The 144,179-nt window shown below is 37.2% G+C and overlaps 8 protein-coding genes across 10 annotated transcripts in view; 5 read left to right on the forward strand and 3 right to left on the reverse strand.

Annotated features, from left to right (window-relative positions):
* The window catches only part of LOC145783707 (copper-transporting ATPase 2-like), a 19,913-nt gene extending 1,641 nt beyond the window's left edge, over positions 1-18,272 (forward strand). The window contains exons 3-20 of the mRNA XM_082595596.1: positions 1,501-1,616; positions 1,981-2,211; positions 2,888-3,665; positions 4,123-4,295; positions 4,976-5,137; positions 5,362-5,598; positions 6,051-6,284; positions 6,819-7,041; positions 7,454-7,623; positions 8,774-8,901; positions 11,698-11,881; positions 12,524-12,715; positions 13,326-13,454; positions 13,912-14,053; positions 14,543-14,730; positions 15,386-15,589; positions 16,182-16,402; positions 16,831-18,272. Coding sequence (XP_082451722.1) covers positions 1,501-1,616; positions 1,981-2,211; positions 2,888-3,665; positions 4,123-4,295; positions 4,976-5,137; positions 5,362-5,598; positions 6,051-6,284; positions 6,819-7,041; positions 7,454-7,623; positions 8,774-8,901; positions 11,698-11,881; positions 12,524-12,715; positions 13,326-13,454; positions 13,912-14,053; positions 14,543-14,730; positions 15,386-15,589; positions 16,182-16,402; positions 16,831-17,173 — 4,055 coding nt within the window. The 3' untranslated portion in view covers positions 17,174-18,272. The remainder of the gene's footprint in view (positions 1-1,500; positions 1,617-1,980; positions 2,212-2,887; positions 3,666-4,122; positions 4,296-4,975; positions 5,138-5,361; positions 5,599-6,050; positions 6,285-6,818; positions 7,042-7,453; positions 7,624-8,773; positions 8,902-11,697; positions 11,882-12,523; positions 12,716-13,325; positions 13,455-13,911; positions 14,054-14,542; positions 14,731-15,385; positions 15,590-16,181; positions 16,403-16,830) is intronic.
* A 6,747-nt stretch (positions 18,273-25,019) lies between these two features.
* Positions 25,020-31,384, forward strand: LOC145783375 (protein YIPF5-like). Its single transcript, XM_082595229.1, has 4 exons — positions 25,020-25,157; positions 27,280-27,628; positions 27,930-28,111; positions 29,676-31,384. The coding sequence occupies exons 1-4, from the start codon at positions 25,066-25,068 to the stop codon at positions 29,836-29,838; spliced, it is 786 nt and encodes a 261-aa protein (XP_082451355.1). The 5' UTR covers positions 25,020-25,065; the 3' UTR covers positions 29,839-31,384.
* Positions 31,385-33,897: 2,513 nt separating this feature from the next.
* On the reverse strand, positions 33,898-41,331 carry LOC145783661 (uncharacterized). 2 transcript variants are annotated; one of them, XM_082595546.1, is made up of 5 exons: positions 41,225-41,331; positions 39,509-39,748; positions 38,398-38,437; positions 37,247-37,403; positions 33,898-34,112 (listed from the first exon to the last, which is right to left on the reverse strand). In XM_082595546.1, exons 1-5 carry the CDS (start codon positions 41,253-41,255, stop codon positions 34,032-34,034), a joined length of 549 nt encoding a protein of 182 aa, XP_082451672.1. In that variant the 5' UTR covers positions 41,256-41,331; the 3' UTR covers positions 33,898-34,031. The 2 variants fall into 2 exon arrangements, with proteins under 2 accessions (XP_082451672.1, XP_082451673.1); XM_082595547.1 differs by having other exon boundaries at positions 41,221-41,331.
* A 118-nt stretch (positions 41,332-41,449) lies between these two features.
* Positions 41,450-46,260, forward strand: LOC145783479 (uncharacterized). The gene is made up of 8 exons (XM_082595364.1): positions 41,450-41,663; positions 41,865-42,062; positions 43,025-43,217; positions 43,947-44,121; positions 44,227-44,338; positions 44,624-44,777; positions 45,279-45,406; positions 45,788-46,260. Exons 1-8 carry the CDS (start codon positions 41,491-41,493, stop codon positions 45,888-45,890), a joined length of 1,236 nt encoding a protein of 411 aa, XP_082451490.1. The 5' UTR covers positions 41,450-41,490; the 3' UTR covers positions 45,891-46,260.
* A 255-nt stretch (positions 46,261-46,515) lies between these two features.
* Positions 46,516-61,839, forward strand: LOC145783591 (uncharacterized). The gene is made up of 4 exons (XM_082595486.1): positions 46,516-46,576; positions 47,483-48,114; positions 60,299-60,494; positions 61,150-61,839. Exons 2-4 carry the CDS (start codon positions 47,514-47,516, stop codon positions 61,481-61,483), a joined length of 1,131 nt encoding a protein of 376 aa, XP_082451612.1. The 5' UTR covers positions 46,516-46,576; positions 47,483-47,513; the 3' UTR covers positions 61,484-61,839.
* A 3,112-nt stretch (positions 61,840-64,951) lies between these two features.
* Positions 64,952-75,452, forward strand: LOC145783315 (Golgi-associated plant pathogenesis-related protein 1-like). 2 transcript variants are annotated; one of them, XM_082595162.1, is made up of 4 exons: positions 64,952-65,108; positions 72,421-72,580; positions 73,525-73,700; positions 74,680-75,452. In XM_082595162.1, exons 1-4 carry the CDS (start codon positions 65,072-65,074, stop codon positions 74,835-74,837), a joined length of 531 nt encoding a protein of 176 aa, XP_082451288.1. In that variant the 5' UTR covers positions 64,952-65,071; the 3' UTR covers positions 74,838-75,452. The 2 variants fall into 2 exon arrangements, with proteins under 2 accessions (XP_082451288.1, XP_082451287.1); XM_082595161.1 differs by lacking the exon at positions 64,952-65,108 and adding an exon at positions 71,311-71,418.
* A 3,070-nt stretch (positions 75,453-78,522) lies between these two features.
* Positions 78,523-95,470, reverse strand: LOC145783378 (low-density lipoprotein receptor-related protein 1-like). The gene is made up of 15 exons (XM_082595234.1): positions 95,334-95,470; positions 94,945-95,192; positions 93,211-93,366; positions 90,329-90,467; positions 89,128-89,311; positions 88,541-88,657; positions 86,603-86,707; positions 86,323-86,460; positions 85,126-85,300; positions 84,674-84,807; positions 84,106-84,253; positions 83,728-83,900; positions 81,784-81,927; positions 79,106-79,181; positions 78,523-78,649 (listed from the first exon to the last, which is right to left on the reverse strand). Exons 2-15 carry the CDS (start codon positions 95,115-95,117, stop codon positions 78,580-78,582), a joined length of 1,932 nt encoding a protein of 643 aa, XP_082451360.1. The 5' UTR covers positions 95,118-95,192; positions 95,334-95,470; the 3' UTR covers positions 78,523-78,579.
* A 34,191-nt stretch (positions 95,471-129,661) lies between these two features.
* Positions 129,662-140,055, reverse strand: LOC145782887 (low-density lipoprotein receptor-related protein 1-like). The gene is made up of 14 exons (XM_082594649.1): positions 139,956-140,055; positions 139,640-139,833; positions 139,258-139,508; positions 138,570-138,725; positions 135,661-135,799; positions 134,489-134,666; positions 133,736-133,855; positions 133,329-133,433; positions 133,051-133,188; positions 132,353-132,527; positions 131,649-131,782; positions 130,813-130,960; positions 130,520-130,689; positions 129,662-129,816 (listed from the first exon to the last, which is right to left on the reverse strand). The coding sequence occupies exons 1-14, from the start codon at positions 140,053-140,055 to the stop codon at positions 129,662-129,664; spliced, it is 2,163 nt and encodes a 720-aa protein (XP_082450775.1).
* Between the last annotated feature and the right edge of the window lie 4,124 nt (positions 140,056-144,179).

Raw genomic sequence — 144,179 nt, forward strand, 5'->3', positions numbered from 1 at the left:
TTGGCTGCACGAGGAGGCATTGCCAATCTAAGCTACTACATGTCAAACGAGAGAACAGAACAGATGGAGGTACTCTCCCGTGATTTTTGTTGTGGTTGTCCTTCGGAGATGTGGTATGTGGATGACTTTGTTGTTGCTGCTGAGCGTCTTGCTGAGTTGAATCAGAAATTCTTAGCATGGAAAGCTGGCCTTGAATCTTATAGGCCCACATCAATGTTAAGAAGACTAAGATCCTACACTCCTCAAGCTGTAAGAACCTCCAGTTCAAAGAAAGAGGGAATTTCCCATGTGGAGTGTGTCGGTGAGGCGTTGGAAGGAACTCTATTTACTGTGTTCATTGTAAGAAATGAATTCACCACAAGTGTTCAGGGGTTAGTGGCCCTCTAAGGGAAAATTCTAACAAATGCAAAAACTACCACGATGAAGCAACTGTAGTTTCGGAGCCAACTGCTGAAAAGGTTATATATAATTGGTGATTTAGAATTTGACGTGATGTCTTCCTTTTGCTATCTTGGTGACATGATTGGGCAATCAGTAGGCTGCTTGGATATAACCAGTGTAAAGGTGTAATTGGCCTGGAAATTTCCTTGAGCTCATCGCTACCATTCCAGACAGGAATATTCCCATTGGTAGCCACAGTCATGTGTAATATATGTGTGAGAAGTGTCCTGTTGTTCATGTGGAGTTGTATGCTAGTGAAACCTGACCCATCACTGTCCACTGTCGAAGAGCAAAATCAGCTATGTCGCAACGACAATGTCATGGTACAGTGGATTTGTTCCAAGCGTCTTTCTGACCGCGTGACGATGGAAGAGCTGAGATCGCCGCATTTTCTGGCATAGCAACTGAACTGTTTTCGCATGGTGTCGGTTAGCGCTATAGGGGGGATTGGGGAGGGTGACTGGGACCACATTGTTCATATGCAAATTTCCTGAGCTCACTTTCTCCCTCGTAGTTCTGTTCTTGATTGCATTCTAAATTTTATGTAGTTGCACATAAAAACTGAACTTTGATCTCCTTTTTTTTTAAAGCTGTATCAGTGTATCGCAAGAACAGTTAATCTGAAAGTCAGGAGTGTATGATAAAATATGTTTGAGTTCATCAGTGAGCATAGTTCACCTGTTTCTTTTTCATATTTTTTATTTGTGAGCAAGATTATTCTTGTGTTTTAAAACAAGAAATAATAATAATAATGTTAATATAATAATAATAATGTTAGTTTTTATATAGCGCTGTATCCATCGCAGAATGCGTTGCTCCTCAGCGCTTTACAAAGCAGACAGTGTCAATGCAGCCGTATAGAGGCGCAACTGAGTACATTATTACCCGAATCCACTTCATTACTCAGTGCCAAGCAGAAATTAGATTCAGTACCATTTTTAAAAAGTCTTTGGTATGACCCGACAAGGTATCGAACCCATGCCTACCGATTCAGAGGCGGGCGCACTAACCACTAAGCCACCGAGAAAGAAAACATGAAATCAATAACTGTCTTTACAGATGCATCTGATGAAGAGAATGTGGTGGTAATCAACATTGACGGGATGACCTGTGATGCCTGTGTTCATTCCATAGAAAGTAAACTTTCGAAAGTGAAAGGGGTTGATGGTATTCAGGTCATTATATTAAACGATTTGAGATTTGTAGTAGTATGTGCACCTACCAAAATAAAATACACACACTAAATTTGAATAATAATAAATTGATTGTGTAAACTTTGTTGCTAAATCGTTGATGTATATTAAGTTTTTGATTTTGTTTGATCTAAATAACGTAAGACGATGACAATTTGCCAATGATTTGTTATCTTGTGTCTATACATCTGCAAGATTTTACTTTGAATATTATAGGTCGTTTTTTTATGAAATTAGATTTTTAAGACATAAAAGATACAGCTGTGAGTGAATGGCATTGACTGTGGCGTGGCACAAAATTTTTATTTTTATTTGATTAAAATTTATGGTATGTCTTTTGCTACAGGTTTCATTGCAAAACAAACATGGAGTCATCCGTTATCAACCTTCTCGTGTTCTCCCAGAGCAACTGGTAGCGGAGATTGAGGACATGGGGTTTGATGCTTCTATTAGCACCAGTGGTGTCTTAAAGCGCACCTCCACGGGCTTAATGTCCATCAAAGGAATGACTTGCAATTCATGCGTGAACTCAATTGAGCAGAACGTGGGCTCATACACTGGCGTGTACAGCATTAAGGTATTTTGCTCTAGTCTTTCAGAGAGAAAGAGAGATGTTTTATTTGTCTGTCAAGTACTAGTTTAGTTTAGGTGCTGCCTGTTATTATTGTAAATTACAGCAATAATAATAATTCACATCAAATCGACAACAGTTGTTACATTACTTACATTTGGCTACACGCAATGCAAACAAGAATCAACTAATCAGCGTATATACTTTGTTTTTATGCAACTAATTCGTCAATCCAATCAACTAATTCATTTCACGTGTTCTGCGCTTGTTCTGTTGTGCAATTTATTTTGGGACTCTTTATCCTCGAAATATGAAAGCTGCCTAGGAAACTAGTTGTGGCAGATTTGCATACTTGTGTAAACTATGAACCACTAACCTAGACTCGGTCATCGAGATTGACCCAGTGAATCTTCTGCTTGTTATCAAAGTGCGTTGCTTGAATATCATTCTATCCACTTAGTTACATTTACCATATCATTCTATCCACTTAGTTACATTTACCATCTTGATGAATACACGACGTGCTAATCACATCATGAAGACTTGTTGTGAGATATTTGTAATTCAGTTAAAGTTTTGATAAAAAAAAGTCGTATCTGTCTGTGAGTTTAAAAATCACTATTTCTTGCTATTTTAGTCAGGATAAATTGTATAATTGTCTTCTTGTTTTGCATTTTTTCAGGTTTCCTTAGAGCTGCAACAGGCAACTGTGGAATACAACGACGAGCTTATACAGCTTGAAGAAATCAAAGATTCCATTGAAGATATGGGATTTGAAGCGCATATCCAAAGTATGCTCACTCCAGACAACCGTGCAGTCACAACTCCTCACGCAGTTTCAAAGAGAGGCAATGAACAAGGCAATCACTTTGCCAACACAACTCCATGTGATACGAGCGATATTAAACACATGGAACACATATCTAAGATCGTGATTGGCGTGGAAGGCATGCACTGTCACTCATGCGTGCGTAAAATCGAAGAAAACCTTCAGGCAATATCCGGTGTTCGTTCAATTAAAGTGTCACTTGACGACAAAGCAGCAGAGATATATTTCAACGACAGCCTTTTGAATCCCGAAAGTCTGGCAAACGAGCTGAGGAATTTAAACTTTACAGCGACCCTTCCAAACGGGAAGAAGTACCTCCCGGAAGACAGTAATGACAGCAGACTTGTTTATTCTCCTTCAACCGACGCCACAGGTGCTTTGTTGGAGAATTCTCAACCCACGCCAAATCTATCTAAAAAGGCTGTCGCCCCTGTACCATTTGCACAACCACATTCAGAAAACGACACGAAACGAGGTTTTCAAAAGCAAAAATCTGTTGCTATCGCAAAACAGAAAGTTACTTCTAAGAAAAACATTGAAATACCAATGGACCATGACGTAGAACGTTGCTTTATCGCCATTACAGGGATGACGTGTGCCTCTTGTGTCAACAACATAGAGAGAAACATAGGTTTGTATTATTTGATTTCTTCTTCTTTCGTGTGAGTGATGTGTCTCTGTTTGTTGGAAGAATTTTATGAGCCATTGCGAAAGCGATTTGAGTGCGTCTGCAGACGTTGAATCAATGTAAAATGATGATTTCACTTCTAAGTGAAAGGATTTTATGCTCAGCCGTCTCAGGCAACAAAAGTTGCCTTTTTAAAATTGATTTTTTTTTTTAATTTGAGAATATCACCTGATGCACTCTCACCAAGATTCGATGTGAAACTCAATCAAGGGTTTGTTTAAATAATAATGATGTGACACTCTTTGAAGAGCGGTTAGAACCATGAAATGCGTTTCCCAGACAGCAGAAAATATCTTTTTTTTATTTGAAATACACTGTGCATCGTATTCGACATCATGTGGGAGTATAGAAAGCAAGGAAATGATGCCATGAAATATTTTAACGTCTCCTGATTTGTCAGGGCGAGAAGAGGGGATTGTCAAGATCTTGGTTGGTCTAATGGCTGGCCGTGCCGAGGTTACGTACAGAGCAAGCTTGCTGTCTCCTGAGAAAATAGCGCAACTGGTTGGAGACCTGGGTTTTGGTGCAAGTGTTCAAGAGAGTGTTGGCAACTCTGGTCACGTGGAGCTTGATGTGAGTTACGCATCGTTTGAGTGATTTAAAGTTATTGTACTCAACCACTGCTAGAATCATAATGTATTGAACACTTCGAAGATGATCATCTTTCCATTCAGCAAATCAGTTCTTTTTCACGTTGTTTTTACTACTGGATGGCGTTGAAACAACGTAAAAAGCAGTGATTCCGCTGGCTAGTGTTTCAATTTCTAAAGAAATAAACTGAACTAAAAAAACTACATAGTACGAAAAGTTAACGTCGCCATCTCGTTTTGTTGTACGATCTTTGTGACTGTGTGATCGAAGTTGGAACTGGCTGTTCTTGGTTCTACTCTTTGTGTCGTCGAGACAAGGCTGTGCTTGAAAAATAAGCACGAATATTGGCATTCTAGCGTCTGTTTACTTGAGCCATATGCTCGAATTCGGACAAAAAGTTTCTACCACGCACTGTAATGCAATTTCAATAAAACTACATTATCGTTTTGTCCGCCATGACTCTCGTTCTGCTGTGTCATGGGTTTTGTTGATCTTTCTGACAACATAGCAGAGTTATCGTTTGTATCATGATTTAAAAGTATTGTATTTAGATGATTATTCAATCCATTTTAACATTATTTTTTTCATCTATTTGACTTACAGCATAAGAATTTGCCATGCAAAACTGTATGTTGTCGAACTCGAAACTGTTGATTTTACAGATCTCAGGCATGTCCTCATTGTCTTGTGCCAACATGATTGAAACTCGACTTTATGACGTAACGGGGATATCACATGCTTCTGTTTGTTTCGCTTCTGGCAGCGCAACGATCAAGTTTGATCCTGATCTGATTGGAATTAGAGACATCATAGAAATTGTTGAGGTGGGGAAAACTATTAGTTAAATTTAGATTGCAGATGAAACTTCAACATGGGTGCAATTTCTACAGAGAAATTCCACTCCACATTTAACTGTTTCGCTGGTTGCCAGCGTTGTTGTGTTTGTTTTTCTTGCCTTTAAATTTAGTCCAAACTCCACCTTACTAAATATGAAAACAAGACTTTATCGTTGAAGAATCTTCTCATAAAACAGTGCGTTTTCTCGCAGACGACCGGTTTTAGTGCGTCACCAAAAACAAACGACGGACGGGTTGCTGGCCTTGGTCACTCCGTACAAATCCGCCAATGGCGTCGCTCCTTCCTTGCCGCCCTAATCTTTGGTGTACCTGTCATGATCATCATGATTTATTACAGAGTGTCTGGGACACACAAAAATCCATACATTGTCGTCCCAGGGCTGAGCTTGCAAAACTTGCTCATGTTCTTACTCTCCACTCCCGTGCAGGTCTGTCTTTTCATTGGTGAAAGAATTGGCAATCGATTGAAATTAAATTTCTAGCGCACCGGTGTTGCCAGGTAGTTAATTATGTCCCTAATATTGGGAAATTTCAAGTTGGGGCATGAAACCGTAATTAAGGGTACGGTATTTTGAAGCTTTAGCAAGAATGGGCTGGTGGAAAACCTTGGCATGGCAACACTGGCTTTCGGAGGGCAAAGACTTCTTTTAAGGTTTAACTAAAAACTGGTGGATAAACGTCACTAAAACGTAACCAAACCGATTTAAATACCTTTTCAGAGACGCTCTGCCATGAAAGAGTGAGAATAGAATTGAGGAATTTTTGACACCGAACTAAAATACATTTGGTAACGGTTGGCAACACTGTGTAGAACCACTTTATTAGACATTTATTGTGTCGACTTTTACTTAAAAATGCCGTTTTCTTTTTATTCAAATAGCTTTACGCCGGGAAGTACTTCTATGTGCAAGCCTACATCGCCGTGAAGCATCGCACCGCCAACATGGATGTGTTGATTGTCATGTCTACGGTGATTGCTTATTCGTATTCCGTGATCATTGTCGTAGTTGCCATGGCACAACGAGCTACTGGAAGCCCGAAAACGTTCTTTGAGACTCCACCAATGCTGTTTGTTTTCATTGCACTCGGGCGATGGCTGGAGCATATTGCAAAGGTGAGCGGGCAACCAAGGTACATAGTAATAGCCATCATCACCAATATTACTCCAAAGAAGCCTGATCTTCATCCTGAAACATTAGGGTCGACCAGTTTGCAGCGACTTCTCCATCTCTTTCTATTGTTGGCATCTTCAATTTTCAGGTTACTTTTTGTCAGGTAGTCTAAAAATTGAAGATGCCAACAATATATAACAGTAAAATGCCAACAATAAGTAATAGTAATAAATAAAAAAACATTCATTATTGAAATGTGGTTGTACTTAATCACTCCGCATTTGGAAAAAGTTGTCATCTTGACATTTTTCAATGTCTTAGCGTTGAAGCAATTTAAAGAAGGCAACTTTTGCTGCTTGGATTATATTTGCTATTGCATTCTAGCCAGCAAAATTAGTTTTTAATATTGATTCAACATTTTCGGACAGAATACCAACGAAGAATTTTGTGATCTGGAGTGTTGACTATATTATCAAACAGCGAAATTAAAAACATTCTGTACCGAAAGGAGTGAACTTACGTGCTTCTTTTATCAGGGCAAAACCTCTGAAGCTTTGGGCAAGCTTATGCAGCTACAAGCAACTGTTGCCACATTAATAACCTTTGACAGCGACGGTACCACGGTATTGAAAGAGGAAATCATCCCTGTTGCTTTGGTGCAACGAGGCGATTACTTGAGGGTGACGCCTGGAACGAAGATACCAACCGACGGAAAAGTGGTGGAGGGAACATCAAAGGCCGACGAATCTGTCATCACAGGTGAGGATAATCTTGGCTTTTATTCGTAGTTTTACCCTTTGGTAAAGTGGAACATTCCGATGTGTTCATTGTTTTTCTTTTTTTTTTAAAGAGCAGCAGATTTTTTTGTTTTCAGAATGCCGCTGTATTTCGGCAACAAATCTAAACTGTTTCTGACTCACACCCCCGTTGACTTATTTCTTAACGGTAATCCTCAGCATTCAAAGGTTTAACTTTCGCCTGTTAAAAAAGCAACACCAACCCTACGGTTGGGAAAATTGACTACCTTTACAACAGTTCTGTATCGTTTTTAGCCACTTTTTCTTTGAATGTCTTCAGTGATTTTTTCAAATTGTGGACTATCACTTTATTGCGATTTGAATAGCAGACGTGTTGTTAATTTCATTTGCAAATGTCTTTCTTAACTTTGCAGGTGAATCAATGCCAGTGACAAAGAAACCAGGTTCATCTGTCATTGGTGGCTCACTGAATATGAATGGTGCCTTGCTGATACAAGCCACCCATGTTGGCAGTGACTCCGCCTTAGCGCAGATTGTCAGATTAGTTGAAGAAGCGCAGACATCCAAAGCGCCGATTCAGCAGGTGGGCTCCACCAGTTTTTTTTTTATTGCATTTAAATCGTGGAGAATAATTCAATGTGGCGCAGTGGTATAGCGCATTGGGCTCAACATCGGAAACATATGGATTCGGTTTCTGTGTCCTTTTGAATTTTATGCATTTTTGACAAAAGCTTTGTCAGAGAATAGACGATGGCACAGAAATACCACCATAAATATTGCTGTAAAAGCTTCACAATCAGTCAAATGTCATCGATTTATCGGGTTACTCGATGTTCTGGCGCGTGACATTTTACCGCGGCCAACCTGTCACGAGAACATCTCAACGCATAATAATCACAATGCATTATAATTGTATTATGATATTATCTTATTTCCAATGGCAGGTTAGTTTTTTGTTTGTTCATAGCTTGCGCTTTCTTGTTTCAAATATTGGATAACTTTTTGCGTCACCAAAAGTGCAGCGAAAAACACGTTGGCGAGAATTCAACAATGTATAAAAAAAATATCTGCATATGGCAAGACGTGCTCAATGGATGAAATACCTAGAGTCATAATAAATGGATGAAAACCTAGAGTCTAGGACTTGCAGCCTTGGCGCAAATGTTGCGAAATGTCACTTTAGTTTAGAAAGGAGCATGTACTTTTGTCTTACACAAAACCGAAATTAACTGCGTCAATCACTTGATTATAATTATAATCAGACCACTCCCATCTGATGTCAAGCCGCGAATCAAAACTATTTGTAAGCAAAAGCAAGCACAACTTTTACATTACAGTAAAAGTAAATGATTTTGCTGGTTTACTTGTTCATTAAAGTAAAGCTAACTTTACATAACTTCTACCATGTGTAGTTTCTTCGATTGGCAGTTTCAACTGAAAAGTTAGTAAAAAGCAATATTTTGAAAGATTGACAGATTAAGTCAATGTGTCGCGGTAGAGTCCGAAATTCTTTGATGTGCCGTGGTCCAAAAAAGTCGAAAACTACTGAAATAGAATTCAAATAGTTTTACAGTGAGATGTACCATGCAATGGCATGGCTTTTCTACATGTCGGATTGTCGGTACGGAAAATGTATTGCACCAGGTTGGCGCGCTAGAATGTCCTGATCCCGGTTTCATCACTTCAAGGCCAGATGTTAATTTGTGTGTTACATCATGCAATATTTGTTTCAGGTTGCTGACAAAATAGCTGGGTATTTTGTTCCTGGTGTTATTATCATTTCTACGATAACTTTGGTCATTTGGGTGATAGTTGGATTTACCAAACCTGATGTACTGGATCCATTTATTGACCAGCATCGGTGAGTGGTCTTAGTCGGATTGAGAAACTTTAAATCCCTTTATGCAGGCTTTATAGAAACGTGATTAGAAATTGTCCATTGTTGGCATTTGTTATTGCTTGGTCAACTCATGGCAAAGCAAAACCTGTTTATGTTTTGATTTTCGTGGTTTAGCAATTCATTTGTAATGTCCCGAGGCTTGTAGATATGTTCTTTGACCACTTCAAACCAGGAGTGTCGATTCGAATTAATGAAACGACGATATCCGATCAGCGAGTTGTCTTTCCATCCAATACACGCTGGTTTTCTCCAACTGACACCTGATGGACAGTGTACCGTAGACGCTGATGATGTGGTTTTCAGTCTGTTCCTCAGCTTTACAGTTGCAAAAACGGAAGATGCTCTTTAAAGGGTAGCTATTAGGGTGGGTCGAAATTTGGACTTTTTCTCTAATTTCATTGCTACAAACTTTTTTTCTTGCGAATAGCCATGAAACGACATTCCTGAAAATTTGAGCTTGATTGGACATCGTCTTCATTTCTAAAAATCGCGATTTATAAAGGTACCTGAAGCGATTTTTTCGAGGCTTGAAAATGCATTGTTTTTAATAGGAAGTTGTTTTCACGAGATTTGAAAACGTCATAACATACTTAATTCTTATTGAAAAAAGATGATTTATGCGTCAACAGATTCAATATAATTAGGAGAATCCAATTCATTGTGTACTGACTCCGAAAAATGATGACGTCATCAATGGCGTCATTAAACAGTAATTTGGAAATAGCGATAAAACTGATAATCCTACATGCTTCATCTCTAAGTTATTTGATAATGAATTGATGTACTTTCCAAACATTAACATCATGCTGGTACTTGATGACGTAATTGATGACGTCATCTACATTATTAAATTACATTTCATTATGATGGCTTTTGGAAAATACTGCGTGTTTGTGATAGATAATGGATCGTTATCAATTAGTTATGATTCGCTTGATTTTAAATAACAATATTGCTCTTTAAAGATTTGTTCCACACTGCCTTTCCGGGTGTGCAAAATAGGCATTCTTTTTAACATATTTCAACGCAATGTCTCGAATTTTATCAGGCAAAAGTGAACAGCACTGCAATGATTTAAGGATATGCTTTGGTCCGTCTTTGTACAATGGTTCACATTTTATATTGAACCAACATGAGGCATATTGAATGACTATATGCGCAACAATTATTTTCAAGTTTTCTGCAATGTCACTTGGCAATTTGTGATCACTGATGTATAGTTTGTAGCAACGTGAAGCGAAAGTTAGCCACCACGAATGATTTAACGGACCAATCTTTGCGTACATCAGTTTAGATGAAACATAGCCATTCCTAATGGCATTGGTAATCTCGTACAGATACTTTTGATCAGGCGATAGATCTTTTACTATGTGCTCCGGTAGCAAACGATTTCCTGGCCCCATATTCACAGGCACAAATAAAGGGTTGACTTCTTCAAATTCAACTCTACTTAGAAGCTTCCCTATTGGCCCTTTAAATGGTGTGTCACCACTGGTAGGTCCATCTAATGTAGCGAAGACGTGTCGAAGGGGTAACTTATTGGATGCAACTGTGCAACATGCGTATAAACCAACTCACACGATGACCAAGGCGTTGTTCCAGTCCAGTTATCACACCTGATTTAAATCCAGTGTTTACATTCACGGAATCACACCCAACTACTTTGACACAATGCACCATATTATATTTTTTGATACAGTCCATGAGAGCATTTGTAATATCTTCAGCTGTTCCTGATATTGGACTGACAACAGTTAAATACTGATTTTCAGGTTTCTGAACAACACTGTAGTGTTTTTCGCGAACAAAAATCTTGCCACCTGTTCTTGATGCTATCTTAACAATTTCATTTTAATAAAGTGGGTGACGTCATCAATTACGTCATCAAGTACCAGCATGATGTTTATGTTTGGAAAGTACATCAATTTATTATCAAATAACTTAGAGATGAAGCATGTAGAATTATCAGTTTTATCGCTATTTCCAAATTACTGTTTAATGACGTCATTGATGACGTCAACCTTTTTCGGAGTCAGGACACAATGAATTGGATTCTCCTAATTATATTGAATCTGTGGACGCATAAATCATCTTTTTACAATAAGAATTAAGTAAGTTATGACGTTTTCAAATCTCGTGAAAACAACTTCCTATTAAAAACAATGCATTTTCAAGCCTCGAAAAAATCGCTTCAGGTACCTTTATAAATCGCGATTTTTAGAAATGAAGACGATGTCCGATCAAGCTCAAATTTTCAGGAATGTCGTTTTATGACTATTCGCAAGAAAAAAAGTTTGTAGCAATGAAATTAGAGAAAAAGTCCAAATTTCGACCCACCCTAGTAGCTATGCGATAAAAGTTCAATGCCATTGCCGTGGCAGTCGAAGTATACCTATCTCTTTTTCGGTAGAGTCTCAGTTGTAAAATATCTACTGTATGTCCGATGGTGGTTAACCTTCACTCTGCCGTTCAGTCATAATTTAATAAATCCATCGGTTGATTGCACTGAACCGGTGAGATCAACTAATGCGAAAGAACAGGCAAACTGTTGATCATTTGATTTTAAACTGTTCATGGACTGCACTACCCGATGGTTTCAACACAGTTTACTAGTGTGGAATTTTACCAGTACGAATATTTAAAAACTGGCGAAAAGACAACGAGTTTCAAGTGTAAAAATTCCATACGAAACTGCTACTTAACCGGTGGCGCTGAAATATGAAACTGATATTTTTCAACTTCGATTACTCTCTTCAGATATCTTTCGTTTGATGAAACCGTTGTCAGATTCGCTTTTCAAACTGCCATCACCGTCCTTGCCATTGCCTGTCCCTGTGCCCTGGGGCTTGCGACTCCTACTGCGGTCATGGTAGGTACAGGGGTAGGAGCACAAAATGGGATATTGATAAAAGGAGGGGAACCTTTGGAGACATCACATAAGGTAAAATTTTTCTGAACCTAATTCACTGCTCACTTTAAGGATTATTTCTTTCTTGATTTCACGTCGGTTTTGCCACAGGCTAAATTTTGAAGTTTTTCCTCAATGTAGAAAGTTGTGTTAATAAAACTTTATTTTTACGTGCGTTGTTGGCACAGTTGCACTAAAGATGAGTTTTGAGAACGCCTGCTCTCAACATGGGCTGTATCCAAGGGGGGAGGGGGGGGGGGTGAGGGGGTGATCACCCCCCCACTTATTGGAGTGGTTTGGAATAACTAAGACGATTTTAGCCCACTGTCTAAAAATCACCCCCCCCCCCGAATTCTGAAAGTGGATAGAGCCCCTGGCTCTTAATGATAATAATTATAATAAAAATCGTGGTTTAGCAAGCGCCCATTGCGACAGCATACAGCATACAATACACTGCGTTTCTAGATGCAACACAACAGGCAACTAGAAGCAGCGAAGGGACTTGTAGTCTTCGGGTCCGCTACTTCTAACTATTTTGTCATGTTATTGAGTGTCTTTGGCGAAGCACAGCTCTGTGCTTTAGAGCGGTGTCGAACCCACGTCCTTTCGAACGTCGCGCTGATGTTCTCACCACTCAGCCAACTGACTTAACATTTGCTACTGGGCTGTTTTCAGTTGAAGACCGTCGTCTTTGACAAGACAGGAACCATCACCTACGGGGAGCCACGCGTGGTCCTGGAGCGGCTGTGCAGCGTGCCGGAAGGGGGAAGCGACATGTCACTGCGCCACTTAATGGCCATTGTCGGAACCGCTGAAAATGCTAGTGAACATCCGCTGGGTTCCGCTGTTGTCAAAAGGGCGAAAGAAGTAAGTGTTTGTGAGATGAGCTCACAAAGTTGTCATTGCAATAACCAGAGGAAGTTTTACAAGACTGCCAAAAAGCGTCCATCAGGCAAAGTTTAAAATATTTTTGAAGCGCAATTTTTTCTGATAAACAAAGAAAACCAACGGATCGAAAGTACGCGATTGCTCGTGTAGCTTTGGAATGACTTATTTGCACTCACCCACAGAACAAAGGATGTGTTCCTCCAGCGTGAAGGCATATTTGAAGAACGATTGTGAAAAGATTATAGTCCGATTTGTATTCATCTTATTTTACTATAGACTTTGCTATGTTCTTCAAACCATCACTCCATTAAAACAAACATTATTTTGAAAGATGTAGTTTTTAGCTGGAACGTTGTTGATGTTTCATAAACATTTTCCTTTTTTTCATGCTTTACAGCACAAATTTGCAGTCACAATTTATTTTCAACGCACGCAAAATATGGATACTTGGGCTTGCAGAAATGAAATACTTTTAGTGCTATTGTAAACTCTGCAATATAATTATAGCAATCTAGTGACAATACTAATTGTCTGTGCAAATCCTCTTGATTATTCACTGGACGAGCCTTCCAATTGTGTGCATTGACAGGTCTTAAAAGTGGCCGCATTGGGAAGTGTCACGGATTTCAAGGTGATCCCCGGATGCGGGATCCAGTGCAATGTGTCCGGGATACAAACTGTGATGCGTAATAGCGACAACGCTCTTGCAGGAACCCAGGTACGTCTTGGGATCACTTCTTCTAAAAACTAGTCTGAAACAAAAAAATTGAGCTTATTTTACTTGAACAGAATGTTAGCCATTGCAGTGGAGCTATTGATGTTATTGATGGCATTTGATGCGGACCCAAACCAAGTCAGGAAATCCAACTGTGGACTTCGCCACTTCAACCGGACGAGCTGCGAAGTTAACTAAGAAAGTCTCTTGATGTAAATGTGTTTCACAATGAGTGACACACTTCGGTCACCATCAATGACTTCTTTCGGATGTTTGTGAGAGGTCATCATCTACCTGGTTATGAAAGTCTTCATCCTAGAATGTTTTTCTCAACTTTTGATTGCATACGTGTAGAGTCTGCTGCAGCATGAGTTTGGTGTGGTTGACTTGTGTAACAATTTCGCATTCAAATTGCAACGTTTAGTCATCGTTTTTTCACTGTTTTATTTGCTCTTCAAAGGAGAAAGATGAAAAGATCGATCCCAAAGAGTTTCCTGGTTCCTCCACAACTCCAGACGCCCACTGCGTCCTCATCGGAAACAGGGAGTGGATGCGAAGAAACGGGATTCCGATCCCTCTTGCCGTTGATGGCGTCATGACAGGCATGAAAATAAAACACCTAAAACACTTTGTCATCATTTATTTAGAATAAAAGCCCTGAAGCAAGCTCTCTTACATGTCATGACTACAAGACATTGAACGGGATTTTTAGACATGGATAGTTCCTCTTGTATAGAGTTTTCTTTCATTTTAAGTTGTTTTAAGTAGGTTGAACGTACATTAACGAAAGGTTGTTAACGAAAGTAAAAGTAGCCTATGTTGTTTTAGTATAGCCACATTAATATACCTTAAGAGGACTTGAACTATGCTATAATACTAATTCTAATGTGAGTACAGGTTGCACGGAAAAATGTTGGTTGATCTGCGTTTGTCGCTGATTTAAAAAAATATATTCTAGATTGAATTCATCATCATCATCAACCAATTTTGATTATACATTGGTTCATGATAATGATGAATTCAATCTAGAATATATTTTTTTAAATCAGCGACAATTCAACATCTTAAAACTACCTACATTTTTGTAACAGTTCAAGAGGAGTGTGGCTACACAGCCATACTGACAGCAGTAGACAACCGCCTCGAAGGAATGCTTGCCATCGCTGACACCGTGAAGAAAGAAGCGTCACTGGCTGTCCACATTCTCAACCGCATGGGTATTGACGTCATTTTGCTGACAGGAGACAACAAGAAAACAGCAACAGCGATTGCCCGTCAGGTTGCGTAAGCTTATCACAACGATTGCCCGTCAGGTTGCGTACGCTTTTGGCAACACTGCTTTAGTCCTTTCGCCGCCACACAATTTCAGTTAAGCATAATATACCAGACAACCCTTGGACATTCGGTGGTGTCTACTGGTGATTTAAGAGGGTTCGCATTGGTTTGTGCGAACCCGTTCTTGGATTTTTAATGACATCCGCAAACTTGTTGTAAAAATGCGTGTGTTTACACACGCCTAGGTGTGACTATATATATATTAAACCAGTATGGTATGCTGCTTGTGAGAGAACCTGTTCTGGAAATGTTTATGTGACACCACTAGTTAGGCCTATGCCGGCGGTTCAAAGCATAATGAACCTTTAATATACATATCTTCGTTTTTAACACGAATTATCGTCTGATTCTTACACCGTACCCACTATGGTGCATCACGAAATAGGAAATGATTTGTACAAGGGTTTCCATGTATAGTTATCGCCATTGTATCTTAAACACATGAAAAAAACAACTTAACATAGGTTAAATTTAAATACAAAATGGTCTAAATGGGACATTTTCAACTTTCATGTTGTAGAAACCTCGTTGTTTTTGTGCAAGTACGTAAAAATTATAATTAGCCACACCCTTCTAACCTGGTTTAACGACGTCACCAGGTTGGAATACGAATGGTATACGCTGAAGTGCTCCCTTCCCACAAAGTCGACAAGGTTCGTCAGTTGCAAGCGCAAGGCCGCACGGTGGCGATGGTGGGCGACGGAGTGAATGATTCGCCAGCGTTGGCACAGGCTGACGTCGGGATAGCAATTGGAACTGGAACCGATGTTGCCGTGGAAGCGGCAGATGTGGTTTTAATCAAAGTAAGTCGATGCCAAGTTTCGTTGACTTGGTGACATTCCCAACTAACAAAGGTTTCCGTTATTACATTGTTTCAACGTCTAAAGAGCAGCTTTTGCGTTTTTTTACAGTAAATTTATGTACTCTTTAACATCCATCCCAGAAGCTACTTTGGTCTGACACTCTCACAATTTTTACCGTTATCTAGCGTGTTCATTTTCAACTTCCACGGTATATTTTTGCTTGTGCATCTTCTATAAAACCAACATATTTGTTTAGAATTACGTGAAAAGGTTAAAGCAAAACAAGAAGTGTTGATGGAATGGAGGCTCATGTTTCACTTCATTTTTGATGAACCGGTTAAAGCTCAAATTTTGTTATTGCTTGTATCATGTAATACGTAACGTGAAGATAGGTCCCAGACAGCAAATCAGTCATTTTTACATTGATTCAACGTCTGCAGACATTGAATCAATGTAAAAAATGACTGATTTTCTGTCTGGGGTTGTGTATATACGACGTGATATCAGTTTTATGTTTTTATAAGGTATTTGTCAGTGTTTCTTTACGTTGGATCCAGTTTAGATCAATCATCAACAAAATCTCGCATTTCAGAACGACTTACTGGATGTGGTGGCGGCCATAGACCTCTCCACGCACGTCATCCGTAGGATCCGTATGAACTTCTTCTACGCTTGCATCTACAACCTGTTCGGGATTCCGCTTGCTGCTGGTGTATTTTACCCGCTAGGTGTCGTCCTGGAGCCATGGATGGGCTCTGCTGCCATGGCTCTGAGCTCAGTCTCAGTGGTGATGTCATCTCTGTTCTTGAAACTGTAAGTTAAGTTTTAATTCTTGTAAGATTGGTTGATTGAATCTTCATCGTTCATCCTCGGACTGAGAAAGCTGCTTTGAGAGCTTTATCCCTGCAGTGTCGTATACTCGTAGTCCTGGAAGCTTTGAAAGACTGACGCAGACCTGGCCACCTAGTTTTGCTGAATGAAGTTTCCAGTTGTTGTCTGTGAATTATTATTCCATCCACTAGTTGCCACTGCGTGTAGAGCTGTAATGAAATGCGTTGTTCAAGGGCACACCCATGGAGTCGAACCAGCGTCACTTGATCTTGTGGTTCCTTCGTTTGTACAGTCAGGCGCTTAAGTAACTATCGGGGCCGCAGCCCGATAGCTCAGTTGGTTAAGAAAGCACAAATATAACCATGAACCTCTAACGGGGTACAGGTAAATAATATTATCAATACACCCAGGTACAAGAAGCCGTCACCAAGCCGGTTTGGAGAGCCCAACTACATAAATGCCACTGACATCTTGGCTGACCATCAAGTACAGGTTGTTGCTGGCGTTGAGGGCGCCCTGAAGCCCTCGGCACGGTCACTCTCCGAACAGATCACGACCTTCAAGAATAAAGTGGTCGCTTCCTTACACTCTCTTTCTATCTTGGAAGACGGACAAGGGAGTGTTTCTGGAAAAAGTTTATCCGGAAAAATATCCAGCGGAACACGTTCCGGAGTTGTAGTTCCATCCGGCAACAACCAGATGGAACAACAAATGACGTTATTAATGAGAGATGAAAGACAAGATATGGTTTAAACCTATTGGTGCAGTTTTCAAATGCCCTTACGTCACGCCTTTCTTTATGGTGATTTACTGAAAAGTAGGACATTTTGTACGTGTACAATGTACATTTGCTCTCACGTGACACAGCACTGCAGTGTTCGCGTAACTTGAAGCTACTCCGAACTTTCATCTTTTTCGTTTATATCATTTTATCATCAGATCTTATATACTTTTTGTATCAATATTTGTTACACGGTTCCATTTTTTTCTATTTTGGTCATCACCTTTTACAACTCGTTCATGCATTGGAAACATGTATCGTTGTAACGCTCAAAGTGACCTTAATAACTTCATCCTTGGTTTGTTTATGTCTTACCGTTTCATTAAAATATCTTGTGCCCATTTTGCAAAGTCCGCTTTCTTTCTGTTGATAAAGGCGCATGTTGCCTGGGTTAATACCATTTCATTGTCAGCTGCTGTAAGTCGTCAACCTTGACGCTATGTTTTACCATAGATAATATCTTACGGTTTTACTAATTCGACTTGTGACAGCTGAGGTAGACTATGACCATTAAACATACGCTTATTGCTTGCCCATGTGGTGTGGAACTGATGTAAATTGAATTGTTAATGATTGCACACCGTTTATTTTGATTTAATCGCTAGAGTTTGCTATGTATTTCAACTTTATATCTTGAAGAACATTGGTGCTTATCACTACACTTTTCATCCCTTGAAGTTTTTTTTTTAATTTAATTCTGTTGCAATTTATTTTGTTGTATCTCGATTTTTAACTGAAATTTCCTCGAACTAAATACCGAAGCATATTGCAATTTTTATTTCTTTATCGGTACGATGCTCTTAAAGTGTAGACTATTTTTTCACCTTGGCTAAGGAAATCACTTGACAGCATTCTCGTGTGCATGCATTATGTAGTTTTCGTGTCAGCCTGCACTTGTTTATTTTTCAGGAGTTTTATTTGCCCCACAGATTGCCGACAAATGTCGTTCTTTGCGTCGTAGCCTACAGAGGCCGAAGAAAACGGTGCCATGGAATATCTTTACGTTTTATCTTCAGTTGAATGCCACTTTTATTTTTTGTGCTGAATATTAACGAGATTGCTTGTAATGTATAGTTTCATCTGTTAAATTCATTTCTTCTAACTTGAATGAAAGTGAAATGTAGAGTACAGCTTCTACACAGCATGGCCTAGCCTATGTGCGGTAATTGTCACGCTTTACGACAGTAAAACGGCCTCGTCGGACTGCGCAACAACTTTTAGTTTTAGAACCAAGCAAGATTGTAGGATAGGCCTGAGATGAGCCATATGTTGTGCTGCATTTCAGTGAAAAGATTGGAAGCGTAGAGTTGATTGGAGTAAAGCGGTAGCCTAGATATCATGCTTAAGTGACGCGCCAAAACAAGAAACTTAAAAAGGAAAAACACTTTTTGAAGGGATATTTTTTTAGTAACCGAGATAATGAAAACAGGTCTACCGAGATAGGATTTATATTCATAGTGTTAAAAACATTAATTTTCAAAATGTTAGGCGTAGCTGCTTTCTGGCCCGAGTGTGTCCAGTGAAAGAGTCGTCTGTATAGTAGTCCTCCTCCATTTTTATCGCCCCAAAAGAGATTTGTCAGCAAGTAAAATGCAAATAGAGTTTTACGCTTGAAAGATTGTTTACATCCTTTTCGACAATTAGAGGCTTAGGCCAATGTAAAAAAAAAATTACGGCTAAAGAAAAAACAAGAAAAAAAAAAATTATTTAACAGATTCAGCCCATGAATATTTTAAGGTTTTTGTAACTTTTTTCAATAAGGGAGGATCAGCATTCATGAAATCATAAATTGCTTGCACAAAATAAGATTGCAATAATTTTGTACACAACAGTAAGATGCAAGAAACGGACTCAACCACGTCATGGACTCAATTAAAGGCTGCTTATTTTCTTGCACCAATGTGGCTGCATTGCATCACAATCTTGGACAACTTAAATTTTTTACCTTCTCCAAGTTCGATTATAATTAGAGCTATTCAAATTTTGGCAAATTAGAGTGAAATTTAAATTAAAGCTACCCAAGTTTTCACAAATTAGATTAGAAATTAAACTAGACTAGAATTAACTTAGACGCTGTTGTCACATGCCTTTTTCTATTTGATGAAAAACGAAATAACTGATATAACAATCATGTGAGATGGATCCAAAATACAATAATTTGGATACTAAAAGTAAAAAAAAAATTGTGATTAGCTTAATGACAAATTCCTGTTTTTTTTTCTAAAATTTTGTTTTTAACAAATTCCATTCACTGCTTAACACCACTTTTTTCTCAAAAAAATCACTCTTTCTAATTGACGGTAAAATTACGTTTCGCTGGAGTTCGAAATTAAAAATCAAATCAATTCTTATTGGCTAATTAAAATCAATACAATTTGGGTAGAGAGGAAGCTTTTTTAAAGCATAAACAGACATAACCCAGCAACAGCAGCAGAGACAACACTACATTTAACTTCATAAAAACAAAAACAATAAGCTAAAGTTTTCGGCTATTCTTCAATATTTCTTTTAAAAATATTTTCTTATAATAGGCTTGAAAAGGGCTGTAGGCTATGGGATATGACTAGCCGAAAACGTTAGCTTTTTGTTTTTATAATGTTAAATGTAGTGTTGTTGCTGGGTTATGTCTGTTTATGGTTTATTAAAATCACTCTTTAATACCATCATCTTAAATCTTCAAAACAACTTTCTACTTTCATTTTACTACGCTGAAGAGATGGGAAGATCGAAACACTGGCCACTGTCCGTAGTTATTTTTAATAATGTATTTTTAGACATTATTCTTAAAAGAAATAAAAAAGAGTCAAAAGTCATGCAAATTTCACTTTGTGTGGAGCTACATGTACTTGAGAGGTTGCTGTTATATTCACTTGTTAATATATTATATTTTCTGTTGTTTGTCCATTGAAATAAATGTGGAGTTATGTAAAATAAACTTGATTGATTGAAAGCCCGAGAGACCTTGTTATATTTTAAACTGACTGTCCTGTTTCGATAGCAAGTGCGTTATAACGTTCGTGTTTTGTCTCTTCTACCTTTTTCTAGATGTCTGTTATGCTTAGCATATACCGTAGTGTATTGTTTTTCGTTGTGCTGGTCAGAAATAAAAACAAACTAAACTGAATTTCAAAGAAAATAAAGGGGTGTTCCAGCAAACACCTATAAGATTGGCCCATGATACAAGAGAAGGATCTACAGAAGATACAAACTGGTATGCATAAATCAAATAGTGAATAAAAAAAACATCAGTAACTTTTCAAGTAGCCTACATGAAGCTCCACATAAAGTGGCTGAAAATTACATGATTTATTGACTCTTTTTTTTTCTTATTTACTTTTTTTTTAAGATAATGTCTAAAAAGACATTTTTAACTGTGCACAGATGCCAATGTTTCGATCTTAACTTGTTAAGATCTAGCATTTATTTATCATTAGTTTAAGATTTGGATTTATTATTTATTTATTATCTTTTAAAACAATAAAAAAGAGTCAATAAACTAAACTGAACTTCGGCTTTAGCCAAACTGGCACCATAACTACTTAAAAAAAGTAAACACGTCATTTTGGTACGGAATTTTCAGTTTTTACATAGAATAGAATTAGATTTTCATGCCATTTCACTCAGAAGTCAGAACAATGATAGGACTCTTTCACTTTAAAGGAAATTACCTATGTTTTAAAAACTTTTACTACATTTCACAAATAAAAGGAGCTGGTATACAAGCCCCCCCCCCCCCCCCCCTTGGTAACTCATGACAAAGACGGGACTCAACCAAACATATAGGGTGAAACTACTTTACCTTTGCTTTACTGTTCACACACTTCAATCCACATGTTTTGGTCAATTCCTCTTTGTCATGAGTTGCCAAGGAGGGGACTTGTATACCAGCTTCGAATAAAATAAAGAAGTACTGGTAGCTATTTTTCCACACTTAATGCCATGGTTACAATCAGGTGTTGCCAGAGTTAGGACTAAAGTTAGGAAGGGTAAAGGTTAGAGTTAGGAATAAGATTAGGGTTTTGATCTCTGCTTAGGACAAATTTTTTTTTTCCAAAATACAAGTTTTTGTTTTCAACAGCTTTAAACTTTTCTCAAATTAGTGCAGACTTCCTTATCTGGCAACACTATTGAGGCTATTATTACACTATATAGTGTAAATATAGCCACAGCCTTTTTTATTGGCAGTGGCTATTTGACCGGCGCCGGTCTTTAAATCTGAAACACTATTTGACCGGTCATGACGTCACTATAAAGGCATTTTTTTTCTTCTCTTTCAAAGCAAAAGACGAGAAGAGTGCCTATATAAGTTCTAAATTCAACACCTATGTTCAACTGATTCTGTGGCGTGTAGGATACGTATCAGGCTGGTGCTCCAGAGGGAATGAGTTCGATACTTACCGTACTACGCGGAAGAGTTTTTATTTAAATTTTTAAATAAATTTTGACCCGAAGCGACTCAATCGTTAGGCTTCTGCTTTTTTGTGGTCAATTTTTAATTTGAGTAGCCTACAGCCTAATTTTTTATGTCTTTTCAAATATGAGTAATAAGGTTAGAGTTTTTTAATTTTCTGAAATTTAAGAATTTCTCTGGATAATTTTCCGTTTGTCATAAGAGGATGTGACCGTGTTTGTCGAACGACGCAAAAGTGTAATGACGAACGGAAAATTATGACAAACAGAAAATTACCCAGAGAAATTCTTAAATTCCAGAAAATTATAAACTCTAACTTTATTACTCATAGTTGAAAAGACATAAAAAATTGGGCTGTAGGCTACTCAAATTAAAAATTAACCACAAAAATGCAGCAGCCTAACGATTGAGTCAATTCGGGTCAAAATTTAGTTAAAAATTAAAAATAAAAGAACGCTTCCGCGTAGTATTGAACTCATTTCCTCTGGAGCACCAGCCGGAGACTTACGGTACCCTACGCGCCACAGAATCAGTTTGAACATAACTGCCGAATTTAGAACTTATATAGGAGGCATTCCATTATAATTCAACAAATCCAAATAACCACTAAGTCTTCAATTTTGATGACTGAAGCATATGTCATAGTATGTGAAAAATGCATCTCGGCAAAAAAAAAATTTTGAAAATCGGACAAGCGGTTTTCGAGATATCGCGTTCTGAAGTTTTGTGGCTGTCACTAGGTGGCGCTGTTGATGTTTCCAATGTTTTTTGATTTTAGGGTTATATTTGAGGTAGAAAGTCGGTTGAAGTGTCTATTCCACCATTTTTCATGATGCAGAATTCAAAAATGATGTCAATTTTAGTCTACAAGAATTAGCTAAGGAGTTGTGTGGCAATTAAAAAAAATTGGGGGACCAAATGCCAACCCCCAAATTTCCATGTGGGTAACAAGATATCCCAAAATTTTTTTTTGTTCTTTAAAGTTTCTTGCGTATACTTCATGATAATATACTGTTTATTTATGAGACTTTTGTCCTTTTTGCACAATGCAACCTATTATCAAAGACTTGCATGAGAAGTTATTATGATCTATTAATGCAATATTTGAATGATGCACGCTTATGATGTCACAATAACAATTACAGATTTTCCCAAAAAACTTTTTTCATTGTGAAAATTGCTCAGGAAAACCAGCCCTTGTTTCAAAATTGCAGTCAAATTTTGTTTTCCCGGGCAATTTTCACAATGAAAAAAAGTTTTTTGGGGAAATCTGTATTTTGTTATTGTGACATCATAAGCAAGCATCATTCAAATGTTGCATTAATAGATCTTTGATATAAGGTTGCATTGTGCAAAAAGGACAAAAGTCTCATAAAAAAATATTATACTATCATGAAGTATGTGCAAGAAACTTTCAAGAACAGATTTTTTTTTCGGGATATCTCGTTACCCACATGACAATTTGAGGGTTGGCATTTAGTCCCCCAAATTTTTTAAACTGCTTCATAACTCCTTAGCTAATGCGTTTAGACTAAAATTGAGACCATTTTTGAACTCTGCATTATCAAAAATGGTGGAATAGACACTTCAACCAACTTTCTACCCTAATATAACCCTAAAATCAAAAAACATTGGGAACATCAACAGCGCCACCTGGTGACAGCAACAAAATTTCAAAACGCGATATCTCACAAACCACTTGTCCGATTTAAAAAAAATTTTTTTTGCCCAAGTTCAAATTTTGAAAACAACAACATATATCAAAACCAACACCTTTTGAAACCTAGTGGTTACATTTCTTTCTAAAATTTGTTGAATTATAATGGAATGCCTCTTAGGCACTCTTCTCGTCTTTTGCTTTGAAAGAGAAAAAGAAAACAATGCCTATATAGTGACGTCATGACCGGTCCAATAGTGTTTCAGATTCAAAGACCGGCGCCGGTCAAATAGCCACTGCCTTTTTTATTCATTAAAAACAAGTGATTTTTTCCCCTTTAAATTGGAAAGCAGTGCAACTAGCAGAAGTACGGCTGTAAAGCTAATGTAGCACCTCTTGCTACATTCAGAAAAAAGGGGTGCAACCTATTTCGTCCCCTGAACACTTTGTACCCCCATTTCATACCATAAAAAGATCGAGAAAAAAGTACAAAAGAGCCAAAGTCGCTGATCAGAGTTGCCGCAAACATTTCAAAATTTCTCTTGATCTTTTCAGGGGGCGAAATACCTAGGTTGCTGGCCTCGAAATTTAATTTTGTTGACAGCGGACAAACGTGTCCGGTCTGAGCAGCTATGTCGGCGAACATATTAAGTCTCACGGCGGACACACCAGTTTTAACGTCGATCGTCATGCTTCATTACTTTATCTTGAACTATATCTACGGTTTAGAAGACTTTTTAAAATTTGAGCAAAGTCACTATGAAAGGCTTTCATCAGACCAACAACCTGCGCTTGAAGAGTCAAACGTTTCACTTGGCTTTTTTCCTTAGGTTTGTTTTTGCGTGTCATGTGAGCGAAAGTGACGAAGAGCAAGTAGGTTCATTGTCCTCAATCTCATTCATAGAATTTGCGGTTCTCCTACTGAATCGGCCGCCTTGGTCATTGACGTCATCAGACGTTGTGACGTCACATAAAAAGATGCAACTACTTTTGGGAAGAAGGAAAGGAGTGAAAAACCGCGGAATAAGTGAAGTGGAGTGGATACAGATTTTTAAAACTTTCATATTGCCTCCACCAAATGTGCTGTAGTTTTCTCATTTCTGATCGGATTTTAACAACTTTACTATCGTTGGAAAGCATGATACTGCATCTACCCGAATCAGTTGGTTGCAAGTTAAGGTTCCCTAGGCCTTTTCTCACTGTAATAACAAAACTTAGCCTACTCCTAATCTAATTTTGTAACCAACCTTGCCTTATTGGGACGTAAGACTTGAACTGAATTGCGCTGATTAACTGTAGAAGTGCAGTAGGTACTCCCATAAATTGTTCTTTGCGAAGAAGTCACCTTTGTTACGCTGATTCAATGTCATCAATCGTTGAAGCAACGTAAAAATCCAAAGCTTTTCTGTGTAAATGGAAGCTAAGGGATACAGTATTAACATTTTCTAGATGCGCTGGAAATTATATTCTTGCAACAATTGTTCGTGATAAGCAATGACATCAGGGTTAGAAATGTTTAATCCAAGGATTCAACTTATTTTGTTGCCAGAACACTTCGTACCCCGATTTCAGGGGACAAAATGGGGGTACAAATTGTTCAGGCGACGAAATAGGTTGCATCCAGAAAAAAGTAGCATTGCTACTACAGCCGCCACTATAACAAAAGGTAGTGCCGCTACCGCTACCAAAAATGTAGCACAGTGCTGCCCAACTCTGGTACTATTCTATTTGTATCTGCTTCACAGGGCTATTTGCAGGGTTGTTGGGAATTAATTTAACCAATTGCTAATTTTGAAATGGCTGCTTTTCAGTCCAATGATGGTTTTTTTCAATCAAATTACAATGACCCTAATGCTCCGGCAGATCAAGGTTATGGGCAACAAGACAGGCATGTATAGTAGCATATTTCCTGTCTATTGTCATTATGACTCAAAATTTTGTCACAATCATTGAATCTATATAAAAATTCTCACAATCACTCATACTTCTAGTAAGGATATAAGATTGTTGGTTCAATCCTCACCACAAACATAAATGGTGTGTATTTCCAGACAGTTTATATCATGTTTAAAGTTGAAGCAGGTAACTTGAGGGTACTATGTTTCATCTGCACTACTGCATGACAATTTGCTCTGTTGTCATGGTATATCACCACAACCTTTGAAAGGTTAGGCTATTTCTGGTAATAAGCTGGAAAGATAATTGTATATATATGGGTCAGATGCATCAATTTTGTACCCTGTAGTCTCCAGAACGCATTTTTGCAGTTTTGGTATTTCTTAAGGTTTCAGTCTACTTTTTTAGGCTTTAAGTTACAGTTTAGATATGTGCCCCCCCTATGTAATGCTAATTTTCAATGGAAATTGTTAACTTCTTAGCAAAAATTTTGGATTTATCACAAAATTGCCCACTTTTTTTGGATTTTTCACGTGTTTACTTCTGTAATTCCCTTGTGATTTTTCACAGGCACATACTGCAGTGCTAAACTGACTTTTATTTAACACTGTGCAGCTTTAGCTACATTTTAATGTTGAAATGACACTGGCTTTACAATTTTGGCCTTGTATTTTTCTCAATTTTACGAATCTGCAATTTTGGCTCCACTATGTTGTAGTCTCCAGAACGACCCATGGTACTACTCTACCAATGCCTACTCTGTGCTCCTGTTTGGGTGTAAAATGATGCAAACTTATATATAAACAAACCTACAAAACAAGAAAACAGATTTACTAAAAAGTGTGATAATAGTTCACTCTTCTATGGAAGCTATTTAGCCTGGCTCCAAAATTGTGTAGTCTCCAGAACAAACTTTAACAAAAAATGTATGCTTCCCTGTTTAAAATGGCAAACATTCTTCCAGTATGTGATGGACTAGTATGCTCACTTAGCAGGATTTCATAGAGAGGACTCGGAATAAATAAAAGATTAGGAATTTCTTTCTTATTGAATTTGTCTGTAGTCTCCAGAACACTGTAGTCTCCAGAACTTTTTTTTTTCTTTTTTTTTGTAAAACCAGTAAGCACTCCTTTGTACAGTTATTTTTACATGTAATGTTACTATAAAAGTTGCTCATAAGAAATGATACCTGTTGAAGCATTCTGTAACCTATTTTTGATCTTAGAGAACATAGATACAGTTAAAGTTGTTAAATTTTAATTTAGCTGTGATTGTGAGGTGCTTTTTACGCATCTTTGATTGGCAATGGCTCCATATGAAAAAAGTATTGCTATTACTATTGCTAGCATATGATTTATTACTACCTTGAGGTCAAACAATACATGACTTTGGCTGAAGTATCAGAATATTTAGGTACATTATCGCACAACTGCAGTAAACCTGCTAGAAACTGATAAAATGGGTATACTCACACTGATATTTAATTTTCAGTATGAAAACACGATATTTTTTGGGGGCAGTCTTTTGATTTAGTTGGTAGAGAAGTATCTCAAGACTTTTAAATCAAAATTTTATGGCACCAAGCATTCTGAATTTTTTCTCCGTTCTGGAGACTACAGGTACAAAATTGATGCATCTGACCCATATATGACTTTATGCCATTATTACTTTTGCGTTAACCTTTCATAGAACAAGAAAGTTATACTTATAATAAACTGATACGAAGCAAAGATATTTAAAGGATGCTTCAATTCACTGGCTGTAGCGGTTACATATAAACGGCAGCAACAGATTTTGTCGCCAATACTTTGCTGATTGTGTTTAAAATGATTGTAATAGATTGAGTTTCACTTTTAGCAGCATGATTTTTGCTTACTTCACAGTGTAGATATTAACAACCTGTTTTAGCCTGATGTTGCGATATTGCTGTGGTAATAGCGAATTGTACTAGCTTTCGGAACACAATTCCCTAGTCCTGTGCTATGACGAATTTTTAATAATTGTTTTTCTTAATTGTCTACCAACATTTCTTTTAATATCACATGTTGAAAGAATGTTGCATGTTAATTGTAGACCATTAATATTTCTTTTAACATTAGATGTTTATTTTGTAGCTATGGCTATTACAATCAACCGCCTCCTAACCAGCAAGGAGGGTACGGTGATTACAGCCAGCAACCAATGATGATGCCGGACAATTCCTACAATTATACTGGACAAATGATGCAGCCATCACAGGAGCCTGTTAACAACCAAAATGACTTTGCGCAAACCGGTTATTCCGGGAGTTTTGATGATGAGCCACCATTATTAGAAGAACTTGGAATTAACTTTGATCACATTTATAGAAAAACGATTGCTGTTCTCAATCCTTTTACCATCACTGACTCTAATATTATTAATGAAACTGATTTAGCAGGACCACTATGCTTTTGCCTGGCATTAGGAGCAACGTTACTTTTGGTAACCTTGAATAACTTTTTACTTGTTTTTTTAAATTTACGCTTTAAGTGTTTTGTTTTTAATATCTTCAGATATCACTGATAATGAAAATGGTTTAGTTTTAAAACCCTTATTAGGCATGTGTTTAGCATCTACATTTCGGGTTTTATATTTTTGAATTAGAATGTCTAAAATATACCACTAGAAAAGCTTAAATGATAGTTTAGTAGTCATAGTACAGTAAGATGGCTCCTTGCTATAGCCTATTCAGTTTATTTTCAATATCTTTTGTTAATGATTTATGTTTTTTCTCTCTTGACAGGGTGGAAAAGTTTCATTTGGTTACATCTATGGCATTGGTGGTCTTGGAGTGGTAGCCATCTATGCTTTGTTGAATGTTATGTCAATGACTGGCGTCACCCTGGGATGTGTTGCTTCAATCATTGGCTATTGCATCTTACCAATGGTTTTTCTTTCAGCCTGTTCTGTTGTTTTATCATTAAAGTGAGTTGACGAGAATGTTTTTATATGTATTATTATTTATTTAAGACACTTTCAAAGTGTGATTGGATTGCCAAAAAGTGCAAATTCATTCTCAGGTGTTTTAATTTTTTTTTTATGTGTTCTACTTCATGAGTAATCTGTTAGGCAAATAACATTGTTATGATCAAAATTACCTAAAAGCCTGTTTAACTCTTATAGAAACCCGACGATCACAATAAGGATGAAACAAACTGCTAACTCTTATTTATTGTATTATGCATTTTAAATAGCCTACTTAAAGGTGTTTTTGATACTGGATGATGTGCAGATTTTCTGACAATAAAAGTTAATACAACTAGAAAGGGTCCACGTCTTTTAGGCGCAGACAGTTAGGCGCCGGTCAAATAGGCGCCGGTCAAATAGGCGCGCACACTGTGGCGTCAAGATATTTAGGTGCGGAGCACTGTGGCGCCTGTTCATTTAGGTGCCATTCCTAGTAGTCTGCACTCTGCAGATTGTATCAGCTCAGCTTTGGCAAAACCTAGTCGGGGTTTTGACGGAAAACTAAGTTACTCTTCACTCAAGCCACCTGCTTGAATATAGGCTACGGTATATTTTTTACTGATGTTTAGTACACAGTTATTATTTGACTTAACTAAAAGTAAACTCAGTTATGTTCGGAAATTTGGATAATTTATTGATAAAGCTTTCGCCGACGCAAACCTGGACTAACAACAAATAAATGCCGAACATGCGCATTAAAACAAAAATATATTTTTCTGTTCAATACAGTTTGTGTGAAAAACATTGCCGGTTTAAGCAGCTTTCACTCACGGAAGCCATGACATATTTTTCTGTTCAATACAACATTTTGTGTGAACAGCATTGCCGGATAAAGCAGCTTCACTCACTGAAGCCATGACTAACAACAAATGAATGCATGCGCATTAACAAAACAACATATTTTTCTGTTTACAATATAATATTTTGTGTGAAAAGCATTGCCCTACCTGCCAAGCTGATAGGGTCTGCTACTATTCGATGAGTCCGATTCGGTGAGTTCGATTCGGTGAGTTCCTAAATCGTAACCCCTAACTCCTAACTTTGAAACAGCAATGATAATTTGGCTGCGGTACTCAATAATTTAAAAAAAAAATTCAAAAAATCACCGAATAGGGAATCGGACTCACCGAAACGGGCCATTCCGAAGCTGATACAATCTGCAGACTTTACTAGAAATAGCACCTAAATGAATGGGCGCCACAGTGCTCCGCACCTAAATGTCCTGACGCCACAGTGTGCGCGTCTATTTGACCAGCGCCTAACTGTCTGCGCCTAAAAGACTTGCTCCCACTAGAAACATGAGAAACTATTGAAGGTAAACTTATTCCAATCACGAAAGTTTTATTGCTGCCCAACCTTGCTTGAGGTATCTCAGCTGGCAGCGGCAATGCATTTGCTTCTACTGAACAATTAAGATCTAAGGAGTTAAAGACTTTACTAATTGAAAGGTTTCAACAGCCACTTATGTATTTAAATTTTTTGTCACACGGTCATAACTTACATGTTGTGTTTTGTTGCGCAGAGGCCTGGTGGGAATATTGTTGACATTTTTGACTGTTGCCTGGTGTAGCTTATCTGCCTCGAAGCTGTTTGTATGTGGCTTCGCAATGGACTCCCAGCAACTTCTGATCGCGTATCCTTGTGGGTTACTCTATGGGGTCTTCGCTCTATTAACTGTTTTTTGAAGCCCTTTGTTGACTCAAATCCATTACTAAAGTTGATGTATCTCTTTGGTGTGGATTTGTTAAAAGGTTTTTCCTGTTACTAACAAGCCAATCATATTGTCAATTTATTGGTGGTAAAACTGAGCTGTCTATAATTTTATCGCATAGGAAGTCCACAAGATATTCTTACAAAATTTATCTTTTGTCGTTATAGTTTTCTTCTCGTAGTAATTTTGTTTCAAAAGACTAACTTGGGCATGGTTGAAAATGGGTGAATGACTTCCCAATTAGCTATATCCCTGAGCAAAATCCATCATTTTTGCATTGATTCAACGTCTACAGAATACAGATGCATTGATTGTCGCTGTAACTTTTTTTCACCGTGTCCTTACATTTACATTACTTTCCGTTTAATGATTTATTTCTGACCATCAAAGCAAAATATATTACTGTTATTACTTGCTATAACATGACAGGGGCTTTTGAAAAATAGGAAATGTATTCTTTATTCTGCAGTGTAGTACATATAAAGGAAATATAACCCGTGGTGAGATTCTTAGTTTTGAACACCAGTTGCGAATCGAAATATGATCATTCGATTGCGGTGCTTACTTTTTTGTAACGTTCAAACCTGATCAGAAAAGACTGAAACTAAAAACTGGAAATGTAGAAACAAAAGCTGTTGCGAATTTCTAAAGCAAAGATTTTTCGCCTCTTTTTGAGGATGGTAATCAGCTTACCGAAAAATATTTCCCAATTTCCGCGGCTAATCCGCGCCTTGTTGTGACCAGTCTTGTTTTTAAAACTCTCAAAGTGAAGCCATGATTTACGTGCCAATAAAGCAGCACCGTAATATATTGAACAATGAATGATGGGAGAGTAATTGAGGAAGTGTTCATAAATCATATGACATCACTTTCTTGCTTTTCTTCACCGGAGTCATGCGATGTTCCTGCTGCTTCTAAAGAAGCACAGCGAGGCTTCGAACTACTTTGGAAGTGATTGCTTACGGTTTGAGACTTCAATTTGTGAACGCATTTTCATAGAAGCTGATCATATTTAATCTTTTTTTTTTTTGATTTGAGTTTTTTGCTTTAAATCTTTCGCTTGGATGGACTAGTAGGCTATAGAATTCTTTCATCGTCTTCTCTTAGCAAGCTTCGTACGCTTTGTACAAACTTCTTAGATGGTAGCATTTATATTACGAGAACCATGCTAGGGGTTCTTAAGCGGACACACCCCATTTTCTTCAGTTTTTACCCTACCTAATTGGACGTGTCCCCCAGTTTAAGAACCACTAGACTATGTTCTATTCAATTTACAACAGGCATAGTCGAATAAAATCACACGTAAACCGGTTAAGTGGTTAGCCTTTGGAATGTAATATGGCAATTCGTTTTTCCATATTTAATTTAACCAATTTTCAACTTGTTATACTGAGTGACAGTGTGTTTTGTTTCCGTTTATGCATTGTACATAGTCGCTTTCCTTCTGCAATACCGTATGCATGTTAGTAGTTTGTTCAACGTTAGTCTTGTTTAATGGAAATATAATTGCTGGGACTTAACGGATGGGTTTGTCGTGTTGACTCTGCAGCGGTGTTGAGAAAGATATATTTTGCTTGACGTTTTGGGACCCTTTTATTAGGGCATTAAAATTGTTTCTTTGCAGTTGGTAATAACTGGCACACTCCGTCCAACACCAATCTCCGACCTCTATAACTTAGCAACTATAGCTGCACCTCATATCCGAAGAGAAGTCGCTACAAATAAGGAAAGAGTAAAACAAATATCCGACGAACGCCACCCTCTCTATGAACACAAACGTATTCCAACAAGACTCAAGTCACGCAAGAGCTTCATCAAAGTCGGCCCATTGGAACACACAAGCGCGGCAGCTGCACGATTAGAAATGTGGACCTCTGAGCCCGATAGGAGAGAGAGAGAGAGATATTGTTTATTTGCCTTTCTAATACGACTCGATATAAAGAAACACAATTACATACAAATCAAAATATGGCAATAGAAAGATCTGGCAGCACCGAACAACCTTGCGGTTAACCAGTCAAGGTGCTGCCTGTCATCAGTCATCTTACATTGCAGCATCAGACATTATAACTGTATCAATAAAATATAATGATGGATGGAACAGTAGCTTCGAAATCGAATTGTATATATAAGGTTTTGTAGAATATTGAATCAAGACCAGCTGGGAAAACATGAGCATATAATGAATCATATCGTTTAAGAACATAAATACGAGGTTACATGAGATAAAATAATTTAACTGAACGATTTTAACGATTTAATAAGAACTTAACAAGGTAATTTTATAAAGTTTTTTAAACAAAGCTAGGTGTTTGCTTTTAATACATTCATCCAATTCACTCCACAATTTAGTACCCCGATGTGTCAGAAGATTGTGTGCCACGGATTTGTTTATTTGTGGAAGAAAATACTTCATTTTATTTAGTTGTGCGAGTGAATATTATCAAGTTTTATAAAACGATCTTGCAATACAGGCGGTAGATTATTATTGGAAACTTTATGCATAAATTTTGCAATTTCGAGTTTGTAAATATCTTCACGTTGTAAAATATTCAAAGATTTGTATAAGCTAGTGACGTGACTGAATTTTGTACTTCTAGTGATTGCGCGAATAATATTATTGTGTCTTACGTCAACTTCCTTGATTAGTGTTTTACCTGCAGTACCCCATATAGTAATACCGTATTGAACACGACTATATACTAGACTATAATATAACATAAGCAATGTTTCCTCTAACACATAGTTACGAAGGCGATAAAAAATTCCGGAATATCGAGCCAACTGCAGCGACAAATGTTTAATGTGTGAGGACCAGGTTAGATTTTCATCGACATGGATTCCCAGGTAAACATGGATTCCCAGGTAGGACACAACATCCTGCCATCCCAAGTCCTTCCGAAAGTCTTTAACAAACTCCCACCCTTGAGAGAAGAGAGTGGTGCTGCCTAAATAGAGCCCGCTGCGGAGTCGGGAGAAATAAAAGCAACCTTTTCCGATGGAAGATGACTCCTAACCCTACGTGTGACTGCGGCCTAGGCCTAGACAATCAGACGATGAAGCACATCCTCACCAACTGCCCCCTTAGCCCTTCATGTGATGACAACGACCTCAAAAACATCACAAACAATGCTCTTACCTGGCTCCGACACTGGCGTGACAAGCTATGAATGAATGAACACCACAAATTCTTGCCACAAGAGCTCTCGACCGCTGCTCATGCCAGTCAATTGAATGTTTACCGTTGTGGGAGCGAGCTTTTGTTACGCCAAAACAGTGTTTGTGTCCAAATGCATTCTTCGTGATTTAACAAATATCAGAAGCTACAATAACCTTTGCCATGATGCCGAGAATATCATTGTGTTGACTGTTGATCAGATACATCGTACAAGTTAAATTTAACATCGCTCTCAACACTATTATGACTTTGATCGCCTATGCCCAACTCCCACCAACCTTTTGCCGGTACCATCAAACAATGCTCAAGATACTGGGCAAGGAAGATCTTTTGCGCATTTGCATTTCTTAAGCTACATTATCTGATGACCACCTCCTTAACCAGATGGTCCTAAACTTGCAACTCCAAGGGCTTCAACGCTTGAGATCTCGACGCCTGTTCTTCCACCATACCCCGGTTTGCTACCTCTTACTCCAACTTGATTATTTCTAAAGTAGCCTATACAAAAAGTTGTAAGACCAAATCAGTTTGTAGTCCTTCCCAGTACCTAACATCTTTCTAGAGCAGAATTAACTCGTAAGAAATGAGTGAAGATCGATCGTTTACGAACTAAGGGTAGGTCGATTCAATAGCAACATGCCTTAATGGGGCCTCGCCGACTCACCATCTTGTGTGTGTGGCTCAAGCCGCACACCACATCATCCGCAATTGTCCAATATAGCCGACCGAGTGTTGGATGAATGTGTGGACTCAACAGCGCTCGATGAACTCACAATATATCAACTGTTGTAACCGGATTAAAAACTATGACCAGCGGCGGCCTCCACCGCAAGAACAACTACGCGATTTGCTTTGCATTTGACGTCGTGTTATATTCGAAGCATTACTGACGCAGCGTATTTGTCAGAAACGGCGCAAAGGGCCATCAGACTTGCCGAAGCGTTAGGTACAGATTTCCATTGCAAGTGAGAGAGTGGAATAATTACTCTTCAAACTAAAGGATGAACGTATGTCTGTGTCGTCCGACGCTTATAGGATCCTCTTCGTGGATTAGCTGGCAGATGAGTTGGCTGCAAAGCATAAAAATCAACCTTTTTTTACTAAATTGGTCCTGGATAAGGCTACTCAGTAGGCTATCCGAGCCGTGGTTTTAGCATACCGAAGCTATACACGAGCACTTCTTCAGCATAATCCAGGACCAACCATGCATCTTTAACAAGCAACAACTATCACATTTATGCCATTTAACATAAATAACCTACGCTGTTTGCCGTTCTGTTCAAGTTAAGACGTAAGGTCATTAAACCGTTTTGTAAGCAGTGAAAGCGATAAGCTCGACCTTTGTTTTAAGATCCTGTAAGGCTTCCGAGTGTAGCTACTAGGCCTATAAATTGGATAAGCGAAATAACTACATTATAAAAAAACGGTTTTGTAAAAAATACAAAAAAGAAAAACAAATGTGACGGCGTGGATATTGCAAAGTAGGCTAAGTGTACGGAGTCAAGTTTTCTGGACTTCTATTTTAATCCGACTCTAAAATCTGTGAATCCACTCTTGCTCGAAATATTTTGGGGACATTGACCCTAAACTTCACTCCCAGCGCAAACCATAATCCAGGTTTTTTGTCAATAACCAATGTCCGAAAAAACAAACCCAACTCTTCCTTGGATGTGAATTGTTGCTTCAAATATCAAAGATAAACATCTTTATCAGTGAAAAACGGTTAGTAAAAACTTGCCAGCTCACAGTTTGAAGTTGTGTTAGTCTACTTGACAGTAGGGGAAGGCGGGGCAAAACGAACATGCTAACTTTAAAGTGCTCTAATTGAGCAAACAAATTAGATGTTATGAACCGATTGTGTTTTTTTTTAATTACATGTCACGTAACCATAAGTGCCCAGAGAATGAAACTTAATGTTTTTTTTTGTTTACTTAAAAACAGAAAGATTTTTATTCTTTGTATCTGTTTTGCCTGGGCATGGGGCAAAACGGACATAGCGTATGATCGGCTTTGCCTCAAATTTTATTTTGTTAATTAGTTGTTAAGATCAAGCAAATTTTTGTGAACTTGTTAGAATGAATAGTATCCACAAATAGAGCAGTCAAGTTTGGTAACTATAGAAGCTAATAAAGTGATTTTAAATCAAGCTTTTACCTGAAAAAACGCAGCTTCTTCGGTCGTCTCATTCAAATACTGTACAATCAAATTAACTGTTTGTCAAAAAACAATTTCCGTGCAAAAAAAAAATTGTTTCTTTAAGGCTGTGTTGCAAGTGATATCGATAGGCTATGTCCGTTTTACCCCAATCATCCATTAATCTGCTTTGCCCCAAACAAGCTACTCAAGAAAGTCTATAATTACAGTAGAAGCAAAACTAAAGTAGCCTATATGTATAAAGCTCATCTTTTGGAGAATAGTGATCCATTGTCCACCGATGTTCAAAATTGAAAGAGAAGCAGAAATTGAAAAAAAACAAAACAGCTAGATATCATATTTAGGGGAGAGTGGGGCTAGTCGGAAAGATTTTTTTTTAAAGTGAAATTTAAAACAATTGGTGCATAACCTGACAACTTGAAGCGGCTTAAGTTATCATCTATGATGTCCTCTATCATACAACCAAAAATAAGTATTGAATCAATTCAGCTTTTAATGAAAATTTAAAATAAACAAACATACAATTGATTTTTCAACTAACCCCACACCTGGGGTTAGTTGAAAAACGTCAGTTTAATGCCTACTAATGAACTGGATACTCTTTTTTCAACCAACAAACATTTACATGGGGTTGTAAGCAAATATGTTTACTTGCTTTAAAATTAAAATGCAATGAATTCTACATCTAATCATCGGAAAAACATTTTTTAATAAACGCATTGTTAAAACTTGTGATGCCGCATTTATAGCACTTTCCAAGTTATTCAAATTAAAATTTTACAATGTATGTCTGCTTAAAACAAGTACATTGGAACTTATACTACTTATTATCATACCACGACGATATACTCGTATCATACTACATAGTTATGCTGTTATTAAAACATTTTCCAACTAACCCCACCCACTATTTTCCAACTAGCCCCCTTAGCATATGACAAACTATTTTCCTAAAATATTCAAGCATGGTGCATTAAACTAAAATTTGTTTATTTTTTAGTGTTGTAGAACACCTACAGCTGACACACACCAAAAAATTTCTTCCTATCTTGAACGATATCGACGCATGAGATGTTTTTAAATACCGCTAAAAAATTTACTTCGAAAGTAAGAAAACACAAAATTGTCAGCCAAACAAACATACCTTGACTCAACAAATCGAAACTAACATGGATTATGTGTTTTTATAAACTACTTCACATGTTTGCAGTAAATATTTAAAAAAGTTATGGAGAGTTAAAAAAATGATCATTTTTCAACTAACCCCGCCTTCCAACTAACCCCACTCTCCCCTAAGTGGGCAAATTTTGTAACAAAGAGCGGAAAAAACTATTTCAACCTCTTTTCTGCCACTCGGCAGGTAACTTATGGCACGAACGTTCCCAAATTTTTGTGTGGAGTAGGCTATTCATTCAAGTCAGTGCCGGTCTTAGGGTATTTCTGGCCCTGTGCGGAATATGCTTTGCGGCCTCAATGACAATGATCGAATTCAATAGCGTGGTTAGGTATTTTGAAAAGGGAGGGGAGATTTGACGGCTGGCGGGCGAAGCCTGACGGTGTACTCGCCGAAGGCGACACCCAGCGGCAGGGGGTCTGGGGAGCCTCCCCCAGAAAATTAAAAAAATTACTTTGAATTTGGTGCATTCTGAGAGCATGTTCAACAAAACATTGAGTATGAATATTAGCCTATTGTAAATCGAATTGAATTTTTTCCATTGAAAATGACAAAAATTACTGCATTTTCTGAGTAAATTGCGGGCCCTGTGCGATCGCACGGTTTGCACACCCCAAAGACCGGCACTGATTCAAGTAGTTTAGAGGATAGAGGAAGAAGCGTTATTTTTATATACAGTTTTTTTTAATTAAGCAAATGTTCGTTTCCCCTTTCCCCTAGCCTATTTTGTGATGACATTTTGGATATTAACTTAACATAGCCTACCGTAATCTGATAAAAAGTTATTAGCTTACGGTAGACTGCTGTACCTGTCAATAGTGTTGTATTAAAAGAATTTTGCATCTTGTAAGGTGTAGCCTAACCTACATTTTCTACCTGTGCCGCCATAAGTTCCATTTGCTTTGCTTTTATGGTGCTACGTCTGACGCTGCGTCTTTTTTCCATATTTCTCATGGCACTGTCACTGGGTTGGGTCTTGTCCATCGACGACACGCCTTGGAGTAACAAGGAAACGCTTGGGCTGAGACCAAGTCTAATCACAAAATATATACAAACTTAGTAAGTGAGGTATTGTTTTCCTTAAATCATTCTAGTTTAAAATGCAGACTATAGCACCATTTTTCATTCAAAAACGAAATAAAACCAGCCTCTACGGGAGAAACTTGATCACGTTCTCTCACCAAAACCAAATAAAAAACATGTAAATTTTGGAAAATATCTCGCTTGCTTTAGTTGCTCAATCACATAATTTATGTATAAATAATTTATAATTATAATATCAAATAATTTATCCGGCAACATCTAGTAGGCATAGGCTACGTGTGTTTTCAGCAGTGGATCAGGAAAGTAATTTTTTCTCTCAGTTGTTGAAATTATTACCTTTCAGAATTTTGTTTGTTTATCTGTTGAAAGTGCAAAACTATTCGTTAATCCTTTAAGTAAGAATTTTTACCTACAATCTCAAACGTAGAACTATTCAATCATTTAATTGACTCTTTAATGTTTGATATGCCACTAAACTATGTCATCCATTTTTTCAAAGTCACTTTGGCCTACATGGAAAAGATAGAGAGAATCGTGACCCTGGCTAATATAGCCTTTATCGCTGCTTTCTGTCTGCGTGGAATTTAATTTATTAAACCTATAGTGCTATTTTGTTTTGCATTGTTACTTGTAGGCCTACCATAGGCTACTATTCTCACAACAGCCGAAATAAAAAAATTTCTCACTCATTTCCTAACTTAAGAGTGAGCAGTTCTTCAATGAGTTGTCGTGACGAAGAAAACAAATCTGTTTTTTGTGCCTCTTTTAGCGTTGCTCTAAAGTCTAAATAACCTACACTATTTCAAATTTTCTTCTTTTTTTACATGTGCTAGCTGAAGATGCTATTACTATAGCGAAATCGATTCTTAACTTAATAAATTACACTAAGAGGTTAGATTGTTGTGCAAATGCCAGCATTTGATGAATGCAAATTAGCAGTACCATAGCGTATACAGTACAGTAGATTGGCTCCTACAACTTACAAATTGTTGTTCCAGCTAAGCGTGCTCATTTTTCTAGAATCTGTAAATATATAAAAACTCTGTAATGTTGACGGTTAAATTTTGATTAAATTTTTTTTAGAAGGAATTATTGTAGACTACAGTAGCCTACCGTAGGCCATATAGTCTTTATAAAGATAGGCTACTGAGGGTAGCATCACTATAAACGTTGGTAAGATAAAATGCAATGAGATTACATTAGGACACGGTGCAGAAACTTAGTGAGCAATTGGGGCAATATTTATCTCCTATCCCATACAAGCAAAGTGTAAACAGCCTCTTTATTTAGTTAGCCTATACTGTCTATTTTGTGTCAAAAATGTTGTAGAAGATCTGTTTCAGATACAATTTGGGTAGAGAGGTAACTCTTTTAAACCATAAACAGACATAACTAAGCAACAACACTACATTTAACATTATAAAAACAAAAAACAACAAGCGAACGTTTTCGGCTAGTCATATAGCCCTTTTCAAGCCTATAAGAAATGTATTATACAACTTATAGGCTTGAAATGGCAATGGCATAGGCAATGAACAACTTATAGGCTTGAAAAGGGCTATATATAATGTATTTTTTCTTATAAGCTTGAAAAGGGCTATATGACTAGACGAAAACGTTCGCTTGTTGTTTTTTGTTTTTATAATGTTAAATGTAGTGTTGTTGCTTAGTTATGTCTGTTTCAGATAAGTTAGCTCTCTCGATAAAAATTGATTAGAACAGTCAGTGGTCAGATTTTAAACATCTTACAAATATAGTTGGAGTCTAAATCAGCGGCTTTCAACCGTTTTTCAGTTGCAGACCTTTTCATAGTCACTCTGAGTAAAAAGGCTGCAAACACAATGCTAAGTTTAGTAGACCAACTTGTTCTTGAAATCACTGTAGACCTAGTTAGGGACTCCCCCAAAACTCTCTCCAGACTCCAAATTAGGAACTAGTCTAAAATTTAAACGCGGTACCGTACTGTAAAAGGTAGGCTACATTGAAAAACAAGATTGGAATCGTAATAAAATCCTAAAGTGTTTGCAAATTATACATCTACTGTAGGCTATATTCTTGTTGACATGGAAAGTGAATAATAACTGATGAGATCACCTCTTCCAGCTTTTATTCCCAGATTTGTCACTGCTCTGCTTGGACTTTTGAACGACGATCTAACTTCTGTGTTTCTCATCATACTTGCCCTGTGAGTTGAGCGATTTTGCATTTGGTCCCATGGTGTGACTGACATTTTGTGTATTTTAGTTATGCCCTTTTCGTCACTAACTTTTGCTGTGTTATTCCTCAATTTTGGTGGAAGGGTGGACTGTACTTCCACAAAGTTACTGCAACAGCCTGTTATGCAACAAAAATCCAGTTGAAAACCTTGTGAAATTCAGGACTTTGTGAAATGATGACGTAGACTGGAAGCTTTCAAATATTTTTGGTGCGATAAACCTGGAAAACTTTCTTCAGCTTACGAAACATTATCAACAGCAGCGAATCAGCACAGACTCGTTTTGACAGTCCCCAGATAGCAAAATCCGTTATGTTCACGTTGAATCAATTGCAGACGTTGAATCAATGCAAAAATTGCAAATTTTGCAGGCTGGGTCGCAACCAATTCAGTGGTGATGCAGTGTAAATTTTTACCTTCACGTTGCAAGGAGAAAAACTCATTCATTTTGAAGTAAAATAATTTTACTTCTCTTGATGGTTTGAGTTTTATCTCAACTGTATATAAATTTTTAGATTAGTTTGGTTTTGAATCTTTATTCCTGGTAGTTTCGCATTCTTGTTGAGGCTCTTGACACAGGGTCGGTTACCGAGATTGACAGAGTGAAGTTTTTCCGATTGTTGAGCTATTTTTGCCGAGGAATAATTCCATTCACTAGGTGCCGCTGAATGGAGAGCAGTTCGGAAATGCGTTGCTCAAGCGCACACCCCGAGAGTCGAACCAGCGCCGCTTGATCTTGAGCCGGGTGCGTAACCACTGAGCTAACGGGGCGGACGATTGTTTCCACATACACGTTACAAGCATTGCGACAGTTGCAAACAAAAACGCTCTGTGCATATAGCCAAGACCCAAGAGCCAGGCAGAGACACACTATATCGTTAACGTTAAATCTCACTGGTTGGTTGTTTGAACAAAATGAGTTCGTAATTTCATTTCACATACTTTTGCGCCGCAGCTGTTGGTATATTACTGTAGTGTATGCCTTTATTTTTGTATTTTTCTTTCTTTGTGATTTGAATATGGACATGTTTGTCTGATGTAAATAAATAATAATTATAATAAGATAAAGCCTATTCCCTACAATAAGTAGCCTGCTATCACAAGTACAAGAAGAGAGTTCAATGCCAAACAAAAAAGCTAGTCAGAGCGAATGAAAGCAAATGTGGGTCAGAAGGTTCTTCCTCGATTAGAATATCTATTTAAATATTTGATTTGAACCTTTAGAGTACAATAAAGAAAGTTGCACAAGTTATTAAGGTTTTTAAAAAATGTAAAGTTATGTAGACTGCAGAAAAACAAAATAATTGGTCCGCAACAAATATATCAAAACAGTTTGAAATGTTAGGTTTGGAACATCTAGCTTTATTCAGAAGAAACGAAACAATTTTATCTGAAAAGACTTTTTTAATATGAAAAACCGCTTTGATGGGGAATTAGTTTGACTTTACCAACACCAATGATCAAAAGCGTCAAGCATTGAAGAATTAAAAAAAAATAACTTAGAACAAAGTGTTATACATAGTAACAGTTTTTCCAAGTAATTTTTTTTATAAAAAAGCAAATTTTATGCAAAAAAAACCTGAAAAATTACCTACGTTTAAATCCAGCCGAACAGTTACATCCCATCGCCAGGGAACCTTTAGAGTAAAAACTTACATGTTCTTGTTTTTTGCCGCTAAGAAAAGATATATTTCAATAATTCGTTTTTTTATTGTCATTCTTTTCCCTTTTCTTCCTGTTAAGTCATTCCTTTTTATGACGAAACAATAAAGTTTTGATTTGTATGAAAAGGGCATGAAACAATTAAAGAAAAAAAATTAAGTACCGCGTGAATTTATGTGTAAACTAACGTAAAACTAACATGCTAACAAATGAAATGCTAAGCGAGCTAAAGCAAGCAAATGAAAGACTTCGTGAAAAGTTGCAAAGCTTAAGAACAGAAAGCTCAAGATTGTGCGGGGAAACTCAACGATATTTGAACACAAGCATGATGGAAGTTTCAATAGCGCCCTCTACAAATGTGTCTTCAAGCAGGCAAGAAACTATTATTAGTGATTGTTCAATGTAAATATCATCTTTAAATAAAAACTCGAAAGAAGTCGAATTTTTTGGGGAACAAGATGTATCAGTAAACTCCGCAAGATTTCGAACCAGGTTGATTTTAATGACTTGCAACATTTGAGGGTCATTATTGCAAGTTTTAGAATAAAAAACTGATGTTATTTTTATCTCCAGGTATCACTGTTTTTCTGAAATGCCTGGCCCACTACCTTCACCTTGTGGTGGAATATCTTCTCTAAGTGTATTGGCATCAAGTCGGATTTCAATGCTCTCTGATAGAGCTAAGCATGTAAGAGGAGAGGCGACCAGACATATTGATGAAATGTTGCACGATTGGCGAGACTATAAATCGAGAGCAGATGATGAAATAAGGTAGTTTAATTTAACAATGCATTTCTAGCACTAGTTGCAACGTTCATCTGATGAAATTGAAAGTAAAATTAACAACAAACAAGATGGTTTATTGCTTCACTGACGTTTCGCGCACCATGACAATGCGCATCTTCAAAGCGAATAACATACAAAATAAAATTTCACCAGGTTATATACTGCAGTGCGATTGAAGGCAAGAAAAAATAAAACACGCAATATTTTAAAAAATTGGCCAGTGATGTGTGAGCGGTTAGTTTCCACGTTAAATTACATAAAAAACTTCCAACAATAAACATAAAAATTCGAAGCAGTGACAACCAACAAAAAAAAGTGCGATTGAAAGCAAGAGAAAAAAAAAGTGCGATTGAATTAAAACATTGTGTTCTATTTCTCTTGCCTTCAATCGCACTTTTTTTCTGTTGGTCTTCACTGCTTCGAATTTTTATGTTTATTGTTGGAAGTTTTTTACGTCATTTAACGTGGAAAGTAACCGTTCACACATCATTTGCCAATTTTTTTAAAATATTGCGTGTTTTATTTTTTCTTGCCTTCAATCGCACTGCAGTACGAGTATATAACCTGGTGAAATTTTATATTGTATGTTATTCGCTCTGAGGATGCGCATTGTCATGGTGCGCGAAACGTCAGTGAAGCAATAAATCATCTTGTTTGTTGTTAATTTTACTTTCAATTTCATCAGATGAACGTTGCAATTAGTGCTAGAAACGATAATTGTCCTGATGAACACCCCACCTTTTCAGTATTTAACAATGCATGTTAAGAAAAAAGTGGTATAGACTTACAGTCCTAACTTACAGTTACATGTCTGAGGTAACTATAGCGATCTCCACTTTCCTTCTTGGATCTGCTACTGTGTACAGTTGTGTCATGTAAGAAACCCAAGTGTGTACAAACTTGTGGTTAGTTTAATTATGTTTGTTCAGTTTCAGTTATTTTTGTAGACACCGGCACAGAACTGAGCATCTTCTTCGAGAGTCACTGTCTCGCAGAGAAAAAGAATCATGTGAAATGATGCAAGAACTCACTTCACTGAGAGCTGTAATTTTGGAGCAAAAGGACACCATCGATCGATTGACAGACGGCATCGAAGGGGATGAGAAGTGCCGAACAAAATGTGCTGAATTAGAGCTCCAAGTTTGTAAATGGCTAAAAAATACTTTTAGTTTATATGCGCACATTTTTGGCTGTGAAAGTCTAAAATTTGAATTCTTGCACTTGGCCTGCGGAATTACTCAATTCAAATTGTTTAATCTATTGCACTTTTTACAAAAGCGTAAGCTACTGAAGTTTAAGTAACACTTTTGATATATTACTTCTTTCAATAACTCACATGCCTTTTGTAAGGGTTTTGAAAAAAAATCTAGACATGTTCAAGTGGTCTACACATAAGCCTATTTATGCAGTGTTTTATGTTGTCAGGATTGATCTTTTTAATAGACTTAGTTGGAGAACACAGCTTACAACAATTTCGTGACAAAAAGTTTATTCGTTGCACCCGGCAGCTATTAAAAGTGTTACAATTTTTGTATTATACACTTTTTATATAAATCACAATGATTGTTTTCTGGATGTATTAAAAAATACTGTGAGTCAGAAAAATAGAATAATAATTTATTTCACACCAGTTGGGTGCAAAATAACGTCAATCAAAAGTCTCCATAATTGGCGATTTTCAACCGCCACAGTTCTTCCGGGCTGTGCTCTGTAACGGATCGAACCAAACCAGGAAAATATAACTTGACCAAATGCAACGGAAAAATGACTAACTAGTGTTCCGGAAAATAAGCATAATGAAATTAACCCGTATGTCGAAAATGTAACTGGAAACACTTACTAATCCTTGATAGTGTTGTGACTTACCAGGTGACGAAACTTCAGCATCATGTGACGTCACTCTCAGAAGAAAATTTTGCGAGAAATGAAATCATTCAAACCTGCGAAGCGGAACGAGCATCGCTCGCTGCCATCAACTCAGAGTTGCACCAGAGAAATAGAGAACAGTTGAGAACATTCGACTCTTGTGAGCGAGATGTGAGCGGTGGGTTGCCGGATATTTTCTAATAGATTTCAAAGCAAAATTATTTAGAAGGAAAAAAGCAGCGTTTTGTTTTGGTTTTTTAGATTGTGTTGTTTTCTTCTGTAGAAACTAGAATGGAACTGGAGACATTGGAAGAAATGGTGCGAACTTTAAACGAAAGAAAAATAAATTTATTACCCCTCTCGTCATCCTACAGTGAAAGAACTGCAATACCAAAGTAAGCAAAACTGGAAAAAAAAACTGGCGGAGTTAAATATACGATGGAAATTACTAGCACTCATACGACCAAAAAAACTGTTTACAAAAGTCTAGCTAAATCTTAGACGTCGCCTATCCTAAACTATTACACAATGCAGAATGATAACTTCATAAAATAACCTTCCGTAATTTGTTTAAATTTTACTATATTTTTTATTTAACTTTTTAACAACTTTTACGTGAATTGTAACGCTTTGGAGACGCTTTTTAAAACAACATAAATCAGCAAGATTGTTGTATTTAGTACTACAAGCGACTTTTCTTACACCCGGCAACACTATCTTGAAACGATGGCCAGCAAAGCTAGTGCCTCCGCAACCACACCATCCTACCACACACGAGATAACATTGATCCTATTTCACACAACTCCTCAACTAATGGGTCCGCGCAGTCACCGGTAACTCTCATTTGCTTTGAGATAAATAGATTGCCTGTCTTGTGTCAAGGCCTATTTCAGTTTAGTAATTATCGAGTATGCTTTACTTATAAGTTAGTTCAATATTGTAACCGATTGATTTTTAAATAGCATATTTTCTTTTTTAAACGAAATTATCATGATGAACATCGAAACTTTTTAGTATCCGGTATTTTTTGATGTTGGGCTCATGTTAGTGCTATCAGTGGCATGGCTGAAGGTTTGAGTCAAGAGAGAAATTGCCTTCAGCAGTTGAAAGATGGAATTTAAAGTTATTTTCTCTATTCAAACGCACTTGGCACATGAAATACCTTAGTGACAACAAACAGCAAAACACCCCGGACAAAAAAACAACTGAGAAAAGAGGAGCGATCTTTGAGTTGGTAAATGTGGGTTCGATATTCTGAAGGAGTGTAGGTTAGCCTATACAAAAAAACTGATACATAAAAGTGTTTTTCTACCACTTTTATGTATCTTACAAAGGAATCACTTCTTACAAACACAAGGCAAGCTAAGTTACTGAAGGATGGAAGTGACAGAACACTCGCAAACCGACACTCAGCAATGTCAACGTTGAAGTCACTGCAGAAAGAGCATTCAGAAAAGTGCAAGTAAGAGGCAATTCGGAAGGATTTTAATGCTTTGATGTTTATTTTTCTGCTAGGTCTAGTTTTGATCAGGCCTACCTGTTTGGTGATACAATTTTTTTCAATATTGAAAGTTGCCTTCTTTCTGGCATAAAGAATTAAAACGCGTTAATATTATCATAAAGCAGTGAATAAACGTAATAAATTTGTTAGCTTATTGCAGTCAAAACTGTAACAGCTTTAAAACGATACAAACAACACTATTGGTAACTTATTGCTATGACCCCACTCTTTCCTCAACCGTAGGCTACTGACGTTGCAGTTCGTCATATTGTTATGACGTCATAAGACCTATTCAAATTTTAAAGTTTTATTTTTAAAATTACGAGTTGTTTTTCTTTTCAGTTCCTTAGCTCAACAAATTCAAAAATTAAAAGATGAAAGTCAAATGAAAGAAAAGACAATTTCCAGTCTCCAGGCTGCAACAAGCAAGAAAGATCTACCTTAGCTTGCTTCTACAAATCATTGTTTAAATTAAACATGAGTTCTGCTAAAAAATGATAAAATGAAATTTCTTGTGTTACCTTGCATATGCCAACTGATATTTTAACTCGCTGCTCTCTTCTTTCAAGTTCAAGTTTTTCAAGCAAGAACGCCAACAGGAAAAGTTTGCGGAAGGATATGTTTTGAAAGAAAGAGCAATTAAAGATCTTAACACTTTACTTCTGATTCACAGTAATTGTTGCAACATTTTCATATTTGTGTGTGGAGGTGCAGTTGAGACTGCATGCGTTGCCTTTCAGAATGAAAATTAGATAAAACAAAGAAATTGTAGAAACTGGTAAATATCTTGCCGCTATACGGCGCTATCGGTATTTCAGAAAAATACAGATCAAGGAAAAGTTGCTTTGAGCCCGCTGAGTGGCTGAATGTTTGTATCTATTTCACTACTACTACTAAGACATGAGTTCGATTCTAGGTGGTGGCATACTTTAACTTTTTGAGCGCTAGTCATATCTGTGATAACTGTAACTAAATTTTTGACTTGGAAGTTAATTTTTTTAGACTGAGCTCCCGCTAAAATTAAGCATTGAACGAATCAATATCTTTAAACGTAGTTTCCTCGACATTTGCTTTCTAAACGTGGTCTTGTAAATTTGGTTTGAAGATACGTCGCAGGAAACTTTATTGAGAGTAAGTAAAATTTGTCATCGTCTGTATGAAACCCACCGTCTTGTGACTAACAAATTACCACTGCATCATATTCAAACTCTTCGTTTGTGACTAAACCACCAAACCAGGGCGTAAAATAAAACTTTATTCTGTAGGTACTGTCCAGGTGAAGACTATCATGTATTTTTAATTTTAAGAAATAAAATTTAAACAATTTTTGCTATTTCATTTTTCGTCAAAAAAGCTGGCGCAAGTTGTGCTGTACAGGTAGGGTACTACTACAAATTGTATTGGCAAGAGTCTGTTTCCAAATTCTTTTGCTTATTGTGAAATGTTATAGAAACATTCAAAACTTCCACACGTCAAGTGAATTACGTGTTAAACAGTGTGAGTTTTTCAATAAACCTAGAAGAAATGTTATGAATGGATATGGTCTAGGCGTCGCTTTTTAACTTTATAGTCTCATGCAGCTCATAAATTAGACTCAATTGGAAACTACAGTAAGACGGCTTTTACTTTATTACTTCCTTAATTTTGGTACTGCGTACTGCCAACAACTTGGTAACTTCAACTGAAAACAACAGCTACGTAATTTCAACTGAAACTACGCCAACAACGTAATTTCAACGACACACACTCAGCTAAATTGGCGGCCTGTGCATTGTGCAAGCAATAGCAATATTACCTATGTTTAAGAACACACTTTGTTGATGAATTATGATTAAATTAATAAAGCAACAATTATGACATATATATGACGTTGTGAGTACACTTTATCCCACTGAGTTCATTTCAAAATAGTTTCTAGATTAAGTGATCACGTTCTGTAGGCTACTGTAGGTCAAACAAAACCATAACCTCGTCTCTCAAGAAAAAGGTTTTTCGTGTGTATGATGCCTGGGATAAAGTACATTGTACCCGACATAGGTTACAGGCGAACGGAATTCCATCTTTCACAATGCACAATGACTCTTTTTACCCGAGCGCCACATCTCGAGTTTGTTTTGCTGACGGGCGAGCAATCAAGATGAAATTTCCCGCAAAACGCGCTTGTGAGCACCAAAGGCGAGAGGCTCATGGTGATATGTCTGACTACCTGAGTGGACTTGAGTCTAAAATAACTAATGAAAGAAACAGGACAGATTGGACAAGATTTCAGTCGCACAATTATGACACACAGCAGCAGCAACAACACCAGAGCTGTGTGTACGATAATAAAGAGCATTGGAATAACCTGCTTAGATTTGAAGAACATTCGGATCATGATAAGCTGCAGAATAAACGTCAAAATATGACTGGTGATTACGTAGTCAAACCCACTTACCTATCCAATATAAACCAAACAGTTTCAAATGTTTTTCCGAATCAGCAAAACTATGCACGTAATAGCGGACAAGGGGGTGTCCAGAGTGAAGAAACAACTGTGGAAAATTTACATGAAAAATATTATGAAGCCACAAACCAAGTTAAAGGAAATAAAGAGTCTACCGAAATAAAATTTCCTTGGATGAAGAACACGAAGTCACATCATTTTGAATGGAAAACGCAGTGGCAGAGAGGTGAGATTGATATAATCTGGTGTAAAAATTCAATAAAATCTAACGCTAATCATATTCTTTGCTGGCTATACTGTAAGTGACCACATAATCATTTTTTCTGTCTAATTTTTGTAGTTAAACGCTTATGCATGTACTTCATTTTTTTATTGTTTTTGTGTGGCCATAAACATCTAACTTATTTTCAGTATTGTCATTTATTCACCTTAACTAAATTATAATAGCACATCACTGCTGTATAGTGTTTAAATTTGAAAATCATGTGAAGCTTGGGTACAATATAAGGGACCCCTGATAATGACAAAATATGTTTTGATTGATCAGTGGGAAGCCATTTTGAAAAAAAAATGAGTGCACAGCAGCACAAAATATATGAATTTATTATGAACTGAAAAGTACAATCGTACTCTGTGTAATTCGCTGGCATAGTGGATAAACTTTCTGCCTTTTAATCGGTCGACATGACTTCGATAACTTGTTCATCCATAACCTATAGATTATATAAAACTGCGCTGAAATTTGTTCTTGCACAGCATTCAGCATTGTGAAAATGAATAACCTACAAGGTTATACTGTAATATTTGCAGCTCAGACTCTGCAGTGCAGTGTTGCACTGAAACTGGCTGTTTGCTGCTAAATGCAACTCATATCTGCTTTGAATAGGGTGCTATATAAAAACACGGTTATTGCTATTAAGTAAATTTAGACGCTGTGATAACAGGAAGTTAAAATTTCAGTAAATATCTTAATACACTTTTGAACTGCATGGTAGGCTACGTTACAAAAGCAAAGAGGTTTTACAACTACACTAGTGTATAAGCTCATTTCATACACTTATGCGTCACACAAATTCAAATGCCTTATGGGAATAGAAATAAAAAGGCTTAACACAAAATAAATTGAGCAATTTGACAAGAAATATTTCTGTTATAGCCAGGGCTTTGGATCAGGCGTAAATGTTAAGTTGTTCCAGCTCCAGCTCCGGAGCTCTCTTTTATCATAAATTAGCACCAGCTCCTGCTCCGGAGCTTATTGATACCACTACTCCAGCTCCAGGCTCCGAAAAGTGCTTTCATTAAAATAATGACAACATACCAATTTAATTTCTAAAGCTTAAAATTGCCTGCAGTCAACTGTTGCTAAAAAATGGCACAACTTTATGAAATTTAAAGTACTTTCATCAAAATGTCATGCGGAACAGCATTTCAAAACATATTCGTTAATTCGACGTCTGATTACGCAAACAATTTCTTAATTTTGTGAAGGGTTGCTGTTAAATTATGTAAATTCAGCCAATAGCAGTAGCATCTTATGAAATACATCTGAGCCCGAGCTATTTTTCAAACAACTGGCTCCAGCTCTTGCTCCAGCTCCACTTGAATTTCACGTAGAGCTTCGGCTCCAGCTCCGTTAAAAATTCGCGCTCCAGGGCTCCGGCTCCTTGCTCCAGCTCCGGCTCCAAAGCCCTGGTTTTTGCATTGCATGGCAATATTTAATACATTTTTTTTATCTAAATAACAAAACTATAGGTCCAGTGCTTATTGGTCTACTGCTGTGCAGGATGCTACAACTGTATAAGATAATAAAGAATACTGAAAATACAAACCAACAGCACGTCAAGATTTTAGCTAACTGCACCTTTCTATCAATAAACACCAATTCATGTGGAACATTGCCGTTACCTATTTCAACTGCGTACCAGCAATAATAATTGCACACTTGTAAAATATTTTGTCATAACGTAAAAGGTTTTTGGTACATTGTTGTGACCTGTAGTAGCTGTACGAATTTAAAGTTGTATCATAATATTTAAAGCCAGTTGATAGTAAATTCCATTAAAAGTGAGATAAGGAAAAACCATCTTGATGCTACGATCGCATAGTGCGATATGTTTTTTTCAAAATGTCGCACAGCATCTAATTGTCATAATTATGGACTAAAATTATTCTGTGATTCATTTTTGAGGCCTAAAAAGGAACATTTAATCTAAGCTTACAGTACTCATTTTGCATATTGGATTTGCGAGTAGGTTAATGACAAAAATATGCTTTTTCAGCATTTTGATTACTTGAAAAATATCTGTACGTAATTATATTTCGTTCCAATTAGCTTTACATATAGTATTCTGTCGAAATACCGGAGAGTGGGGTTTCATCTCTAATAACAATAGGTTTAAATGAGTTGTTAATTACACCGCATTTGTCACAATCATGATGAGTGATATGGGGAATTTATTAAACAACAAAAATATAAACTTTGTTTCTTGTATTAGTTTAATTTATAGCAAATGTTAGTTGCGAAAAAAAATGTTTGCATTTTTTTAAATACTTTTTAATTGTTCTGCAAGGATAATATAGAAATATCTTAAGACATTTTTCATATTTCAATTATGTGATAATAACATTTTGATGATCAATTTCGTCAAACTTTAAATATGTGTGTTTCCAATATGAAAAAGTTTGTAATACGGTACTCAAATCTATATGACAACACTCTTAAACTCATAATTTCTCAGATGTTTTTGATGTTTTTTTTTGCTTAAAAGCGTATTTAGGCTAATTAACTTTCGGGTGAAATAATTTTTTTCTGATAAGATTTTGAAAGTGAAGTATGTTCCATATTTGATTAATATTTTGGCGAACTAAACGGATTAAACCTTAAATCTAACTTGAAAATGGTAAAATACTTGAAAATCAATTTCGAAATCTTATTTATAAGTTATTTTTGCTGATAAGGTGAATTCTTGCCACCGGCTTCCTGCAGAATAAAGTGGTATTATGATTTGGCAAAATTTATGATACAAAATAATACAAATACAGAAAAAGTTATAAAAGTTTTATTAAACTACTTCAAATGATTTAAAATCAAGTTATCGTTAACATGTAGCTTTGAATAAAAAAAATAAAATTGCTGAAATCTGTTTTATTGTGAAACTTAATATAGTGCAAAGATTATTCAATTTCAACCACCTACTCTACTGGGTGGTCGGGCACTCCTAAATAATAAACATCATCCTATAAAATTAGATTATGTTGAAAACAACAGTTTGAGTTGTCCAAAGCTAATAATCAAACTGCAGCAAGAAATACTGTGCAGGGTACATACGTAAACAAGAAATGAGTCAAAACGTATTGCCTTCGGATTAAATAATAAGAAATTTATTCTATAAAAGATTTGATTTTTTCAAGTGAAGCTAAATTATGTCCTACAAAGCTATACCACAACGAATCAAGCAGATGACAAAACAAATGATTTTTGCATCCAAGCGAGCGAAAATTCAACATATTCTTTTCTGAATATTTTTCTGAGCACATTTGTTCTATTGTAGATGAAACTGTGTTTTTATACTTGTTTGGTATGACGTAATACCACTACACAATACGTATGTGCACTGTGCTGTATTGTACAACGTGCATATACGCTACAAGATGCTATGCACGCAATTTCCAAGGTTATAGATGTTTCTGGAAATATGCTTTTCTCAAACTTATACTAAACTCTTAGCTTCTAACTTAAGTGTTAGATCAGCAGTTTTTGTGCAATGTAATTAGAAATTTTACCTTTGGTTTGATGGTTTACAGTCGTGGCCAAAAGTTATAAAAAACGTCATAAATCAAGTCTGGTCTTAAACTTTTGACTATAACAGTGTAGTTTGATTCCATTGACACTAAGTGTGTAGTTGGCATTTAAATATGTTTTTTTACTGCAATTGTTTTGCCTTAAGCACACCATTGTAGATGTAGTTTAACTAATTTTGGGAACATAATTCTGCTGCAAAACAGCGTTTGAATATTGACCTCACAACTAAAAAATCAATCAAATAATCAAATTGCAGGTTGGCGTATTGGTTGGTCTTTGCTCCGAACAAATCTTATCAGCTTAAGGACTGGGATTTTTGTTAGTCGTTTTGTTCGTGCGGCAATTGTATTGTTAGAATTTTCTACGAATATTTTTTTGCACGTTACATATTTTCAACTATATTCGGAGAAAAGGCATTCTTCGTAGTTTTTATGAATACTTAAGACCACTTTTATACTGCAGAAAATTGCAGCAGACATTTTTTATGTACGTCAGTCAAGCAACTGTCACCATTGTGTTTATCGATTGGGAAACAACGCAAGTATAGCCCAGGACTTCCCAAACTATCGGTCGTGGCCTCAAATGGGGTCACAAATCGTAACTTTAGGGTTGCCAAACAAAGTAAAGTGGACCCACTGCGGGTAGTTTGCTGGTAACTGTCCACCAAGAAGTCGCATAGAAATTTGTTTTTTGAAATGGGGTCACACAATAAAAAGTTTGAAAAGACTTGCAGCATATTGCTGTCCATAGCCTGGGCTATAGCCTAGTCGCTTGTCATGGCTGGCAATAGTCGATTGCCACTAGGCCACGTCTTGCTAGTTTGTGATGTTTTCCTCGCAACTTCTGTAGGCTACTCGACAAACACACGGATTTTTTTTCAAAAACGTTAAATAAATTTTTCTCTCCGAGCAATTTTATTTTAAACAAATCTGGACTGTCCGTAAAAAAAGGAATGGCAAAATTATAATTTTCTTGTTTCAAAATAATTGCACTGAGCTCTCTGAACCAAATACTTAAAAATGAAAGGCTTACGAATGACGAATATTCGTGTTCGTACAGAGAGCAAAGTCCTGTATGTGGTCTCACAACTCGTCAAAAACCACGTCATACTACTACTAGCTTAAGTGACAAATAAAACATCGGCTTTATTGAAAAAAACTTGTCTAGTGATCATAGTGATAATTGTCATACTTTTGCGAGCAAACATCACTCTAATCAATTTAATGGAATAATCTGAATTTCTCAAGAAACTTTATAAAATATGCACTTCAAAAAGATTTGATTTTTTTTTTTTTTTTTGGTATCAATATCAGGATCAGGAATGAACACTTTAAATGTCAAAATCTGTTTGAAAGGCAGGTAAAATGCTTTTGTTAACTGAGTTACTCGGAATTGTTCACATATAGCCTACCACTGTAGTGCAGTGGACAACGACTTGACCTGCAGCATAGTTTCATCAAACGAATAGTAAAGTTCAAATCATTCATTGCACACCCAAACTTGAATGGTATTGAACAATTGTTTATTCAGTTTGATTAATTATAAAACAACCGAGTTGGTTTGAAGCAAAATAGTAGGCAAACAAATGAAACAACTGGCCTACAGCCATTGCTTCCATTTTTCCGATAATATTTGCCATTTTGCTGGCAATTGTTATCTTCAAAACGTGTCCTTGTCTTGTACGTGGACAGCTATATCAGTCCGCCCTAGCTACGAGCGAGATAAGAAAACTTTGAAATCACCGCTGCCTATACAGTAGGCCTGGCAATGTTTGGATAAACTTGTTTAAAGTGATAAGAACTAAATTAGCTGCTGTTGAACAATGAATGCAAAGCAGTAATGTGGCTTCCTTAGTTTGGTAGGAAACAGTAAAAATGCATAAACCTTTAAAGTCAAACTTTGGAGCTAATTTAAAGAAATAGACGCTACTGTCTCTCAACCTCTGTTCTGGTTCCTCGATGTTATTAAAAATGAAAATTTATAAAAGGCAAAAGCCACTGAAAGGCGACCAAACGCGGCAAATTGAACAGATTTTTCTCCTTGTAGGCTACAACGGTAGTTGTGAAACTTTTCAGATTGCGTTGTGAGTTTTGAGTTGACCCTAACGTGGAGACTGGGACTTTTCTGCCTGATGTTTTGTGTATCTAAGCTCTACGGAACGGCGCTTGCCTGAATCAAGATATCTATGACGTGCTCTTGACTGAAAACGGCGCAATAGTTTGCAGAAATTGGAACGGATTATCAAACTTCTTATAAACTGTTCTTTTCTGTTTGTGATTACTCATTGTTGTCAGAAGTTTAAAAAAATAATTCACTTTGTGTATTATTAACAAACACTAGGCTATCGTATGTGGAAAGAACAAAAAGATTGACACTTTGTCTTTCACTGTTTACATAAAACCACCAATCTGAAGTTAGAGACAATTTTTGGAATAGAAACACAGACATGTCCAGTGTCCACTGCCCACTTTGCAACAAGAAATTCCTTTTTCAATTCTTGCAAACTAACGGTAATTCTGATAAAACATTTTTGTTTGCGGATAGTAGTTGACAGGACTGTGATAGACCAAGTAGCGTTGGCAAGGGGATCCAAGGGTACTTTTAGACCCAGGCCGGGGGTGATTTTAGGGGCCCGTCATCTTCCCAAAGAGTCCTGAAAATTTGAAAAAGCATCGTGCATTCTTTGGATATATAACGCTTTTCTTTGAAATGTATTGATTTGGGGCGCGAGGATTTTATTCATACCGGGGTAAAATTATTCATACCGGGGTAAAATTATTCATACCGGTGTAAAATTATTCATACCGGTGTAAAATTATTTTTTTACCGGCCCTGGATAGAGCAACAGAAGCCAAACGGTGGTTTGGCAACCTCTTTTGAATTTTTGTTAATACCGTGGTGTTAGAGTGCGATCCGGTTAGTAGCATACTGGATGAATGCATAATCTTTTTTACCTCTGGTGTTGTATTACCACACTAAGATCCTAAATCCCAAACAATAACCAATCGCTTGTCAAGTCACACTTCGGTTTATGGCATAGCGCACATTTGCATAATCTCCTTTATTGAATAGAATGAAGCACATGTAGTTGATTAACTGACGTATTTGATAATTTGCTGCAACATTTTATTGACAAAAAGAATTGTTTCAGAGTTATTTAATAGTGAAATGCGTTAAAAAGACCGCAGATTGTCAACAAAGCAGAATGTAACCACACAAAAGATGTGCATAGCTTTGTAAACCTTAAAAATAAAAACAACATCCTCACAGACTCGTCTAAGATCATTTTTAGTTATCAAAACATTTTCTTTTTGAAAAGGTCATTAAGTCAAAATTGTTTTGCCCCTTTTGTCATCTCAGGAAATGAGTGAAAAACCTTTCTGAATCTATGGAGTAAAAGATGAAATACTTATCTCATACAATACTGAAATTAAGATGAAATATTTATTGAAACATTGAATGACAGAATTTTGATTTTGTTTTATAAACTAAAGATATCTGAGACAACTTTTAGATGACGACATAATGTCAAGAAAAATTTAAATTTTTTTTTTCATTTCAGTAAATTGGTGATAGATTTTCCTGAAATAGCCTAAATGAATTGAAAATGAAAGACTCAAAGAATTTAAGGAATAGGCTAGCTTAAAAGCTAGTTTTAATGATTTTCATGGTCTGAAACCATATTTTTCCTTTCAGCGGACTGCTTCCATGTTAATGTAATCAGTGACAGGTTCCAGTCTCAAAACGTTTGTGCCACAAACCAACCAGTTGCTGAAAATGAGCCCTGAGAATTAAAAGAAGATTTATTCAACCATTGAGTTTTGAACATAATTGCCAGAAAGCAAATGTCAAGAGGTTCAGAAAATTATTGCAACACACGGCTTTTTCTTTCGTAAGATGTGTAATTACTTATATAAAAACCACAACAACCTACCTTTCAGGGTTTAAGCAACCTACACTTCAGTTACAGATAGTATGGAAACGCACTAGTCATCTGAACATTTGTAGCGTAGCCTACAATAAATAAACTGATTGATTGTAAGTTTTTTTGCATAGACTATCTACCATTTAGTGCATTTTGCGACTTGCGAACATGTAAATAGTCCGCTGCATACGACGCATGCTAGAAAAACTTTGGCCACCCCTGGGATAGAGCATGAATGCTTGAGCCATTCAGAAGCTATTATTTCTGCATCCAAAAAGCTTGAGTTTGCTTAAGCTGGCATGAACAAGTTTTGTTTTGTGATTGATTGAGATTGATTGAAAATAAATTGTAAGTTCCATGATGGGATGTGTTGATGCACGAGACCAGTAAAAATTCGAATGGAAGCTTTGAAATTTTCCAGATTATAACTTTTTTTTAACTGTTTTCGAGCCGCATTGGCAGACATTACTTTGACTTCAAGTTCTTAACTGCGCAATGTAAAATGGAGGACGGCCTTCATCGATCTTGTCTGTCTAATTTCTCACTGGCCTAATCTTTCCTGGACATGATAAGAATGCGTTGAATGATGTGAAGCTGTCTGCTGTATGTTTGTCAATACAATAAAAGTCTTTTTAATCATCAAAACAAAACTGTCGGACACAATGTTAGTTTTTGATGTTTTGATGCAACGAAAACGTAATAAAAAGGTTAAAAAAGAGATGACGAAGCATAATATCAGCAACTCTAAACTCATAGATTTTTTTTCTGCAAATCTTTGATAACAAGTAAACCTATAGTTAGACAAGATTAGAACCTGTATGAAATGTAGACTTTTATGCGTTTGTCAGCTGTGTGGCCGGGTGGTAGGAGCCTTTGTACGACGATCGGAAAACGTTTGTTCGACACCGCTCAAGAGCACGTGCCTTTTGTATAAAACAGTCAAAGGCATGCCTGGTTGACCAGAAGATTAGCTTTCTTGCCTTCCAGTCAACTTTATCTTTATCTTTAATTATAGGGAACGACAACCATACACCAACCACTAGTAGCCTACATCCTTGAGATGACAATAATATCCCTTTCTACTGTTGTCATACAAACCCTTGAATGTCAAAATGGTGGAAAAAAAGCCACAACATAATCAGTATTGCCCACTAAAGCCAACAATGCCCAAGCATGTCAGGCTTTGTCACATTGCCAAGCGCAGAGTGTGCTCATTGAGTTGAATATTTGAGATCTTTTTGAACAAGTTTTCCCGGTTGATAACAAGTAGGCCTAAGTAAAAAGGCATAAAAAGTTGCAGGCTAATAAATTATTCTAACCATTTGCTTTGTTTATTTTAACTCCGGCTCGGTAACTTAGTGGTCAGTTGCGTCCGCCTCTGAGTCGGTAGGCATGGGATCGATACCCTGTCGCGTTATACCAAAAACTTATTAAAAGTGGCACTGAATCTTATTCCTGCTTGGCACTCAGAAATAAATTTTGATAATAACGTACTCATTTGCGCCTCTATACGGCTGCACTGAACCTGTCTGCTTTGTAAAGCACTGAGGAGTAACTCGTTCTCGGTTGGATACAGCGCCATATAAAAAGAAGCATTATTATTATTAATCACTTCGTCTGATATTATATTGAAGTAAGTTATTGATAATAATAGATGTTTTGGTGATGTTGCCGAATGGCAATCTACACAAATTTTTGGGATAATAATGTTATTTTGTCGTATTTATACAATTTACGCGTTTTTGCAAAATGATTTATGAAGGCTGAGAAGCTAATTGATTGATGGTGGAAGTTTGTTTATTTTTGGACTGAAAAATCTGCTTTGTGAACTTATTCCTGACAGTTTTGAATATTTGTAGAGCAGTGGTTTCTAGCCTTTTTTGGATAACAACCTCTTATGCTGATTTTAAATATCCTGCAACCCCCTCTCCCCGACCAACTATTTTTTCTAAACAGCAAGATCAATGTCGATGGTCGTGACAAATAAAGTCGATGGTCGCGACACTCACAAAACCTTTGAGTGAACCCCTTGGCGGTCGCAACCTCCAGGATGAACATCACTTCTGCAGAAGTTTTGATCCACTGACGCAGGGTCGGTAGCCAGATTGGTAGATGGGAGTTTTCGCTTGTCGTTGATATGTTGTTGTCTGTGAATTATTCCATCCACTGAATGCCGGTGAATGGAGAGTAGTCTTTGAATATCTTTTCTCCTTGAATAACATACTTCAGGCAACGCACTTTTTATGAGAGAAGCTCTACCAGCAATTGGAATGTTTCCACATGATTTTGTTAACTGTAAAAAAAGTGCGGGGAATCAGCTTTAAAATCAGACCAACCATTTCTATTGGTCTGAGAAAACCTTGATTCGATTCTAAGTTATCATCATTGTGCAGTTGTGTTGCAACAATAGTACTGTTATTGACCGCAGAATACATTTGCAACAAAGCAGTTAAAAACTTGGTCTCCTTCGTGGTAGCCTGGCACCACCAAGCATGGTGCTTGCGCTTGAAATGTTATATCGCCAAAGATAAGTTGAAATTGTTTGTGCTCTTTATTAGAGTTGAGTTTTTATTGAAATCTTCTCAGATTATATGTCACCCGTTCTGAGAGGGTCCTAATGGAAATGGAAATCATGGCTGGAAAAACCAATAAACATAAAAAAGGATACGAATATGAGCTTGTGCTTGCTGTAAGATTTGCATTGCTTCAGCAGTGTTCTTGTTGGTCAAAAGAAATAGTAAGATGCATTCATTACTTTTTTTTTTTACAAATGAATGTAATTTGCTCAAAAATAAAATAAGAATGACCCGACATCGGCCATTTTGTATATTTTAGGCAGGAACGAGTTTTGATTAATGATTAACCAAACAGTAGCAGCACGGCAGCTTTTGACTAGTTACTTAACAAAAAACCGATGTTTGATGAATTCGGAGGATGATAACACAGGCCAACAAAAACATTCTGATGCGAGAAATATTTTTTTGCAATTTTAGGATCTATCTGGGGCTTTTATTCTAAAACCATGATTGGCTTTATTGGATTGTGTGTATTTTATTATTTTTTTGTGTTTTTGTATAATGCTGTGTGAATGCTTAAAAGGTTTTATAAAGTGTTTTGGCCTAATTTCATCAAACAGAAACTTTAATTAAATCGGTATGCATAAAATTTCTGCTACTGTAGATTGATATGAGTGTCCAGATACATTTCTTCAATAGTCACTATAAAAAATTTTGTTACCATTTGATAAATTAAAGAAAATATTTAGCCAGTTTAATGGTGGGCCATCATGAAGTGGTAACGGGCATAGAGAAGCAGATGCTAAGATGCTTATAAAGCATTTGATGGCAAATTACCGACATTAATTATGTAAGTTAAGTCTTCGATCGTTTTATTTTTTATTTTTTGTGCAATACTACGTCAAATTTTCATTGGTCTTCCCAAGAAATTAAATATCAAACCATTAAGCAAAGGCCCGGATACAACGAAAAGGCTGAAACATTAAATAAATTTTATTTTTTCCAACCGTTTAATATATTGTTAAGTCATGAAATAAGATGTCTTCTATATAAGAGCTTCTGCTCCAGGCTCGAAAGAAGCCGGTTCAATACCCGATCGTTAGTGAACACGAAGACTGGTTTGCGTGTCTTTGCGTCCACTAAACCTTGACAGGAAGGTAGAGAGGGTACTTTTGAATCTGGGACGGGATGATTTTAGGGGCTCGTAACATTTTCAAGGGGCCCAGAAGCTAGGAGAAATCACGTCTTGTTTGGATGCAGTGGGTTATTTTTAAAATGTTTCATGATTAGGGTCCCGAGTATCTTATTGGTACCGGGCCCAAATTATCTTCTCATGCATTATACAACAGATACGACACAAAACAACGCCATTAAACTGTATTTAATTTCAATTGTATTGTATGTAATTGTATGTAATTTCAGCTTGTATTTAATTTCGCTTTACGTTTTAAACCTTGTTGCTTGATGTCCTCAGAAGGTAACTAGGTAACACATTAAGTGGTTATGGTATTTTTTGTGTTGTAATTTAGGTTGGTTGTAAATCATTGATAAGAATATTGACTCAAGGCAAGACCGACATAATGTTTGTATGATGCTCCTGAGCTTATCGTGGAAAGCACACAGTGATAACTGATATCAAAATAACTGCTTCTTCTGTTTGAGAAATCTAACAATCTGTATTAATCCAGCTGGCTTAGGAAAGCTTTTATATTGATTTAACGTCGTGCTACATTGAAGCATTGCGAAAGTGACAGCTAATGTCGCCTGATGATACTTTCATCAACTTTCACAAAGAAGAAAGGCGATAAAACACGTCTTAAATTCGCATAAATTCGACCAATGTGGAACATGTCGCAACTCGCAATCTGAATATTTTCATTTGTAACAATATCCGCACTTTTTTATACAGTGGAAGTGCCAGAGGCGGCGATTGGAGCGATCGTCCACCCACTTCCCCGCAAAACATACAAAAATTACTTTGTTCAAGGTGTATTTGCAAGGTCGGATTAATGTAGACCTACACATCATTATGTTTTGTCGAAATCTCCCTCCCTTCCCCTTAACGCTGCTTACTGGATCCACCCCTGTTTTTATAAACGTATTCCATTTTTAAAGTGCTAGCATAAATATTCTTGTAAAAGGGGATGATAACTTTGTTACGTCACAGCGATGGGTTGCACGCCACCACAATTTCCAGAAGTTGATGACAACAAGAGGACACGGACCGCGTACACTAGAGGGCAGCTTTTGGAGCTGGAGAAGGAATTCCATTTCAATCGATATATTTCGAGGCCTAGAAGAATCGAGCTTGCTGCGGGACTCAATTTGACGGAGCGACACATCAAAATTTGGTTTCAAAACAGGTATTTAACTTATTTTTTTTTTATCTCGGCTGTATGGTGACAAAGGCGCTGGTTCGACACCGCTGAAGGACACGCAGTTTTGTATTTGGCAATACACTTAAAGGCATGCCTAAAGATGGACATAAAGATTGGTTTTCTTGCCTTACCTTCTATTTAATTTAAAGTAGTGGTTGGTAAAAACTATTTTATGACAAAATTTACAGCACTAGTTGCCATGGTTGAGATCAAAGTGCATTGTTCGTGGCAGGTGTAGCCAGGGTGAGGGTTGGGGTAAAGGATAGGGTTATGCTCTATGGCCAGCACTTCAAAATTTCCTAAATCACAAGTTTTTGTTTTCGTTGACGTTTTGTTTTCGTTTTGTCTTGTGACACACACTGTGCGCTATTCTTGTTAAGATAGTTTTTGTAAAAATTCACAGTTATTAACTTTTTTTCAGTAAAGTTTGCATCAAATTTAAATTTAAGTTTAGGTTTAGTTTTTTTAGGGTTGGTAACCACGGCATATTGCTTATGGTTACTACAGCTCGGTAACATAGGTCATGCCATGGTATATTTAATTTTTATACACAAGAAAAGACGATGATTTGGCCTTTTAAAGCTAAAATAGACATTAAAAAAAATCTTTATGAAAAACAATTTAATGTTTTTATTTTCAGGCGAATGAAGTGGAAAAAGGACCAGGCGTCTTCTAAAACCTGCTTGGCGATAGAACATAAAGATTTCTCAATACCTGAAGATTTATCCTCGTCTCAGTTGAAAATAAACTCACCGCTAGATGATAATAACGAGTTGCAACATGTTTCAGCAATCCATGACTCATTTGAAACAACCAACAATGACAAAGCATTGCGATCAGAACAGAATTTGTCTTTCAGCAATTCGAGTGTCAGCGCGAATATAAAACCATTGCAAAATAATGTTGCCAATCTTTCGTCTGCTGCTTCTAGTTTAAACGATTATGCTTCGTCAAAACAACAATCTACCTCTTAAGATTATAATGATGTACTGATGACTACAGTTTGTCTTGAAGAATTCCTTTTAAATGAAGAATAACAGCGAATGCCATGTTGATATGGTCATGGATAAATGCCATCTTCTAAAAAAGCAGCATGTTTTTAAAATGGAAGAAGTGGGTGTTCACGCACCATCAGTTTGTTATAAACACTGTTGTGCAAGCCACGTTACTGAAATGCACGAAATCTATACCTATTTGTAGCCTACCACTTAATTATGCTTCTATATTGCCAAAACGTTAGAGAAATATGGAAACTATCAAGTGCCCTATGTCTACGGTTTATATTGTAGCTTTATTTGGCGAGCTTCTTGTAATTATTGACTCATGGTAAAAGTCGAAGATTTTGCATGCAATTTAAAGTGTGTTGCTTATTTAGTACTGACTATTATTCTTGTCGAGTTCAAACTTAAATATTGTGTTGCTCTATTTATAACGCCCAACCTGTCTAAGTAGTATCTTTTAATAAATTTATTTGGTTACATCTTGGTTTCCGTACGTTACATGAAGAGGACTAATCACTTCGCGAGGTTGCAAAAATGGAAAATATTACAAGCAGCCTACATATGAGGTTTCCCACGGACAAATAAAGGGCAGGTTTGCTTCTCTCTCTGGTTCTGATGGCTACGTACGGTACCTACCGAAGCAAAATCGTTTAGCTGATCCTAACGCCGTACACTTTCAAATTATTTTTATACAAAAGGCTTTAAAAAAAACTATTTTATTTTTTCACTTTTCATTTTTTTGGGTCAATAATATGGGCAACAATTGAAACGCTTCTGAACAAGTCATAACATAAACTCATGAAATGAATTACTACACAAAATAATCCTTTGAGCAGAGTTGGAAAGAAGGTACAAAGAAAAAAAGATATTTTTGCAACGTTTACGTTGCAAAGAATGGTATTAGTTTTGTATTATTAAATTTCACTTTCATTTTTAATATTTGTGCTAGACAAATCTACCATTGACATTGAAGACCAGTGCAGAAAACTAGCTAGCGTTACAGCTCCCTAAGACAGTGCTCTTTTACCTTTTTGTTTTTTCGTGTACTCCCGGAGAGCAAAATCCGTCATTTTTACATTGATTCAACGTTTGCAAACGATAAATCAATATAAAAATGACAGATTTTGTTGTCTGGGCTCTTCCAAACAGGTGCTGCTTTGCGTGAACCTTTGTACATTACATTGTAATTGAAGTAACATTCTTCTAATCAAACATTAGATGATTTCAGTTTTTGCACCCATCAGCAAGAATGGTGGTGCAATGATTGCAAGTTTTGTCATTCCAATATACATTAATGTTTGTTGGTGAAGCTCTATCCACTCTAAACAACCCATGAACATCTGTGGCTATTGTGGTGCACTCCATGGCTCACTGTGCACCCTGGCAGAAGAGCGCTGCCCTCGGACATATGCTGTTGCATTGGTGAATATTACGCAAATTCAGCAATGGTGATCATGCTAACTATTTTTGATTGTGAAACAAATTTTATTGCTCAAAGGTCAAATGATGTCGAACAGATGTAAAAACAGCAACAAAAAATCATTGCTTGTCTTGAAACGCTCATGGGTGTTTACTTTGGTTGAACAGGTTCCTCAACTCTTGTGGAAGCTGTATGACGACTACAGTGACGTCACGAGATAATCTCACTTCAAACCTGTCAAGCTCTTCGTATGTTCAAGAAGTTGCAAATGATGACTAGGGAGGCTAGATTTACGTTTAATTAATAGAAAATCCAGCTCAAATTGACCGATTGATCATATTTTCGATACAACTTCATTTCGTAAGTAAAATATAACGTGAAAGGAGCTCAGCATTTATATTTGTTGTGATAAGGAGGCAATTTGCTCTCTTTGTCTGTCTATCGGTTACAATCTGATGTTGATAGGAATGAGTTGACTCAAAAGGAAAAATTAACTCTTTGAAACATGTTCAACCCGCAATGATTTCATAAGTGATAAGACAAACATTTTCAAATTTTGTGCTAGATTAATAACTTACCATATAAAATGTCTACTTTTTTATTTCGTGTTCAAATACGTTCACAAAAACATAAAGAAATTGCCAAGTACCTACTCACTCACCTCCGTGCTGTTCAAAGCAATCACTAGGCCTTGATTACGTCATACCAAGTTTCAATATTTAAAAATAAAAACCAAACCAAAGCTCCTTAAAAGGTAGTTGACGTTTGTCCAAGTTGATATTTGTAATGCACGTTTAAGTTACGTATATTTTAAAGAAATACAGATTATTTTACATGAATCTTTGCGCAAAGTAGAAAAAATAAGTTCAAAATTTCCAACAGGGAGTGGTGCTATACGTTGTTTAAGTGAATAGAGATTCAAAAATAGAGTCGGCCTACTTTATTTCAAGAGCAAAAAGCGTGAGTCTCAAGTTGGACCATACATATAAGCAGCATGCCTGAGTCTCGTTCTCGAAGAGAGAGAGAGAGGCCTCTCTTGGTTGCACAACCCAATGGTTGGATGGTTCATATTTGCATTTAGCCAATCAGATGAACATCCTGTCCCAAAGTCCAAAGCTTGTCATAAAATAAAATTTTGGTAAAGAAGATATTTTCTTGAACCATCTTCATAAAATTCTTTCAGTTTTTAGAAAGTGTATCAACTTCAAAAACGATGCGCTTTATGTTTTCTACAACTGCTAGAAAGTTAAGAAAAGCTCCAGTCAGTGGCCACTTCATACACTGCAAATAAGCGCAGTGTGAGATGAAACAGAAAGTTTTCTATTTCATACAAAAGCATTTTTTTCTGTTTTATTTGAGATGAGACATGTTTGAAAAAGAGCTTTCTATCTGATCATATAGAAAGTTGTTAGAGGTGTTTTTTGACACATGCAACTTCTGAATACCGTATGACTACGTTATCCTCTCCTATAACTTCTACAGTAGCCTACTTCCCTTGTGTTAGATAGATCTTCGACGGCAGCAAGGTCATGCAGTGTTTTCCTGTTTTAAGTCGTGCCAATGTGTGACTAATGAAGGTTATTTCAACGCTTGTGCGTAAACAGAAAAGGTTTATGACGTTAAACTGAAGCAGGGAGTTTATCATGTGTAGATTTTGCAGCTTTTTGGCAAAAAGCAGCTTTTGATGAAGTGAATACAGCAAAAGGCTCAAGAGTGCGCAATTATTTGCAGCACTAGGGGCAAAAGTGGCTAAACTTTTTCTTCGACTTGGAGGGTTGTCATCTGTCACTGCTTAAAGCCACCGGAAATCATGACAGAAGCCTCGCTTTCTGGCACAGTTTCAATTGCAACTTTACTAGCAAGCACTAATTTTTAGCTTTATCTGATTGTTTGCACTAGAGTTTTCAATTTCAAAGATTCTACTTTAAACTTTCGTCTATGCACTTTTTCGCTCATTCTGTAAACAATGTAGCAAGCGTATAAGAAACTTTCAGAAAGAAGTTAGATTTATTTCACTTAAACGGTTTATCTGAGACAATATTACCTAGGTCGAAAGCAAACAGTAGGGTTAATCTTACATTGTGCAGAAGATCTTTTGCAACCTGAAATTGTTGCTTCAATTTACTAAAGTCATCTGCAAGATGGGAAATTTTTTTGGCTCTCTTTTCGGGCGAAAAGGTAAGAATGAAAAAATGCTTGTTATTTTATTTGGCATTGTGATTATAATCATGAATATGTATTGTTATGATAGTGTATTTGTAACTATGAATTACATGATAGATTAGTTATACTTTGTCTACAACAGGGGCGTGCAACTGTTTATCGCAATGGGCCACAACGTACAATTATAATGATGCTGAGGGCCAGTCTATCGAATAACACATGAATTTATATGAACAATTTATTTAATGGAAAAGTACACACAATCAAGTTACACATTGAGTTTCAGATATCTTGAAGCTCAGTTTTGTAACAAGCTCAACGTCTTTCTTGTAACCGTGAAATACCTCTTGCTGTTTGCTCAAAGACTTTTTCAACTGCTGCATTTTGTCAACCCGTAATTGACCCACAATGCTATCATATTAGCAGAGTGTTTTGCACAGTAGTGTCGCTTGATATTGTACTCTTTCATTACTGCTATAGTGTTTTGACAAATCAGGCAAACAACATCTTGATTGTGTTGAACAACAAAGTAATTTATACACCACTCATTGTTGAACTTCCGCCTTTCATAATCAACCTTCCTTTTCTTACTTGTAGACATTTTTACTATGCTAAGCTTTTTGTAGAATAAATATTAATATATTCACCACACTGCACCCATAAAGTAAGATTTATGTTACTTAATCATTGGTTCATTGCCAGAACAAGGCGGTTTTCTACAACGCTTACTAATGACGCAACAATAATGCTAATGATGTAATAATGCTAAAAGTCGATAATACTAATGATGACGTTACAAATAACAACATTCTCCGATCTAACAGTGAAAAGTATTTAAAAACAATGGGCTACTTGATGAAAAATGTGCGGGCCACGTAAATGGGTACCGCGGGCCGTGCTCTGGCCCGCGGGCCGTATGTTGCACGCCTCTGGTCTACAATATGCATACTTTTCCAATAGATCAAGTGGTTTCCGTTCTACACTATTTTGCATCAAATTTACGATGCAACACAATAGTCTTTTATCCCAACTATTCCTCATTGAAGACAGGTGAAAAAGGAACACAGTGAATAGCCTATCAGTGTCAGCTTGTTTAACATGACCCGACATGGAATCGAACCAACACTTGCCAGAACTATGGAACTGGAAGATACACCAATTGCTTGATTACCGAGTTGCAAGTTCTGACCCTATAATGCGTGGCCTACAAAATAGATGGCCTAGCCTAGACCACTATGGACAAGTCTTCACAACTGAAGGTTGAAGTCGATTGCTAATAAAAGTGCAGGCTACTCGGGTTCTACATTTGCCTAAAATATTTCCTCAGGTGTTTTTCCAAACTAAAATGGTTTTGTTGTATCGTAGATCACAAGTTACAAGAAACCATAAGGACAGTCATACACATAAAGAGGAAGGCTAGTCCCAAATAATTTTTGCGAAAAAAATCATACACTACTTTAAACTTTTCTACTTCTACCAGTAATCTAATGCGATACTTCTTGTGCATTGATCAACTTATTCTCAGCATGACTAAAAGCAACTTATCATGAGTGAGACTATAATATAAGATTACAGCGGTAGAAAAAAATCTTTCAATCTCAATAGATCTAGATGAAATTTATTTTTGCAACGAAAAGTTTTTAAGTAGCTTAGTTCGTTATACCAACAATTTTATTTATTTTTATTTTTTTAAGCAACACAATGAGTTACTTTCTGTCGCACATCCACGACTAATAAAAGAAGACCAGATGAGCCAAACAGGAAGTATTAAGCTTGTGGTACAAATTTCTCGCCCGATGTGGTTTGTGTTTACTTTTGATATAAAATGACCAAACTTTGTCAATACTTGCAAGAATTTTGTATTCTATTAGCTACCTTACCTCGCAAACGTCATTTTTGAAATTTATTGTTCGAGACTCTGACATGATATGCTATCAACTGGTAACCGGTTCAGTCATCTCGTCTTCTAATAGTTAGACTGAGAGTCTCAAAGCATTCACCTTCGCTAGAGTAGAGACCTAAGTTTACACGGAGTCGAACCAACATCAAAAACTAAAACGTTCAGCATCCGACCTCTTCATCTTAGCGTTCAAAGAGGTTTTGGTGTGGAGCTGATATCACATCATTTTACTTTTCGTCATTAACGCGTCCGGAACGAAAAAAAAAATACTGCTATAGTCACAATAAGCGATCTACCAGCATGTCAATGAACGGGAACAGATGATAAAACCTTGAAAGTTTAAAAACGTGCCTGAATAGTTGTTCATGTACTACGTTGTGTCTACAGCCTATGTCTGTACAGCCAGCACGGCCATAAAACCAATATGGATGCAGCGTCAAAAAAAGGACGATTTCTATTGTCTTGAAACAGCTGTGTGGCCAATGGACTATGAAACGGAAGTTGGTGCAGCCTCACCATGCACATTGCACAAGGCAGTTTTTTTATTGCTTGATTGAAGCTGTATGTCTCTTTTTCAGATGCAAAAGTTTACATTTTCATACGTGATCAACGTCTATCACCAACTTAAAAAACAATTAACGCTGCGTCAATTTTTATACGTTTTTCAACATTATTATAGAGAAAGCCTCTTTTCAAATATTTCCCATAATGAATAATGCGACAACATTTTCGCAAAATATATTTAGCCGTGTATTTTTTTCCACTTCACTGATTAAAGTCATTGCCACCGCATACAACTATCAGATGGGCCTAAGTGTGTTTCTCAGTCAGCAAAACCCGTCCTTTTTACATTGATTCAGCGTCAGCTGGCTGGGTTATATTGCTTGGAATGCAACCCTGGTATAAGCGAGCTGAATTTTTTTCGTATTACATCTTGACTTGTTCGACTTAAGAAAAAAGCGAAAACATTCTTGTCCTCTGCATAGTACAGCCACGTCATTTTCAACTTGAAATAATATGAACTCTTTTGAAGGCTTTTAGTTACGTTACGCTTTATTGACGATATTTTTCTCATCGGTTAGTTTAGAAAAAAATTATTGTATGCCCCAAGGCCAGAGCAGATTTGCTTGCTGAAGAGAGTTTTAAAAAATGCACGGGAATGCTTGTTTCAAATTTCTAGAAGTTTTACCTCTCATTGAAGAGAAGAATTACGCAGGCGTGGCGTATTTAAAAAAAACTGAGCAGAAGCTGTAGCGCAAAAACAGGAATTTAGTCGCAAAATAAAAACATTGTGAGACCATAAAATGATTGCATTTCGAAATTTCTATTTTAAGCTTACGAATCAAATAATTTAACAAAACACAATGCATCTGAAACGTTTCGTTTGGAGACCCATTTTATCAAAAAAAGTAGCTTTTTCTTTTGGTCATAGGTTAGCTTGTCGAGAAAGAAAAAGAAGATTCCAGCCTAAAGAAACAAGTAATTTCATGTAGAGTACATTTCATGTGCTAGAGACGTCATGTTAGAAATAAAACTGTCTCATTCCATGTTATATTTACATCAGAATACGTTGAAAAACTGAAAAGCCGACAAAGTGCTTTATGCTGGTTTTCATGTTTCCATCTAATGTCAACAAGGAATACTTAATAATGTGACGTAAAGCCTGGACCAAAGATATTTGCTGTGACAGTCTGAGTTGGTTCAAAGCCGAAAACCTTTTTAAATATTGTAATGGCTTTGCACCTTATTACGGATGGTTATGTTACTCAGATTCTTCGAACGGCTTGGAAAGGGAAATTGGATTTATAATTGTGTTTTTGTGTAATGGCGCAGCTGCTAAGGTGCTCGCTTTTCAATCATGAGTTCTCTGTTAGCTGGTTGTGGAAAAACATCGCTCACCTCTACCCAGGGTATAATAAATTGGATGGGCGTAGTTGATGAAGAAAAGGAGGCCGAGAGAAAAGAACTGGCCATCATACTCTCTTTAGTTCAGATGGTCTAGTATAACGAGAAGCTTATCCCCTCGTTTCCCAAAGCTTAGTATCAAGTACATGGGGCTACCTTTACCTCTTTTTGTGTAATACGTCGTTGTGTATGCTCACAAGCCTATTGGATGTCAAGCGTTACCTACCAAAATAGAAACTAATTTTCATGGCCAACGATGTCAAGTTATTGGATTCTATTTCTTTTCAAGCCTATTCATATACAGCGAAGGGGTGATATTATAAACTGCTTGACGATCAATTGAAAACGCTTGATACGGCAGATCGGAACAGAAGTAGTTTCAGCTGCTCATTATTACTTTGTCAACCGAGCCAGTTATCTAGAGCCTAAACCGCCTAAACTAATCTGAAAATATCTAAACGGTGATTAAGAGATTTCAAAAGGAAGTTTGCTTTCCCATCATTTATCTGTGCTGGTAGATTGAGATTTGATATTGATTTATTTAGAAGGCAAACGTGTTGTGGAAACTGATAATAGCTTTAATTTATCGTTTAGAGATATATTGTGGCCCTATAGCATTAATTGCTGCGACTGGTTAGATTGCATAACCTGTAACATTGTCGGCTTGTATTCAGTTAAAATGGGTGATTTTCTAGGCCAGTAGTTCTCAAACTGTGCGTCGCGACGCCCTGGTGCGTCGTTTCAATTTTCCAAGGGCGTCGCAAAATAGTTCCGTTTCGTGGCTGAACTCAGTTTATCTTATAAAAACGAGGTTAACATTTTGAGGACGCCCACTGAAGTCAGAGTTTTCGAAACACTTTATGGAGAAATGAATGCAAAGCAACGAAGTTTGCTCTTTTATTGTTCATGGTTCATCCAAGGTGGCTTTCGCTTGGAAAATCTTTTGAACGCTTTAAAGAATTGTTAGACGAACTACAGGCTTTTTTGCAGCAAGAAAATAATCCACTTGCAGATTGTTCTGCTCAGAACAATTTTTTATTGAAAATGGCTTACTTGTGTGATATCTTCGACAAACTGAACATTTCTGTACAAAGGCCGGATAAAAATATGCTTGACGTTTCAGATAGAATTGCAACATTTGTTAAAAAGCTGCTATTGTGGAAGGAAGATATAGCAAACCTGTCTGGAAGCTCTCAATACTTTACTTTCTTATCCAATTTGCTTGAAAAGAAAAGTATGGCACTACCTTCAAATTTGCGAAGCATATTTGGGCAACATTTGTCCAAGCTCGAGTCGAAATTTGCAAAATACTTCCCGAAAAATTTATTAAATTACGAATGGATTCGTGATCTTTTTGTCCAACCTACTTCATCGCCTTTTACTGCACAAGAAAAAGAAGCCTACATTAACCTTTCCTTTGACAATTACCTGAAAAGGATGTTCAATTCAGGAAATCCGGCAAATTTTTTCGATTTCAGTAAAGATGGAGAAATCACTACAAATTATGATCCCATTCGTCACGTCGTATTTATTTTATGTGAAGCAGGATTTTCTGCCTTGGCGGTGATAAAAAGCAAATATCGATCATGAATAAATACTGAAAGAGAAATGCGGGTGGCGATTTCAAAAATTCTCCCAAGATTCAACGAACTATATAAAAACAAACAACTCACACATCACGCTAAATAATATGCATTGATTTTTGTTGTTGTATCAATAAACACAACTTTAGTAATAAATTTCCTCATTAACTTTTATTTGCTGGTGCGTCGCAAGTCCAGAAAACTTCTCCAGAGGCGTCGCAAGAAAAAAAAGTTTGAGAACCACTGTTCTAGGCTAACGATTTTACTTCGCATTTTTTACCAAAAATTCAAGCTGCAGCGAGCAGCGTCACCGTTGAAAAGTCGCCTGTTTTTCCTTGGACAGTTTTAGCGAAGAGGCCTGAAGTGCAGACTTGTAGCAACAACCATCAATTGCGGCGTTTATTGCGCAAGTTTCTGAAAAGTTTTTTTGCTATGGTTTGTCTGTGGTAGTTTGTGAAACCAACGCGTTCTTGCAAGAGTTTCAACATCGCCAAGTTAGAGTTTCAGACAGGTTAGAACAGCTGGTTTACTCCAGTGTAAAAGTAATGTCAGGATTTCCGCATTGGAAAATTGATAGTGTATAGTTAGCTTAGGCAACAATACTGACGATGACATGCGCACGCACCCTACACTTTTGTCAAGTTTACTGATGATAAAGGTTATGAACGCTTTGTCTTAAACTCAAAGGATTATGACAGGATTTGGTTTACACGAACCAAACCAGGATCGCAATTTTGTCGCTAGTTGGTTTTTGATGTTGTTGATGTTTTTGTTTCGTGTAGAAGTTTGCTTGACAAATAAAATGACTGAATCTTCAACAATTTCTCACAGCGATACTTTCTCGACTGTTAGGGATAGAACGTTTGCAGATAACAGTTTTTAAAAATGGGTAATTTATTCAGTAAAAAGAAGAAGGCGACAATCAACAAAGAAAAACGTAAGGTTCTTTATGGCTTATGCCATATAATGTCGTGTTATTTGAAACTGTATCGGACCAAATTGTGTTTCCAGTTTCCAAACTTTGCCAGTTTACATTGTTTCAATGTGGTGAAACATTGAAACGATGTAAAAATGGCACTGCTGCTGGCTGGAGCACTGATAAGAGAAAAGTATTTAATATTGACCATACGTTAATATGCTACATGACGTTTTTGAACAGCGATGAACGATATGCCACTGTAGCATAGATACTGGTGTGTCTGCATGATATTTGGACGAATCTTTAATTTACGCAGAGAAAAGCTTTTATTGGAGAAGTACTCGTATCATGAAATTGCTTAAATTTATTTAGTACGTGACTATGTTTTTGCAAAAGTATTTTTGCAGCTGCAAGACTTTAAAGTTTTGCAGGGAGGTAAGCATACCAGACAGAGGTCCACTGACAACTCATGATACAAATGCAGTATTTGACGTAAAATATAAACAAACCTAGAAGAAGGTATTATTTTTCGTCCTGTTAACCATCTCATGTTGGCTTGGTTACCTCGGAAAAGTCAATAAAAATTATTGTTTGAAGATATTTAGTTTAATGAAATCACGGCAATGTTGTTTACAATAGAAGCCTTAGTTAAAATTCATTTGGAATGTTTTTAGCAATCTGATTCATAATAAAGACGTTTAAAACCTTTACCCTTTCACTTATTTTTGAAGTCATATGCATTTAAGATTTCTTTGCGAAAATTGGTCCAATTTACACTGCAATTGTCTAAGTGCAGGCATACTCCTAAGGGTATTTATCAAGCTAATTTCGTACTTCTTTTTTGTATACAGCAGCGTATATATGGTAGGCTACGGCATATTGCAGTTTGGTATAAAATTTCTAATCTTAAAATAAAATAATTTTTTGTTGTTATGTTAACAGTCTTTTATTCTACAAAACCTTTTACTTTTCTGGAAATCTATTTAGCTTATGTTTTTAAAACTTTTCAACTCTGTGTAGCTCCCACCACAACGGAGGAGACACCTACTGTGGAACCAAAAGATGTTCCTCCATCAGGAAACTTTGCAGAGGATCTATTGAAGGCACAAAACGAATACCGCAGCAAACACGGGGTCCCGGAAATGACATTGAGTGACAAATTGACTCAGGATGCTCAGAAGTAAGCTTTAAAGCAGTATTTAGCTGAACCTATATATGGGTGTTAATAGTTTAAAACTGATATGCGTTTGTGCATCTTTCGTTTAGTGCAATTAAACCTGGTACATTGACAGTGTTGTGAGGAATGCACCGACTCATGAACAAACAATTTAAGCAAATGAACTCGATAGTTTAGATTTTGAAAATACGATATGGAGAGCAAAAGTTTTTAAAAAAATGGGCAAACCTGAATTTTTCATGCATGCAACAAGACAAATTAGATATATAGGAGTAGGATTGTAAGATTCAAGAAGTAAAGGAAAAGATGTCTCATACTCAGTTACTGATGATGATGGCGTATGAGCGATCTTTCCAGGCTAAATTGGAGGGCAGGAAATCTTCAGCCACTCAGCAGTCTCGTCGTCCAGGACCCTCAGACCATGCGCACCGTGTGGAGGCGGGTGGGTTAGGCAGTGGTGGATGACATGGTCTGCGGTCTGTTCCGTGGCACCACACTCGCATTCTGATGAAGGAGCCAGGCCCCACTTGTGTATGTCCGAACGAAAGCGGGTTACTGAGGTTCGGGGAATGAGAAGAGAAGAAGAGATTCTCATTACACTAGGCCTTCGCGCTTATGACAATAGGGTGGCTAATTCCTTTTTCTCGGCTATACCTTTCCTTCAGAAATCATGTCCACTCAATTTATTACACTCTGAATAGATGTGACCAATACTTTTCAACCACCAGCTTAAGCCGGGTGTCAAACCAGGTTTGCATTACTGGAAAGCCAACGCCTTATCCGCTGTATACCATCTCACCGCGTTCAAGGAGTAGTCTACCAAAAGAGTTTCCAATCCATATTTCACAAATCATATTCCATGCCGGGGCGAGTCAATTTCAGAAATGTTTCTTTCAATACTTATTCTTGCGCAAAAAAGCAGCTTTTCAAATAGCCTTTCATTTCAGATGGGCAGATACGATTGCCAAGAAAGATAAATTGGAGCATAGTGAGGAAAGAGATGGAGCCGGAGAAAATCTTGCGTGGGGGTCCGGCGAGCTTGGAGGACAAGAGGCAGCTACGATGTGGTATGATGAGATAAAAGACTATGATTTCAACAAGCCTGGTTTTGCCGGAAATACAGGTAAATATGTTGGTATGGTCTATTCATACAGTTTTACAGGTCTCTACAATTAACGCGAATAACTTTCTATAAACTGCCGAGTCACATTATTGATGCTAGACAGCGGATAAAATTCCGTTGAATGCTTAACAGTTTTTTACTTAAAATATTTGTTATTTGCTTTAACAAAGTTACTTTGGTAGATTTGTACGCAGATTTAAAACGACTGTTTATAGGTTTAAGATCTTTCTTGTGGTTTATAGAATTAACAAATTCACATTCATTCACATGAGCAGTGGAGGCGTGCAGAAACAAATTTTAAAAAGTTTGTAATGTTTTTTAATCATCAAAAAACTGTACCTTTACTTTTCAATTTAAATGTTGTTTTTTTGAGCAATGATATCTTACTGACGTATATTGTTATGCTTTTTTTCTTCCACTTGAAAACATCCTTGGGTCTCGATTTTTTATTCTCTTGCATTTGTTGCTTGGCACTACTGAAGGGCTGAAGGCTATTGTATAAACTGAAGAATAAAAGCATCAACCGGTTGGTTGGTTTTGAATCTTTATCCTTGAACTGACAAAGCCTTGATTGGTTATTCCTGGTAGTTTCGCATATTTGTAGAGGCTCTTGACGCAGGGCCGGTTACCGAGATTGACAGAGTGAAGTTTTTTTGCGATTATTGAAGTCTTGTTGCCAAGGAATTATTCCATTCACTAGGTTCAGCTGAATGGAGAGCAGTCCTGAAGGCGTTGCTCAAGCGCACACCCTGAGAATCGAACCAGCCGAAGTGATCTTGAGCCGGGCGCGTAACCACTGAGCTAACGGGGCGAACAAATTGCAAAACACTAAATCCTTGCAACTCCACAACAATGCGAATGACCGTTGAGTTGAACCCAAAAATAAGGAAAGCCACTGTTTTTAGCAAAGACCAACATCGATTCCGACTTCACAGCATGTTTGTACCAAAAAATCAGCAATTTATCTCTATCGTTTTAGGACATTTTACTCAAGTTGTGTGGAAGGCGTCTACAGAGTTTGGCGGCGCTATTGCTACGTCTGCTTCGGGAGCTTCGTTTATAGTTGGTCGATACCTTCCAGCTGGTAATGTCAACGCTGAGGGTCAGTTTGAAGAGAATGTTCTTCCTGCCAAATAAACCCTGCTACTATCTTTCTCTTTGGACTTTGAAGGACATTTTGCAACTTTCAGCCAAGATCAAATTGTCTACTTTATTGACCATCACTACCATGCTCCAAGTAAAGAAACTTATACTTGTAACTTAACCTACTGCGTTAACAGTTTACTTGTTGTTACTTCCGATTAAATAACAGGTGGTTTATTTAGCTTTTTTGTCCAATATGCAGTATTATTGTTTTGAGAAAGAAATATTCCAGTGATGCATATTTTTGTGTATACTTGTACTACAGTGGTTGACACCAGTGAAAGGTGAGGCAAGTTGAGTACGCCTTCACTTAAAGTAGTTTTTGCAAAAAAAAAACATTTAATGCCATTTGTAATACATTCTATTGCGAGATTTTGTTGGTGTCAAACGCATGGTTTGTCCATTATTTAAAACAATACGTTTTGCTTTGTTTATTTTCATTTTTACAAACCAAAGAGTGCCCAGGTTATGGTCAATGGTCATTGTCCATCTCACCTAACCTTCTCCTTAATTATATGATGTCGTATAAAACCTAAAGTTCTCTATCGTTGTATTCATTTTTGTTTCGTATAACTGCTTGTGGTTAAATAAAATAAAAAGCGTTTACAAGCAACGGCCTATTTAAGTCTTCTAGAGCAGGGCTCCCAAACCGGGAGTCACGACTCCGCCGCAAAGGGGTTCGCGTAACGAACTTCAGGGGTCGCAGAGAGTATACCAATTTTACATAAAGTACTGCATATTATCCTATGGTGCTTTTTAGACGTTTATTTCAAAATGCAGTTGTTAAAACAGATGTAACTGGTCAAAACATTATTCTCAACTGAGCTTTAGATTTTGCGTAAAAAGGCCTAGCCCTGATAGTGGGACAACTTGATGATTGCATGCTAGTAGCTAAATATTGAAAAAGTAAATTTAATTGAATCAATAAACAGCCGGTTAAAAAAATTGAGCGGTTACGATAATTTCGATAATTTTTCACGAAAGTGGGGCTATTTTGGAAGGACTGGGTTGGTATGTGTACGGAGGAAGCCGCTGCAATGACCGGACATATACCTAGGTTTCATTCATAAGCCATAGGTGCAATTTGCGAGTGATACACATATTGCATTTACATACTACAGACTATGATCTATTGCGAGACCCTATAATAGCTCAAAAAATATCTCATTTAAATGCTGTTAGGCAAGATACTGTGAAATTATTAACTTTATTAAGACTCGTGCACTTAATACTTGTACTTTTGCAAGTTTATATCGTGAAATGTAATTAGAGTTCAGATCCCTTTTACTGCATTGTGAAGTAAGGTAGCACACAAAACCACAGCTGAAAAAGGCTATTGACGTTGCAAAACGAAGTCGTGGTTTTTCCAACGGAAAAATTAGACTTGGTCCATTATTTCTGCAATTACATCTGGCTTTTGAAACGATGCTATTTGTGAAATTTGCTTGAAAAACTGAAATAACTTAATATATCCATCTAAGAAAAAACATTAATCTTTTTACATTGAAATCAAAAATTGAAGCGTTCGTCAAAACATTAAAAACCTGGAAAGAAGAATTAAACAAAACATTAAAAATCTGGAAATGATTAATTTGAAATATTCTCATCTACTGAAGAGTTTTTGACTAACAATGATTTGAAACCAAGCGCACACCCCGAGAGTCGAATCTCCAAGGCTCGTAACATCTTCCGGGTCTTAGCAAATTTCTTTTACAGAATTAGAAATTTCCGATCGATTGCGCAATGAAATTATCTAAGCCCTCACGAAACGACAAGTTTCGTCTGCTGCATAGCCGAGTGCCTTGATATGTCGCTCAAAAAGACATGGATACAATGATTAGCTTTTTTGTTTTGCCGTCTATTTATCTGATAGCTCAGTTGGTTAGCGTGTGACTTCTGGAACAAAAAAGCTTCGAGATCAAGCGGCGCTGGTTTGCCTCTCGGAGTGTGCGCTTGAGCAACGTACGTTAAGGACTGCTGATGCTCTCCATTCAGCGGCATCAATGGATGGAATAATTTCCCGACAACAAGACTTCAACAATAGGAAACTTCACTCTGACAATCTCGGTGACCGGGCCTGCGTCAGTGGTTCAAAGCCTTTACAAGCATGCAAAACTGCCAGGATTAAACTCTGCAGGAACCTTTCCCAGTCCGAGGATAAAGATTCAATCAATCAATCTTTCACCACCATGCGTCAGCCTGGATACGACAAAAATTATTATTTGCTTCTACAATATAACTTTATGTACTAATCTATACTTTCTGAAAAAATTAAGCTCTCTCTACAAAAGCACACCATCAATGTTTATTTATGTTCAAACAAATTTTATTAATCTGAAATTCTATGATCGATGCTTCGTGTAAACACGACATAAATTTGCAAAACTGATCTTTTATTTGCATTGAACCTTCATGTAACTAAACAACCTTTTAACGAGGAAAGCCTATGTTTTGTGAAACGAAAGTGAGTTGATTGATGGTCGGACTGGGTTGATAAAGTTTAGCTTAGCCTACTACTTCTACTGTATATTATACAGTATAGGCTACAGTGTATAACCAATGAAAGCAAGCGCAGTAAGCTTATTCACATATTAAAAAGCTCAGTAAGATCTGTGTTTGTAGACGCTTTCGGTAGACTGTCTTGTTATTATGGCTTTAGCAGTAAAACACAATAAAAGTAAAGCATGTGGAAATCCTAGCCCTAATTCAAGTGCAATATAGCTCTGAAAAACGTAATGGTAGAAAATTCTAAAGTAGGCTATATGCTTGAGGCCAGTTTTAAAACTCAGAAAAATTCACGAGTTAATGTTTACATTTTTTGTTGTTTCAACTTTGGCAGTAAAACGCAATCGATATTACCACAGTAAAAGCTTATAAGTGACAAACCTTGATAGGTGCTGCAGTGCATATGGGCTATAGGCTACATTGTTCTGAATTCAAACACTTGCAGGCTACACTAGTGGTCTACACTCTCTACATTCTTCTTCGTCGTATTAGCTGTTCTTCTGAACTATATGTTTGGGCATGATGTCATCAGCCACTCGACAGTTTCGTCATCCAGGGCCTTCAGTCCAAGCGCTCCATGTGGTGGTTGATGGATTGGGCAGTCATGGACGACATGATCTACTGTCTGGTCTGTGGCGCCACACTCGCATCCCGGTGAGGGAGCCAGGCCCCAATTGCACATGTCTGAACGAAAGCGACCGACGCCGGTTCGTAAGCGGTTAAGCCGGACCCACGCAAGTCTTGCGAGGGACATTCCCGGAGGGTGGGGATCGACGTCGGGTAGGAAATCACGGAGTCGGGAGGTGTTGTTTTGCCACTCCATGTTCCATGTGTAGTTCGTCCAGTGTGCCGCACTTATTCCAAGATCTTCAATGTTGTTCAGAAGCTGTCGTGCGGCGGGCACAAATGGGCGTCTTGATTTCAGTCGCTGCTGTCCTCCAGGTAGGCGCTGGAACTCTCTACATTCAACGACCATCACTAGTTTTTGTGCTAAAGGTAATATGTTCCTCAACTAAATTGAAAACAGGATCATATCCTATACCAAGGTACATATTTAAGACTTACGACTTATTGTGCGTTGGAGGAAAACAATTTAAGTCACGAATAGTCAACAGTAATACAAGTAAGCTACATTAGCATTAAGTAGGCCAATAATTAGATTGACATCCTAAGTCTTGGCATGGTCCAATTAGATATTCATGACAGTGTTGGCAACCTTGGTCTTTCACGTTCAAAAATTTATAGGATTTTCAAATTGGCCGTTTTCGGTTGTTTTCTTCTTTTTGCGATTTATCGTTCGACTGTAAAAGAATATTTTGATAAACATTGTCGTTGTGACATAGCCCCACTTGGACTAACATTGAATTGAAACGTATCCAAATTGTCAGGAAAGTCAAGCTCGAAAAGAATTGCAAGTTGAAGGAGACGATTTATGATTATGGTTTCTGATTAGGCTGTCTCATTTGAATTAGCTTTGACTTATCAATTTTGAAACTTAATTTGAACAAAACGAAGAAATTTTGACTTCCAATGAAGCACAACATGGGTTTGAATGATTTTGAAATATAACCTGTAAGTTTCGAACAGAAATAAACTTAAAACTTTTCAGTTTGCACTTTGTCGTGCTAAATTGAAAGTTACAGGACAAAAGTTGATTTTATAAACTAAGTTAATCGGTGAAGAGAGCATATGAATCAATAGCAAGCAAGTCAGTATCACCATAGTGACAATGCATAGGCTACGTTTTCTCCACTTACATAACAAAAAATGTGATAAAAAGAAACGCAAGAACTCCAAAAATTATTCCGACAATGGCTCCAGCACCGATCGCATCTAAAACAAACAATAAAGTTTTAATTTGATGTTTATTTAAAGAAAAAGTTCAATTCTGGGTACATCTACAAAAAAAATCTTCATCAATCAATCGACCATAATATACTCTATCTGACCATAAAAAGACGTTTCTTCAAATCAGATCTATCACAGTATAGTAAGGTAACGACTCGACATCACGGGTAAAATTGCTTAGAATTCATTGAAAGTTTACTGCACGTACTCCGCAGTTGGGTGATCAATGATCATACAAAAAGTTAAAAAACTTTTTACAAAGTAGTATTCGGAATTCGGTTATGCTCTTTTACCTCACAAAAATACATACATAAAATAAATGCATAATTTAGCCAGTCTTCAATTTAAATTTACGTTGATAAAACACTACATATGCTTTTTTGAAGTTTTCTTCGTAGATACAAAATGACATCAACACTATACATCAGTGATTCTCAAACTGTGTGCCGCGGCACACTAGTGTGCCGCCACAGATTCTCAAGTGTGCCGCGAATCTTTTTGAAATTTTGGAAAAGAACTGTATGAATATTTAAAATAAGCCATTCAGACAAGCATGCGACTTAAAAGCGCTTTAACTCCTTCAATAGATGATAAATAAGCACATGTGACGATGAAACCAATTATGGCATTGCCGATGCAGCAGGGTAATTACCACGTCACTATTGGGCTGCTATGTTAGCTATTGCTATTGCTAACATTACTTCCCACCATTTGGAAGCAATAAATCAAGCAATCTTTCTGCAGAAGAAGAACAGCTCATTGATTTACGAAACAACCATTTTTTCAAACGCTGTTTCCACAAAAAAAACTTGGATGCGTTTTGGCTGTCTGCTTCCAATTTCTATTTCATGATCGGTGCAAAAGCAATCAAAATTATATTGCCATTTGCATCTTCATGGCTATGTGAACATGGCTTTTCTGTTTTGACTGAAATTAAAAGCTGTAAACGAGAGAGACTGCTTGGAATTGACGATGAAATCCGGGTATATGTTTGTCAACAATGCAACCTCGTTTCAGTCGAAGCCTATATTGGTATAAACAAGCACATCCATCGCATTGACACATGAAAATATTTTTTTTAAAGCAACTTTTCTTCTTTTGTAAGTGTGCCGCGTGCGTTTTATATTTTTTCTAATGTGCCACAAGCTGAAAAAGTTTGAGAACCACTGCATGTTCATGATACCCAAACTGTGAAAATTAGAACACGGTTGCGATACTGACAAAGATAATAAGATAACGAGAGCTTTACCTGCAGGAAAATATCATGATGTTACTGATTTTGATTAGGACTACATTTCATTTTTAGAGGTGTAGAAGCATTTTTGCTTGTATATGGATCTGCAGTAGCGTTGACAGGGGTTCCCAGGGCTCAGGGGTACTTCTGGACCAGGGCCCGGAATAATTTTAGGGGCTCGTAACCTTTCGGAGAGGCGCGGAAACTTGAAAAAACTTCCGCGTATTTTTTACATATACTGTTTTTTTCTAAGAAGTGTTTTTATTGGGGCTCGAGAATCCTCTCAACGGCTCTATGGATCTGCAGTCATTTTAAGCTTCTTTTGCTTCCACTTTCACCGCTGGTCACAGCGGTAAACCATAATCTCTTTGTGGGAAAATTGTAACATAAGATTCCCGAATCCGTTCGTCTGAATGTAATGACCGAACAAGAAACACTCCTTTGAAACGTCTATTCAAACTTGTATTTCTGTAAAATTAGCCCGCGGCTATCGAAATCGAGATGCAACGCCGTACACCTCTAAAAAACTGTCACTACAGAACAAACTACTTAGATAAAAGACGGAAAATTTGTCCAGCTAGCAAGCACCAAGCAAACAGTTAAATATGCGACTGACTTCCAACAAACAATTTTACGAATGACTAGAATAATTTGCGATATCTCAAATGCACGTACACAGTAACTGTGACGCAATAATGAAAGACATTGTCACGCAATTCAAACCGTTGTTCAAAGCGGCTGATGCAATATTTCATCAGGTCTTACGACCGATGGTGCAATATTTGGACATTTTCTAGCAATTTCCATGACGTAAGATGCCAGCTAGGTTAAGTAGACCATAACGGTTTTTATATGACGTTTGATTTGGTGAAAATTGTCGGGAACAACCGCCAATCATTGAATATCTAGTGACCTTGTAATGCAATTTGACACCGATGACGTCATAATGCCTCAAAAGAACTTGCTGTGTTGCCAATCTTGGAGCCTGACAGGTTTCTTTAATTTTACTCTCACAAAAAACAACTTTTACCCCAAACCTGATTTGATCTCCTTCAAATTCTTAAAATTAAATAGAAATTAAAATTCCAATCCGTGTGATATCAATCCGTCGTAGTCCAATTGTAGTCCAATCGCCGAGATATCAAAAGCCAAACTAAGAAAGCATCATCAACATCACTGTGACCAGTGACCATCTTTGCTCATTCATTTAGATTTTTTCAACAGGTTGTTTTTGTTGAATCACATTATGTTTCTTTTTTCACATGAAATGATTTAAGCAAATTGTTTGTGAAAAGTTGACGAAGAATGTAAAAAGATATAAATCTTAGAAAATGGCAAGCTAGCCATACCGACCTTGCAATGGTGTTGTATAGATGTTTTTGCAGTTGTTAACGCTTTTTCCATCGCCACAGACGCATCCTCCAGTGATTTGTGATGTGTCCAAGCACAGCTCATTGCATTGGGTGGTGCGATTGGTACATGGGCTTGGAAATTGGCCTGAAATGTTTTATAAGATTACAATTCTATAACTTATTTGTGACCTACTTATTGACTTATTGTGTTGTCTAATCCAAAATTAAATTAATTGAATGTTTTTTAGTCTGATTGAAAATAAAATTGTACGAGTTAGCTGGGTAAAAAAAAACGTTTTAGGTGCCGTCAAACCAGAGTAGTGATTCAAAGCATTCAACCAGATTAGTGATTGCAACAGCAAAAGTATGAAGGAATGCCTAACGAGAAGTGTGTTTTTAATCTGTAGGTCGCTGCTGCAGATGGAGGGGTACATGTCCGTGATATTGTGAGCGCTCTTCTCGAAACATTTAGATAAGTTAGAAACTAGATTAAGTGAACCATTCGCCGTTGGCTGCGTGGCCAGCAGTTTGAGAGTTAGGGTTGAGGAGGTAATTTCAATGACGTGGGACGTGGGTTCGAATTCCGCCCTTGCCATTACTGTTTTTTCTTCTTTAATTACCCAAACAAAGTTTAAAGGGCGGGGAAACCCAAATTAACTTTGCGAGTTTTTTGTTTCAGCGTGATGTCATTGTGTACAACATGCGTTTTAGCAAAAAAAAATCCAAATTTTGTTGCCCTCGTCTCGCTAAGGCCGCTTTTGTTTGATACCCGTTTGCAAGGTCTCGTTGCGCATCAAGCTGTGATGCTGTTCGCTGTGACGTCACAAGGTACATATAGTTGTGGCCAAAAGTTTAAGACCAGACTTGATTTATGACGATTTTTGCATTACTTCAAAATACTGCATCAGATATAAGATGATGCATAAAGATGATGCAACTGAAACAATATATGATGCAGTATTTTGAAGTAATGCAAAAATGGTCATAAATCAAGTCTGGTCTTAAAATTTTGGCCACAACTGTATGTACCTTGTGACGTCACAGCGAACAGCATCACAGCTTGATGCGCGCAAGACCTCGCAAACGGGTATCAAACAAAAGCGGCCTTAGCGAGACGAGGGCAACAAAATTTGGATTTTTTTTTGCTAAAACGCATGTTGTACACAATGACATCACGCTGAAACAAAAAACTCGCAAAAAGTTAATTTGGGTTTCCCCGCCCTTTAAAGCAAGAATCAATCATCTGGCTGAGTTCCAGAAGAATTACGGTAGCCACTTTAACAAGTAGAAATTCTGCCACTGCGAATGACTACAATGCAACCGCCAACCAATCAGAACATGTTATAAGAGGCTACCGTCCAATTGTGACCTTTCTAGCACTCAGCCAGAGAGTTAATGCTTGTTTTGAACTTTGTTTGTTAATTACAGAAGAAAAAAGAGCAATAGCAGTGGTGGGAATCGAACCCGCGTCAATGAAATAACTACTTTCTAGCCCTAACCCTAACCCCTAAGCCAACCAGTTGACAGAAAATCCATCGCTTGATTTGCTTTGTATCATCTTCTTTTCGCTCTTTTCCACGTCATAGAAAACGTAGCTTATGATTGGTTGGCAGTGCATTCTAGTCAATTGCAGTGGCAGAATTTTTCCTTGTTAAAGTGGCTACCAAGAATTACAATGACTACAGTCAGCTGATTCATGAGGAAAATCGTCCTATGTTTAAATTGTCCACCGGTCAAAACACCAACTGTAACGTGCACTAAAGATACGTTCAGGTATACGAGCGTTCAGCACAAACGAAAATATTTTGTTTCAGCGCCAAAGTTTCATTTCGTTCGATATAATTTATTTTTTGCAAAGCTCTGACAAAACTCGCTACAATTGAATTCATTGGAAAATTCATTCCAATCAAAAAAAATTGTTTCTATCAACCCTACCACAACTTACTCAGAAAGTCCCAACGGGAAGACGAAAACACAGCAAAGTAACGTGGTTGGTAGAAATGAATTTCAATGTGTTCGGTGCTGAGACCATGCAAATTTTCTTTATCCAAATCCAACTTTAAAAAACTCAGCTCGTTTCCTGTAAGGTACAGTTCAGAATTCCCAACTAGGTGCATCCTGTCAAAATACACCCATAAAAATGGAAAATCTAACAACTTATTAAAAAGTCTAACGACTTATTGAAACGTCTGACGACTCATGCATATTTAAATTTGGTAATTTTTTGGGGAGTTAGTGCGCAATGCTTATTCCTTTGATTTATACACATTTTTCCCTTTAGGCTATAATAAACTATAAGATGAGAACTAAAAAATCAACGTACTCAATAATTCTCGGGCTTGAAAATTCTTTGTGATGAATGGTTATCTTCTCAAATTGAGAATAAGACATATCAGTTATGTTTATCCTCTTCAGGGGAACTTCTCCTATTTGAAAATCTTTCACCGCGTTGTTGATGAATAAGCTGCCTCCTAATCACATTCAAAACATCATTACAATAAACTACCTTTTAAAATAGTACCACACACAAAACTGCTTTTAATTTGTTGTTTTAAAGTAAATTTAATTTAAATTAGACCAAGCGTTTCATAGATGAAGAAGTTGGTAACTTAACAAGCCGATAAAAAAAGGTAACAAAAGGATAAACCGAACCAAACTGAGCAGTTGGTGAAACTTGATTAAAGCTATCTTTAAAAAAATTTGTAGCCTATACCAAAATGAGTAAAGCAGAAAAGGATTCAAAATATTAAAACATCTCCGTTACCCACATAGCCTGCGGCATCATTCCAAATATAGTTGTAAGTAATACAAATTCTAGGCTTGAAGTTTTTGTTGTAAATAGCCCACCTTTCAAAGGGCGCTAGATGTTGTACAGTTAACGTTCCACTTACTTTGGTCATCTATGGAAAGCGCTGTTGGAGATAGCAATGAACCTATTATTAATTGTTGGCTGGAGCCATCAAACGACATTCTTCTCAACTGACCAGTTTCAAGAGTTCCATTATAATCGATCCAATATATGAACCTAAATCAACTTTAAGTGAACCTTAAACCAGTTTAGAATCGTGACAAAGAGCACATTTTTGTAGTGCCACAAAGATACGAAATCACGTTGTCAGAATTATTTGACGACTCTCAAATTCTTGCCTTCAGAAAATTGCCCCCCTTGTTTTGGTAACCTTTTTAGATTTTTTTTTTGCTCCAATGCTGCTTCCCGTTAAGACCCCTTGTCACTACTTATCTCGTTTGGCGCACTATTGTATACAACCTGATATGAAGTTTGACAAGTACATGTAGCCTAATCTTGCCAAAACTGTGTAAACTAATTAACGTTTGGTTTCACTTGTTTAAATTGTCCAGGGCAATTGCTCGTATGTTCGAAGAGTTTGTTGCATCATGCACAGGCATCATCAGGGTCCGGACATGTCGACCTCCGTCATCCATGACGTTTATTGATTTTGTGTCGTCATCAACAAAGTACACGTTTCCAGTGAATGGATCAATTTCCAGACTTTTCACTTCAAAATAGAGACAGCGTTTTAGCCAGAGGCGGGCAGTAACACGCTACTTTTGCAGCACCACTGCTCGCACCGTTACATTTTTGTTGAAGTAGCGGCTGCATTAGCGACATTATCTTTTCCTCAATGCAGCGGATAAATACTACATTTGCTTGTCGTACTTCCACTACCCACTACTTTCCAATTTAAAATAATAAAAAAATGAATCGTTTTAAGAGATTTTTAATGGAAACACTGGAGTATAAACATGAAATTTCACCTAGACCATGTTTTTCATGATGCCGTTGAAATAGTAATGTAAGAGAATGTTGTACTGAAACATTTTCAAAATCATTTTGAATTCACTAGGTACTTGAATAGAGCTTTTCAGTGTTAGTTAAAGACAAAAGCTGCGCGTAGAAGTAGAGAGCGCGCTACTTTTGATCCGAGTAGTGGGAGCGGTAGCAAGTTGCTTTTTATCGACATGGTAGCAGAGCGTCACTCTTTTGGCATTAATAAACTTCTTTATTTAACATATCTGCATGACTAAGCTATACCGGAAAATGCGACTTTACGTGGCATAGTTTGCAGATTTTTAGTCACACTGATACTCTGGAACGGCACAAGCAATTGTCAAGGTCGGCAAAAGCTTGCAAGGTGAAGCAAATCAGGCCCCCGTTGCGCCCAATAAAAAATTCAAGTGTTTGGATTTTTTCTTAAAGGTGTAGTACAACCAACATAGAATATTTAGAAGTGTAACTTGTTGCATTTGTTGCAAATTAGTAACATTAGGCTGCAAAGGGTCAATTGAAAGTACTTTTGTCTCATTTTCTTCACAAATACTCATTCTACTCTCCCGAAGTCACGCGCTTTCTAAAAACCCTTGTTGCATATATGCAACATGGAGCGCTACGGGGTTTTAACTACTCACTAACCAAAGCTTGCACCTACAGCATATTTACGGGGTTAACAATAAGCTAAGCAATGTAAAAAAGACATTGTTTTGACAAAACTAAGAATAGTTTTACTAGTTACAAATTAACCATTTCTGCCATCCATAATTTTCATGATATTTGAACCATTCAAGGAAGATCGGTAAACTTCTGAGTTGGTGCCATCTACCCAATACAGCCATCGGCTCTTTTCATTTATTGCTATATCTGTTATATTTGATGAAAATTCTGGAAAAAAAAACAGTCTGAATTTTAATATATGCGACGCATAGCCTATTGTGTAAATATTAAAAGTAAAAATAAGTAATATAGGCCTATGTAAAGCAACTAACAGTTTTTCTAGGTAGCCTATTCATTACACCGAACAAACCAATAGGAAGAACAGAATAGTTCAATGCTTGACTTGAAGTTGAAAATTGGAAGATTCTCTTTTCGGCCACATCAACAACAAGCACAAAGTCGTCTTCTATTAGTTCTGAAAGCAATTTAGAATTAGGCTATCGATATATGATTAGATTAAAAATATGATGGCTACAGTTACAAGGAATGTCGTCAAATTACAAGAAAAAAATAAAAAATTAATACGGTAGGGGAGATGTGGCACCTATTGAATAGCGCATTATTTTTGTATACGTAAATAAGAAGCGAAGTTTATGTCTTAGAAATCGGAATTAAAATTCTATCTCAACAGTGTCGTTTACCAGTGTGCTGTGTACTTAAGTGATGAGACCAGTTAATTGCTTTTTTTTCTGCTCTCAGAATAAATTTAAATATGGTCAGCAGTTGTAACATTTGGGACTTGGCATAAAATTTTAAGTCATGTGGTTAGTTCAAAAGTTATCGCTACAGAAAACTACACATTTCACTGTGATAGGTATTCACGCAAATTAAACACAAAATGGTGGATAAATAACCAATGGGACAATGCAATCGATTAGTTTTAGGACATATTCTGTAGGTCATTCCAGTCTGAAAGCAATTGTTTTGCTTGAAAAGTATTTTTACTCAGCATACTATAGGATAAGCTACTGTTTTACTTTCTATAAGCTTGAAATGGATTTTTATGCTACACTTTGCAGTAATTTATGGAAAAAGGGTTTCTTTTTTAGAATTTATTTTGCTAAAGCTTTAAATTGTCCTATTTTATCATGTCTGAAAAGAAAAAGTTTTTTTTATTGATGATAACTGAGAATATAAACTTTGCTCTTTCTTTCCTGAGTCTATATTCTTCCACCATGCCTTTAATATGCAATTGATGTATCTAACAAAATGTTCCATAGGACACACTCACTTGTTCCAGTGGTCATCTATGTAAGCAACCTATGGGACAGTTGACTGATATGTTTTAATGACAAAAAATATTAAATTTGTAACTGTTTTGATTTCATGTTATGAAACATTGACTAAACTTCACAACACAATTGCTTAATTTGTAGTTTGCATTGAAGCATAGTGTTTTATTAAAAATAATGTCGTTTTCGTAGCACAGGTGGCACATCTCCCCTACCAAAACAAACTAATTTATTTTCACACAAGTCACTTCAATCATAAACAGCTAAAAAATTGACTTCAGTCTGCTAGCAGCTAGATCATCTTCACTTATTCGAATAGATCACATAGTAGCCTATGAGACATGTGAAAACTTGAAAAATGAAAAAAATGTTTCTTTTTCTGTTTCACGATTAAAAAGTAATTTTGTATTTGCCAACACAGCAGCTTGTTAGCGAGCTAAGCTTATAGATATAAAGACTAGACAAGGTCTTGCCATTTCGAACTTTCGTACATACTATTCAGTGCTATGTTAAGCCCTTTGTGGCCAGAATAATTTTGAGCCCCATATCGGCAAGAACCTATGATTATATAGTGTGTTTTTTTAGTGCACTAACCCTAGCCCTTACTACAAGTGACTCTGCACCAAACAATTTACGAAAAAACATTGACCGAACCGCACTTCTAACAGCGCCGATGGAAAAGATTACTAAAGAAAACTGAGAGCAAAGAACATGCATGCTAAAACAGGGTTGAAAATACAGTGTCAACACATTATGTGGGAGTAAATCCCAAAAGAAAAAGGTGCGAATTATTAAATTTCTGTTTCTTATACAGAAAACAACGTAAGTGTAACCAAGAGCAAACACAGATCTATCAATTCACAACTTCACCTTTGCTCAAAATAAAGTCTAAAGCAGTACGGTAAACACGTTGTTACTGAAACGCAAACGTTTATTATATGTGGGTCCCCTGAGATTGTGGGCCGTGGGCGGGGATTTTATCTTCCGATTACCAGAAGTAATAAACCGAGATCTACCTGTCTTGCAACCAGTATCACTTGACACAAATCCTTCAGAACAAGCGCACACTCTAGCGGAACGAGTGGGCAAACATATGTGGTCGCATTGAGGCATAGTCGAGCATGGCTGTTCATCTGAAGTCAATACAAATAATTATGCGGTCACTGGAGTAAGAGATAGTTTATGTTATCACGGTGACATATGAAATTTCTCAACAAAACTGAGGGAAGGCTACAATCTTGCCTTAACTCTTTCAAAAAGCAGTAGGGTTTTAAACTTTGCATTTCACTAAAGATATTTATTTGACAAAATAGAAATTCTTTCCAACTATCAACGTAAGGCCAAGCGCTCACTAGAACAGCAATCATGAAAAACGTTTATTTGAATCGGTAAAGTAACAGTAGTTACAGTAAAGTAGGTGTCGTCGTTTTACCCAGGGTTGTGGAATGTGGAGGCCAACCAAAAAACGACTCCAAATGCACAATTGTTAAGTAACCTAGGCAAAGTATCCTAACTCACAGACTTCGTTTGTTATTTGACACAAACTCACTCACTAACGTTGGTTTATTAGCGCTGCCAACGCATAAGAAGAGAAGAAGCAAACCTTTGTCTATGGAAGTTTCCTCATCCAAGCTATAAACTGTCAGTCCATCAATCGCAAAGTCAAATGTAACATTTTTAGAAGCACTGCCATCCTTCGATAAATGATGGAGGACATAATATTTCATTGATTCCCTTGATGCGTCAACAGACCTACGATTTTGCAGCTCAGCCACGTAAATTGTATTCTGTAAAAACACATCAACGTCGTTTAAAAGATACAGCTAACTTTGATCACCAACAAGAATGTGAATATCATTAATTTGCGCCAGAGATTAAATGTTTTTATTGTATTTAGACTTGCACCAGATAATTGAAGATTTATATTAAGTGAACGGTAAGGCAAAGAAGCCAATCTTCATGTTCACCTTCAGGTATGCCATGAAGTGTCATGCAAAAAGCATGCACTTGAGCGGTGTCGAACCGGCGCCCTTTCGAGTGACGATTCTAATCAGCGAACTGGGTTGGTACATATGAAAACCAATTTGTCTGTGAAATAAATTGTCAAACTGTACGTTTACTTGATCGCCGAATAATCCACTGTTTGTGCATTCAATTGCATAAGTTTTAATCTATATGACGTACTCAGCAAGCATTTACAGAACTTTAAAGCAAATAAACCGAATATTTGTTTGAACAAACGAATGTACACGCTTATCCAGTAGTGTTGACAGGGGGTGCAAGCTGCAGAGGGTACTTTTAAGCAAGATCTGGGATGATTTTAAGCGCCCGAAACGTTTCCGAGGGGCCTGGGAACTTGAAGAAACCACCTCGTAGTCGTTGGATATACTATAGTTCGTTTTTCTTAGAAGTTTCTTAATTTGTTTGTTTTTTTTTTGTTTTTTTTTATTATCTTTATCCTGCATTGCGGGAAAGCGGACTTGAGCGCTATGCATCGGTGTACGCCTTCCGACGTACACCTGACCCACGCTGCAGCCGACTGCAATGTCTGTTTCCGGTTGTCTACTCTACTCATGACTTAAATTTGGTACTACCCATTACTCGAAATCGATCACTGGGTAGAGGCAATTATGGTACAGTTTCTTGCCCAGGGAAACAACAGCAAGTGCTGGTGGCTGGAGTCGAACATGCAGGCCATCGACTGCGAGCCCAACGCGCTAACCACTCGGCCACTGCTGTCTTTGGGGCCAAAAGATCTCATTAGTACCAAACCTAAATTATCCTCTCAATGCCCATGGGCTTACCCGATGTGCTGCTATATTCTTTGTCTCAGCTCCAGGGATTGTCTTGTGATGTTTGACGTCAGAACCGTCCAACTTGCAGCTCATGATGTTCGTTTGGGTATTCAGGAAAATCCGAGGAGCGTTTTCACCCCAATAGATTCTACGTATATACAAAAACGTTGTGATTTTAAATAATTTGCAGGTTACTTGGTGATTCAACGCCAGAACCAGCAAAATGAAAATTCAATTGTTTTTTTTTTTTGGTAGAGAGAAGTACTTTAGTTTTGGGAAACTTGGATTGGGTTATAGACAACAAAATATTGCTTGAAAGATATCGTAGCTGTGTCCTATGCACAAAATCTGCTAAGCGTTTACTTTAGTGTATATCTGTCAAAATCGTTGATTTTAAAATACTAAACTGTCTTTCATGGGTAAATTTACGTAACTGCAGACATGTTAATTTATTATATTTTGCTGCATCGTTAACATAAAAAACAAATACAGTAATTGAATTGAATGACATTCAAGCAATAATGAAGCTGACAAACGCATCAAATTCGAATGGTTTTAGTTTAGGGTTGTGTCTTCTGTCTTGGTCAGAAAAAAAAAACTTTACTAGGCTATTTGCAGCAAATCAATCAACCCCGTAGCGCCCAAGAAAATATAATAATTTTCAGAATATTACCTAGTTTAAAAGTTGTGTTTCAACAAACACCATATATTCAGCAGGGGGCCTACAATTTGTTGCATATTTGCAACGTTGGGCGATAAAGAGTAAATTTAAAGCACTTTTTTGTTTCATTTTCTTTACAAATGTTCATTCTACTCTCCAAAAGTCATGTGTTTCTCAAAATTTTTTGTTGAATGTGTGCAACATGGGGCGCTATGAGGGGATATGCAAAGGTAAGCTATTAGAGCAGGGGTGACGAACCTTTTTGCGGTCGCGGGCCACTTTGTCAATTACACATGAGTTATCGGGCCACACAACTTTTTAATCGTAACCTAGGTCTACTATGAAATCTTTTAGAAGCGACTCAAGGTATTATTTATGAAAAGTAACAAACGGCAGATGAAAGTAATAAAACCCACACAGTTGAAATTATCTTACGCAGAATCGAAACACACAACAGTAAAAAATAAGTAAAAAATAAAAACAAATCAACTTGAGCAAAAAGGATAGACCAACAGTACTTGCACTGATAATGAAGACAGTTTAATTTTCGAAGCGTTTGCTTTCATATGAGTAGCCATGGAGTAGCCTATGATTTCTTCTTTTTTTTGCTCTATCCTTTTGGCTCAAATTGACTAATTGTTTCGACCATTATGCTTCGAAACAACAAATCAGTTAATGAAATTTCTTTTTCAAACAACAAACAAAAGCCCATGCCAATCATACAGCTGAAGCTATCTAATGCAGCATTGAAGCATAAAATATTAAAAAATAACATTGAAGCATTGAATTTTTTTGCTTAGTGAGATTTTTGGAAAGTTTTTTGTTTGACTAAGCGTTCAATATTAGGTCGAACAGACGATGTGGCAACTCTCAACTACATACTAAGATTTTCATCTGTCAGCCTCGACCTGTAACGACTTCTTGTAAAGTGTATTTTAGAAAAGAACTGTTCGCATAGGTACGTGTTGCCTTTGAGCTTTGAGATGTCTTTTGTCTTTAATGCATGAGCGATTGTCAAATTGTTTTGCAGGCCGCACAAAATTCTTTGACGGGCCGCATGCGGCCCGCGGGCCGCAGGTTTGTCACCTCTGGATTAGAGCCTCAGTGAAAACTGCGCGTTGTTTTGTTTCATAATTGTAGAACGATGCTGTAAAAGTAATACCAAACCAGACAATCAGACCTTTATTCCATAAATTCAACCTAAATTTGTGTAAAATTTATTTTATTTACAAGCCGGGTACCGATGGAAAGATATGAGCGATAACAATGAAGAAATTTAAGGTTTGATATTTTTTAATTTACACAAAATAGAATTCGTTAGCTGGACCGTTATTAGTTTTCCTCCTCCAGATATACCAATGCATGTAATATTTCTACCACACAAACAACGACTGTTAAGTTTCTTTGTTATTTCTGCAAGTGTACTTTTATTATTTGTTGTTTATTTTTTGCATCTTTTCCATTACTGTCCTTATTTTGCTGCTGCGTTCTATATACCACCAGAATGGTCCTGACTCCTGACAGCTTCCACGCTATAGTAGTTTCCCAGCTTGCAAGGGTATGATTTAAATGCAACATCTCTCATAATACAGTAGCTTAGTCATTATTTAAAGGTACTATTTTTATCTCGAGATGCAGTTATAGCTAATAGTCGAATACATAAAGTGATGATGGCTATCCCTCGTCTTCGAGGATGATGGCCTTTGCAATAAAATAAAAGCTAACGGTGAGTTCTTAAATGGCTAATGAGTTCAATCCTGGCTTTAACAGTTCGGTTTCATTTGGTACGTTTAAGATCTTTTGGGAGAGTTGGTTGTGGGTCTGATTGTCATTCTTTTCTTTGCATTCTTTTTTCTTTTAACCTTTGAGATCTGCTCTTCTCAAACGTGGCAACACATTCACGAGTGGCAGATCTCCAAAGCAGCCTATCCTCTGCGGTTTCCTCCCAGTTTGTGTAATTGATGTTACACATTTCAAGATTACTCTTCAGTGAGTCTTTATACCGCTTCTTTTGTCCACCTACTGAACGCTTACCTTTAGCCAATTGCGAGTAAAACATTTGCTTAGGGAGACGCTGATCTGGCATTCGCACTACATGTCCGCACCATCTGAGTTGACTTTGAATAATTGGGGACTCAATGCTTGTTGTTTCATCCTTTTCTAGCACGCTCAAATTTGTTCTTTTCTCTTCCCAGCTGATATTCAGATATTCAGATTATAGAGTAATTACCTGTCGTCAGTGTAGTCAATGAAAAAGCTTCTGATTACAGATGAGGTTTGATACACAGATGTGGCATTTTTCCCAGCCATGTCGCTAACCTTGATGTTAAAAGTTAGCTGTCGTGGATTAGCAGTCATTCTTTCAAGGCCTATATGGAAGAGTAGCCTGAGATAAAGAAAAACAACAACACAGTTTAGGAATTTTAGGTTTGACAAAAAGTATCAACAATTCTTTATCGATTTGACTGAACCAGTTTACATGGCGGTTTCCAACATCAAAAGGATAATATTAAAGAAAAACAGCATCGTTAGTTGTAAGCCTATCTAGGGCTAGATTCAAGTAAGTAATTACTTAATAGTTACTTAATGCTTGAAAACATTTTGAAGCAGGTCTGTATAGTAATTTAGATAAGCTAAAAACCTAAAGTGAACATTTATTGCTATACGGTACTCTTTGCACTTTTTGTATTTCGTGTCACTTTTCTGTAGTTCTTGCCTTCTGGGAGGGCTCAAGAAACTTAAGCAGAACTTACTCAGTAAATTTGAAGGGTCTGAATGAACAAAAGGTCATAGCTGCCCATAATTTGGTACATCCTTAGGAAACTTATGAAGGAGAAAGGGTCCATATCAATAAAACTGCTCGTTGAAGTAACAGAGAGAATCAAAGCAAGAAGAGACACTTTGTAAGCTTTCCATGCACTTACAGGCTCGAGACCATTAAAATCAGAGGGTAGATTTTTTTACAGAGATTATTTTTACAGAGAGAATCAAAGCAAGAAGAGACACTTTGTAAGCTTTCCATGCACTTACAGGCTCGAGACCATTAAAATCAGAGGGTAGATTTTTTTTCTTTTGAACTATCCAAAGAAAAAAATCTGACCAAGATTGCTAATGTTATACATGTATGTGCTTTTTCTTAAGGAAAAAAAGGTTGTGAAAGAGATAGCCCACAAACAATAATTTAACTGGGTGACTGTAATTTCTAGGGCCTTATAGTTTTATTTATTATCGCTCTTTGATGCTCTCCTTTTTGTTTGACCTATTGCTTTTGTTTAAACTTTGTTTTTACCAAGTGAACGTGATACTGCCCATCTTGCCAATACCATATCGGCAAAACAATGTCATGTTGTGAACATGTGTGTTGTGAACATTACTAATATGCATATACGCCTACTAGCCTACTTCTAAAGCTTAAATTGATTAAGCACGAGTAGCCTAAAATTGCAAATTTTCTGTTACCGGTACTTAAATTACTAGAGTAACTTACTTGTTTTTTATTTTTTAATTATGTATAATAAAAATTCATTGCTTAAATCCAGCCCTGGTCATATCTCGGCTTTTGTTTGTTGGTAAGAGGTTTAAATCATTACAAAATCTAGCGGTGCTAGCGGTTACATTATCACGTGATGTGTCCTCCACAAGTGCAGCAAAAATGCGACACTTTGCGACAGAACAAGGCAGGATTGCACCAGGAATGAACAAATTTTACAAAGGACCAGCCAAAAACTATAAAAGTTTGACAAGAGGTCCTGATTGGCTTCAAGAACTGTACATGTATTGCTAATCTCTTAGCTGTCAGGGTGCAGCTGCCAATGATTCTAGCAATTTATTGCTAGCAATTTTGTCAGCACAAGACCGTAGCGTTCTTATTCGTAATTTATACTGATTGTCTCTTTAACTACACCACTTGCAATTATAAAAGTTGGAAACGAGTAAAACATGAGGTGAAGATAACAAACCTTACCTCTTTTTGGCATGAACCGCAACATGCAAATGGGAGGGCTCGTGCAAAATGCGGATGACTACTTTGATATATTTAAATGTTTTATCGGTCACGAGAATGGCCGATCTGGCATCGTCAGCCCAATAGAGATTTCCCGTCACCCAGTCGTACGCAATGCTTGCCGCTGTTCCCATTAACCCATTTAGATGCTTGGTGAAAGATTGGGTTGCAAATGAATACGATCCCAAAAAACTGCGGCTGCGGTAAAACTTCCTAAAATGTAGTTTAATAAGTTTTGAAATGGATTTAGAAAGCTTAAGCAAACTCTTGTTTATTTTTACAGCCTATGGTGTAGCTTAGTAATTTTAAAGTAAAAACAATTAATAGGCTAAAGAACAACCACCCAATACTTTCCTGGTGTCAACAAAAAATACTCTTTGTTCTTTTATATCGCCAAACAATGCCGTTATATCACTGCTTTCTTCTTCATCTTTGAGTTTTGTGATCTCAAGACTTTGCGATGACGTGTTTAAAACAGCAGGAAACTTAAAGATGTACGATCCTAAGATGGAGTTGGAACTCACCAAAATCAGGCTCTCGTTAACTGCAAAAAAATAAAATTGAAAATAATATGCAGAGTGTCTGGCACAATAGGCCTACCTTAAGAAATAGTCGCCTACTTCCTACTAGTGCAAGGGTTCTTAACCTGGGGTGTACGCATCACTAAGGGGTGTGAGACATGTTCCAAAGAGGTGCATAGATGTTGAATTATTAAGATTAGTTTTAAATGACGTTAAAAACCGCTGGCTTGGTTACTGGGTTTTTATCCAATATTCTGCATCGTAGGTGGCCATTACTTTTCATTCGTTTTAAAAGGGAGTGCAAGATGTGGTTAGTGGTTTCAGGTGGTGCCAGCAGGAGAAAGGTTAAGAACCATTGCCTTAAGTGGTCGCGTAGCATACTACCCACCAGTGGGTGTTGTTCATCAAAGCAAGATATCTCCTTTCACATACAGTAGGCTAATATGCAACATGCAAGTGCTTCAAAAAAATCCATTTTTATCAATTTTTTTTTTGTAAAGGGATTTCAAAATACGCAAAAATTACTGAAAAATTTTCGGAACGATTGCTCTTTTTGTTCTATTCATTCTTTACGCCCAGTAGTTGAAGATTTGGTTAAATTAAGCGGACGATAGTCAAGAAAGCTAATTTTTGTGTCCACTTTCAGACATGTCTTTAAGTATTTAGATTTTGATCAATTGTTAGTAAATCAACCGACAAATATCGTGCATTTAAGAAAATGTGTGTGGTGAAATAAGCTAAATATATTAACTTATACGTTAATTTGTATTATATTGATTATTATTATTTTTATTAGTTGTTTGCATCAAATCAATAGCTTCATATTTACTACCAAACAGGAAAAACAAACACCAAAAAACAATATACAATAATTACAACAGTTAACAGGCAACGCTGTTGCGGAGAATTGTCAGTTAGTATGCTCCGAATGGCATCATCTTAACAGTGACGTGCGGTGAGGCACTAATTTTTTCAAGTCATTTTCACAATAAAATTTTTTAACAACAAAAACGGTATCATACTAAGCAAAAAAATTAACAGCATGCTTTCACATTTATTAAAAATAAAATCCATGTGCCTATCCTTTTGGACTAAAACACCTGTGACTTTGTTGTAGAGACCCTTCTTTAGTCCAGACATTATCACTAGAGTAGATATTCAAAACAAGACACAGGAAAAGAAACAGAAAAGGCGATTTTTAAAGCATAGCCACACAGCCACTTCTTTTTCGAGTACCAATCTCTTTGAAAGTTGCGAGTTATTTTTTTTTGTTCAGTCGTCTGATGCAAATCTTATAAATTTGGAACAGGTCTTCCTGTATTTATGACTTCAACTTTGGATTGAAAGTTTAGTTTTTAAAAATCTCTCAGATTTGATACTAAATCTTCCTCCATTTTAGTTAAATTTTATAAGAAACAATCCTTTACGCTACAAGAAGTCACATACCACGTAGCCTACTATGCGGGCATTCCAGCTTGACAAAAAAGGTTTCATAGCTGTGACGTCACATTTGAGGCATGCCTCAAATCGTAGCTAAATCGTTCATGATGATTTCTGGGCGACTTTGCAAAAGAAAAAGGCACGCATAATGCAGTGTATGGAAGTTTTCTGATCTGAAGTGAGGCACAGCTTGGCGTTGCCTCTCCTCGCATATTTCAACGATTTTGATCACGTGAACACTCGATAAGAATATCGCCACCAAAACAGAAAAAATTAAAGAACACTTTGGGTGTAGAAACGTAAAATTTAGGGGAAAGAGAGCACGACTACAGCAATTCACACAAATTAAAGCACCTAAAAACGTGCAATATTTACTACTTTTTAACAAATAATATTTATTCTGGGATAACCATTTCTTTGATATAACTTTGCTTTGCCATATGTTGGCAGGTGAGGCACTTTCTCACCTGCCTCCCCTGACTGCACGTCCATGCATCTTAATATATCTTAATGCTAAAATATTGTCTCATCCATCTATTCATATTTAAAACTTTTGTTTAGTTTAAATATTTCAGTAAATGCGTCACATAAAAGCAACAACAGCATAGTAGCCTATCGTTGGATAGTCTCAATGAGTAGCGTTGAAGCCACATCGTAGTGGTTAGAGAAACTCAATTTGCTCGTTATGCTAGTGAGTAGGCCTACTCAGCCTTGTGCTGTCTGCCAAGAAGAACGCTCTATACTACACAACACAGGTTTTGTTGGCATTTAGTTCGTGACCGAATTTCTTTTTTCAGAATTTGTTTTTGCTGACTGCGAAACATTCGAAACAAAATTCTTGAAAACAAGTGTTTGTGTTTTCTTCGAAAAATAGCGCTTCACATTTCTACAGCACGAAACCGCTTTCAAAGGAATGTAATTAATCGTAATAATTGGTTTCTCTGCAGGGCGCTGTGATGGCAGCTGCAATCTATAACTTTGCAATAATGTAATTCTACGTAACTCCGTTTATGTCAGGCTAAAATAGAAATAATGAAATCGATAACAATAAAATTTGCAGCATTAGGCCTACATACTGCAAACAACAGTAGATAATTTAAAATACAAAATTGTCAACGTTTTTTTGTAAAAGTTTTTCACCGCCAGTGTCAAATGCTGCATTGTGAAGCTCAAAATATTTCAAAAGTTTATAAACCATGTTTTAACAATAAATCATATTTGAGCAATGCGCAAAAAAACACAGTTAACAGTCAAAACAGGTTAGCTTTTCGGCCAAATTTTATATAATGAATGTTTTTAAAAATTAGCGTAGGGCATGGCAAAAGCAACCAATGACAATTTTTTCTTTCGTTTACGCGAATTTAAGCATTCGCGTCGGCTGTACAGCCGAGTGGTGAAAACCCTGGTTCGACGTTCGAAAGGTCGCTCGTTCGACACCGCTCAAGAGCATATGGCTGTATCTTTGGCGAGACAGTTAAAATAGTGCCTGACGGTAAACACAAAGATTGGCTTCTTTGCCTTCCGTCCGCTGAATCTAAATCTTCAACTGCTGGGCGTAAGCCTGGATACGACAAAAAAAGCTTTCGCAAAAATAATTGCATTGAAAAGTCAAATGCTAATATACATTTCGCATTGATATGTCATGCATTGCCATTTAAGTCAAAATAATATTATATATATTATATAAATATTATTATATTATAAATCAAAATATATATTTAGTAATTCTCAACATGTCGGCCTGTCATGATAATTTTTATTGTCCAGTTAAGTCTACGCGACAAGAACGCTGTAAAAACATCCGGTCGTCAAAATCGTTAGGCTACAGTGTTTTGTTGACCATTGCACAAGATTGTTTGTCATTCATTATTGTAAAACTTTGTTTTTCAATTCTTTTTCAAGCCAACTTACATTATGCAGCCTACTGACTGGAAGAATTACTCAGTTTGATTCGTAATGTGACTCATACAGCCATCAAGAAAATTCGCAAGTTTGTGAAGTTTGCAATACACTAAACTTGATTTGCTGTTGATTGCTTTCTCATAATACAGTAGGCTACAGATATTGATATTACCTGCTGCGGTTAAGATTTCATGTTGTCCACATGCTATACAAGCAAAAGATAACAAAATAAAAAACATTAAACTACTCATTGCTACTTATATTGATTTAAGCAAGTAGTTGGTCGAATTAAAATCCTGTAATACCTTACTTTCAGTTTACGTCATTAAAGTGATCTGGAAAAGTAACAAAACTAATTGAGAAGTGAACAAAACTAAGCTTTGCTAATGGATGCGGATAAAAAACCTCACAGAAAGCAACCTCCATGTCTCCGGTAACAATCTCACAGGGGCGACAAGCAAGTAGGCTAGCTTTAGAAGGGGGAAGGGGGGGAGCGATTTCAACATAACACAATGATGTGTAGGTCTACATTAATCCGACCTTGCAAATACTTTGTGAATAAAGTTACTTTTCTGTGTTGTTTTTATTTGGGGGGAGGGCGTTCATCATTCCTTCCCTGGATCAACCATTGATCTCACAAAGTAGAACAATCAAATTTATCAAAACAATTTATCAAGTCCCTCCATAATGCCAGCATTTTAGTCAATATTTTTCAACTCGACCATGCCACATATTCCTTGAGGACTTTCTTGTGAGGGGTGTTTTAACATAAAGATTTTTAGAGATCTTTACTGACTGTCAACCCAATTTATAAGCCTAGCATCACGTGTCGGAAAATCGTGGTTAAATCTTTCTACATTTCTTGTAGCCTAAAGTTAAGTTGATATACCTATACTGTTACCTTGGGAAACGATGTAGCTTTTTAACTCATCTGTCAGTTTGGCAATGTATAAAACGTGCTTAATAGCCTAACCTAAAGTCTAAACAAACTTTTTTTAGTGTTACCTATATTTATCTGTTAAGATTGTGAATTACTGTTGCATTTCATGTTTTCAACACCACCTTATTGCCCTCATAACTAAAAAGTTTATCAAAGTTTGTAAAGCATATTATTAGGCTTATTTGAAGGACTGAAATTTACTTCCACGCTTTGCTTTTATGCTGCAAAATTAAAGCAACAGCCTGGGTAAGCTAATAGCCATGGCGAATATTAACTAGCTAGACAACTGCTGTAATTATTAAATAATAAAAGTCAGAGTTTCGGAATAATGGAATAATTTCCCGCAACAACGCTTTAACAATCGGAAACTTCACTCTGCCAATCTCGGTAACCGGCCCAGCGTCAAGAGCCTCTACAAGTATGCGAAACTACCAGGAATAACCTATCAAGGCTTTGTCAGTCCGAGGATAAAGATTCAAAACCAAACCAAAATTTGCACTGGTGAAAAAAAATCATCGTAGCCTACGAACTACGAAGTCTTTGAGCGAAGCAGATTACGACAGCAATCGTGTAATATAATCCTAAATCCCATAAACAGTCTGGCAAATACGGAGAATCGAAAGAAAGTGTCTGAAATGAATTTGTGGTTTTGCAGCAAGCCATGAACTTGCACTCTACAGCAGTTATCAAGTATGCACAATTGGACTTAGGCTATACGTTTTTTCTTTTCTTACAATTCTGGTGGAGGTCACAAAGTTTGAAAAATTGTAGAAATTGAAAGTTCTCAACAAAAGGAAATCCTAGAAATTTAGTTCAAAATTACGGTTTATGAGCAAAAGTTGCTTTAAAATCGGCGATATTTACCAACATCTACACGTGTTGCAGTAACCTACATAGCATGTTTGGCGTCACATAGTCTATATTAGTCTACTCTCAAAGCTACATCAGAATAACTCAGACCAGCTTTGCTTGGAAAGTCATTATTATTTTTCGAAGCTTGAAGATAACTGCAGCAGAGAAGGTGCAATAACTGACCTATAATTAAGCTTACTTATCTCCATTCACTCAATCATTACCAAGCTTGCGCGATTTAGAAATTAAAATAGCTTGCGATTTAAAATTAGTTTACAGTACATTAATTTACTTATTTAAACGATGGACAGCTAAGGAAGATGGTACGATATAGTTTATATTTCTGATGCAATTCAGCAATTGTTTCAGCTATCAATAAATTTCAGGTTAAAAGATCATTAATATACTTAATCAGGAACGTAGCCATCCATAGGGGAGCATATAGGGAGGCAGTCGCCCTAACTTCAAATTTTATCTTGTCTATCAAAAATATTTCTTAACACTAATACAATGTTTTAATACCATTGTAAGTCATGTTGAATGACTTTTACTCTCCCTAACAGTTGCTTCTTCCCTCCCTCTCTAAAATTTTCTTTTTAGCTGCGTCACTGAACTAAATATTTTTTTAATATTTAAATTAATAAAAAAACATGCCTAGATTTCGAAGTAAAGACTTTTGCCGAGATAAGCTGACTGCATAAAGAACTTTCTAATTAAGCTTACGCAGTTGTCATGAAACTTAATGCTGTTTAGATAACAAATGTCTGCACGAGACGATACATATTTCAAAGTGCAGACAGATACAATACAAACAACAGCGCAAGAAGTAAAAGCACAGCCTAAGGGGAAATTCGGATTAGACTTCAACATATGCTCACGTAATGCTAAAAGTCCCATTTTAGTCGAATCTAATCTAGCAATAAAAAAAGGCCTTCAAATGTTTCACAGCTCGTTGTCAAACTCGATAGCTGAAACACAAAACCCCCCTCCCACCAGTAACCTAGGCCCCTCTTCTTAAGGTAAAATGATGTCAAAATTATCAACTTTATTCGTGCTGTAGGCATATGATGTCACTGATATCATTAGATGGCAGATTTGAGATTATATTAATTGGCTGCTTTGTTAGAGCATGGTACCCTGCTCAATCTTCCTTTAACGTTAACCTTGTATAACCAACGTAGCTTGATAGAGTAGAAAGAATATCAGTTGACACTCACTGGGAACACGTGAGCGTGATTTGAAAAAAACACTTCTTTCTCTTAGAGTCTGCTCAAAAATCATGAACGGAAAAACTTCAAGATCATGCTGCGCTGGTTCCATTGCCCAGGCGAGCACTTAAGCAACACATTTCAAAAACAGCTCTCCATTCAGCGCCACTTCGTGGATGGAACAATTTACAGACGACATCATCACTTCAACACATAGCCGTACGAGACCAAACCATTTTGGGGGGGCAGAACGTAAATTTGCCCAAATGTGCACGCTTTTATAGAAATTGCCCAAATATAATGTAGCCTATGCGGTGCATGATAACAGTGAAAAACTGACATAACAAGATCATCAGCAGTGGCGTAGCCAGGAATTTTGAAAGGGGGGGGGGGGGGGTTTGATGACGTGTTTCGCTTATGGCGACACCTATCAGCGGAGGGTCTGGGGGGCCTCCCCCAGAAAATTTTGAAAAATTACTTTAAATTTGGTGCATTCTGAGAATACTTTCAACAAAAATGTGGGTATGAATATTCCTGTAAAATGGTGCTGTCCGGTGGCATAGCAAAAGGATAAGATCATGTTTTCTTCGGCATTTTTCGGAAATAAAGCTACCGTACAAGTCTCTATGTTTTCTTGTTGCTAATTTCTGGCTGAGATATTTGAATGTTTGGTAATGGCAAAACTCGCTCTTTGCATATTTTATTTAAAATTAGGCAAACTTTGTTTTAGAGGCATAGACTGAAAGCATCATTCTCAATATCGTGACGTCACACACGTGCCAAAGGGGGGGGGGTGCAACCCCCACCCCCCCCCCCCTTGGCTACGCCACCAGCTACCTAGAATTTCTTACCAAAGGAATCAAGATAGAAGAACTGAATTCCTCTTTGAAGATACTTTGCTTGTGCATGTGCATTGCTCGATGCTTCTGCACTTTGGCATGGTAGATAGGAGTAACAAATATTGTTTTACACACCACAAATAAAAAACAACCCCCACTTAAATATTCAGTTGGGATGTCATAAAAGACTCAGAAAAATAAACATTGCAGGAAACCTGCTCAGTGAGACCATACGGATTCAGAAAAAAGTACATAACAATAGAGAAATTATAATTCAATGTAATAAAACACAGACATACTACTTCTGTTCAAATAAACTTTGTTCTGAAATCAATTAAAGTAGTTTTGATGATACGAATTTTAGTACAAAAAATAAAAAGTCTGGCAGCACTACTTCTAAAAATATGGTTAGGCTAGGTAATTTGATGACAAAAATTAACTAATATAGTCTAAGGTTGCATACAGACGGTGACGTAGGATTCAAAGAACCCAATTAGTCTAACAGTTCGTCAGGCCCGTAGCCAGCCGGGGGCCAGGGGGGGCCTCGCCCCCCCCCCCCTGAAAAAAATTTCGCCCCCCCTGGCAAAATCCCAACATTCTTGAGCAACAGCTGCAATTATAATGATTTTGCCCATTTTCCCGTTGCACAGCTCCAACTGGCCCAATTAACTACAATTGTTTTGTTTAGTTAACAGCTATGATGATTAAATAATTTCGCCCCCCCCCCCCCCTAACTCCTCCTTTGGCAACCTCAACAGGTTCAATTCAACCAAGGCCAACACGTGTTAGGTTGGTAAAAAAATTGTCAGAAACTGTGTAAGATAAAAATGTTTTGGGAAAGAATGATAACCTAACAAAGAGGGAATGGATTTCCAGCAGGCCTACAAACCGGTACAAATTAGGCTATACTTAATTCTTACCATTCTTAAATACTTACCATACTTAATTCATACTTAATTCATACCCATTACTTACCATACTTAATTCTAAGGGTCAGTGATAACCAATCTGTGCAGTGATAAACCAAATTTGTGCAGTTAAGCAGTGTTTATTTTTTTTTCTTCAATCCAATCAGTGTAAATAAATTTTGTTTCTAGTTTTCTGATCTGTGAAGTGTTCAACCTTGCAGCAGATATTGCTACATTTGAATCTAGCACTGCCGTTTGTGAGTGTGGATTCTCAGTGTTAACAAGGGCTGACGCCCCCACTAGACGGAGCATGTTACAACCAAGACAGGCAAACTTAGTGCTTATGGCCTTTGAACATTCTGTATCGAAATCTATCGATTTAGACTTGTTTGTGAGACGGCTTGCATCCAAACATCCGCGACTGCAATTGCAATAGACTAGCTCACGGTTGTATAGGCGGAATGTAATCATAGATATCAAAATCCTCGGCACTAGCTTCTTCGAGCCAGTTAAAGTTTTTGCTCGTAACAAGTACCGCTATTTATACAACAAGTCAACAATTGCTTTGTTATGTTGGTCATTGTAATATGGTTGCCGTGATAAGAGACCAGTGTTGGTCTTAACCAGTGGCGTAGCCAAAGGGGGGGGGTTACAACCCCCCCCCCTTTGGCACGCGTGTGACGTCACGATATTGAGAATGATGCTTTCAGTCTCTTTATGCTTGAGCATGATGCTTTCAGTCTATAAAAATTTGCCTAATTTTAAACAAAATTGCATTAAAAGAGCGAGTTGTGCCAATACCTAACATTCAAACATCTCAGCCAGGAATTAGCAACAAGAAAACATAGAGACTTAGCTTTATTTCCGAAAAATGCTGAAGAAAACATGATCTTATCCTTTTGCTATGCCACCTGACAGCACCATTTTACAGGAATATTCATACCCACATTTTTGTTGAAAATGCTCTCAGAATGCACCAAATTCAAAGTAATTTTTCAAAAATTTCTGGGAGAGGCCCCCCAGACCCCCCGTCGCTGGGTGTCGTCTTAGGCGAACACGCCGTCGGGCTTCGCCCGCCGGTCGTCAAAACCTCTCCTTTCAAAATTCCTGGCTACGCTACTGGTCTTAACACTAAACTGACATATTGCAATTTTTGTGGATACCTTGGGAAACGATGCAATTTTTGTGTTTAAGAGGTTAAAATGCCAAAATCATTCAAATTTTTTCGGCCCCCTCTAACGAAAAGTTGGCCCCCCCTTGCTCTGCGGTCTGGCTACGGCCCTGCAGTTCGTATTTACATTTTCAATGTCTGAATATTGAATAATATTCAATCGTCGGATTTGCAGAAGGCGTCGTTGGATTTTCAAAATATCGCCGAATAGTAGCAGACCCTTTTATAAAAGTAACCAAACAAAGCTAAGCTACACCTTAACATTACTTTTAACAGGTAGGCTATAACATTTTTTTGTTAAATGTTGTGGTGTTGCTTAGCTAATAGCTATGTCTGTTTATGGTTGAAAAAGTACTGTAACCTCTCCACCCGAATTGTTTTATAAAAGTGTTCACCAGATTTATATACAGTAGAATTCGCCTATAACGGCTTCGTTTATAACGTCAATTCGCCTATTACGTCACATTTCGCTCGGTCCCGGCAGAATTCCTATCTTTTACATACATTGTAGTTCGGCTACAACAGCATCGCCTATAACGTCAATTCGCATGTAACAGCACCCTTTATTGGTCCCCAGACGTCTTTTGTTCGTTTATAACGTCACTTTAAGCCATCACCTTCACCACGAACGGTCAGTCTTTCAATCCAGTTAGCGCTGCAGCTTGCAAAATGCCTTCCCTTTATTTCGCTACGTCGTTCTCAGCAGGGACTTTAACTGAATTAACTTTTTTCCCGCGTGAAAAACTATCACGTGTAAAAAGCAGCTCTACAGCTGACCTTTAAACAACTCAAAGCAACAGTTGTACAATGTACGTGCAACACTGTATAAACTAATTAACTTTTTTTTCCCGCGTGAAAAACTATCACGTGTAAAAAGCAGCTCTACAGCTGTGTCAAATCCGAAACAGCTCAAGATCAATGCCTTTTATGCTAATAAACAATGAACTTTTCTACTACTGTATGTAATTGTAACGAGCTGTATAGCGCAAATTTCCTGTACCTGTTGCTGTAGGTTATTTTTTTTTAAACAATTTCTTTGTTTACTGTATTTTCTGCGTGCCTTTTGTCAGTTTGGTGGTACACAGTAACCCTGATTGGATTATACACCTCTTTCTTTAATCAAAAGACAGTTGTGGAATAGTTTGCGGTAGTTCGTCTATAACGTCAATTCGGCTATAACGTCAGTTTTTGCAAATCCCCTAGAGGTGCCGTTATAGGCGAATTCTACTGTAAATTCATATTTTGTAGTCGCCCAAATCAAGATGATGCATTTATGGATATTATGAAAAAAATTAAAGACTTTGTAAATTTTGATGCGAGGCAACTGTATCATGCCAATTGGGCAGTTTTATAAATAGACTATGATCAGATAATTTCATATTTTTTTGTTTCCCAAATCTAAACGATACAGTTATGTAAATGGGAAAAATTAAGGCATTGGCTATTTGACCGGCGCCGGCCTTTTTATCTGAAACACTATTTAACCGGCTCCGGTCTTTTAATCTGAAACACTATTTAACCAGCTCTGGTCTTTTAATCTGAAACACTATATAACCGATATCATATATAACCTACATTACTGTGGTTGTTCACGAAAAAGCCACTGTCTTAAATTAACGAATTTGTTCATTTTGGGGAAACTGTCTCACGCTAATTTGGGCAGTTGCATAAACAGACTAATCAGTTTTATCAAATAATTTCATGTTTTGAGCTGCCCAAATCAACACAGCGCTGCATTTTCGAAATTAAATTGCATAAAAGTGTTAGAGACATATTTTGGTGGCTGCCCAAATTGGCCTGATGCTGTTGGTTAAATGCATTTCGTACTACAGTTTGATCGCCATGCAATACAATACATCAATATTGTGTGGCCAAATGAAGATTTTGCGGCACATTTCTTGTGCAAATAAGAGGCTGTACTTAGTTTGATAGGTAAAAAATATTAATTTATAGTTTTTCTTAATTCATGCAATTTTGTAGCTTTTCATATAGCAATTTTTGCCCTAATAATTGCAAGATTTTGCCCGAATTCGCGACGTTTTGAAACTACAGGGGGGGCGGCTGCCCCCCCTGCCCCCCCTGCCCCCCTGGCTCGTACGGCTATGCTTCAACAACAAGCGGAAACTTCATTCTTTCAATCTCGGTGACCGACCTGTATTAGTGGTTCAAAGCCTCTACATTCTACAAGTACGCAAAACTGCCAGGATTAAGCTCTCAAAGAACTTTTCGCAGTCTGAGAATACAGATTCCCACAGGCACCATCCAGCACGCATTCAGGGAAAGAGGGTGTCAGACCTGTCAAATTGCATTCATCAGCCTATCTGGCATCAAACGTTATTTGTACTATAATATTTAAACAAATTCTTGACTTGTTGTGAGTTTACCAACTCGAAATCTTTTGCATCAGGCGTAAACAAGAGCTGTGGGAAATCAATTTCTTTACAAAAATTTAGTTCAAAACGCATTAAACATAAGAAATTTGTGTTAAACGAAATAATTTTTGTTTTCTGTAAAGTCCAAACTATCGTGTATAATTCAAAACAAAATCATTTTCGAAATTAAATTACAAAATAAAGAATCTTAATACAGTTGTTTGTTTAAAGCTGACAAGGAAAATAAATAAATAAGTTAAGCACCCAATAAATCAAAATGGATTTCTATTAAAATATATCAATACCAAACAACCCCAATTAAACTCTCGGCCATGTCATAAAAAAGCAAGAAATTGTAACATCTTTCTTTCTCTGGCAAAACTATTGAAAAACAGGCACCTGGCAAACAGACTTTTTCTGAAACAATTATCCAAAAATTATACCCTACATCAAAAGAAAAAGCTGGGCAAAATCATTAACTGAGGCTATCAATGCCTGGTTCAACCAAACTCTGCTAGAAGCATGGACAGAAGACAAAAAAGTACCTTCTAAATTTTGGTCTCTTGCTCACACAAGGGTTCTCCTCAAGTTTATCTGAAGATTTTATCTATCCAGCGCTTTTATTGGTTACCTTGTAATTTATTGCTCTTTTCTGTATAGTTTCATCGACACCTAGCTACTCGAATTTGATCACACAAAAACGTTTCAGAAACAGAGTAGAGTTTCAAATTGAATTTAAATTACGTTTCTGGTATGTTGCCGCGTTCCGAAATTTGCCATTCTTTTTGATTACACCTCACCAGTGCATTTCTATTGCGTTGGCTATTTTAATCAAGTTCTTCACTTCTCGGTTTGAAGTGTTTGTTTGTTTATCTTTATCCTGCATTGCGGAAAAGCGGACTTGAACGCTATGCATCGGTGTACGCTTTCCAACATACACCTGGCCCACGCTGCAGCCGACTGCAATGTCTGTTTCCGGTTGTCTACTCTACGTATGATTTAAATTTGGTACTACCCATTACTCGAAATCGATCACTGGGTAGAGGCAATTATCGTTAAGTTTCTTGCCCAGAGAAACAACAGCAAGTGCGGGTGGCTGGAGTCGAACACGCAGGCTCTCGACTGCGAGATAGTTGCACAGATAACTTAAGGTTATGGCTATGGTTGTTTGGCACGAAAACACAAGTTCGATCCGATTACTGTGCTCACCTAGATCTGCTCTCAAAAGAAAAGGGGTCTGGCTACACAACTGGATAAGTTGCGGTGTCAATCGTGCGACTTACAATCGTGCAGTCCATTGTTCAATGACGGTAATTCAACTTCGCGGCTGTCACACCCCGTTCACCGTGGATGTGTCAACAAATGAAGAGCTCTTCCCAACCCATGCGGGATATCCAAGGTCACAGACTGGAAATTCTATCTGAAGTTTTCTATTCAAATTCCATCCAAACATAAGATATATTTAGTGCGAGAAAACCATTCACAGAAAAAATCGACTCTGCAAGCAAAAATTGACACTATTTCGTCGTTGCAACAAAGGTAGAAATCCATTTCGATCAACGTCGGTGAATTAAAGTTGAGACGACAAAGTTGGATTAAGAAATTAACACGACTATATCAGCCTGTTAACATAATATAAACCTTCAGAAAGTAGTTTATGAGTGGTTTCTCTGCGTTTTTACTCGCAACTAGCAACAGCCAGTAGATAGATAATTTTTTGGATAGATGGATATCAAAGTTTGTAGGAAATACAAAGCAAATGTTAAGTGTAGAGGTCTGACAAAGTAAAAATTTTAAATAGTCACTTTAATTGATTTTGCGTTATCTACTGTTATTACATATCTTGCAAGAATCGTAACCCATTTCTCTCCAGTTAAAAGATTAGTTACTGGAGATTCGGATACGTATCCTGAATATTAGTTACTGTGGATTCGGATACGTATCCGAGCAGTGATTGCCCGCACATCGCTCGAAAGCATGGCATTTCGACACTGACTGAAAACATATAGCCATGGACTTCTAAATAGTAGAATCTGGACTGGAAACGCAGTGGGCAACAGTAGGCCAAACAGTTGGTACAACAGTTGACCAACAGTGGGCCAACAGCCAAGTAACTAACCCTGTTGGCCCACTGTTGGCTAACTGTTGTACCAACTGTTTGGCCTACTGTTGCCCACTGCGTTTCCAGTCCAGATGCTACTATTTAGAAGTCCATGATATAGCTTGGCTTTGGCAAGATACGAAATGAAATGCTCGAAGGTGGTTGAGAAAATAAGCCGTTTTGCGTTCCTATCCGCTAAACTTAATTTCTTAACCATGTGTGTTATAAGCCTGTAGCCCTGGATACGTCATCTTAGGTCAGAGTCGGATCCAACTTGCAACATGTATCGTTTTGGTTGAATGTGATTGATCAATCTGCACTGGTTCTACTTTCGGGTTGTGCGCTTGAGCAACGCATTTCATGGACTGCTTTCCATTCAGCGGCACCTAGGGGATCGAATAATTCCCCAGCAACAACCCTTCAACAATCGGAAACTTTACTCTGTCAATCTCGGTGACCGGGCCCGCGTCAGTGTTTTAAAGCCTTTACGAGTATATGAAACCGCCAGGGTTTAGCTCTCAAAGCAGCTTTTCCAGTCTGAGGATGAAGATTCCCTCAATCAATCAAGCTTTATCTCCCAGATTCACAATAATTTCCGAACAAAAATACAATTCAAATAATCCTAATTACAGCTTTGAAATCACAGAAAATCGCAATTTTCTAAGCCAATTTTTTTTACAGAATAAAAAGTTTCCGGTTGATTGCCAAATGAAATTACCTAAGTTCTGTTTTCAATATAGCTGGAACCCATTGTTTGGTCAGCTGCATAGCGGATCGTCCTGATCTGATGCTCGAGAGAGCGCCGGTTCGATATCGCTTAAGAGCATACGGCTGTGTGTTTGGCTAGGTACTTGAAGGCTTGCTGGAAGGTGGAGACAAAGACTAGCTATTTTATTTTCCAGTCCACTCAATTTAAATCTTTAACCACACGGCGTAAGCCTGGATACGACAAAAATCATTTGCTCTCACAATCCACAGTAACTTGATACATTACCTGCTGGTTGAAAACGACCAGCTTATTGGCCAAGTGGGTATCGTCTTCGGCTCTATAGTGCTGGTAGATCAGAGATTGATTCCAAGGTCGGGTCATACCAAAGACTTTGAAAACGGTACCAATTTTATATTTTTTCTTGCATAACGCAGTGAAGATAAGTCTGGTAACAAATTGATGACATTCTAAATCTTCTGCAAAATTAAAAATGCGCTCTGTCGCGAAAGGCTTTAGCAGTTGTAGGCCTATCTGAAGAGCGACAATAAATAAAACCTTTACATTACTATATTATTAAGTTATTACTTGCTGAAAACATTAAGCTCTCTCTACAAGCGCACATCAGCAATATTAATTTATGTTCAGACTGGTTTCATTAGGCTGAAATTATATAATTGATGGTTCGAACAGGGCCGGATTTAGCTGATGGGGGGCCCGGGGCACTTTTAGATCGGGGGGCCACCGTGCAAAAAAAACACCTCTGCGTCTACAGTAGCATCAATCCACCACTGCACAGCATTTTGCAGAAACTTCAAAGGCTAAAAGGAAAAAAAAATAACACAACATCACATTTTTTCCACGTAGGGGGGCCCTTCAAAAGTCGATGGGCCCGGGGCATCTGCCCCCTCTGCCCCCCACTAAGTCCGGGCCTGGGTTCGAGTTACACGACACAAGTCAACAAAAACTGATCTTTCGTATGCATTCAACCCATTGCCGTAGGAGAATAAAATAGTTTTGGGGTGCAAACAAAATTAGCCCGAATTTTGTATTTGCAAATATATTTTTAAACACGCAACAATTTACAATTTGTCCCAATAACTAGACAGTTTTTACCCGAATTCGTTACCTTTTTTGTAGCAGAGGTGCGGTTATCCCCTCTGCACATCATTTCCTACGGCTACAATTCAATCCAATGTGATTGGACAACCTTATTAAAGAAACTCTATTTTGCAAAACAAAAGTGATTAGATTGGTGGTCGGAGTGCACAGTATGACAGAAAACAGTCTACTATAGGCCTATTGGCCTACTAAAGCAAGCACAGCACTAACACATGAAACGACTCAGTAAGACTGTGTAGTACAGTAAAATATCATAAAATTATTTTTTAAGCCAAGTACATACTGTGACACAGGCACACCGTTTAAAGTTTAGACCTTCTAATCTCAACAAAACAGATTTCATCAGGGCTGACTTTGGTTTATGCTAGACTGAAAATACGATAAAACCTGTGTTTTTAGACCTCTCCGGTAGACCGTCTTGTTATTATGGCGTTGACAGTAAAACACAATAAAAATAAAGGATGTAGAAATCCTAGCCCTAATCCAAGTAGGCTACAATATAGCTCCGAAAAACGCAATGATAGAACATTAAAAAATATGTGATTGAAGCTAGTTTAAAAACATAGAAAAATTCATGAGTTAATGTTGTTTTCTTGTTAGTTCCGCTTTGGCAGTTAAACGCAATCGAAATTAGCACATTAGCCTAAGTCAGGGATGTCCAAACTCCGGCCCGCGATACGCGATACGTTTTGGTATGGCTGGCGCCTGTTGTTACACAATGTGTTACGGCTCAGAAATAGAACAGCACGTTAGGGCCGTAGTGCAGCTGGCTCAATGTTTGCAAGGACAGGTAAGCAGTCAGTTGGAGTTGGACGAAAGCAACCTGTGACAGTTCGCAGGCAGTTTTTGATTGGCACATCGACAAGGTCAGTATGGGCGCTTCTGCACCAAGTAGCAGCACAATATTCAGCAGGGGCGTAGACTAAGGCTTAACCACTTGTTCTCAGCACAGAGGGGCTAGCACCCCACCTTGTACCAGCAAGACGTTTCAAGAGAGCAGAGCGAGCTGTCACTTTTCCGCGTAAGTGTTCTAGGTGTTTGGTGTATGTAGGAGACCGATCAAGTCGAACCCCAAGGTATGTGAGTGTGGCTTCAAAAGGAAGTGTCCGGCCGTTATTTTGGATGTTATTTTCCCTGTTTGAGTTTCTATTACATAGGTGTAAGGCAGAAGTCACCGTCTTCGCTTCATTCAACTTGAGGCGCCATTGGTGCAGATAGGAAGACAGAATGTCCATATCCTTAGTCAAGGTGTTCTGCACTGTTTCCCATTTGCGGTGAGAATAAAGAATAGCCAGATCATATGCGTATGAGTATTTATTAGAGAAAGTATTTGGAAGGTCATATATGCAGATGTTGAACAACATTGGGGAGAGAACAGATCCCTGCGGAACTCCATTTCTTAAACGCCTCTGTCGGCTTTTCTTTTCGTCGCTGGTTTTGAGGATAAAACTGCGGTTGGAGATGAGTTCGACAATAAACTTAACCATGTGTCTATCTGGGATTATCTGCAGCAGTTTGTAAGTAAGACCCCTGTAACAAACCGTATCATATGCCACAGTAAGGTCGAGGAAGACCGCTCCCGACTTCAAGTTGGCCTCAAACCCATCTTCGATGTTTTGTGTGAGCAAAGTTACTTGGTCGACTGTTGATCTTCCTCTCCTAAACCCCGCCTGTTCTTGTGGGAGTTTGGGGTCAATAACGGGTTCCATTTGTCGGTGTAAGACGCGCTATAGTAGTTTAAATGACACGCACAATAGGGAGATGGGGCGATAGCTTTGGGGTCAATTACCGGTTTGTTTGGTTTTGGGACTGCAACAATCAATGCTTTCCGCCAGAGTTTAGGGATCTTTAGGGTTCGCATGCAATGAGAATAAAGATTTCGTAGCCAATTAATTGTTTCCTTTCCTAAGTTTTGTATGAATTTGGGGTGAATCAGGTCTGGACCTAAAGCCTTCCCTGCTTTCAGTAACTTTATGGCTTCAGTCATTTCTTCGGTCGAAAAGTCTTCAGTTAGTTCGTTGTTATGCGTGTCATCCTTCCACATTTCTGATGTGAGGCTTGAGATTCTACGTTGAAATTTGCGGTTTATATTTTGTTGGTGTCGTCCATTTTTCACAACCGCGATGCAATGGCATTAGGTGTTACAGGGCATTTCAAACAGGTTCTGGAACTTCTTCCAGTCAGGCGATTGACCTTGTTCCAATGTTCCATGCTTTACGTTTGGAGCGGGTAAAGCCTATAGCTTCGACTGTCTCAATCCATCGCTCCTGGCGTTTTGTGTTGAGGTGCTGCATCAGGCTTTCAGACCTTTCTTGGAAGTCTTTAGGTGTTTCGGAGTCATTCAGGTCTTCGTACATACATTGACACGTTTCGTCCCAGCATGGTATGTATTCCTTGCGTTGGCCACGAGGAATTGCCTGCTTGGCTGCATGGCGAAGCAAATCTGTAAAGGCTGTGTAGGAGGTATTGACATTTGCATTATTGGGTTGGGGTAGAGTATGAACTAGTTTACTCGTGATTTCAGAGAATTGCTTCCATCTAGCCTTCCTAAAGTTCCAGCGTCTGACTGGATCTGAATTAAGGATCGGAACTGAATCTATACTGTAGTAAAGAGTGATACAGTCGAGCATTCATTCATTTTCTTGCTGGCAATTTCAGCGACCACTTTCGAGATTTTGCCGCAGTTTTGTAAATTTTACCAATAGCTGGATAAATACAAATTTCTAGAAATGCAAAACTTTGCACGGAAAATGTTGAGCTTGTTCTGCTCAATATATTTGCGTGAGCAGACGTTCTCGCTTATAAACTTGAACAAGAACCGCTGGATACCAAGGTTGAGCAACTAGCTAACTACTTGGTATTTTAGGCTGCACTTGTCTCCCACTAACCTCGAACCAAACTTGACCTAGGTACGGAATAGAAATCAAGCCGTCAGTTTTATCCTTTAGGCCTACATTAAAGTCGATTATAAGAGTTACAGGCGTTGGAATCTATTGCTATTCACTGTTACTTTGATGATTTGTTGGAAGTGTTGAGCCATTCGTAAAAGTCCGTCAAGAATTTTCATTTATCATCTCATTAGTAGAAATATTCGACCATTTATTTCACTGCTTTTCGTTGATATCCCATTAAACTACGTCATTAATCTTTTCCAAGTTTCTTTCTTGGTAAGAGATAGAAAGAATCGTGACGTGACAAACCGTCAAGTCATTGGAATTTTGTAGTGATTACGGTATTTTTTGGCACATTTAACCGTTTATTTAGATTTTAGACTATGCAAATAAACACCAGTTGTTTTGCCTGATTGCTGTCGAACTGTAGGAAGGAGAATATTTTCATGCGTTCACTGTTCGTTTAGTGACTCAATATTCTATGCTTGCCTACTTTGTGACATTGCATGTTTCCGGAAGCTATGCTTGCTGTTGTGTGCCCACATCGGTACACTCTTTTTATTTATTGCATAAAAAAAGGCTGCACAATTGCATTATCAGTGAATTGATTTGACACTTTGACCAGAATTTCTTTTTATTGACAGTTAAAGGAAGTTTATGAAAATCTATGATAATACCATCTAGAAAACACAATAGCAGCAAAGCAAAATCCAATAAAAGTTTACAGCATATAGCCTATTAAGTTTGCAGACTGCGTCAAAGTTGTGCTATAGTCTGAGATGGGCGTGATCTTGATTTTGAAGATCACAAGTTGAAAAAGCCTTTTGTGTTAGTCAGAGGGAAACTCTGTAAAACGATGGTAAGACCATCAATATTGTATCGGATTCAGGCGATAACCCTGACGAAGACATAGGAAGGGAAAACGCAAGTGGTTCAAATGAAAATGTTACGATGGTTTTTGATGTTGACAAAAGTAGGACTGAGTAAAAAATGAAATCATCAGAAAACAAATGCAAGACGAAGAACTGAAAGATAAGCTGAGAGAGACAGGCCTTAAATGGTTGGGTCTCATTGTAAGGAGAGACGAAGATTATGTCGGAAGAAGAATAAAACAATTGGAAGTTAGTAGAAAAGAGTGAGTAAAACAGAAAATAAGATGGAGACAATGTGTGGCAAAAGATATTAAAATAGTGAGAGTGTGGAAAGAAGATGCTGCTGACAGAGTGATATGGAGGACTGTAATTTGCACCGGCGACCCCACTTGAAATAGGAATAAAACCATAAGAAGAAAAAGAGTGTCAGTCAAGAAGAAGCAAGCCTACAGGTATACTTTATGTTACGTATGGTAAAAATGACTCACATTTTCTCACATTTTTGCTTTTGTAAATTTTAAAAATTGTTTGCTTTCTTTTAGCAAAACTTACCATAAATGTTGCCAAGATTTAAAGTGGCGATGCTAGAAAAGCTAGACTATAGTCAAATATGGTCTTGCAAAGTGACTCATAGCAGTAAATCAGACCACCAATTGTTTGTATTTGTATTTTTTCAATTTTTATTCAACGTTTCATCTTATGTGCTGCTAAGTATAACTATTTTGAAGAAAAAGACTATAAAAGCTCAAACATTAATCAATCTTTTTTGCTTTATGCAGGGCTGTGAAGTCGGAAACGGAAGGATTTTGGCGTGTCCAAAGTCGAAGTCGTTAAAAAAAGGCCAACTATGACTTGAAACAAAACAAAAAACAATAACATTTTTGTTTACAATCTTTTTTAAAATATAGTTTCTTGTTGTACGTATTGAACTCTACCACTTTACCAGAAAATAAAAGTGTTTTGATCCATTGTACACTAATGTTCAAAACTAAATAGGCAGCAGAAATTAAAAAAAAAACAACAAAATATTATCACATTTTAGAAGACAATTTTCTATAACAAAGTAGGCTACTTAGAAAGCTATTTCGATCTTTTTGTCGTCCAATTTTTTGTGTGGAATATTCATTTAAATAATTCTAAAAGAAGAGCCCGATTAACCATGAGGCACACGAGGCACAGGCCTCAGGCCCCTTGCATAGGCGTAGCCAGAGGGGCGAAAAGGGGCATGGCTCTCCCCAAATTTCAAAGATTGGATTCCGAAGTTGAGCCTTTTGTTGAAAGTATAATAAAATTTGTAGAAAATTACATCGTTTTCCAAGACATCCGGCAATTAACACCCCCCAGAACTTGTTTTAGACACACACAAAGACACCAATAAATTTGTAAAAACAAATGAACGAAGTATTTTTAAGTCACATTCCGGCTTTGCGTGAAGAGCCTGATTACTTCTCTAACTTATAGAGCGTTCTCAACCATGACCGCAAGGACATGAACGTTTTGCTGAACATATAACTTACAAAGAAGCATGTGAAGTACTCGGAATACAAGAGCTGACAATGCCCAGAATAGTGGAGGTACAAGATTACCGTGCTAACGTCTGTGCTGAATCGGTTTCCCAGTATTTCCAACGTTTGGTATAATGTCCCATACATCGACGGATTGAGTAACTCTCTTCGGGAACGATTCAGTGACAACCCTTCATTTTTTGCGTTGCTATCCATCCTTCCACCAAACAAACCAACCAAGATAGATGAGATTGAGCATTTGTATTCTTTGGATAACCTTGTCAGCAAATTAATTCTCTGGAGGTTTTCTCTGACTTCTGAAGTCAACCAAGAATGTTTGCAAGAACTTCTTCTGAGTGCTAAAGATTATATCCAAGCGTGCACAGTGCAATCCAAGTCATCCTGGCCCTTCCAGCAACAACAGTTAAGGCTGAAAGGTCTTTTTCATGCATGAAGAGGGTCAACACCTACTGGCTACTCTCAATAATGACTTCCGATCGCCTCTCAGATTTGTGTGTGCTTCATTGCCATCGCGAAAGGATCAGTGAGGAGAAGATCAATCGAGTTGTTACGAATATGGCTGGCCGGAGGAGACGAATAGACTTTTCATCGCGATGTTGTCATTTTCTGATCATGTAATAACTTGTTTTTGCTTTATGTTTAAAATGACTTTTTGAATCTCTCAGAAAGTCGATTTTATATTAACAAGGCCAGGGAATAATTTTAAACCACCTTTCTTTTGCTGTATATTTGGATGTTTTTTATCAAAAGTTTTGATGGGTTTCACCAGCCGAATTTTTTTCTGCGCTTTCTACGTAATATGTATTAGTGTTTGTGCTGGGGGTTCTGAAATGCGGTAGGCTACCTAATTTGGTTTGCATTTTTTTCCATAATTCTTTTTCTGTGGACTGTGCGTCTGAATTAAACAACCAATTAATTTGCAAAAGCTAGCAGCTTACTTACAACCAATTAATTTATTAAAGCTAGCAGCCTACTAATCAACCTTTAGGCCAGTGGTTCTTAACCTTTACTAACCTGCCGAACCCTTACTCTAATCTGCAAGGTTTCGTTGAACCCCAAATTTTCGCCCAATCACAAAAACAAGAATCTACCACATTTAGAAATAAGACTTCTGTTGTTGTTTAATAAGACTTCTGTTACTGAACACTACCGCCAGTCAATACAAAGCCAAGCAAACCTGCCTACAAAAAAGTACAAATACAGTAAAGTAAGCGCATAGGCTAAAAAAAAATTTTCGATTTTCTTACAAAAAAGAATTTCCTTAAAAATTGAAAATAGAACTAACATGCAAAAAGCAGACGTGAGGAAATTCATGTTTTGAGAAAATCAAGTTTTTCTTACCGATCGTTTTTACAATGTTACGTAATAATATTTGCATTCTGTGTTACATGCAGATGGCACCATTACATCACGCGTCAAACACCCAGATGTTTAACCATCACGTAAGCCACAATTAAGTTTCGGCTGGACAATATTTTCCAAAAAGATTTGCTGATATACTATTCAGTAGGACGTGTGTCAATGTTTCAGAGGACGTTTGCACCGAACCCCTGAAATAGCTTCGTCGAACCCCAGGGGTTCGATCGAACCCTGGTTAAGAACCATTGCCTTAGGCTATAAGTTTTTGTGTCTATAGGCTTCTACATTAGGTGGCGGTGTCTTAAAACAAACACTTTATAACTTATCAAATATTTGCCCCCCCCCCCAATTTTTTTTCTGGCTACGCTACTGGCCCCTTGGTTTTGGGGCTCCCAATTTTTTTCTTTACATTGGTTCCGTAGGCATAGGTAGTGAAAGTAGGTAGGGAAAGAAAGTGAAAGAAAAGTGTATGTACAGTTGTTATTTTTGAGTAACGATTTCAAATTGTGTAACGATTTTGTTTTGCAATAACAGTTGAGCACTCCTGCTCCGCATCGAAAGCGATTGCCAATAGGGGCCCCTAAACTTAGCTGTGCCTCGGGTCCCTGTGAGCCTTAATCAGGCCCTGCCTAGAAAATGAAGAAAAAAACACTTTATTTTGATCTGTAGTCTTTTGATAAAAGCTAATGTCCGTTTTTCCCAGCCTTCTTCTTCTATCTAGCTACCTACGTATCATCTTGATCAAACGACGCATAACACCTAGCTGAAACCTTGCGCACAGCAGCCTTTGCACCTGTTTATACTCTAGCCAGCTCTAGCCAGGCGCGGATTTAGGATTTTTTTTGGGGGGACCAAGAAAATTTGAAAATAAATCAAAAAGAAAGAAAAAGATAAAACAGATATGAACAATCAGTGGCGTAGCCAAGAATTTGGGGGGTTATGACAGCCGGCGAGCGAAGCCCGACGGCGCGTCCGCCAAAGGCGACACCCAGCGACGGGGGGTCTGGGGGGGCCTCTCCCAGAAAATTTTGAAAAATTACTTTGAATTTGGTGCATTCTGAGAGCATTTTCAACAAAAATGTGGGTATAAATATTCCTGTAAAATGGTGCTGTCCGGTGGCAAAGCAAAAGGATAAGATCATGTTTTCTTCGGCATTTTTTCGGTAATAAAGCTAAGTCTCTGTGTTTTCTTGTTGCTAATTCCTGGCTGAAATGGTTGAATGTTTGGTATTGGCAAAACTCGCTCTTTTAATGCAGTTTCGCTTAAAATTAGGCAAACTTTGTTCTAGACTAGAGACATAAAGACTGAAAACATCATTCTCAATATCGTGACGTCACACGCGTGCCAAAGGGGTGGTTGTAACCTCCAACCTCCCTCCCTTGGCTACGCCACTGTGAACAATGATACTACGACATATACGATATGCTATAAAATAGACATTAAAACAGCCAATCAACAAATTTTGCTGGAATAAAAATTGCTAACCATGCAAAGTAAACTTGAAATCTGGTTTAAAACCCTGTATGCAGTGTCCATGACCAATTGGATATTTGTATGTTTGCAGACATATAGCCTACGGTAATTGATTGAAATTATAATGAAGACTAAAAACTATAAAACAATTCAGGTTTCAGATTGTTTCAACTGATGTCATTCGGCTCAGCGTTGGTTGCAGCTGAGCCAGCTCCAACAAATGTTGCTATTAAAATGTATAATCGATGGATAATTTTAACCTTAATAATAACAAAAAATAATCCCCCCCCGTCCCCGGGATAAGTTAAGTCAGCTGTGGGACTAATATCAGCTGTTTAGAAGCATATCAAACCATTCAACAATTTCTCACAAAATTTAGGAGGGGCCAGGGCCCTTGGGCCCCCCCATAGATCCGCGCCTGACTCTAGCCTAGTGCTGAGTATTATGTAGGCCTACCTAACCTAGGCCTACCTCGAAGTGCGTATATTTGCTTCATTGACAACGTAATTAGCGTCTTCTTGTTGATAGTGAATTAATGCCTTCCTCAAATCTCAACAAAATAGCTTCTTATTCTGTAAGAAATTCAACTATGTAAGGTTTGCAATAGGGCTGTTAGTCTGTCGCTTGATTGACGTAACCTGGAAATATTTCACTTGCTTCAAAAAAAAGGAAAATCCAGCAAAAAGAAAAATTGAGTAACACAATTCCAAACAGCTATTTGTGCTGACCTCAATCTGCGCAATTAATTTGCACCTTCAATTTACAATTAAAACCGAGACTATTATCTTGTTATGTCAAACCGGATATGTCATATGGAAGTGGAAGCTGGACTTACAGCTTAGAAATTCAAAAAAAAAAATTAATGCATTTAAACTCTGGTGCTACAGAAGAATATTAGAATTATTATACAATAAAAAAACACATTAAAAATGAAGTAACCAGAAAAAGAATGGGAGTGCAAGATGGATGGGCAAACAATTTAGCAAGACAAAAGATAAAATTCACGGGTCATATTTGAGAGGATCGGCAAGACAGCAAGATTAATTAGTTACTGAAGGTAGCCTACGGTGGAAAGAAAGAGGTGCAAGGAAGAAGGAGACAAACTTGGGGGAGATGATGTAAAACAGTGGGCTGACTTGTCAAGCATCGGAAAGGCAAATAGCGTGTGACAGCCAACCTTCGGCTCGGAGATGACGTATGATGATGAATCCCATGTCGTCAACTAAACGGGTGTCATTGGAAATGCTTGGTTTCAACAGTGAATTTGAACAATAGTATCGGTAAAGTATTAAGAGCTCCTCAAAAACCAAGATACTACAGTCAGGGCTGGATTTAGCTAATGGGGGGCCGGGGCCCTTTTAGATATGGGTGCCCCCGTGCAAAAAAACACCTCTGCGTCTACAGTAGCATTAATCCAGCACTGCACAGCATTTTTTAGAAACTTCAAAGGCTTAAAGAAAAGAAAAAATAATAATACAAAGTCACATTTTTTCCACGTCGGGGGGCCCTTCAAAAGGGGGGAAGGGCACCTGCACCATCTGCCTCCCCTAAATCCGGGCCTGACTACAGTATTGACTATTGAAGTATTTTTAAGTAAACATCTTGCCCAATAACTAAGCTACCTAACAATTAAACTGACCTATTTCAGTGTTAAAAGAAAGATATGAAAAAAAAATCCTAAAGAAATTCAGCTTTTATTTGATGATATTGGTCAATGGTCAAATACAAGGTGTGCGTCTTAACCAAAAAAATTATTACTCGGGGTAAAAGCGCAACAAAAGCGATCAAAGCAACGCTAAATTAGTCAAAAGTTTCTGGGAAGAGCGATCCTTTTAGACCCCCTGATAAACTAGTTTATTTTACCAACCTCAATTTTCACATTGCCTGTTTTATTTTACAAATTTTGCTTCAAAAGTGTGTTTAAACTATAGTTTAAACCGACCTAAACAAATTAGACCGATAAGCAGACGAAATGTAAAGCTTTGTTTTTCTTATCGTCGATCCGTGAAGCTATTTTTACTTTAAAACCGGTTCGCGAGAGAAAAAAGTTGTGGGCTTCTGGGCTACACGACCGAGGTGGTAAAAAATAACCCTCGACCTATTGTGTGACGTTGCGATTCTACTTAAACTAGGCTACAACAACGATAAATAATAGTAGCCTAACAGTCACTCAATTACTACAATTGCAAAGGTTAGCAATATCAACTATACCTTTTATCAGGTTGCTCACGAGTAATATTGTGTTTTTTTGCTATCTTGTTGATCTACAGCAGAACTTTACCTTTTCAAGTAGGCTACACAAAAAGTGATCTTGACAGTGATCTTGAGTTCCAAGATCACAATCTTGATCTTTAAGACCACATTTTGTGGTGATCTGATGTTGGTCTTCAAGATCACATATTTTTAGCAGAGATGTACGTATGCGCCGCAAATTCTACGCCGCATACTTGCGGCGTAGACTTTTTGTTTGCGCTAACGCTTGCGGCCACATTTTTTTGCATAGTTTGCGCTTGAGGCTGCGCCGTAAAGTTTTCGCGGTTTTTTAGCGCATAGCGTCAACGCATACTTTTTAATGTCTAAGTTGTTGTTTGCAATTTTTTTTTGTCAAACTGCGAAATGTGGACGTCTTGCAATTGCCCATTGTTCTAGTGTTGTGTCACAGTGTCATCTATTGTTCAGTCTGCTGGAATTTGTTTGTGTATCGCACTACTGCCTTTGACGCTAGAGTCCCACGTGGAGACTGAAGTCGTGCAGAAAAAAAAGAAAGAATTAGTTAAAACAACTTAGGCCTACTGAGAAATTAGTAAATTACGGGTCAGAACAGAAATGTAATGTAAGCAAGCAAGTAGGTAGGTTGGTAATGTCGCTTCATGTAAAATGTAAACAATGACTTGGCTTCGTAGTGTGAAGTATTTTTAGTCAAGCAGTGTTGAAGGCGTTTGTAAGCAATTGTGAGCACTTTAATTTATATTAGTTAAGTCTTGCATTTTGGGGCAAATCAGAAACTTCTCAGGCAATGAGCAGTGCAGCCTATGTATCTAAACAAACTCAAATATTTGGTCTCCGACCGTGATTGCTTGCATGATGTTGTACTCTGTATGTTATATGTATTACTTTGCCTTTGCCGGTTATTCTTGTTATAGGCTATGTAGCGTAGTAAGAGCATATATGGGTCTTCTTCTGCCCACAATAGCAAGTCTGCTAAATGCGTTTTCTGGAATAAGTGGCCTCGAACACTGTTCTCCGCTTCTTAAAAGCCTTGTGCAGGGTATAAAAAACAGGTGAGTACTGAGCAATACTTTTAATCCACAATTCAATTGCATAAACAGAATTACACTGTACTGTAAAAGTAATGTAAGCAAGTTTCGTTTGTGAAAAAGTTACCATTGACTTTACAGGTTTGGACGGTTGTTTACTGATGCGGATTCCATACTCGCCAGCGCCACACATCCGAATTACAGGCTTTCGCGGTGGCTCGATTGGTTGCCTGATGTCAATCCAGTGGAAATTCTAAAAATGGCCACTCGCCACATATCAAAGTTGTTAAAAAACTCTGAGGCTGAGAGCCACTGCAACCAGACGAAGGAAGCCAGCGACAACGAACCCCGTGGTAGGACTACTAGGTAGGACTACTCCAGGTAGGACTACTCCAGGTAGGACTACTACTCAAGGTAGGACTACTCCATGCTCTTTATGAGGGCACTGGCGAAGACAGCATAGACGAGGTTGTAAAAGCGTACTTGGAAGAGAGGCCACACAAAGGACCATTAACCGTGGGCGCTTTTCCAACGAAAGATTTCCAAAATACTTTTTTTCGCTACAACACACCAATACCTTCCAGTGCTGCGGTAGAAAGAATGTTTTCAATGGGCAAAGACATATTGAAACCAAAACGCAGCAAAATGTCAGATGAACACTTTCAGATGCTTGTGTTTCTTCGTGGAAATTCAAAATAAAACTTGTTTGTTTCGAGTGGTTTATACCGTGTGAATGTTTGGCACCTAGCAAACAAAATGAGTTTGCGCTAGTGTATGCGCTGACGCTGACGCCGCCAACTTTTTTTACAAGTTGCGTTGATGCATGCGGCGTATAGTTTTTCGAACGTTTGCGTTTGCGCTGACGGCGTCAATATTTTTTGTATGCGCGTACATCATTGATTTTTAGTGATCTTAATATTCAAGATCATCAAAACTGGTGATTTTACAATGCCTTTACGCATCGAAAAGCGATCAGGCATGAGGCTCTGTGATCCAAATTAAGTAGCTTGTTATCATCACAACAAATTTGAATTTTTAGGTGACCAAAGATTTCTAAAATGGTTAGTAAAGTTTTGTTGGTATTTTTTTTAAATATTTTGCAAGTAGCTCATTTTATTTCACACAACGACCCATGCGATGTGATGGAATCTAAAATGATAATTGAACATTTTTTGGATGAACAGCAGAAGAAAAACTTCAATGAAATTGGATATCTTTCTTGGATGAAATCTCCCATGAATTACATCAATTGTGGTAGCAGAGGACTTACCAATACCCCAAAATTAGTCCAATTGGATATGCAGGTGCTAGATCTTATTGGAAATGCCATTTCGTATTTTAAAATCAATGATTTTGACAAGCTTATAAATTTGGTTGCTCTTGACATTGGATACAATCGAAATAAAAACCAGCAACTCCCCTTGCCTGGATCTCCAGGATATCTCAATATTGAATCTGGAACATTTGGAAAATTAAAGAAACTAAAAATGCTATTACTTCGTGGTAATCATTTACACAGCTTTCCTCATGACCTTCCTCAGTCCATTGAATATTTGGATGCATCGTTCACATCTATAATCGTTCTCAAGAAATCAGATTTTACAAATCTGAAAAACTTAAAAGTGCTTGTGGCATTATCAATGTGCGAACACGAAGAAGGTTTGAAGTGTAACTCACCAATTATTTTGCCAAACAGTGAACCGTTTTTTCCAGTTAGAAAATCACTGGTCTACCTTAATTTGGTTGCTTCATTTTTAACTACTGTCCCACGGCAAGCACTAACACCCTATCTTCTGTATTTAGATTTAAGTAGCAACAACATTAACAAAGTTTATGTTATGGATTTTGTCCAAGCTCCTCATCTACATGTACTTCGTTTGGTTGAAGTGAGCGCAATCGGTGAATTATTGATAGAAGAAGGGTCGTTTGATGTGTTAACGAACTTGCAAGTTTTAGATCTTGCTGCAAATAGTTTGACTTTCTTACCACGGAAAATGTTTAAGCAAAATAAAAGATTGAAGGCTTTAAACTTATTTGCAAACTGCCTATGGCAGTATATTGCTAATCCTGTGTTTGTGCCCACTGATCAAATTGAAACATTGTTTCTCGGTTTTAACACATTTTGCTTTTCAAACAATAGCTTCAATTTTATAATAACAAAGACTACCAATACATCATTTGTGTTGGGTGATACTTACAAAAAAATGAAGAAATTAAAGCACCTGTCCTTTGGCTTGGATGAACGTTATTTTGCTTTAAAAGGAGATCCCTCCTTTGGTTTGCATTTAGGTTCTATCGCTACCAACAGCTTTTCAACATTACGAGATTTACCTCATTTGTCCACATTGAATTTAGATTATTGCCACATTAAAAGCATTGATTTGGCGTCACTTGAAGGAATTAAGAACTTAACTATGCTCACGCTTACTTACAATGATTTAAACACAAAAGATCATCTTACACAAGAAAAAACAACAAAAAATATATCTTCCATCTTTCATAAAGGTTTCGGAACATTATATTTCGAAAAAAAGATTGTAATTGAAAGCAAAGCATTTGAGAAAGCAAACAAAAGTGAAACTCATTTACTTGCATGTGATCAAGCACATGTTTTAGATCTTTCTTTTAATGAAATATCAGAATTAAAAAAGTACAATTTCACTTTCACTTCTTTTGTGAAAATTTTGGATCTGTCATCAAACTACATACAATTGATTGCAAATCGATCTTTTATAGCAATGCCAAATCTTTGTTCAATTGATTTACGTTCTAATCCTATCAAAATAATCGAAAAAAATGCGTTTGAAGGTTTAAACAGTCTTCGATTTCTTTTCATAAATAGCACAAGAATTATATTCATGCCTTATTATTTAGCATTCACTGGTAGTTTTCAAAATCCAGTAAGTTTTCAATATGCATGGACTGGCGCATTCTTTTTTAATTTGCTTTCCTATGATATACATCATACTCTTCAGACTAAAAACATTATAGAAGTTGATTTTTCTGGAAACTATGGATCTGATTTTGTCAATGTAATAGCAGAAGTGAACCAGTTTCACTTTGTCCACCGTATCATTCTACAATCTTGTTATATTGGAGATTCTCTGACGCCTTTCACTAACGCACAAGTCAGATATCTTGACATTAGTGACAACTTGTTAACCAAAATACCTCTCAAAAGTTTAAAACACATGAGCCTGCTAGAAACACTTTTATTGTCACGTAACAAAATCATTTCTTTGAACACATCTTTTCTTCATATAACACCACGATTGAAAACTTTAGACCTTTCATTTAACAGAATAAGTTATATTCAACCTGGAGCTTTTACTGCAAACACAAGTGAATTAACAAGCCTAAATTTACAAGGTAACTACATAACTGATGCAGGAATTGATATTTTTCCTTTTTCCTTCCTAAACCAACTAATTGTTTTGGACTTGAGAACGAATGCCATTGGCTGCGCTTGCGAATTAAAAAAAAATTTTGGGATATTTTTTGACAAACGTGAATTTGATTCAGTTTCATTTCCTGGTTTTATGCCTACATGCTCTTCACTGATTGATCAACATTATGGAGGATGCGTACAGTGCCAAACACCTTCATCTTTGCATGGGCGATCTTTGCTCATCTATTCATTAGACATCACCTGTCAGAATAATCTTCACATAGCTTTGTGTGCATGTTTCACATTTGTTACTTTTTGTCTTATTATTTTTTCAGTGATATTTTCCACTAAAAAATGGAAAACGTGGTTGACAAACTATGCTATACAAAGTGTACATCCACAAAATGTACACGAACAAATCAGAAAGAGGAATATCAGAGCTAATTTATTTGCTCATCATGGATTTGTAGTTTATGATCAAACAAACCAAAATGTTGCTGATTGGGTTGACAACAACTTAATACCGAATATGTGTGATCAACCTCCGTATTTTAATCTTGGAGTAGTTGGAAGAGAAGTTCAATGTGGATCGTCTCCATTAAAGCAACTTGTTCAAAGGATTGAAGCCAGTAGGAAAGTTATTTTGATTCTTACCGGCGACTACTCCAACAGTCCTGAAGGAAAATATGTGATTTCTGTGCTGGAACATCTTGAATACGAATCTGGATTTGATCGAACTTTGTTGATAACTTTTGAAAATAATGTTCAGACTGGAGGATTGATACGAAAAAAGCTAAAAAATCATCCATACCAAATGCTTCAAGTGCCAAGAGAAAATGATAACTTGCCAGTTTTATGGAACTTGATTCAAAGTTTTTTGACAGGACAACAGTTCTAGATTTTGTTTGATATGCCTTTGCTTCGGTGCATCTCTTTCTACAAATATGGTGTGCCAGCAAATCTTTGCTTTTCGTCAATTGTGTCATATGATTGATAGACTACAACCTTGTGCATTGTTTTGCTAAGAAGGATGAGCAGATTATTGTACATTCTTGCAAATAAACTAGTTTTGTTTGTTGTGCTTGATTTGAATCTTCATTTTTTTATGTACGCATTTGCTTGCAATATTTTGTCGTATTGTCTATGTCACTCTATACCACAACGATACATCTCATTGTTGGTCGAAAGTGACACAAAAACTCAGTAGCAAAATCAAACAAAAGTTGAACTAATGGACATTTGATTTCGGACTTTGATTTAAGCTAAAGATTTCTGGGTTTTGTAACTTTATGCAACTGTTTTGGCCTCTTTAAAAAAAATTCTTGTCTAATTTATTTAACACACATGTGCTCTGTGCTGTACAAAGTTTCATGGAGCCTATATAACAAAATACATAAATCTGCATAGTGCTTTACAATATAAAATGACATTAAATAACACCATATCACCATATATACAAGTTTTACGCAAAACAAGACTGTCAGGGGTTGTTGGCCCGCTGGCACGTCAGCATTATCAAATCTGGCCCTCCTGGGAAAAAGTTTGGACACCCCTGGCCTCAACTGACGACTCAGCTTTGTAAAACCTTATAAGTGACAGACCTTGCACGATACTGTAGGCTATGTATAGGCTATACATTATTCTGAATTCAAACACTAAGTGGTGTACATTCAACGACTATCACTAGTTTTTGATCCAAAAGTTGAGAAAGATAATGTCACTCAAACCCATTGCAAACAGAATCATATCCTGTCAAGGTATATATTTAAGACATGCAACTTACTGTGCGTTGGACGACAACGTTTAAAGCCAAGAAATAGCGACACTAACTATAAGTTGACATACATTAGCAGTTTAAAGTACGATAGGCGTATAATTAATCGGATTGATATTTAAAACCTTGACACGGTACAATCAGAAGTATATTTGTGCCATTGTTTACAACCTTGGTGTTTCACGTTCAAAAATTTATAAGATTTTCAAATTGGCGGTTTTCGGTTTTTCTCTTCTTTTTGCCGCTTATCGTTCGACTGTAAAAGAATATTTTGATAAACATTGTCGTTGTGACATAGCCCCACTTGGTCTAACATTGATTTAAAAACGTACCCAAATTGTCAGAAAGATCAAGCTCGAAAATAATTGCAAGTTGAAGGAGACGATTCATGATTATGGTTTCTGATTAGGCTATCTCATTTGAATGAGCTTTGATTTATCAAGTTTGAAACTTAATTTGAAATAAACTGAAAATCAAAACGAAGAAAATTTTCCTCCAAACTAAGCAAAATATTGTTTGATTTTGATATTTTAGCTGTCAGTTTCAAACAGCATGAAATTTAGAACTTATCAGTAGCTAAGTAGCTTGGGGCCTGAAAGTGGCCCCATAGCAGAGTGGTGAGAGCTATGGTTCGACGTTCGAAAGGAGGCCGATTCGACACCACTCAAGAGCATGTGGCCGTGTCTTTGGCAAGACACTTAAAGGCATTCCGTCGTTTGCGGAGTGGCGCCCCTTCGACCAATTTTCCTCATGATTATGATCAGCAAGCTGCTCAAGAGAGAAATGCCTGCTAAACTGAACTGAAATAGCTTACTTGTAGCGCTACAATGAAAGTTAACAGGACAAAAATTGATTTTACAAACTAGGTCTATATGTAAGGATAGGAATTGATAGAAAGCAAGTCAGAAGCACCATAGTAACAATGCCTATGTTTTATTATTATTATTTATTTGCGTCAGACAAAGTTGTCCATATCCACAACAAAAACAACAAAATAATACACAAACTGCAAATGCACAAAGGTCACAGAGAGCCACTTTGGATGCCGTCGGTTTAAAAGCTCACTAAATGGGCTATCTACTGTTACAAATTTACATACAAAGAGCATTGGAAGAATTGAAAGTATTCAGAACGATAAAAACAATCAAACAATCAACTTACATGACAAAAAATGTGATAATAATAATCAAAAGAATCCCAAGAATTATTCCGACAATTGGTCCAACACCAACCGCATCTGAAACAAAAGAATGAAGCTTTAATTTCAGTTTCAAAGAAAATGAAGGGGTGTACCAGCAAAAATCTGTAGGATTGGCCCATGATACAAGAAAAAGATCCACAGAGGATACAAAGTGATATGCATAAATCAACAAGTAAATAAAGAAAATAACAGTAACCGCTCAAGTATATGTAGCTCCACTCCACACAACGGTGTCTATCGTTATCAATTCTTGCTACAATTGGCTGCCGAGAAACAAACTATACATGTTCATGATGCTCATTTTTAAAAATTTGAACATGATCGGGATAATGACAAAGAAAAGAAGATGACGAGAGCTTTCGTTGTAGCGAAAAATTGTGATGTTACAGAATTTGAATAAACAGTATTACATTTTTAAAGATGCAGTATGGCATCTTTTCTTATTCATGGGCTCGTGGAAATTATATGCTTCTTCAACGTCGAGATATCAAAGCTAAGCTAAGAAAGTATCATCATAAATATCACTATTATGATCACAGTTGCTCTCTCATTTAGTTTTCTAACAGGCCGTTGTTGAATTATGTTTTTCTTCACATGAAATGCTTTGTACAAATTGTTTGTTAAGAGCAGGTATATTCTTAACCCAGACAACAAAATCCGTCATTTTTACATTGGTTCAACGTATGCAGACGTTGAATCAATGTGAAATGATAGATTTTGCTGTCTGGGAAGGTATTCAATAAAGATCCAACGTTATGAGTTTCTGGTTAAGAGTTAATAAAAAAAATGATAAATAATCTTGTTCAATGAATTCGGTTTTTTAAATTTTAGGAAATGGCAAGCTAGCTAGTGGCCTAATACCGACCACGAGACGCCGTATAAATGCTTTTACAATTGTTCTTATCGCTTTTTCCATCGCCACAGACGCATCCTCCAGTGATTTGTGATGTGTCCAAGCACAGCTCACTGCATTGGGTGGTGCGATTGGCACATGGGCTTGGAAATTGACCTGAAATGTTTTTTTTTTTAAGATTACAATTCTATAACTTATTTTGTAACCTACTTATTGAATTATTGTGTAGTCTACTCTCGATCTAAATTAGTTAGGTTTGTTAGTCTTACCGAAAACAAAATTGTACAATTTAGTTGGTTAAAAAAGGTTTTACGTGCAAGACAGCAATTGTAAAATGAGGATATGGCAGTTGAGCAAGCGACAACTGAGCAAGCAACATTTCAGCAAGTAGCTGAAGTTGGCAAATGGTGAAACTGTGAAAGTGACAGTTGAGCAAGCCGAAGCTTGGCAGGTCACTAGTCAGCAAAGTGAGTTTAACTAACGATGATCAAGCAAGTCCAAACTGAGCAAGTATAATGTTCATTTGCTGACTTGACAGTAGCTCAAATGTAGGCTACTTGTTGAGTTGAAGCACATACTGAGTTGTCGCATGTCGGTTGCCGAGTGGTCTGACGAGCATAATATTACATAGCGTTCCATCAGAGTCGTGGTTGCAACAGTAAAAGTATAAAACAAATGCCCAACTGAGGTTTGGTACTACCTAAACGCACATCAACAATGCGTTAAGGTTTACGAGCGTTTAGTACAACGAAAATATACCATTTCAACAAAAGCTGAAAAAAACTTGCTTCAACCAGATTTGCTGTAAAATTCATTTCGTCTAAATAAAGCTGTTTCGATCAGCCCTGCCAGAACTTACTCAGAAACTTCCAACGAGAAGAATGAAATACAGCAAAGTGTCGCGGCTGGTAAAAATGAATTTCAATAACTTCAGCGCTGAAACCATCCAGATTCTCTCCATTTAGATCCAACGTTAGAAATTCAACCTTGTCTGTAAAGTACATTTCAGAATTCCCAACAAGCTGCATCCTGTAAAAATATGCCAATAAAAATGATATTGAAAAGCCTGTTAATCCTTTGATCTACGTATACATTTTTTTTGTATAATATACTACAGTATATGGTGAGTACTACTGTAAAATAGTAACTTACTCAATAATTCCTTCGCCTAAATATTCTTTGTATTGAGTGATTATCTTTTCAAATTGAGAATAAGACATATCAGTCATGTTTATCCTCTTCAGGGGAATTTCTCCTATTCCGAAATCGGTCAGTGCATTGTTGATGAACAAACTGCCTCCTAATCACATTTAAAACATCATTACAATAAATTACCTTCTAAAATAGTGCCACACACAAAACTGCTTTTATTCTGGTCTTAAATCGTAGATCAGTCTTGGCTTCTGAGACAAGTTTAGTAATTGAAACAAGCTTTTCAGGGATCTAACAGTTGGTAAAAAACAGATACAAAATTAAGGTAACAAATTGATAAACCAAACTGAGCAGTTGATAGAACTTGATAAAGGATTAAAGGTAATCATGAAAAGTCGCCTAGAAAAAAGAATGAAGCAGAAAAGAAAAGTGTAAACAATCATAACACCCAGGGCCGGATTTAGCTGATGAGGGGCCCGGGGCACTTTTAGATCGGGGGGCCCCGGTGCAAAAAAACACCTCTACGTCTACAGTACCATTAATCCAGCACTGTACAGCATTTTGCAGAAACTTTAAAGACTGAAAGGAAAAATAACAACACAAAAACACATTTTTTCCACGTAGGGGGGCCTTCAAAAGTCAGGAGGCTCGGGGCACCTGCCCCCTCTGCCCCCCTAAATCCGGGCCTGATAACACCCCTATCACCCACATAACATACGGCATCATTCTAATTAGTTGCGGAAACTATAAATCCTAGGTTTGTAGTTTTTGCAGTAAATAATAGCCCACCTTTTAAACAAAGGGCTAAGATGTTGTACGGCTGAAGTTCTACTTACTCTGGTCATCAATGGAAAGGGCTGATGGAGATACCAATGAACCTATTATTAGTTGTTGGCTGGAGCCATTGAACGACATTCTTTTCAACTGACCGGTATCAAAGGTTCCGTTATAATCGACCCAGTATATGAACCTAAATCAAGTGTATGTGAAGCTTTGACCAGTCCAAAGAGCATATACTGTATTTGTTATGCACAAAGATATGGAGTCTTTCAAACGATTCGATTGTATTTTGTCGCTTTTACTTTTGTCTAGGCCTTGCTGTGTTAGGACAAGTTGGCCATTCTTTCTAAAAACAGCAGTGCACCTAACATGCCCAGTAGCTGATTTACGAAATGTTCTTTTCGAAAGGGTGAGCTATCAGCAGATAGATCCGGCGAAGCAAAGATTACCATAACATATTGACAATTAAAAATTGAGTCATGAAAAAAACTACACTATACTACTGTTTTAAAATTATTACAACGTTTTGATGACATTGTATTACATTTTGATTGACGCTTCATAAATGTGTTGCTGCATTCAGCAGCTATATTTTCCAACAAACTCTTTATTTCAAGCATTAAAATATATTTGTCCCCTAAAATTGTGTTTATATTTACGTCACAGTATAGCCTACGCTACTGCATGCTACCTGGTACGAACTTTGACTAGCAAATGTGATCTTGTCAAAAGTATGTCAATTAATTAACAATGGTTTCACTTGTTTAAATTGTCCAGGGCAATTGCTCGTATGTTCGAAGAGTTTGTTGCATCATGCAAAGGCATCATCAGGGTCTTGACATATCGACCTACGTCATCCATGACGTGTATTGATTCAGTGTCGTCATCAACAAAGTACACGTTTCCAGTAAATGGATCAACTTCCAGAGTTTTCACTTCAAAATAGAGATAGTTTTTCAGCCAGAGGAGGGCAGTAGAAAATAATAATAATGCTATGGTTTTATTTGTTGTCGCTCTACAACTGCCGAGGTGTTTTAGCGACAGGGCTCATTTTATATCTTTTATCAGGTTTTACGATGTCATCACGTTGTTAACCGACTTATTCTAACTGCGTTATGCAGATTCTCATCCGCACTGCGATATTAAGAATATAATCCGTGCCGTTTTTAAAGTCTTCGGTTTGACCCGATCTGGAATCAAGCTCAGATCTACCAGCACTAGAGGCGATATCAACTTGGCCACTGAGCTAGTGGCAGTAGCAAATGATCACGATTTCGCCATCACATACTGCAGCACAATTCTAGAATTTACTTAGCCGCGGGACAAATAAAGGCTGCTGACATAAATAAATTGCTGAAGTTTCTATCGCAGGGTAAGTTGCAATCCAGCAATCTTTTCAACAGACTTAGCAACAAAAAAGTTTGAGAGTATAGCTGTAATAGGCCACACGAAATTTACCATTTCTGCCATCCATAACTTTCATGATTTTTGAACCATTCAAGAAAGATCGGTAAACTGCTAAGTTGGTGCCATCTGCCCAATACAGCCATCGGCTCTTTTCATTTATTGCTATATCTGTAACTTGTGATGATAATTCTGGAAGAAGACAGCATGAATTACTTTTTTTAACGTACAGCATATTGTGTAAATATTAAAAGTAAAAATAAGTAATATATAGACCTATGTAAAGTAATCAATAGTTTTTCTAGGTGGCCTATTCACTGCACAGAACAAACCAATAGGAAGAGCAGAATAGTTCAATGCTTGACTTGAAGGTGAAAATTGAAAGATTCTCTTTTCCGCCACGTCAACAACAAGCACAAAGTCGTCTTCTATTAGTTCTGAAAGCAATTTAGAATTAGGCCACCAGTATATCATTAGATTAAAGTGTGTGAAGTCTGCACAGAATGCGGTCAAAATACAGGCAAAAACTGAAATATTACTACTAAAATTTTATTGTCATAATTTATGACCATTTTGGTGGCGGCAATACAAATTGTTTATGTTCTGAGCATTGTTCACCACTTTACAAGCGTCATTTTTAACGACTAGACCAAAACGAAACTGTTGACTTTAATACTCTTTTGTTTTCAGATTACTTCAACCAACACTGCAGAAGTAAGAAACCGAGATATGGATCTACCGGACTTGCAATCAGTTTCACTTGAAGATACAAATCCTTCAGAACAAGCGCACACTCTTGCGGAATGAGTGGGCAAACATATGTGATCGCATTGAGGCATAGTCGAGCATGGTTGTTCATCTGAAGTCAATACAAATAATTATGTGGTTATTGGTGTAAAAAATAGTTTATGCTATCACGGTGACATTTGAAATTTCTCAACAAAAATACTGACAGGCTGAAGTATCCACAACTGTTACAAACTATTTGTGCAAATTTAAGCTTTGTGGTTTACCTAAAATATTTAGGCTACTTCACAAAATGAAAGGAAGGAATTCTTTCCAACTATCAGCATCAGGCCAAGCACTCACTAGAATAGCGAACATTAAAGCATTTAGGTAAATTTGTAAAGTTCCAGTAGCTGCAGTAAAGTAGATAGTCCATAACTCGTTAACGTCGTTGTGTTGCTCAGGGCCGTGGAGTCAAACCAACAACTACTCCAAATCCAAAATTGTTAAGTAGCCTAAGCAGAGTAGTCCAGCCTAGTATCGACTTTGAAAAATGATAAATTTTAACTGCAACTCCACAGCTTCAAAAATGATAATATCACACTCAAATTTCAAGCCGTTTAAAGATCGAATCTGAACATTTAAAAATTTATTTGATACCGATTCACTCACTAACGTTAATCTAATGCAGCTTCCAACACATATGATGCAAACCTATGTTAATCTAATGCAGCTTCCAACACATATATGATCATATGATGTAAACCTATGTCAATGGAAGTTTCCTCATCCAAACTATAAACCGTTAGCCCTTCGATCTGAGATTCGAATGTTACATTTTTAGAAGCACTGCCATCCTTTGATAAATAATGGAGGACATAATATTTCATTGATTCCCTTGATGCGTCAATACGTTTGTACATCTCAGACACATAAACTGTATTCTGTAAAAATGCAACAACATCGTTTAAACCTTGCTTTTATCACCAGTATCCAGTAAGCTTATTAAAAATATCATCCAATTGCACTAGAGTTAAATGATTATTTTTTGGTATTCAGGCTTATGCCGGTGGTTGTAAATCTATATTAAGTGGGCGGGAAAGCAAAAAAGCCAATCTTTACGTCCACTTTCAGGCATTTCATTAAGTGTCCTGCCAAAGACACAGCCGTATGCTCTTGAGCGGTGTCAAACCGGCACCCTTTCGAGTGCCGAAAAAAGGCTCCCACCACCAACTATGCAGCCGCAGATTAAATGGCCTTCAGTGTTACAAAATCATGCAGTTGAACCAATTTTATTAGGAATCACCATAGAATCCTCTGTCGGTGTGGTTTTAGTAGTTGGTCACTTTAACAAAGTATAAACGTTTAACAAATGTTCTAAGAACCAACGCTATGGGAAGAATGCACCAAAAACGAATTTTAAATCGTCTGATCAGAAAATCGATAAACAGTTTGCCTGAATTCATAAGCAGATCAGTAGGCTAATCGGCGATTCAAATCACCGTATTGCAGTTGGTACAAGTGAAAACCAATTTTTCTGCGAAATAAATTGTTAAACAGTAGATTTGCTTGATCGGTGAACAATCCACTGTTGGTGCATTCAACCATATCAGGTGCTCAGCAGGCATTCAAAGGAGCAGGTCTAAAGCAATTACTTGAAAAAATACCGAATATTTGTTTTGAGCAAACGAATGTACAGGGCTACAGGCTTATCCCGTAGTGTTGCCAGAGATGTGCAGGGGATACTTTTTGACCAAAATCAGGGATGATTTTGAGTGCCCGAAACCTTTCCAAGGGGCCAAAGAACTTGAAAAAACCACCTCGCATTTGTTAAATATACTACTGTATAGTGCGTTTTTCCTAAAAGTTTCTTAATTGGGTCCTAAAGATCTCATTGGCACCAGACTTAAATTATCCTCTCAATGGCCATGGGCTTACCCGATGTGCTGCTATTTTCTTTGTCTCAGCTCCACGGATTGTCTTGTGATGTTTGACGTCAGAACCGTCTAACTTGCAGCTCATGATGTTCGTTTGGGTATTTGCGAAAATTAAATCATCGTTTTCACCCCAATAGATTCTAAATATAAAGAAAAACGTTGCGATTTTAATAATAATATAATAATAATCGTGTTTTTATTTGCGCCCATTGCGATAACATACAGTAGGCTACACTGCGGTCACAGATGCGATACAACAGACGACGTGAAGCAGCGAAGTGACATATAGTCTTCGAGTCAGCTGCTTCCCTTAGTTTGGCTTGCCATTAAGTGTTTTTGCCGAGACACAGCCGCGTGCTCTGGAGCGGTGTCGAATCCACGTCCTTTCGAGCGTTGCGCAGACGTTCTCACCGCTCGGCTACTCAGCCGACAAGTGATTTTAAGTGATTTGCAAGTTGCTTGGTGACCCAAGAACAGAACCAGCAAAGAACAATTGTTTTTTTTTGGTGGGGGTAAGTACTTTAGTTTTAGGAACCTTGGATTGGGTTATAGACATGGCGATCTATACTACTGGCCATCCCAACGTGGCAACAGCCAAATAATGTGGGGGCCTATACGAAATTTCAATTTACCAACTGAGATAAGTGTTACAACATATAATCAGCAATTTTTATTGGTCAAGTAATGTTTTTGAGCCTAAAAATTGTAAATACAGTGCCAAAACGTAATTAAGATGTAGAATATTATTAAATAAGTGGCAAGAAAGTAGGACAATAGCTACATGTTAAGAATACCATGAGAATCAAGATATCAACAGAATCAAGGTACATGAAATCAAGAGTGACCCAACTTTCAAAACACTCAGTATGTTAAAAAAATCGTTTTCTAATCCAGAAGTATTTGTTTGTAAGTAATAAATCATGCAAAGACGCCTTTTTTACGCCTAATATCTGTTAGTTGCCAAAACTTAATAGGCCCCCACATTATTTGGCTGTTGCCACGTTGGGAAGGCCAGTAGTATAGATCGCCATGGTTATAGACAACAAAATATTGCTTGAAAGAGAACGTAGTTGTGTCCTATGCACAAAATCTGCCCAGCGTTCACTTTAATGTACATTTATCAAAATCGTTGACTTAAAAATACTAAACCGTCTTTCATGGGTAAATTTTCGTTAAAGTAGATATTCCACTTTTTCATGTTTTGCTGCATCGTTACCACAAAAAACAAAATACAGTAATACAATTAAAAGACATTATTCAAGCAATAATGAAGCCTACCAAAACGCAACAAATTCGAACGTTTTTGGTTTAGGGCTGTGTCTTGGTCTGAAAATATTGACTTCACTGTTTGCATTTAAAATTAATAATTATAATAGTAAACGGTAAAAAATTATAACAGTTGTTTCATTTGCAGAAAGTCAAACAACTCCGTAGCGCTCAAAAAATATTAGGGATGGTAGAAGTAGTATTCCACTGTCCCTAAAAAAAGGTATTCTACTGTCCCTAAAAAAAATATATAAGTAATTTTTTGTAAAAGGTGTATTACAACCAACACAAAATAAATACAGAAGTACAATTTTTGCAAATTTGCAACATTGAGCGATAAAGGGTAAATTGAAAGTACTTTTTGGTTTCATTTTCATTTTCAAGTATTCATTCTACTCTCCTAAAGTCATGTGCTTCCCAAAAATCTTTGTTGCATGTATGTAACTTATAGGATGGGACATGCAGAGGAAATCTATTAGAGCCTGAAGGAATGTTGCCCGTTATTTGGTTTCAGAATTGTAGTACGATGCAATACAAGCAATACCCAACCTGAAGATCAGTCCTTTTTTACTTTGATTTAATCTTTGCAGACGTTAACCACTACAAGTTAAATAGAAAAACTATCTCTACAGCATGCAATACTTGAATACTTGTAGGAATCTTTATCCTTAAGCTGAGAAAGCTTCTGAGAGCTTGATCCTGGCAGCTTGGCAAACTAGAGGCTTTGAAACAGCTAGAGGCTTTGAAACACTGACGCAGGACCGGTTACCGAGATTGGCAGATTAATGTTTCCTGTTGTGTGTTAAATTGTTCCATCTTTTTGGTGGCGCTGAAGTGAAAGCAGACTTTGAAATGCGTTGCTCAAACGCACACACCGAGAGTGTAACCAGCGCCGTTGATCTTGAAGTTTCTTCCTTCGTAGTCAGGTGCTTGACAAGGTAAGCTTAACCAACTCGTTGAGATTGACGTCATCACATTTTCATCTGCAATGCCGTTTGAATTTTGGTCTGGAGTTCGATTTGGCAAGTAGTCTACCAATGGCTCTGACTCTAATATAAATCTGGCTTTACTAAGAGATTAATAATTGTTTATGATCTAAGCAATGTGCGCATTGATATTTCCTAAGTTAACATGCTCATTTGCTTCTATAGTTCAACAAAGCAAACTCTCTACAAAAGTTTTATCATAGCTGTTTTTAGGATTTTTTCTTTTTCGCGCAACTTTCAGAGCTCCAGATCGATACCTCGGAGGTTGAACCATACAGATTTGATATGATTTGTTTGACACAAAATAGAAGCTGTTACCTGGATCATTATTAGCTTCCCCCTCTAGATATACCAATGCATATTATTACCACACAAACAACGACTGTTACGTTTCTTTGTTATTTCTGCAAGTTTATTTTAATATTTGTTGTTTATTTTTTTGTATCTTTTCAATCACTCTCCTTATTTTGCTGCTGCGTTCTACCACCAGAATGGTCCTGACTCCTGACAGCTTCCACATTATGGTAGTTTACTCAGCTTGCAAGGGTGCGATTTAAATGCAATATCACTCATAAAAGCTTAGTCAGATGTTATTATATTTTTCTCGAGATGCAGTTGATTTAAAGCTAATAGCCGAATATACATGTAAAGTAATCACCTGTCGTCAGTATAGTCAATGAAAAAACTCCAGATTGCAAATGAGGTTTGATAAACATTTGTAATATTTTCCCCAGCCATGTCGCTCGACTTGATGTTAAAGGTTATATCTTGTGAGTTGACAGTCATTCTTTCAACATCTAAATGAAAGAGCAGCCTGGGATGCAAGAAAAAACACAGTTCAGAAATTTCAGCTTCGACAAAAAATATCAACAATCCTTTATCGATTTGACCAACCAGTTTAATGGCGGTTTGCAACAGCTTAATATTTAAAAAACATCAACATCGGTTATCATATCCAGGTTTAAGTTTGTTGGTTAAACAATCTAACGACCGCATGATCACGTGTCCTCTATAAGTGCAGCAAAAATACGACACTTTGCGACAGAACAAGGCAGGAATGTACCAGGAATGAACAAACTTAGCAGAGGAACGTCCAAAAATTATAAAATTTGACAAGAGGGTCTTCATTGGCTTTAAGCACTGTACAATGTACATGTGCTGCTAATCTCTCAACTGTCAGGGTGCAGCCGCCAGTGATTCTGACAATTCGTTGCTAGCAATATTGTCAGAAAAAGGTCGTAGTTTTTTTACTCGTGTTAGGCAATGGTTATCTCGCTAACTAGACCAATTGCGATTATGAAAAATTGAAAACAAGTAAAACATGAGATGAAGATAACAAACCTTACCTCTTTTTGGCATGAACCGCAACATGAAAATGTGAGAGCTCGTGCAAATTGCGAATGACTACTTTGATATATTTAAAGGTTTTATCGGTCACGAGAATGGCCGATCTGGCATAGTCAACCCAATAGAGATTTCCCGTCACCCAGTCGTACGCAATGCTTGCTGCTGATCTCATTAATCCATTTAGATGCTTGGTGAAAGATTGAGTTGCAAATGAATACGATCCTAAAAAACTGTGGCTCCATGAAGCTCCCTAAAATGTAGTTTAATAAGTTTTGAAATGGATATACAAGGTTTAAACAAATTTTTGTTTGGTTTATATGATGTAGCTTAGTAACTTTAAAGTAAAAATAAGTACGGTAATAAAAAACAACTACCCCATACTTTCCCGTTGTCGACAAAAAATACTCTTTGTTCTTTTTTATCTCCAAACAATTCCTTAATACGACTGCTTTCTTCTTCATCTTTGAGCTTTGTGATCTGAAGACTTTGCGATGACGTGTTTAAAACAGCAGGAAACTTAAAGATGTATGATCCCAACATGGAGTTGGAACTCACCAAAACCAGGCTCTCGTTAACTGCAAAAAAGTAAAATTGAAAATAATATGCAAAAGTGTCTGGCACAATAGGATTGCCTTGTTTTTAAAAAGAATTAAAAAGAAATGGTTGCCTACTTCTTACAAGCGCTGGAGTTTTTTACCTGTGGTGCACGCATTACTAAAGGGTGTGAGACCTGTTCCCAAGCGGTGCGTAGATGATGAATTATTAGGGTCAGTTATTAAACTAAGGTTAGAAGCCATGCTTGTTTAGCAAGTTTTTACTAAATATTCTGAATTGTAAGTGACTATTACATTTTAACCGCACCAGAAAGGTAAGCTAACCACTAGTGGGTATTGTTTAACAAAACATGATAGCTCGTTTGACATACTTTAAAATGCAACATGCAATTTAAAAAAAAAAAAACATTTTCGCCATTTTTGTTTTGGAACTGTTTTTTTTTTTTGCTTGTATTCAGGCTTTATGCTCGGTTGTTGAAGATTAAGGCTAAGTAGGCGAGAAGGCAAGGAAGCCAATCTTCTTGTCCACTTTCAGGCATGCCTTTGAGTGTCTTTATTCGATGGCTAATAACTCAGCCGAGAAATATCGCGCATTTGAGAAAATGTGTTTGGTAAAATAGGCTCAGTGCATTATTCATATTCATTAGTTTGTATTATATTAGTATATCTTAACTTTACAAAAAATAGTTTCTTAAACATCCGTTTATTTTCACAACTTTTGTGTAGTTTATGTATTTTAGTAAATACGTCACATCAGAGCAATAACAACGTATGACTGGACAGTCTCAATGGCTAGCCAATCGCAACTGCTCGCTATTCTAGTGAGGAAGGAAGAACGCTCCATACTGCATAACTGATATATTGTTGGCATTTAGCTCATGGCCGATTTTTATATTAGTATATCTTAACTTTACAAAAAATAGTTTCTTAAACATCCGTTTATTTTCACAACTTTTGTGTAGTTTATGTATTTTAGTAAATACGTCACATCAGAGCAATAACAACGTATGACTGGACAGTCTCAATGGCTAGCCAATCGCAACTGCTCGCTATTCTAGTGAGGAAGGAAGAACGCTCCATACTGCATAACTGATATATTGTTGGCATTTAGCTCATGGCCGATTTTTTTTTCTCAGAATTTGTTTCTGCTGAATGCGAAACATTCGAAACAAAATTCTGTTAAAAAAATGTGTCTTTTTTCTTCCAAAAAGAACACTTCACATTTCTACAGCACGAAACCGCATTCAAAAGATTGTAATTAATTGCAACTCCGTTAACTCCGTAACTCCGTTTATTTCAGGCTAAAACAGAAACAATGAAATTGATAACGCGACATACTTCAAATCAGGGCTGTGAAGACGGGCAAAAATTATATGACTCCAACTCTACAGTTTATAACAGGCCGACTCCGACCAGGGCCTCCGAGAGAAATCAGGACTGGTCGGAAAACAATACAAAAAATGGGCCCCAGAAAAACAATTTTCAACAAAAATGAAAGCAACCAATTTGTATTATGCGTTGCATCATATGCTTTAAGCTAAGTTTGGCTTACTTTCCTCAGCGTACAACTGAATTCGCTGAAGTTCAAATTTTAACTACTGTAGGCTACGCATCGTTAAGAGAAAAAGAATTTCAATGTGAAAATCAACAAAAATCACTCGACTACACTTGCAGCAAAATTGCTATTATTGCTCAGTATTTTGTCTAGAAAAACCTGTAGTAGGCCTAGGGTCGTATGGTGTGCACATCTCATATGCGGTCCCTTTTGCGCTTCAACCATTGTTTAAAAATATAGGATGTGGTGCTCCATATCCGCCACTGATTTAGTGGTTGAGCACTCCTTCCTTGACCAAGTGATCGATGTCCTGAATGTTGGATTCGCAGTGTGAACATCCAGGGCTGCTGAGAGTACCCCACCTACAGTATCTAATGTTTGGGCAGTGCGAGCGTGTTTGCTGATGATCTTGTTAGCTGTGACACATTCTTGTTTGTTTGTTTGTTGTGTGGAACCCTGGAAGAGCCGTTGTTGGGTCGGTGATAACGGCCTCCTCCCCTTGACAAGTCTACGTGACAGGCCAGTATTGGTTTCGACATGATGCGAATCGAATTTGTTATAGCTGGTAATTTTAGTAAAGATGGAAAAAAAATTGTAAACACACAATTCAGGCATTGAAAATAGCTCAACAAATCATTCAATCCGTTTCGGACTTTTTGCAATGAAACGCTACGGATCACAGCATCAAATAATGAAGATTTTACAAAGTCTGATTTGATGGTCAACATGCATAGGCTGTTCAATCGGGTTTAAGTAATGGTGGCGCGTAAACAATTCTTCACAAAATTCTGTGTGTTAAAACCATGTTTTTTACCAGAAACTGTTGGAGGTACCGGTTTACGTAAAAGATCCTCAAAGAAACAAAAATATTTGGAAAAGTGTTTCGAAAGTTGCATTCAATGGTATCTTTGAGTAGAGATGATGAGGTGGTGCGTTCCGGTTTACAGCTCAAGTTTACTGTTGTAGCTTTCTTTCAAAAGTGGGCCTGCCAACTCATCCAAAATGTCATTATTGTAGGCTATAACCTTTTAAAAAAGAGCTTTGTCTAAAAAAAGATCGCTGAAGAGATCGGAAGATCAAAACACTGGCCTTTGTCCGTAGTTACTTTTAATAATGTCATTTTAGACATTCTTTTTGGTCAATAATATCTTTTTAGACATTAGGCTACTTTTAAAGAAATAAAAACGAGTCAAAAGGCATGTACATTTCACTCTGTGAGGAGCTACAAGTACTTGAGAGGTTCTGTTATTTTTTTATTCACTTGTTGATTCATTCATATCAGTTTGTATCTTCTGTGGATCCTTCTCTAGTATCATGGGCCAATCCTATAGATGTTTGCTGGTACACCCCTTCATTTTCTTTGAATTTTAATACTTATATGTGCCGCTAGTATCTAATTTCTTGTATTTTATAGATCCATCTCAGATCATTGTTATGTCCTAGCTCAGTTGCAAATTCCTGTCTTTTTTTCTAGTTTTTACTTTTAACAAAATCCAGTCATCTCTTAGCACAACTTCTCTAAAAATAATCACACCTGCAAAATTTCGTTTCGCTGAAGTCCGAAATTAAAAATTAAATTCAGTCTCATTGTCTCACAACAGTCACTCAAATCATCATCTCAACCAACACTTCAAGACAACTTTCCACTTTCACTTTACTACGCTGAAGAGATCGGAAGATCGAAACACTGGCCTTTGTCCGTAGTCATTTTTAATAATGTCTTTTTAGACATTACTTTTAAAGAAATAAAACAGAGTCAAAAGGCATGTAAATTTCACTCTGTGTGGAGCTACATGTACTTGAGAGGTTAACGTTATTTTTTTATTCACTTATCGATATTATGTTTGAGTTTGTTGATGCATTTGTTGATAAACTACCAACAGCTAGCGAATCCTTTGCAACATAGCCTATAGCCTACGGTAGATTAAATTTCGTTTGTATGATTGAGCAGGTGAAGCGGGGTTGTTGGATAGTCCTGTCCCCAGAAAGAGGAAATCCTTTTTTTTTTCATTTCATAGTTCCTATTACAACTTAAGCTTGCGAGTAGCCGTCCAGCCTACTCTTTCCAGCTTTCTCTAACTTTGCTTAGCCTACATCTTTCTATAATTTCATTAAATCCATCTGATTGTCCATTGAACAGTGCTTTATCGCTATATGAATAGATTAGTCGAGTGAATTTCGTTTGGGACTGTAATCCACATCGTGTAGAGAAGCATAGATTTTAAGCAGCTCAAGTAGTCAACTTGGGGAATGAGACAGCTTTCTTTAGAATTTCCTATCTGGCAGGGTTAGTATTGAAAATGACATAAGCTTACAGTCGATCAATTAGGCTACTCCTAAATTGATATTACATCTGGACAACACTGTACACTATGAACTCCAGTTAGATTTAAGCACTGCCTTCCATAAGCAAAAAATAGGCAGAAAGGGTTTACTTTCATTAATCTTGCTTGAACATCGTTCACCTTTCAGACATGCTAGATTAATATGCCTGGCCAACCTTTACCTTCTCGAAAGTGACGGGCCAACGGAGCTTTTGAAGTCAAAATTCAGTTGGTCTAGCAAAAATAGTAGGCTTAACGCTTAACAAAAGTAGCATCAGTTTCTAAGTTAAAACAACAGAAACTGTTCAGTGATACAGAAATCAATAGGTTTAACAGCAGCAGATTTTACACCTTAAAGCGATTTAACATTGCCTACCTCAATACGAAAACGATTTGTTCTTGATTGTAGCATCTACAATACTTGAAATAATTCACTCAAAAATTTATTCATTTTTAAGTTCATACTTTTTTATTTTAAAAGGATATTA

The sequence above is a fragment of the Aplidium turbinatum genome, chromosome 14, assembly GCF_918807975.1.
Source record: "Aplidium turbinatum chromosome 14, kaAplTurb1.1, whole genome shotgun sequence".
NCBI classification, from domain to species: Eukaryota; Metazoa; Chordata; class Ascidiacea; order Aplousobranchia; family Polyclinidae; genus Aplidium; species Aplidium turbinatum.

What these genes read in the sequence shown, in the direction of transcription:
- LOC145783591 (XM_082595486.1), top strand. Translation starts at nt 47,514, where the DNA reads ATGCACAATGACTCTTTTTACCCGAGCGCCACATCTCGAGTTTGTTTT. An exon ending in GAAAACGCAGTGGCAGAGAG is followed by an intron (nt 48,115 to 60,298) that starts GTGAGATTGATA and finishes GTTACGTCACAG; the next exon opens with CGATGGGTTGCACGCCACCA. An exon ending in AAAATTTGGTTTCAAAACAG is followed by an intron (nt 60,495 to 61,149) that starts GTATTTAACTTA and finishes TTTTATTTTCAG; the next exon opens with GCGAATGAAGTGGAAAAAGG.
- LOC145783661 (XM_082595546.1), bottom strand. Translation starts at nt 41,255, where the DNA reads ATGGGATGTAACTGTTCGGCTGGATTTAAAC. An exon ending in GGGAATAAAAGCTGGAAGAG is followed by an intron (nt 38,438 to 39,508) that starts GTGATCTCATCA and finishes ATATATTTACAG; the next exon opens with ATTCTAGAAAAATGAGCACG. An exon ending in CTTAGCTGGAACAACAATTT is followed by an intron (nt 37,404 to 38,397) that starts GTAAGTTGTAGG and finishes TTTTGTGATTAG; the next exon opens with ACTTGGTCTCAGCCCAAGCG.
- LOC145782887 (XM_082594649.1), bottom strand. Translation starts at nt 140,055, where the DNA reads ATGGCTTCTAACCTTAGTTTAATAACTGACCCTAATAATTCATCATCT. An exon ending in TTTTTGTCGACAACGGGAAA is followed by an intron (nt 139,509 to 139,639) that starts GTATGGGGTAGT and finishes ACTACATTTTAG; the next exon opens with GGAGCTTCATGGAGCCACAG. An exon ending in AGTTATGGATGGCAGAAATG is followed by an intron (nt 132,528 to 133,050) that starts GTAAATTTCGTG and finishes TCTATTTTGAAG; the next exon opens with TGAAAACTCTGGAAGTTGAT.
- LOC145783315 (XM_082595161.1), top strand. Translation starts at nt 71,367, where the DNA reads ATGGGTAATTTATTCAGTAAAAAGAAGAAGGCGACAATCAACAAAGAA. An exon ending in GACAATCAACAAAGAAAAAC is followed by an intron (nt 71,419 to 72,420) that starts GTAAGGTTCTTT and finishes AACTCTGTGTAG; the next exon opens with CTCCCACCACAACGGAGGAG. An exon ending in TGGTTTTGCCGGAAATACAG is followed by an intron (nt 73,701 to 74,679) that starts GTAAATATGTTG and finishes CTATCGTTTTAG; the next exon opens with GACATTTTACTCAAGTTGTG.
- LOC145783479 (XM_082595364.1), top strand. Translation starts at nt 41,491, where the DNA reads ATGCTAACAAATGAAATGCTAAGCGAGCTAAAGCAAGCAAATGAAAGA. An exon ending in GAAAGAACTGCAATACCAAA is followed by an intron (nt 44,339 to 44,623) that starts GTAAGCAAAACT and finishes TGTTGTATTTAG; the next exon opens with TACTACAAGCGACTTTTCTT. An exon ending in GAGCATTCAGAAAAGTGCAA is followed by an intron (nt 45,407 to 45,787) that starts GTAAGAGGCAAT and finishes TTTTCTTTTCAG; the next exon opens with TTCCTTAGCTCAACAAATTC.
- LOC145783375 (XM_082595229.1), top strand. Translation starts at nt 25,066, where the DNA reads ATGGCTGCTTTTCAGTCCAATGATGGTTTTTTTCAATCAAATTACAAT. An exon ending in GGTTATGGGCAACAAGACAG is followed by an intron (nt 25,158 to 27,279) that starts GCATGTATAGTA and finishes TTTATTTTGTAG; the next exon opens with CTATGGCTATTACAATCAAC. An exon ending in TAGGAGCAACGTTACTTTTG is followed by an intron (nt 27,629 to 27,929) that starts GTAACCTTGAAT and finishes CTCTCTTGACAG; the next exon opens with GGTGGAAAAGTTTCATTTGG.
- LOC145783378 (XM_082595234.1), bottom strand. Translation starts at nt 95,117, where the DNA reads ATGGGAACAGCGGCAAGCATTGCGTACGACTGGGTGACGGGAAATCTC. An exon ending in TGATACTGGTTGCAAGACAG is followed by an intron (nt 86,708 to 88,540) that starts GTAGATCTCGGT and finishes AATTGCTTTCAG; the next exon opens with AACTAATAGAAGACGACTTT. An exon ending in GCCCTGGACAATTTAAACAA is followed by an intron (nt 84,808 to 85,125) that starts GTGAAACCAAAC and finishes AAGTTGATTTAG; the next exon opens with GTTCATATATTGGATCGATT.